The following is a 144,179-nucleotide window of genomic DNA, read 5'->3' as shown; positions in this document are numbered from 1 at the left end:
TGCTCTGTTACTTAAAATTTACCACAAAACTAGATTAGTTAATGTAAGAAAAAAGTACAGACATCAAATATGGTGAGCAGTGATTTTTAAGTGGGCTTTACAGAAAACAATAAGAATCCCTAGTTCTCTCAATATCCTGCTCTCAACCAAGTCTAAAGATAATTCTGTTTAAGGAATATGTTTTCCTTTTAAGTTCATCTTTGTCAGAAGTTTGACAGTGATGGGAAAAGTAAAATCATTATCAACATTTTAGTGAAGCGATTTACCAAGTAATAGCTCACACCTTGTTTGTAATTTACCTCATTGTCAAACTTTGAAAAAAATTCAGTCTATTTGTTAACTAAGATTATATTTCTCTATTACCAGTGGAACAAATAGGAAACTGAGGAATTTAGCAAAACAATATTTCAGGTTTTCAAGTATACACAACAGAAATAAAAGGGTATAATTACTTTTCCACTCAACACAATAATCTGAATGAATTGACAAAGCTACTCATACTTGATATCTGATATAATTTTGACAGAATGCCTCAATTTATATAGTAATACAATATGCCAGGCACAGCTATACTCACTAAACATAATGGTGAGGTGAACACAGTCTAGACATGCAAACGTTTTAGTAAAACATTAATTAATCAAGAAAATAAATATAAAATTGATAAAGTACTATTAATAATGGATCAATAAGAAGTGAATGTAAACACTGACCACTTGAGTGGCGTTCTTGAAAAAGAAAATATTCTGTTACAGTATTCCGCCATATTTTGGTATAAATTCTCATTTTCAAGTATCCAGCTCTTAAATTCTGAGTTTTTATATAAAGTTGTACTGCCTCAGCTTACACTAATAAGGTATGCTCTAAAGTGAAACTCAAATTGGAGAAGTAATCGTATCATTGATGCTTCACCTGACTATTGTGTATATACAAAAACAGATGAAAACTTCATAGGTATTTATGGAAAGCAATTTGATACACCGGAACTAATGGGTAGTCAAAATACTACATTAATTTCTGTAATACAAGGAGACATACACTATTGGCCTTAACATATATTCAAAATGCACAACATCCTGAATCTTCAAAACCATTGTATTTCTACTATTAGACTTAAAATATTAAGAAAATAATATGAATCTTAAGGAATGGATCAAAATGAGAAAGTAACAGTGTTAAGCTCTATAAAGTATTCTGACATTGCCCACTGTATTTTACTATTAGGTCTTTAGTTCACTGGGGATAACTGTGGCCCTTTGAAAATTTAAATCAAGAGATAAAAGAGTATATATGAAATGTTTAAAAGGAATAATTGTAGAAAAGTATTTTATCTCATGTAAATATGACTATGACACATGACTTTGCTTTTTACCTACTGGAAGCATATCAAAATTCTGCCTCTGTAGTTTTCCAAGATATAAAAATTAGTAATAAAATGTATTATTAATGTATTTGGGGATTTTTTCCTAGCTTTTCCTCCCACACAAAACTTTTCTATTTCCAACATTTTTTATTTTAACCTGGGAACTCACCATAAAATAGAAAGGAATTATTGTTCTTTTTTAAGTGAGAAATCAAGGTACAAGGTATAAAAAAAGTTGAGGGAGAACACATAGCTCTTAACTCCCATTCCAATCCTCTTCCCACTTAGACACCTAATATTTTTGCCTCTATCTTTGGACTCCTCATCTCTCTTTTAAGATTAAATATGAATCCACTTCTTTTGGAAAAGTTTTCTGATTCTCCACCATGGTCATCCTCACTGTTGGTTTATTCTTCATCTATGATCTCCCAGCACTTTTAACAAACCTTTATGATAGCATTTACTCCACTGTACCATATCATCCCCAGAAGGGTAATATATGAGCAACTTGGGAGGAGGAATCATGTTGTATTTATTTTATATACTTCCCCCCACTCCTTAGCAGCCTTGCATTTACAACGCTTAAAAAGTCACTCAACAAATATTAAAGCAATTAAATTGTCAGCATTTAAATTTTTTAATAGCTTAGTAGTTAACCACAGTGTAAAGAGGAATGGATGCACAGCCTGCACACTTCCCCTCATATGTAAAACAAGCAAAGTACTGATCATCACCACTCTTTAAATCTTGCTTAAGAGGAGAAACAATGCCAGGAATTGCTTCCTCAGAACTGTGGTAAGCTCAACAATGATTTCTCAATGCCAGAAATGCTAATTTACCAGGGCTCTATCATCAATTGTTGAAGCACAGCTCTTAGGAGTGATGTCAGTGCATGGCAAGTTGGCAATTAATTGAGGAGTTATTTCAATAACTGCACAGCTCTTTGTCTGATTAATGAAACTGCCAATGGATTTACAACTCCTGTTATGGAAATGTATCACTGGAGATTTGCTGAATGGTGTGTCATAAATTCCAGACACCTGAGAAATTACGACAGAATTTGATTAGAGTGGCTACTTTCATCTTCCCTTTTTCACTAAATTCACTTCTCATTAACTACGGCTACCACAGTCCTTGCTAAGAGAGGGCTATTTACGACAAAATATTCTGTTTGCTAAAACCATTCTTTCTTTCACTGTCCACACTATCTAAATTTCCTTATGGACCATACTTAAACATGCCAAAGCAGATTCAAATAGGGTAGGGATAATGTCAAAGAGGAAAGTTTCTTCAGAGTCTATAATGTTTCTGGTGACTGGAGGCAGATTCAAAAAATATTGAGAAACAAAGCAATAAGACTCAGCAGAATCTAAATTATGGGCCAGATATTTTATGCATTGTTAGGAGGGAGGCCTCAGGCTGAATGTCATTAGAGGCACAGGGTAAGAATTACTGTTGCATAACTTAAACCTCAAGATATCCAGATATGATTACGAAAGTACAAATATTTTTGTTGTTTCTTTTAAATATTATATTTTTAAAGAGGAGTGTAATAAAGCACTACTTTAATATCCCAAAATAATTTCAAACTTTTTCCATTAATATGATGAAATGAACTATATTGAAAACAAACACCCATACAATAGCAAAAGTTGTCTTACATCTTATATAACCTGTATAAATGTATATTACCATAAGTTAGTATTTATTTCAAAAGGTTATCAATCATTTTCTATTAACATAAAAATTCGTTTTGGACGAATTACGGGGTTATTAAGATTATTAATTACCAACAAGTGGTTCATACAAACAAAATAAAACAATATTAAGAATCCAAAGATGACCAGCCTTTACAATGTGATCTCCTTAATACAAACCAAATAAAAACAAACTTTTTTTTTTTTTTTTTTTTTTTTTTTTTTTTGCAGTACTCGGGCCTCCCACCGCCGCGGCCTCTCCCATCGCGGAGCACAGGCTCTGGACACGCAGGCCCAGCGGCCATGACCCACGGGCCCACCCGCCCCGCGGCACGCGGGATCCTCCCGGACCGGGACACGAACCTGCGTCCCCCGCATCGGCAGGCGGACCCCCAACCACTGTGCCACCAGGGAAGCCCCAAACCTCTCTTAAAAGCTGAACCAGGACAAAGAAAACAAACATAGAATGAATCCCAGTACAGAGCAATGAAAGCAGATTATCCAAGGACTGTAATCTGTTTCATCATATTTAGAAATGGACAAGAATAGAAGCAGCTCCTAGAGATGAAATGATTTCTCTTCTTTCAACTCAAACCATACAGTATGACTCTAAGAATGATGATGCCAGCTCGAATGTACATTTGAGCGAACATCAGATATAGCCCTGAAATACACAGGAGAGAAATGTAGCAGGGTAGCTGTGACTTATTTGCAATAAAGGATTCTAGCCCACGACTTCCCACCTCCTGCATTAGTAGCCATATTCCAGGTACTCGTCAATCCGCTTTCCACATATTAGTTCATCTCATGTTCACAACGATTCTATCAGTCAAGTACTAATAGTATCCTCATTTTACAGTTGAGGAAACAGACACAAAAACTGCCCAGTTTACACTTCATGGAGCACCAGCTTAAAGTCTGGCCTTCTAGTTTGAGAGCCCATGCTGTGTTCCTCTCTGATATACAGACTTCAACAGCATCATTCCCCAGGGGAGCCTGTGTAGAAGCCACTCAATAACATGTCTTAGTTAAATTTCCTGCAGAATGTATTTCATTTACCACAGTGACAGGAACTGACATCTCCTTGTTGTTCTAGACCATTTTCCCTTAATTTCCATTTCTCTACCTCCCATTCTTTTCCTTTTCCCACATTCTCATATTCACATTTTGTTAAAATATTGCTTTCTTAACTTGCAAGAATAAAGCCCCGAGAATTTCAGAATTATTGCAGGTAAGAAGAAAATACCCATCTTTCATATTTATGTGGTTCAGCTAGGATAATGGGAACCATATACTTTAGCTGGAATAGACAATAGTTACATAAGAAATCTGCTGTTTATCTTGCATTTTAATATGTTGTGAACTAAAGGAGGAAAAAATGGAATTCAAAAAAGTGTTGGCAATTTTTATGGCATTACACAATCACCATTAAACATATTGAAAATTCAAGGCAGCAACGTATGAAAATTATCTTTCTCATATTACGAATGAATCTTCTGAGTGTTGTACTCAGAAATCACCACCAGTCAAAATATGGAGAAATCCCATCAGCAAAACTGATTTGCTATTGGTTTTTGATAAAATGTAATTGATAGTCCCTTTATATGGCTAATAAAGCTAATCGTGGAAGAAATAAGAAAAAATTAGCATCCAATGTAGTCATATTATGAAATCTGTATGTGAGAATCTCCATCCAAAGAAATAATTGGAAGGCCAGTTAATAGAATAGATTTCCCTTCCTCAATTTCTGAAGCCTAAAGAGAAAGTTAAGAGAGAGGGAGAGAAATGATAGATATTTTTGTGCTGTTAAGTGTGATGGATCCTCTCTAATGAGACACCTGGTGTAAACAAAACAGCCTGAACTATTCAGACCTGGGATTGGAGAAAACATAGAGATCCTCTAAAACAGGGATCTCCGGGCTTCCATAGTGGCGCAGTGGTTGAGAGCCCGCCTGCCGATGCAGGGGACACGGCTTCATGCCCCGGTCTGGGAAGATCCCACATGCCGCGGAGCGGCTGGGCCCGTGAGCCATGGCCGCTGAGCCTGCGCGTCCGGAGCCTGTGCTCCGCAACGGGAGAGGCCACAACAGTGAGAGGCCCACGTACCGCAACAAACAAACAGGGGTCTCCAACCCCTGGGCTGAGGACCAGTACCGGCCCGCAGCCTGTTAGGAACGGGACCGCACAGGACGCGAGCAGCGGGCTAGCGAGCGAAGCTTCATCTGTCGCCCCCTATGCTCTCATTACCTCCTGAACCGTCCCCCCACCAACCCCCACCCCCAACCCCGCATGGAAAAATCGTCTTGCACGAAACCGGTCCCTGGTGCCAAAAAGGTTGCGGACCACTGCTCTAAAAAGCCTCAGAACTCTCAGAAACAAAACTCATGGCGTTTCTAAACTCCATGAGCATGGAATTCTTCACAGCAGGGACAGTGGTTCAGAATTAGAGAATGGAAATAAAGTAACTAAAAGAAAAATAAAGCAAACCAGCCAAACTTGCCCAGTAGGCCTCGACAGTCACTGAATAAAATGAAGAATTTTTAGAAAGGCCAAACAAGGTTAGTAAAATTCCTCATGTAAGTGTCACTGGAGCCCCACTACCTTGTAAGCAAAAGAGCTAATTTTGCATAGTTCATAACACACGATGTAAAAAAATCATACATACATTTCTCAGAGCCTAGAGCTTCCTTGAAGGCTACCGTACTAAATAAAGATGTACTCACCCATGCTGAGATTGTCCAGAAAACGCACCTTTCACCAGTACTGTGAAAAATAAATTTGTAACAGGAGCCCCAGTATCCCTGAAGTGCTCCATGGTTGTTTCTCTATACAGACCAAACCTTAGAGTGGGAACTGGAGCCCCTGACTTGGGAAACTTAAATGCAATGGGAATAATTGGATCCCGGTGTAGAAGGGGCCAGGTGTTCCCAATCCACTGCCAAAGGCAAAGTGAGTGTGATTACCATAATGAACAAAGTCAAAGCAGCAATCAGAATTATCTGACTCATCAGGCCTGAGGCAATGGCTAGTTTATCATGGTGTTCTTAGAAGCAAAACAGATAGGAAGCTGACTAAATTCTTACTTGATCTGCATGAGCAAAAAAATTCTTGGTTAAGTGAACAAAATTCTAACCTGAATCATAAAATCAGAGAGTCACAGTACCTCATTCAGTTCCCAGAACTGAGCTAGTTTATAGACCCAGAATGCCTTCAATGAAGAGGAGGCTGGGTCCCCTTAAAGAAGGACCCTGAAATATTGAAATACCACCAAAAATTTACATTGTTAGTCTTTCACCCAACCTTCTGCAGAATCACCAACAGCCTTCTACTGGGGAAATTGTGCACTGGGAGAAAGAAAACAATTAGGTCTTTCAGGAACTACTGAAAACTGGCTCTGAACTGACACTGATTCCAAGACCCCCAAACATCATCACTGTGCTGCACAAATCAGAGTAGGGGCTTAGGGAGGTCAGATGATCAACAGTTTTAGTTCAAGTCCATCTCACAGTGGAGTCAGTGTGTCCTTGAACCCATCCTGTGATTATTTCCCCCACTTCTTTTTTTTTTTTTTTTTGCGGTATGCGGGCCTCTCACTGTTGTGGCCCCTACCGCTGCGGAGCACAGGCTCCGGATGCGCAGGCTCAGCGGCCATGGCTCACAGGCCTAGCCGCTCCACGGCATGTGGGATCTTCCCGGACCAGGGCACGAACCCGTGTCCCCTGCATCAGCAGGCGGACTCCCAACCACTGCGCCACCAGGGAAGCCCCTATTTCCCCACTTCTTGAATGAATAATTGGAATAGATACACTCAGCAGCTATCAAAATCCCCACAATGGTTCCCTGATCTGTGGATTGAGGGCTATCAGGGTGAGAAAGGCCAGATGGAAGCCACTAAAACTTCCTCTTCCTAGGAAACTAGCAAACCTAAAGCAATACCACATTTCTGAAGGAATTGCAGAGATTAGTGCCATCATCAAAGACTTGAAGGACGGTGGTGATTCCCATCACATCCCCATTCAACTCACCTGTTTGGTCTGTGCCAAAGACAAATGGATCTAAGAGAATGACAATGGATAATTGAAGGCTTAACCAGGCAGTGACTCCAATTATAGTGGCTGTATCAGCTGTGGTTTCATTACTTGAGCAAATTAACACAACCCCGCATACCTAGCATGCAGCTATTGATCTGGCAAATGAATTTTTCTCCATCCTTTTCAAATAAGGTCCACCAAAATCAATTTGCAATCAGCTGGCAAGGCCGGCAATACACCTCCACTGTCCTATCTCAGGGGTATATCAACTCTCCAGCCCTACACATAATTTAATCCACAGGGATCTTGATCACTATTCCTTTCCATAAGATATCATGCTGGTCCATTTCATTGATGATATTATGCTGACTGGACCCAGTGAGCAAGAAGTTGCAACCACTCTAGACTTATTGATAAGACATTTCCATGACAGAGGTTGGGAAATAAATCCGAGAAACACTGGGGAGGCCTCTACCTAAGTGAAATTTCTAAGGGTCAGTGGTATGAGGCATGATGAAATATCCTTTCTAAGGTGGAGGATAAGTTGCTGTATCTGACCATCACCCCCCCCAACATACACACACACACACAACCTAAAAAATGGTACATACCTAGTGAGCCTCTTTGGATTTTGTTAAACAACATATTTCTCTTTTGGTGTGTTACACTGGCCCATTTACCAAGTGACCCAAAAAGTGAGGCCCAGAACAGGAAAAGGCTCTGCAACAGGTCCAGGCTGCTGTACAAGCTTCTCTGACACTTAGGCCATATCATCCAGCAGATCCAAGGGTGGATGAAGTATTAGTAGCAGGTAGGGATGCTGTCTGGGGCCTCTGGCAGGCTCCTATAAAGGAACTATGGCTCAGGCCCTCAGGATTTTGGAACAGAGCCTGCCATCCTCTGCAGATAACTACTCTCATTTTCAGAAACAACTCTTTGCCTGCGGCTGGACCTTAGTAGAGATGAAACATCTAACGATGGGCCACCAAGCTACCATGCAACCTGAGCTGCCCATCATGAACTGGATGCTATCCCACCCACCAAGGCATAAAGTTGGGCATGCACAGTAGCACTCCATCTCTAAATGCAAGTGATACATACATGATTGGGCACAAGCAGGCCCTAAAAGTATAGGTAAGTTACATGAAGAAGTGGCCCAAATGCCCATGGTTCCCTCTCCTGCTACACTGCCTTCTCTCTCCCAGCCATGGCCTTATGGAGAGTTCCCTATGATTAGTTGACAGAGGAAGAGAAGACTTGGGCCTGGTTCACGGATGGTTCCACACGATATACAGGCACCACCCAAAAGTGGACAGAGGTAGCACTGCAGCCCCTCTCTGGGACAATCTTAAAGGAGAATGGTGAAGGGAAATCCTCCCAGTGGGCAGAATTTCAAGTAGTGTATCTTGCTGCCTAATTTGATGGAAAGGAGAAATGGCCAGATATGAAATTATATATTAATTCATTCAATGACAAATAGTTTGGCTGGATAGTCAGAGATTTGGAGGGAACATGATTGGAAAATTGGTGACAAAGAAATGTGGGAAAGAAGTATGTAGATAGGCCTCTCTGAATGGGAAAAAACCTGAAGACATTTGTGTCCCAAGTGAATATTTACCAAAGGTGACCTCAGAAGAGCAGTATTTTAATAATTAAGTGGATAAGATGACCTGTTCTGTGGATACCAGTCAGCCTCTTTCTCTAGCCATTCCTCTCAACCCCCAATGGGCTCATGATGAAAGTTGCCACAGTGGCAGGGATGGAGGTTATGCACGGGCTCGGCAACACAGACTTCCACCCACCAAGGTCAACATGGCTACAGCCACTGCTGCTGCTGTGTACCCAGTCTTCCAACAACAGAGAACAACACTGAGTCCCTGATGTGGCACCATTCTCTGGGATGACCAGTCAGCTACCTGGTGGCATGTTATTACATTAGATGGCTTCCATCATGGAATAGGCAGCATTTTGTTCTTAGTGGAATAGACACATACTCTGGACACAGATTTGACATCCTTGCATGCAGTACATCAGCCAAAATGACTTACAGAATGCCTCATCCACTGTCATGGTATTCCGCATAGCATTGTTTCTGCTCAAGCAACTCACTTCTCAGCAAATGAAGTGCAGCAATGGGTCCATGCTTATGAAATTTGCTGGTTTTACCATGTCCCCCACCACCCTGAAGAGGCTGGTTTGATAGAATGATGGATTGGCCTTTTGAAGACTCAGTTATAACACCAGCTAGGTGTTATAATACCAGCTAGGTGGCATAACTGGCAGGGCTGAGGCAAGGTTCTCAAGAAGCCTGTATGTGCTCTGAATTAATATATATGGTGCTATTTCTCCCATAACCTGGTTCCCAGGTCCAGGAATCAATGGGTGGAAATGAGAGTGGCATGACTAATTATAATTCTTAGGAACTCACTAGCAAAATTGTTGCTTCCTGTTTCTTTGACGTTATGCTCTGCTGGTCTAGAGGTCTCAGTTCCAGAGGGAGGAATGCTTCCACCAGGAGATACAACAGGGATTCTGTTGAACTGGAAGTTGGAACTGCCACCCAGTTACTTTGGTTTTCTCACATCTCTGAATCAATAAGCAAAGAAGGGAGCTACTATATTGGCTGGCCTGATTGGTCCTGACTACCAAGGGGAAATTGACTGCTCCTTAACTGAGGTAAGGAAGAGTGTATGTGAATTATAGGAGATCTCAGAGGATGTCTCTTAGTATTATCATGCCCCATGATTAATGTCAATGGAAAAGTGCAACAACCCAGTCAAGGCAGGACAACTAACAGCCAGATCCTTCAGGAATGCAGGTTGAGGTAAGTCCGTCAGGCAAGAACCATGTCCAGCTGAGGTGCTCACAGAAGGCAAAAGGTATACAGAATAGATGGTGAAAGATAGTAGTTACAAATACTAACTACAACCACCTGACCAGTTACAGAAACAAGAACTGTAACTGTCATGAGTATTTCTCCTTATTTTCTTATAACCATGTTTGTGTGTGTGTATACAAAAATATATATATACACACAAATAAAAATATACATATACAAATATAAACACACATATAAAGACAAATATGTATATAAGTATATATATATCAGATATTTTTGTTTTCTTTCTTCTCATATTCCCTTATCACATAATATACGATGTACTGACTTTACACCATAGTAGTATTTAAGTATTGCTAATTTTACATCTTAGTATTTAAGTTACAGGATACCAAGGAGAAGAGGAAACATCACCCAAGGACTTTACATACATCCTCTTTGGGGAAACAGTGACTGCATTTTTGGTTGTATGCAGCATAGTTGTATTATGCTAGGATAATTTTGATCTTGTTATTGTCTTTATGTCGAGATTAGGTCTGGTTTAAGGAGATACATATTGTGTCAAGCTGACAAGGGGTGAACTTGTGATAGTTAATTTTATGTGTCAGACTGGCTGGATCATGGGATGCCCAGATATTTGGTTAAACATTATTTCTGGGTGTGTCTGTGAGGGTATTTCTGAAAGATATTAACTTGCGAATCAGTAGACTGAGTAAAGCAGATGGCCCTCCCCAATGTGAGTGGGCATCGTCTATTCCATTGATGGCCTGAACAGAACAAAATGGTGGAGGAATGTTGAAGCCATGCTCTGCCTGACTAGGTGAGCTGGGATGTTGATCCTCTGCATTAGACACTCCTGGTTCAGACCTTCAGACCTGGGCTGTATAGTATCTGCTCTCTGGCTCTCAGACCTGGGAACTACACCACCAGCTTTCCTGAGTTTCCAGCTTGCAGACAACAGATCACAGGACTTCTCAGCCTCCATAATTGTGTGAGCTAAGTCCTTATAATAAGTCTCATTCTAGACATACATATGTTGTACTGGATCTGTTTCTGTGGACAACCCTGACTTACTAGTATTCATCTTGTGCACTCTACACAGCCTTATACATGGTCAATCTTCTGCAAGGTACATTTACATGCAATGTAATACCACTTATTTTTATTTTGCCTGAGCTTTTTCCAATGAGGACAAAAAGCTTAGGAAAAGTGTGTGTTATGATACATATCTAAATGGCCATTTAAAAACTTAAAAGAAAAAATTATTATAGCACTCTTAAGAAAGCCCTTGAATGCTAAAAAGCAAATATGAGATCTATAACATTTAGTTTACTTCCAGAATGTCCTGTCATATCATTAAATCATATCTAGAGATTTTATAAGACTGGAACTTATTTACATAAGACTTTAACAAAATCTTCTCAGGAAAGAACATGATGTGACCTAGTAAACTACCTTCAATGTGAGAGATAGGCACTGTCTCTTATAAGAACTTCGAATAACCCTTAAAAAATGAACCCATGTAGATGATATTCCTGCGCTCTCTTTTAGACAGTTCTTAGAACATGAAGCAAGAAGTCACTGAAGAATCTATTCCCTGTGACTACTTCCACAAGGAATTGACATCTGGTGCTGGGAACTGTCCTCACTTTGGCTGACCTACATGGGAACTATGTGTCCCTTTTCTGGAGTACAGATACTAATGCTTGAAGTACAAAAAGACATGTTAGAGCCTATTTTTTGGAAAGTCAACTTGTTTGATCAATCTATCTTCCATCCCAAAACAAAGCAAAAAAATGTCTAAATTGGAAATGGCCTCCAAATAGTCTATTGTTTTTTCCTTTTCCTCAAACATTCTTCCCAGTCTCCATATGAATGCACTTCAATTCCATCCTTTGTCTTAAAAACTATCTCCTCAGAGAGGTCCATTACCTTCTATTCCAACTTGTTCTATGTTTTTTATAGCACTCCCGCCTGCATGAGTCAGCTAATTGAATGAATTCACAAGATCCTATAAGATATACTAATCTAAGGCTTTAATAAATGTAAAGTGTATAATACAGCAGGACAAAGAAAACATAGGTGAACACCAGTGTAATCTGATACATCCAGAAGCAGTTCCCTGGGCCTTTTCTCCATTGCTCTGGGCATTTGGGAACCCTGCCTTAATCCCTGTCCTATTCACCTTCAGATTACAAATCACTATGATCCATGCAAGATACTCCTGTCTCAAGGCACAAGTTAACTATCCTTTTACTGGTCACATAGCTAAAGCCAGTTTGTGGAACTGGTTAAAGCAGGTGCCAAATATCAATCTATACAATTTTAATAAACAGTGTAAACAAGATGTTATAAGATGCCTCCAGGGGGGTCTTGGACTTTATATGGGCCATAATAAATCACTATTTAGTACATGGCATCCCTGTCTTGGCCAAGGGTCAGTGCCAGACTTCTGTCAACCCTGGAGATAAGCATAAAGCCACTGCAGAGCAGCTGCAAATTAACCCCATCTTTACAGAATATCATTTTTTAATTATCTTATTTTATTACTTTTGGATCTATATATAAACCCTATTATTTATTATCCATTGTTTGTAAGGTCTGGGACCGGAAAATAAATAAAGGCCCCAGGCCAATGATCTGTCTTATTCTATTTTCACTTCTAATCCTTCCAGTACCTTAAGGGACCTCCAGGGCAGATCCATGACCTGTGAATACCCCCAGGCTTAGGAGTACGAACAGCATTCGGTGCTTGGTGAACCCCTCAGAGTATGGATCCAGGGGAGAGTCTGAAATAGGCATTAGGAGCAGAGTTTGAGGTCATTTGAGCAGGGAATACTGGGGTCCCAGGTATCCAAAGTATGATCTCCTTTGTTTTAGGCATGTGGCTCTATACCCTTGACCCTGTATTTTTCCTCACCCTCTTAGGAGAGGCAGAGCCAAAGCAGGGCCTGAGTGTGGCCCTCTAAAACAACAGGAATTAACGTAGGGGCCCTAGGTGCCCAGGTCTATCACCAACACTGTCCATCTCTTGTATTTTAATATTAGCAGCCTACATAGCAACAGGGACTATGATGGTTTTCTGTACAAACATGAGTCCAGTGTACAGCATGTTGTATAGTGGGCACCTAAAGAATGTTGAATGGATGGATGGATGGATGGACGAACAAATGACAGCAGCAAAATAACTTCTGAGAATATAAATCTATATTGGTCCTGTCATTTTTTTAATGTGACATTGGAGTAAAGAACATAGTTAGAAATAGGAAGACTATAAATTAACATGTAAACTCAGTTCTTATAAACAAACAGCTATTATTAATAGAGATATTTATGTTCAAAGAATAAAATATGGATTCAAATCAGCTGTATGACTTGAGAAGTTCGTTGTATAATTCATGTCAGTGACCAACCTAATGAATTAATGATATAACCTGAATATTAGAGATACAACTTAGAATTTCACGGCATGTATTATTTAAAATTCGATGCACTATACAAATAAATCTTTAAAATATACTCCTAAATCAAACTTTAAATAAAAATGTAAAGAACAGCAGTCTGTAGGAGTGAGGAGGCAAGATGATTAAATCACCATGGGTATTCAACTTGCATGGAAAAGAGAGGAAGCTTGAAATGAGAAAAGACTAACAAGAGAGGAAGTAGGAAGAGAAATTTATCATCGTCTCATGTCACCACCATCAATATTTATTGTGCTTGGGCACTCTGTACTTTGCATTATCCTAGATGCTATGAGACACTGTTCTATCATTACCGGGTTTGCTGAACCACCTGGAGCTGGAAGTGGGCCGATAGGAGAGAACTTGGTTGTCCATAAAAGTTACTTGCGCTATTTATGATGAACTAAAAAAAAAAAAAATACACTTCTAGACTAGATGCTACTGCAAAGCAGAAAGCTAACTAAAGCAATGATTCAAACATTTCAGGTTGTAAAAAAAATCTAGTAAATATTATTCCCTATATTTTGTACATGTCCATCTCCCTCCCACTTTGACTCTTCTTGGGATATAGCCACTACCTCTTCAAACTACCCCTTTTGGAGAATGAAATTTCAACATTCCAAAATGAAGATCAATGTTTTCTCTGTTGACATCTTTCTTCTGCATTTGCTTATCCTCATCAATTACAATTTCATTTTGTGTCTCAGTCCAACCCCCATTCTGCTGTGTTTTAGACAGCTTACATTCACTGACAGAAGAGGAGAAAGAAGAATCCCTGAAGATATGCAATGGATCTTTATTCTTTTTTCAGGTACTCAGTACAGATATTTCATTCTGTTTTAAATTGCTTGGAAATGCCACAAACCTGATATAACACGCTTAGTGAAATACAATAGTGAGGTTTTCTGGGTTTCGTTTGATTTTTTTTTTTTTTCCTTTTCTTTTTCTTACTTAGTTTTCTCCACTTGGCTTCCTGGATTTAGCTCCAACATGAAAGGAATCTAAGTAGAATTTATCTTCATGAAATATGTTACCTCATTATGTTTTTGGTAGCTTAAACTCATCTGTTAACAAGTAATCTTTTGAAAACATAGACTGAGATTTTTAAATCATTAAAAAGTTTGATTTCCAATTTAGAATGACATAATTTTTCTTAAAAAAATATATTACCACTTCTAAGCCTAGACATATCTAGATAAAGTTTAAGAAGTCCAATGAACATACTCTATTCTTATCTGCCACCATGCTAATGCTTAAAGCCTTTCTTTGAGTGCCAAGGCCTTAAACCATATACTCCTGGCCTATCCCATTTCACAAGGTCCAACAGATTCCTCTAACCCCAAAGCCCATTTCCCCCTTACGACCCTTTATAACACTTATTGCCCATATCATCATTTGTTTACTCAACACTGATTACCAAATGACTTCCCTTCTACTCTTGTATTATGATTTTTTTCAAATGCTGTCCTCACAAGTGTATTATATTTCTCTTCCCATATCATAAGTATCGTTTCATTAAGCAGATCATAAGCTATATCTTGTGACCTTACTTCCTATTTCTTAACCCTGCATAACACAAAAAAGAGCTGTGAACATAGTAGAAACCAAGTTTTAAATTGACATTTTAGTTACCAACACATTTGGAAAATGTTTTATATTTTGAAAACTGACTTTACATAAACCAGCCTATTCAGTCCTTATAAAAACCCTTTATCAGCCACATATTAGAGATGATAAAAAAAGAATTCTAGAAAGGCTGTATTACACAGTAAGTGAAAGGACAAGAAGCAAACCAAAACCATAAGACTCCCAGGGCAGTGACCTTTCTACACTATTGGGGAAGACACACGAACTACATTGGTCTGATACTGGGGTGGAATATGAAAGTAACAACACTGCTGTAATGAAGTTCAGTCAACAATGCACAGTTGTGTACCTGGTGAGCAGATGAAAATAACAGTCAGAGAAGAGGGGCAGCTGCTGTGTCTCTATGATACACTCGCTTTACAAGTTACATCTGCATCTCTGCTACCTTTAAGGTGGTTGTATTAATACATTCGGTGATGCATATGTAATGCCAAAAATACATAAAACACAAAAAAGCAAACAAGAGAAAATTTACCAGTGGGGGGAAAAGCAGGTGACATTTATGGTACATGGTATATATACCCACACAAATCTTCATTTATTGTCTTGTGTGCATCTCTTCTAAATAGCTATGAGGATGAATACACTCATTATAAGAAAGGCTACAGGTATATTTGGAGAGGGGAAAGCCACATAAAACCTGCATTATTTATAAAGATGAAAACTAAGTTTTCACTGATGTGTGTTGCAAGATTAAATGGCGATCACTGTTTTCTCTCTGCATGGCCGAGGCTAGTGCTACTTTCTTCATTTAACAGATAATAAAATTGTTATGCCTCAGGTGATAAACAAAACTAATGGCACAAACAGAAAGGAGTCTGGACCATTTAACTGCCAGTTGTCTATTTCTTCTATAAAATAAAATTCCATTTTTGAGAGTATCATCCTGACTTAAAGGCATCCTGATTACATGTTCATGCTGATGTCTTTCTTTTATGCAAAACTGATTGGTGTCAAGTCAAGCAAATAAACATTAAAAAACACTCTGCTGTTCCTTCTGGCTTGGGTGATAAAAAGCTATTTCACTAAGGTTACAGCTCTTCTTACTTTTCTATAATACAACCTTATGTGTCTGAATAAAAGAAATTCATGCGATGGTTTTCAAAATATTCGGGATTTAACTCTCCCTTGAAAAACACTTACCATATGAATCCACAGAAAGTTCTCTTTAAAAATGCTTTTAGAAGATGTGGCACATATATACAATGGAATATTACTCAGCCATAAAAAGAAACGAAATTGAGCTATTTGTAATGAGGTGGATGGACCTAGAGTCTGTCATACAGAGTGAAGTAAGTCAGAAAGAGAAAGACAAATACTGTATGCTGACACATATATATGGAATTTAAGGGAAAAAAATGTCATGAAGAACCTAGGGGTAAAACAGGAATAAAGACACAGACCTACTAGAGAATGTACTTGAGGACATGGGGAGGGGGAAGGGTAAGCTGTGACAAAGTGAAAGAGCGGCATGGACATATATACACTACCAAACGTAAGGTAGATAGCTAGTGGGAAGCAGCCGCATAGCACAGGGAGATCAGCTCGGTGCTTTGTGACCGCCTGGAGGGGTGTGATAGGGAGGGTGGGAGGGAGACGCAAAAGGGAGGGGATATGGGAACATATGTATATGTATAACTGATTAAATTGTTATAAAGCAAAAAAAAAAAAAAAAATGCTTTTGATTAAAGACAATACATAATGATGAATGGATGTTAAATTTCTGCTAAATGTTTCATTAACTTTGTATTGCTATTAAGCTAATGCCAGCAATCATGTTAAGGTTCTGCCTGATTATCCATCAAAATGCTATATACCACTTCTACATTGTTAATCCCCCAGAATCATTCTTTACTACACTCATTATATCATTCTCTATTCCATGTTTGGCTTTTCTCTGATAAGTAATTTTTCTAATTTTAAACTTATTTATTGTATTTATCACCAAGCACATTCATTTGTTTTCTTTACTCTGTGGTTTTCAGTCATCCAATTGGCTTTAGCTTTATAACTTTATATTCTATTTCTAATTCTGCCTTTGATGTCATGTAAAGGCCACTTGTAAAAGTCAAAGCAGAGATTAAATGACTCAGTAGAACAAAGCTCTTAAAGTTCTGCTGTGTTAACTAGATCAATTTGAAGCTAAGATTTTAAAATAATATGTGCATAACACACAAAATTAATAAAACACAGAAAAACAAAGAAGAAAAACATCACATACACCAGGGATAATAATTGGTAACATTTTTGGTACACGACATGTCTAGGATATGTATTGACAGCGTTTTACTTATATCTATACATCTTTACATTTATATATAACACACTTACTGCCCTATAGTTTTATTTTCTTTTATACTTAGCAATTCATTATATTTAATGTTATAATGCTATGTTGCTTTTTTTTTTTTACTTGGTTATTTATCACAAACATTGCCTAATTTCAACAAGCATTCTTCTGCAACATTGTATATGTCAGCATCTTACTGGCTTCTTTGTCATTCCTCCAACATACCAAGCAAACTCCAGTCTCTGACTTTTGAACCGCCATCCTTCAGGCTGAGATTCTATTTTCCACAAATATTATCATCGCATGGTCTCTTGCTTCATTCTGGCCTCTTTCAAGTATTACCCTTCACAAAACCCTTCCTTGGAGAACCCCATCTAAACAATGAACTCCAATAAGCTATTCATTCTCACTGCATTCTTTGCCATGACACCAGACACCACCTGACATCATATACTGTTTATATTCTATCATATGTCATATAATACATTTTTATTGGTTTGTTTCCTACCTCCCTCACCATAAGATACATAGAGGCATAGGCTTTTTATGTTGTGTGTACTATTCTTTCTCCAATGCTTAAGATCATTTAAAGCACATAGTGAAAAATAAATTTTAAAAATCAATAAATGAAAAACAAAAATCAGGGCTTCCCTGGTGGCGCAGTGGTTGAGAGTCCGCCTGCCGATGCAGGGGACACGGGTTCGTGCCCCGGTCTGGGAAGATCCCACATGCCACGGAGCGGCTGGGCCCGTGAGCCATGGCCGCTGAGCCTGCGCGTCCAGAGCCTGTGCTCCGCAACGGGAGACGCCACAACAGTGAGACGCCCGCGTACCGCAAAAAAAAAAAAAAAAAAACAAAAATCAATAAATGATGGGCTTCCCTGGTGGCGCAGTGGTTAAGAATCCGCCTGCCAATGTAGGAGACATGGGTTCGAGCCCTGATCTGGGAAGATCCCACATGCCGTGGAGTAACTAAGCCTGTGTGCCACAACTACTGAGCCTGTGCTCTAGACCCCGTGAGCCACAACTACTGAAGCCCATGCACCTAGAGCCCATGCTCTGCAACAAGAGAAACTACCACAATGAGAAGGCTGCGCACTGCAACAAAGAGTAGCCCTCGCTCACCACAACTAGAGGAAGACTGCTAGCAGCAACAAAGATCCAACACAGTCAAAAATAAATAAATAAAATAAATAAATTTAATTTAAAAAATCAATAATGAATATATCATTCCAATACTTTTGACAATTCATTTAAATAGTTCAAAAAATTAGTTTCTTGTAGAATTTCCCAAATTATTTTCTAATGGAAAGTAGGAGAAATTCCAACATCAAATTCCTCAAACCATTTCCTCCACCTGAACAGTGTTTAAGTGTTATATTGTGACTAATAGGGTTAAGTACATCTATCACAGATGATGAAAGTTCAGGAGGTTTCCCTTGTGTGGTTTATTGTTCCTTGGCAACTTGCTGGAGGATGAATAGCAAGTTTATTTTTCAACTACATCAATAAGTTGTTGTTTTGTAGAGATTGCTAGGTTCAATTCTAGTTTCCATATATCCTTGTGTTTTATTATATATTAATCTTTCAATATTTTTGCAAGGACCTTGAGGACAGGTACTATAGTTTTTTTAAATTGTTATTATATTTACTTATTTTTATTGTTCTTTTTGGAATAATGCAAACATGAGAATAAGGAAATGCTCAACAAATATTTAGTTATTTGTTTATCACTTGCTAATTACCCCAACTCTGGGTTCCAACCACCCAGTAAACATAAAAAGTAACAGAAGGTAGAAGACAGTGTATTTCAGCAGAAGATTTCAGGGAGGTTTTAGCTGAGTTGTAAAAATTATTTTGCTAAGATATACTTCTCCCTGTACTAAACTATGATATTCAAGTCAGCAGGAAATCCTCCATCCATTATCCATGATAACACACACTAAAAAAAAATTATCACTTATAAAATGAGGATAGAAGGCAGTGTCCTTTGACTAAAAAAAGTGAAGAGTGAGCTTATAATGTTAAACTCAAGTTTTCTGGAGGCAGACTCCTTGGGTTCAAATCTCACATTTCTTTATGTCTATTATTCAGAAATAATAATCTAACTTATTTATGACTTTGAACAAGTTATCCAACAACTGTTCTATGTCAGTTCTTCATCTAAAAAATGTGAATATTAATAGTACCTTCCTTAGAGTGTCACTGGGAAGATGAGTTAAAATATGTAAAGTACTTAGAATAAAATACTATGCCTGAGACATATTGTTTGCTAGTATTTTCTAGATGGTAAATGTTAGTTATTATTTAAAGTTGGCAGGACACATGCCTTGTGTCCTCAAATTAATTTTAACCTTTATAAAAGTTCTAATTTGTCATAGGTATCTAGGTGAAAACTAATTACTTTGAGAATATTTGTGAACTCTTCCCATTGCCCTTGTATCTCCCTTGTGAAACAGAGTCAGTTAAAAGCCTAAAGCAAAAGAATATGTCAATCCACTTAAAAGCTACAAGGAAAAGGGGAGAGATATATACTAAGAGCCAAGTGAATAAGAACCAATGAAGTCTTGTAAAGGGAGGCTTAGGCTCTGTCTGACAAAGAAGAAGGTCCAGAGAGTTTTGGAGAGAAAATTCCATAAAGTTAATTGGAGGGTAGAGAGCCAGGAATTCCAGAAAGTGTTTTCAGAATTCTGATCTAGATTCCTATTAATACACTTCCAGAGACTGAGTAAAGAATGAAATTCTGTACCTCTCATCTCCTCTCCTTACACCTCTTCTCTTTTGAATGGTTGTTTTTGCGTGACACACTAACCTAGGATGGAATGAGTCTAAAACTTCAATAAAATCTACGTAAAATATTTATATTTGCATCACTCAAATCTCACCCTATCTCTTCGACTGTTATCCATTAAAAAATGGACATATCAGAAGAAGAACTACAATCCTGCAGCCTGTGGAACTAAAACCACATTCACAGGAAGATAGACGAGATGAACAGGAAGAGGGCTATGTACAAGATGAAGGAACAAGATAAAATCCCAGAAAAACAACTAAATGAAGTGGAGATAGGCAACCTTCCAGAGGAAGAATTCAGAATAATGATAGTGAAGATGACCCAGGACCTCGAAAAAACAATGGAGGCAAAGATCGAGAAGATGCAAGAAATGTTTAACAGAGACCTAGAAGAATTAAAGAACAAACAAACAGAGATGAACAATACAATAACTGAAATGAAAACTACACTCGTAGGAATCAATGGCAGAATAACTGAGGCAGAAGAATGGATAAGTGACCAGGAAGACAGAATGGTGGAATTCACTGCCATGGAACAGAATAAATAAAAAAGAATGAAAAGAAATGAAGACAGCCTAAGAACCACTGGTACAACCTTAAACGCAACAACATTCACATTATAGGGGTCCCAGAAGGAGAAGAGAGAGAAAAAGGACCCGAGAAAATATTTGAAGAGATTAGAGTCTAAAACTTCCCTAACATGGGAAAGGAAATAGCCACCCAAGTCCAGGAAGTGCAGAGAGTCCCACACAGGATAAACCCAAGGAGAAACATGCCGAGACACATAGTAATCAAATTGGCAAAAATTAAAGACAAAGTAAAATTATTGAAAGCAGCAAGGGAAAAACAGCAAATAACACGCAAAGGAACTCCTGTAAGGTTAACAGTTGATGTCTCGGAGGAAACTCTACAAGCCAGAAGGGAGTAGCATGACATATTTAAAGTGAGGAAGGGCAAAAACCTACAAACAAGATTATTCTACCCAGCAAGGATCTCCTTCAGATTTGATGGAGAAATAAAAAATTTTACAGATAAGAAAAAGCTAAGAGAATTCAGCACCACTAAACCAGCACTACAACAAATGCTAAAGGAACTTCTCCAAGTGGGAAACACAAGAGAAGAAAAGGACCTACAAAAACAAACCCATAACAATTAAGAAAATTGTAATAGGAAAACACATATTGATAATTACCTTAAATGTGAAGGATTAAATGCTCCAACCAAAAGACAGAGGCTCGCTGAACGGATACAGAAACAAGACCCATATATATGCTGTCGACAACAGACTCACTTCAGACCTAGGGACACATACAGATTGAAAGTGAGAGATGGAAAAAGATATTCCATGCAAATTGAAGTCAAAAGAAAGCTGGAGTAGTAATTCTCATATCAGATAAAATAGACTTTAAAATAAAGAATGTTAAAAGAGACAAGGAAGGACACTACAAAATGAACAAGGGGTCAATCCAAGAAGATATAACAATTATAAATATGTATGCACCCAACATAGAAGGACCTCAATACATAAGGCAACTGCTAACTGCTCTAAAAGAGGAAATTGACAGTAACACAATAATAGTGGGGGACTTTAACACCTCACTTACACCAATGGACAGATCATCCAAACAAAAAATTAATAAGGAAACACAAGCTTTAAATGACACAACAGACCAGATAGATTTAATTGAAATTTACAGGACATTCCATCCAAAAACAGGATATTACACTTTCTTCTCAAGTGTGCACAGAACACTCTCCAGGAGAGATCACATCTTGGGTAACAAATCAAGCCTCAGTAAATTTAAGAAAGTTGAAATCATATCAAGCATCTTTTCTGAGCACAATGCTAAGAGATTAGAAATCAATTACGGGGGAAAAAACGTAAAAAGCACAAACACATGGAGGCTAAACAATATGTTACTAAATATCCAAGAGATCACTAAAGAAATCAAAGAGGAAATCAAAAAATACCTAGACAAAAATAACAATGAAAACACGACAATCCAAAACCTGTGGGATGCAGCAAAAGCAGTTCTAAGAGGGAAGTTTATAGCAATACAATCCTACCTCAAGAAACAACAAACATCTCAAATAAACAATCTAACCTTACACCTAAAGGAATTAGAGAAAGAACAACAAACAAAACGCAAAGTTAGTAGGAGTAAAGAAATCATAAAGATAAGAGCAGAAATAAATGAAAGACAAACAAAGAAAACAATAGCAAAGATCAATAAAACTGAAAGCTGTTTTTTTGAGAAGACAAACAAAATTGATAAACCATTAGCCAGACTCATCAAGAAAAAGAGGGAGAGGACTCAAATCAATAAAATTAGAAATGAAAAAGGAGAAGTTACAACAGACACTGCAGAAATACAAAGCATCCTAAGAGACTGTACAAGCAACTCTATGCCAAAAATATGGATAACCTGGAAGAAACAGACAAATTCTTAGGAAGGTAAAACCTCCCAAGACTGAACCAGGAATAAACAGAAAATATGAACTGACCAATCCAAGTAATGTAATTGAAACTGTGATTAAAAATCTTCCAACAAACAAAAGTCCAGGACCAGATGGCTTCAGAGGTGAATTCTATCAAACATTTAGAGAAGAGCTAACACTCATCCTTCTCAAACTCTTCCAAAAAATTGCAGAGGAAGGAACACTCCCAAACTCATTCTATGAGGCCACCATCACCCTGATACCAAAACCAGACAAAGATGTCACAAAAAAAGAAAACTACAGTCCAATATCACTGATGAACATAGATGTAAAAATCCTCAACAAAATACTAGCAAACAAATCCAACAGCCTATTAAAAGGATGATACACCATGATCAAGTGGGGTTTATCCCAGGGATGCAAGGATTCTTCAATATATGCAAATCAAACAATGTGCTACACCATATTAACAAATTGAAGAATAAAAACCATATGATCATCTCAATAGATGCAGAAAAAGCTTCTGACAAAATTTAACACCGATTTATGATAAAAACTCTCCAGAAAGTGGGTATAGAGGGAACCTACCTCAACATAATAAAGGCCATATACTACAACCCACAGCAAACATCATTCTCAATGGTGAAAAACAAAGAATTTCCTCTAAGATCAGGAACAAGACAAGATGTCCACTCTCACCACCATTATTCAACATAGTTTTGGAAGTCCTAGCCACAGCAATCAGAGAAGAAAAAGAAATAAAAGGAATACAAATTGGAAAAGGAGGAGTAAAACTGTCACTGTTTGCAGATGACATGATACTATACATTGAAAATCGTAAAGATACCACCGGAAAACTACTAGAGCTAATCAATGAATTTCGTAAAGTTGCAGGATACAAAATTAATGCACAGAAATCTCTTGCATTCCTATACACTAATGATGAGAAATCTGAAAGAGAAATTAAGGAAACACTCCCATTTACCATTGCAACAAAAAGAATCAAATACCTAGGAATAAGCCTACCTAGGGACACAAAAGACCTGTACACAGAAAACTATAAGATACTGATGAAAGAAATTAAAGATGATACCAACAGATGGAGAGATATACCATGTTCTTGGATTGGAAGAATCAATATTGTGAAAATGACTCTACTACCCAAAGCAATCTACAGATTCAATGCAATCCCTATCAAATTACTAATTTAATTTTTTACAGAGCTAGAATAAAATATCTTAAAATTTTTATGGAGACACAAAAGACACCGAATATCCAAAGCAGTCTGAGGGAAAAAAACGGAGCTGGAGAAATCAGACTCCCTGACTTCAGACTATACTACAAAGCTACAGTTATCAAGACAATATAGTACTGGCACAAAAACAGAAATACAGATCAATCAAACAGGATAGAAAGCCCAGAGATAAACCCACGCACCTATGGTCAACTAATCTATGACATAGGAGGCAAGGATATACAATGGAGAAAAGACAGTCTCTTCAATAAGTTGCGCTGGGAAAACTGGACAGCTACATATAAAACAATGAAATTAGAGCACTCCCTAACACCATACACAAAAATAAACTCACAGTGGATTAGAGACCTAAATGTAAGACCAGACACTATAAAACTCTTAGAGGAAAACATAGGAAGAACACTCTGACAAAAATCACAGCAAGATCTTTTTTGATCCACCTCCTAGAGTAATGGAAATAAAAACAAACATAAACAAATGGGACCTAATGAAACTTAAAAGCTTTTGCACAGCAAAGGAAACCATAAACAAGGCAAAAAGGCAACCTTCAGGATGGGAGAAAATATTTGCAAATGAATCAATGGACAAAGGATTAATCTCCAAAATATATAAACAGCTCACACAGCTCAATATTAAAGAAAGAAACAACCCAATCCAAAAATGGGTAGAAGACCTAAATAGACATTTCTCCAAAGAAGACACACAGATGGCCAAGAAACACATGAAAAGCTACTCAACATCACTAGTTATTAGAGAAATGCAAAGCAAAACTACAATGAGGTATCACCTCACATCAGTTAGAATGGGCAACATCAGAAAATGTACAGACAACAAATGCGGAGAGGGTGTGGAAAAGAGAACCCTCTTGCACTGTTGGTGGGAATGTAAATTGATACAGCCACTATGGAGAACAGTATGGAGGTTCCTTAAAAAACTAAAAATAGAATTACCATATGACCCAGCAATCCCATTACTGGGCATATACCCAGAGAAAACCATAATTCAAAAAGACACATGCATCCCAATGTTCATTGCAGAACTATTTACAATAGCCTGGACATGTAAGCAACCTAAATGCCCATCAACAGACAAATGGATAAAGAAGATATGGTACATATATACAATGGAATATTACTCAGCCGTAAAGAGGAACGAAATTGGGTCATTTGTAGAAACGTGGATGGATCTAGAGACTGTCACACAGAGTGAAGGAAGTCAGAAAGAGAAAAACAAATATCACATATTAATGCATATATGTGGAACCTAGAAAAATGGTACAGATGAACTGGTTTGCAGGGCAGAAATTGAGACACAGATGTACAGAACAAACGTATGGACACAAAGGGTGGAAAATGGCGGGGGTGGTGGGTGGTGGTGTGATGAATTGGGAGACTTCGATTGACATATATACACTAATATGTATAAAATGGATAACTAATGAGAACCCACTGTATAAAAAAAATAATGGACATATCAATATTTATGCCACATGCTTGAGTAAATCTCCATCAGTCCTCTCTACCACTTTGGTTTTTAGCCATATGGGCAAAAATAGTAAATACTGAGTTAAAATAAAGAAACTCCTTATTTTCTCTACCTTTATGACTCTATTGTGTTAGAATCCACATTCTTGTTTATAGGCTGATTTTAGCCACTGAGAACAAGAACTAGTGCTTATTTTTCATGGATCCAAAGGCACTGTAGTGACCAAACTCCAGAAGTGGCCCCTTGACCATAATTGGAAACTGTCTCTTAAGACAACCAGTCAAGTGATATGCAAATAACAAGAACATTATTCAATCATTTTATACTGTCAGTGTTTTTCTTGGCAAATGTGCTTAAAATTCTCATTTCATCAAAAGAGAGGAAATTGTACCATAGACTTGACAACTCCCTTGGGAAATGGAAACTGAATGGTTCTAAGCAAATTCAAAGATAAAGATAGAGAATGAGTATAGGGATATTGTCTATTAAACATGAGAATCTTCCTGGAGAACAATTTTCCAAGCAAAGGAAATAAGACTAACAAATATAAGGAATAAAGGTGATATTAAAAGTATTTATTTTTACTTAAAATATCATATTTGTTTTGTTTTAATATATTATGGAGTATTTATAAGAAATAATGATAAGGCTATTGTTGATTAAGAACATTGAAGGCTAAGGTTCCAGTGAGAAATAAAAAAGGGAGCTTTAAAAGATTTCTTTGTAAAATATCTAATAATGACATGATATGTAAATGCTAATTTGTAGACCTAAAAAAATTAATATTTTTAACCTCAAAGAAAAGAATTATTTGGTTGGTTGTAAGCATGGAGGTGTTTATCAAGCTTTTTTTTTTTTTTTTTGTGGTATGCGAGCCTCTCACTGCTGCGGCCTCTCCCGTTGCGGAGCACAGGCTCCGGACGTGCAGGCTCAGCAGCCATGGCTCACGGGCCCAGTCGCTCCGCGGCATGTGGGATCCTCCCGGATCGAGGCACGAACCCGTGTCCCCTGCATCAACAGGCAGACTCTCAACCATTGCGCCACCAGGGAAGCCCCCTAGCATTTTTATTTTTTAATTCACTTTTTGCATATTTTGTTGTGTTTAAAAGATAATTTTAGTGTATTTCCATCTTGGCTAAGTAAGATTCAGAAATATCTGAACATCTGTTACACTGGTAGGATAGGTGTTCCAGAAAACTCTGCAAAAGAATTTCAGAGTATCCATAAAGAAGAACCAAAAGTCACACACTGTTAATGCTGTGAAAAGAAAAATAATTAAGAGTTGGATGGGGAAACAATTCTAATCATAGCCTGGTGTCTATTAGTCATATGTTTCCTGGCCAAACCAGCATCTGTCTCCTCTTCTAGTCCTACCTACCACAAAACCTGTAAATCAAGCAAGCACACAAATAAAAATTACCCTGAAAGAACCTGGACACCTAAAGTTATATCAAATAAATATTATTTCTTTGGGACATATCTAACAGATTATAACATGAAGGGAGAAATATATACTTCCCCACTCTGCAACAGACCACATAAAACTTTGACTCATTGAGGACTTCAGTGCAAAGGGCTGGTGACTAGATGAATACCAACAGGCCCTGGTAGGAAGCAAACTGCATTCCAAAGCAAGACCAAATTTCTGGTGAAGCCATATGAGATACATATTGGAGATTATATACGTACACACACACATACACATATATATATAATAACAAGAGCATTGGCGGCCAACTTGGCTGAAGATCAAGCACTTAACGAATGTACAGTATCTTTTCTACCTAGTAATTGCTTACATCTATATGTATATATAGATAGATATAGATATATATAGGAGTTTTGCTTCTATTTCACTTGGATTGTTAAGATACATGTTATTCCCTGGGACCTGGAGAAACGGGAAGTACAGCACCAGTGGACTGCATTTGAGCCAATTTTATTTGAGAGGTGAGAACTAGAAATTAAGTAAATGATTTTCCTGGAATACTTTGTGATTCTCTTGGTATTGCCAGAGACCTTTAAGGTATTAGAGAAAGTGTGGCAGAGTATCGATCCTGGCAAACCCAAGGTCAGGTACAACATCAAGAACTCTCATCAGTGTCCCACCAACTCCAAACTTCCAGTTTCAATGATAGAAGTGTCCTGCAGCAGAAGCTGGGACTCCTCATCATGGATGTAAACCAGGGGTTAGCAACGTTTTCCTGTAAAAAGCCATATAGTAAGTATTTTCAGCTCTGGGCCACGCGGTTTCCTCTGCCATTGTAGCATAATAGTAGCTATAGACAATATGCAGCTTTGCTATGATGAAACTTTATTTACAAAATTGGTGGTGCATTATTTGCCAACTTCTGAGTTAACCCCACACCCAGCACAGGATCTGGAGAAGCTGGAGAAGTATCCAGCAGGGACTGCTAGTGCTGAGACCCCAGGTGTTATCCCACGCCAATCAGGTGACAATAAGCAGACATGTGCATGGGTTGCAACAGCACTTCATGCCTCACTCCAATCCTTGAGCTTAAAATTTCAAAGTAGCTGTTGTCCACCTTTACAAGTAATGAAGGGTACTGAAAATAGGTAATATGTAGGTAAATGCAAAATACAAGTTTTCTTTTTTTCCAACATATATTGAGATGATCTTATAGTTCTCCTCTCATAGTCTGTTAATATAGTGAATTATATTAAGTTTTAAATGCTTCTTTTTTATTCTTTTGAAGAGATAAACTATATTTACTGATATTCAAACCTTGAACCAACTTTGCATTTCTGGCCCTTTATTAGTCAAGCTGTATCACCCTTTTTAATATTGCTAGATTAAATATTCTAATATTTTGTGAGATTTTTATATTAATTTTCATAAAGAATATGAATCTATAGTTTTTTTTTTAATAATGTCTTTGTTAAGTTCTCATATCACGGTAATGTTGGCTTGAGAATATTTTGGGAAACAGTTCCTCTTCTTCTACTTCTTGAAAGTGTTTGTGTAATTATTTCTTCCTTAAGTGTTTAATAAATTTACCACTGATGCCATCTGGACATGGAGTTATCTTTGTAGGAATACTTTGGATTACTAATTCAATTACTCTAATAGCTATAGGAAAAATTTAAATTTGTATTTCTTCTTTAATAAGCATTGGTAGTTTGTGTCATTCAAGGAATTTATCCATTTCATCTAATCGGTCACATTTATTTGTATAAAGTTATTGACAGTACTTCCTTACTATCCATTTATTATCCATGAAATCTGTAACAATATGATCTTTCTCATTACGGACGTTTGTAATTTGTGTTCTCTCTTTCTCTTTCTCACTCTCTCCCTGTAAGTCTCACTAAGAGTTTATTAGTTTTATTAATTTTCCACAAATCCAACTTTTGACTCTTTCAATCTCTATTTTATTTCTCTTTCGCTGATAGCTACTCTTATGTTTAACACTGGTTTCCATCTACATATTTCAAATTTAATTTACTCTTTTAAAAATATCTCTCTAAAGTAGAAGCTTAAATTATTGATTTTAAATTGTATTCCTTTCCTATAGAATTTATACATACAAAATTTCTTTAAAAAGCTGCTTTAGCTCCATCCCACTGATTTTGGTATTTTGTGTTTTCTTTTTCTTTGAAATACTTTCCCATCATCTTTGTGATTTCTTCTTGATTCATTAATTGCTTATTTTTTCTTAAATTTCCAACTATTTGAGAATTGTGGTAGGCTGAATAATGGCCCACCCAAAGAGATCTGCATCCCTGGAAACAGAGAATATTGCCTTAATTGGCAAAATGGACTTGGTGGATATAATTAATTTAAGGATCTTTAGATAGAGAGATTATCCTGGACTACCTGGGCAAATCCTAAATTTAATTCCAAATGTCATTGTAAGATGGAGGCAAAGGGAGATTGGACTACAGAAGAGGGTAAGGCAACATGATGACAGAAGCAGAGATTGGAATGATGTGGCCCCAAGCCAAGGAATACTTAGCAGCCACCAGAAGCTCAAAAAGGCAAGGAGTAGCTTCTCTCTCAGGGTTTCCAGAAGAAATCAACCCTGCCAACACATTGATTTTAGCCCCATAAAACTCATGCTACACTTCTAGCCTCCAGAACTGTATATACAAAATATACAGAATAAAAGCTGTATTTTAAGCAAATTTTTTGATAATTTGTTACAGTATCAATAGAAAATTAATACTAGAATTTTACCACATATCTTTCAGCTATTTATTTCTAACCTGCATCTGTTTTACTCAAACAACATACTCTGAAAAATTTCGATCTTTTGAAATGTACTGAGACATTTTATTACCGGGGATATGATTTATTTTGGTGAATGTATAAATCAATATCACATGATACAGAATTTATATCAGTAATTGGGTGACTGCTTCCAAGATTTTCTCCTTCTCTCTTTTTTTTTTTTGTCATTTTATTATCATATGTCTGGGGGTGGTTTTCTTTATATTTAGTGTGCTTAGGGTTAGTTAAGCCTCTTAGATCTCTAAATCAATGGGTTTTTAAATAATATTGCAGAAATTTTCACCTACTATATCTTCAAATATTGTCTACACTTCATCCTCATTCTCTTCCTTTTGGGACTCCAACTGTATGTATCTTAGACCATTTGATATGTTTCTGCAGGTCTCTGAGGCTTTAATCAACTTTCATCAATCCTTTTAACTATGTATTTTTCATTTTGTACAATGTCTACTGATGTTTTTAAGTTCACGTACTCTGACATCTGCCATCAGAAGTGCTCACTTTTATAGGAATTTTTCCATTAAATTATTTAATCAACTTATAATTTATTTTGCTTTCAGGTCTAGGGAAAGAAACACATTTGTAAATGTTTTATTTTCTTAGATGATTAGCTGATTATCTCAAGATAATTTATTGCATTAGATAATGATTTTCAAATACTGCTCCACAAAAATCTAGATGCCCCTTGCCTTTTCCTAGATAGACTACACATTGCTTCCATATTAATCTTTCAAATGTACATTACTGATCATGTCACTCCCTTCTCAGAAAACTTAAAAACTGTTGTAAACAAAACCTATTTCCCAGAGTCCTCCAAGATGGTGGAGGAGTATGATGTGGAGATCACCTTGCTCCCCCACAAATATACCAGAAATACATCTATATGTGGAACAATTCCTACAGATCACCTACTGAATGATGGCAGAAGACCTCAGACTTCCCAAAAGATATATATATATTTCTTTCCTTTTCCTGTTTTTGTGAGGGTGTATGTATATGCTTCTTTCTGTGATTTTGTCTGTAGAGCTTTGCTTTTGCCATTTGTCCTAGGGTTCTGTCTGGTTTTTTTTTTTTCTTTTTAATAGTTTTTTGCTCTTGTTATCATTGGTGGATTTGTTTTTTGGTTTGATTGCTCCTTCTGTTGTTCTATAATTTTCTTTTTTAATATTACTTTTTATTTTTAATAATTTAATTTTTTTTCTATTTTAACAACTTATTTCATTTAATTTTTGGTTCTTTATTTATTTATTTTTTCTCCCTTTTCTTCTGAGCCATGTGGCTGACAGGGTCTTCGTGTTCCGCTGGGTGTCAGGCCAGGTCCTCTGAGGCGGGAGAGCCAAGTTCAGGACACTGGTCCACCAAAGACTTCCCAGCTCCAAGTAATATCAAATGGTGAAGGCTCTCCCAGATATCTCCATCTCAGTGCTAAGACCCAGCTCCACTCAATGACCAAAAAGCTACAGTGCTGGACAACCTATATCAAACAATGGGCAGGACAGGAACACAACCACACCCATTAGAAGAGAGGCTGCTTAAAATCATAATAAGGTCACAGACACCCCAGAACACACCACCAGACCCGGTCCAGTCTACCAGAAAAAAAAGATACAGCCTCAACCCCCAGAACACAGACACCAGTCCCCTCCACCAGGAAGCCTACACAACACACTGAACCAACCTTACTCACTGGGGGCAGACACCAAAAACAACGGGAACTACGAACCTGCAGCCTGCAAAAAGGAGACCCCAAACACAGTAAGTTAAGCAAAATGAGAAGACAGAGAAACACAGACTAGATGAAGGGGAAAGGTAAAAACCCACCAGATCACAGAGCAGAATATGAAAAAAGAAAGAAAAGAACTGAGTACAGCCTCAGAGACCTCTGGGATAATATTAAATGCACCAACATTTGAAATATAGGGGTCCCAGAAGAAGAGGAGAAAAAGAAAGGGACTGAGAAAATATTTTAAGAGATAATAGTTGAAAACTTACCTAACATGGGAAAGGAAATAAGTCAGTCAAGTCCAGGAAGCACAGAGAGTCCAATACAGGATAAATCCAAGGAAAAACACACCAAGACACATATTAATCAAACTATCAAAAATTAAATGCAAAGAAAAAATATTAAAAGCAGCAAGGGAAAAACAACAAATAACACACAAGGGAATTCCCATAAGGTTAACAGCTGATCTTTCAGCAGAAATTTCAAGACAGAAGGGAGTGGCAGGACATATTTAAAGTGATGAAAGGGAAAAACCTACAACCAAGATTACTCTACCCAGCAAGGATCTTATTCAGATTTGACAGAAATTAGAGACAAGCAAAAGCTAAGAGAATTCAGCACCACCAAACCAGCTTTACAACAAATGCTAAAGGAACTTCTCTAGGAAGGAAACACAAGAGAAGGAAAAGACCTACAATAACAAACCCAAAACAATTAAGAAAATGGCAATAGGAACATACATATCGAAAACTGCCTTAAATGTAAATGAATTAAATGTCCCAGCCAAAAGACACAGACTGGCTGAATAACTACAAAAACAAGACCCATATATATGCTGTCTACAAGAGATCCACTTCAGACCTAGAGATACATACAGACTGAGTGTGAGGAGATGGAAAAAGATATTCCATGCAAATGGAAATCAAAAGAAAGCTGGCACAGCAATTCTCATATCAGACAAAATACAGTTTAAAATAAAGATTATTACAAGAGACAAAGAAGGACACTACATAATGATCAAGGGATCAATCCAAGAAGAAGATAAAACAACTGTAAATATTTATGCACCCAACATAGGAGCACCTCAATACATAAGGCAAATGCTAACAGCCATAAAAGGGGAAATCGACAGAAACACAATAATAGTAGGGGACTTTAACACCCCACTTCTACTAATGGACAGATCATCCAAAATGAAAATAAATAAGGAAACACCAGCTTTAAATGATACATTAAACAAGATAGACAATTAATATTTATAGGGTATTCCATCCAAAAACAACAGAATATGCTTTCTTCTCAAGTGCTCTTGGGTCACAAATCAAGACTTGGTACATTTAAGAAAACTGAAATCGTATCAGGTATCTTTTCCAACCATAACACGATGAGACTAGATATCAATTACAGGAAAAAAATCTGTAAAAAATACAAACACATGGAGGCTAAACAATATGCTACTAAATAACCAAGAGATCACTAAGGAAATCAAAGAGGAAATCAAAAAATACCGAGAAACAAATGTAAATGAAAACATGACAACCCAAAACCTATGGGATGCAGCAAAAGCAGTTCTAAGAGCAAAGTTTATAGCAATACAATCCTACCTCAAGAAACAAGAAACATCTCAAATAAACAACCTAACCTTACACCTAAAGCAATTAGAGAAAGAACAAGAAAACCCCAAAGTTAGCAGAAGGAAAGAAACCATAAAGATCAGATGAGAAATAAATGAAAAAGAAATGAAGGAAATGATAGCAAAGATCAATAAAACTAAAAGCTGGTTCTTTGAGAAGATAAACAAAATTGATAGACCATTAGCCAGACACATCAAGAATAAAAGGGAGAAGACTAAAATCTATACAGGTAGAAATGAAAAAAGTAACATCTGACAGTGCAGAAATACAAAGGATCATGAGAGATTACTACAAGAAACTATATGCCAATAAAATGGACAACCTGGAAGAAATGGACAAATTCTTAGAAAAGCGCCACCTTCCGAGATGGAACCAGGAACAAATAGAAAATATAAACAGACCAATCACAAGCACTGAAAATGAGACCATGATTACAAATGTTCCAACAAACAAAAGCCAAGGACCACTTGGCTTTACAGGCGAATTCTATCAAACATTTAGAGAAGAGCTAACACCTATCCTTCTCAAAATCTTCCAAAGTATAGCAGAGTGAGGAACACTCCCAAACTCATTCTACGAGGGCACCATCACCCTGATACTAAAACCAGACAAAGATGTTACAAAGAAAGAAAACTACAGGCCAATATCACTGATGAACATAGATGCAAAAATCCTCACCAAAATACTAGCAAACAGAATCCAACAGCACATTAAAAGGATGATACACCATGATCAAGTGGGGTTTATTCCAGGAATGTAAGGATTCTTCAATATATGCATATCAATTAATGTGATAAACCACATTAACAAATTGAAGGAAAAAACCATATGATCATTTCAATAGATACAGAAAAAGCTTTCAACAAAATTCAACAACCATTTATGATAAAAACCCTCCAGAAAGTAGGCATAAAGGGAACTTACCTTAACATAATAAAGGCCATATATGACAAACCCACAGCCAACATTGTCCTCAATGGTGAAGAACTGAAAGCATTTCCACTAAGATCAGGAACAAGAGAAGGATGTCCACTCTCATCACTATTATTCAGCATAGTTTTGGAAGTTTCAGCCACAGCAATCAGAGAAGAAAAAGAAATAAAAGGAATCAAATCAGAAAAGAAGAAGTAAATCTTTCACTGTTTGCAGATGACATGATACTCTGCATAGAGAATCCTAAAGATGCTACCAGAAAACTACTAAAGCTAATCAATGAATTTGGCAAAGTAGCACAATACAAAATTAATGCACAAAAATCTCTTGCCTTCCTATACACTAGTGATGAAAAATCTGAAAGAAAAATTAAGGAAACACTCCCATTTACCATTACAAGACAAAGAATAAAATACCTAGGAATAAACCTACCTAGGGACACAAAAGACCTGTATGCAGAAAATTATAAGACACTGATGAAAGAAATTAAAGATGATACAAACAGATGGAGAGATATACCATGTTCCTGGATTGGAAGAATCAACATTGTGAAAATGACTCTACTACCCAAAGCAATCTACAGATTCAATGCAATCCCTATCAAACTACTAATGGCATCTTTCACAGAACTAGAACAAAAAATTTCACAATGTGTATGGAAATGCAAAAGACCCCGAATAGCCAAGGAATCTTGAGAAAGAAAAACAGAGCTAGAGGAATCAGGCTCCTGGACTTCAGACTATACTACAAAGGAACATTAATCAATACAGTAAGGTACTGGCACAAAAACAGAAATATAGATCAATGGAACAGGAGAGAAGGCCCAGAGATAAACCCACGCACATATGGTCACCTTATTTTTGATAAAGGAGGCGAGAATATACACTGGAGAAAAGACAGCCTCTTCAATAAGTGGTGCTGGGAAAACTGGACAGTTACATGTAAAAGAATGAAATTAGAACACTCCCTAACACCACACACAAAAGTAAACTCAAAATGGATTAAAGACCTAAATGTAAGTCCAGACACTATCAAACTCTTAGAGGAAAACATAGGCAGAACACTCTATGACATAAATCACAGCAAGGTCCTTTTTGACTCAACTCCTAGAGAAATGGAAATAAAAACAAAAATAAACAAATGGGACCTAATGAAACTTAAAAGCTTTTGCACAGCAAAGGAAACCATAAACAAGACGAAAAAATAACCCACAGAATGGGAGAAAATATTTGCAAATGAAACAACTGACAAAGGATTAATATCCAAAATTTACAAGCAGCTCATGCAGATCAATATCAAAGAAACAAACAACCAAATCTAAAAATAGGCAGAAGACCTAAAAAGATATTTCTCCAAGGAAGATATAGAGATTGCCAACAAACACGTGAAAGGATGCTCAATATCACTAATCATTAGAGAAATGCACAACAAAACTGCAATGCGGTATCACCTCACTCCAGTCAGAATGGCCATTATCAAAAAATCTACAAACAATAAATGCTGGAGAGGGTGTGGAGAAAAGGGAACCCTCTTGCACTGCTGGAGGGAATGTAAATTGATATAGCCACTGTAGAGAACAGTGTGGAGGTTCCTTAAAATCTAAAAATAGTACTACCACATAACCCAGCAATCCCATTACTGGGCATATACCCTGAGAAAACCATAATTCAAAAAGAGACATGTACCACAGTGTTCATTGCAGCTCTATTTACAATAGCCAGGACATGGAAGCAACCTAAGTGTCCATCGACAGATGAATGGATAAAGAAGATGTGGCACATATATACAATGGAATATTACTCCGCCATAAAAAGAAACGAAATTGAGATATTTGTAGTGAGGTGGATGGACCTTGAGTCTGTCATATAGAGTGAAGTAAGTCAGAAAGAGAAAAACAAATACCATATGCTAAGGCATATATATGGAATCTAAAAAAAAAAAGAATGGTTCTGAAGAACCTAGAGGCAGGACCAGAATAAAGACACAGACATAGGGAATGGACTTGAGGACATGGGGAGAGGGAAGGATAAGCTGGGACAAAGTGAGAGAGTAGCATGGACATATATACACTATCAAATGTAAAATAGCTAGTGGGAAGCAGCCACATAGCACAGGAAGATCAGCTAGGTCCTTTGTGCCCACCTAGAGGGGTGGGATAGGGAGGGTGGGAGGGAGACGCAAGAAGGAGGAGATATGGGGATATATGTATATGTATAGCTGATTCACTTTGTTATACAGCAGAAAGTAACACACCATTTTAAAGCAATTATACTCCAATAAAGATGTTTTTTAAAAAAAAAAGCCCATTTCCTAGTCTGAGCACTGAATGCTGTTCATCTAGCAGGGTAAACAGTAATTACAATCCCCAGGGCAAAGTACTATAATAAGTATGTAGTAATATGGTGTCCTTTGCTTTCTTCTATAATCAAGGAAATTTAGTTTGGCTAAGAAAAACTGAGGCTTTTTGGGGGTTTTTTGGGTTTTTTTTTTTTAATGAAGTCAGCTTAATTTTATATGCTTAGCAATTTTTCCTAAATATATCTTAGTAAATGTTAGTTTTGTCAGTAGCTCAGCCCTAACCTTTGGAAACCTATTCTCACATAAAATACTTATACATTATCCTTTGTCTCAAGCTCTGCTTTGAAGGGAATCCAGACTAAGTAAACAGAACAAAAACACCACTGGTAATTAGCCTATAATTTACTGTCATCACATACTCAAGGAAATATAGCCCAAATAATGTTATGGAATATGACCTCATTAGATTAGCATTGTTTTCCTAAAGAAAGAAGAAGAAAAAGAGGAGGAAAGAAGTAAGTTCTTTCTCCCTACCCACATATAATTCTCAAGAAACCTAAAGTTTGGTGGAGGTAAAAATCTACTATAAAAAGAGTTTAGGGCTTCCCTCGTGGCACAGTGGTTGAGAATCTTCCTGCTAATGCAGGGGACACGGGTTCGAGCCCTGGTCTGGGAAGATCCCACATGCCGCAGAGGAACTAGGCCCATGAGCCACAACTACTGAGCCTGCGCATCTGGAGCCTGTGCTCCACAACAAGAGAGGCTGTGATAGTGAGAGGCCCGCATACCACGATGAAGAGTGGCCCCTGCTTGCCACAACTAGAGAAAGCCCTCACACAGAAATGAAGACCCAACACAGCCATAAAAAAAAAAAAAAAAAAAAAAAAGTCAAGCATTTGAAGCCCTTTAAAAAAAAAGTTTAAAATATAAATAATTTAAAATACATAATATTAACTGTATAGAAAAACAAAGTGTGTAAGTACTGCAAACATATTCAGGGAAAAGAGGAACTGGCAGGAATCATACTGAAGAAGGCTCTATGACAAAGGGATGGACATGACCTAATGAATTGGTAGTGTTTATATAAGTAGAGAAGAGAATGGGAGTTATTCTGGGAATGAGGTTCAGAATGGGAAAACAGAAGCATTTTGTGCAAAGGTGAAGAAATGAATGTACATACATCATGGATATAGAGTAGGACTGAGTCAGAGAAATGGGAACATTTGTTTGTGCTTCATTCCTGTCCTTTTATAAGCAATTTGTTATTTCTCCCACTTCCCTTCACCAGCTATGGACAACTCATGTTACATTCTCAAATATTGTTCTTCTATCTGCTTCTGGGTTCTTGATTTTGGCTCCCTGTTAAGACTTCCTTCTTCAGTTACTGTACCTGGCTTCTCTCTAGGATTCATAGATTTTCCTCATTTTAGCATCTGTGAAGTTGTGTTCTATCCACTCCTAACTGTGAATTTCTACTGTCTGAGCCAAGTCTGTCCCTTCCTCAGACAAGAGGGAACAGAGTTAGATATAAAGTGTGGAACAAGTTTGTAGAGGGTCTCTAAGGTAAATCAGAAGAATTTGGGCAGTATCCTTCAAGGATTGATTTAGTTTCTTATGAGAAAATTCATGAGGCTTTTTCCAATTCAGTTATCAAATTCAACTCCTTCTTTTACAGAATGACTTCTTAAAGCTTTCATAGACAATAAAAGTTATTAGAGATGTCCGAGGCAGGAATAGGAATAAAGAGATTCAAGACCTACTTTTAAGGAAGAATAAACACAGGTTAGTAAACAATTAGAGGTAGGTGATAAGGGAAACTGAAAACATTATGATTCCTAGGTTTCTAACTTGGGCAAGTAGATATCTTGAAACGGGAAAGTAGGAGAATGAAACATAGAGCTCTGCACACCAACCTCTAGCATACACCTGTTTGGTAACACTTTTTTGCTGGCCTTCTTTGTCATTTTGATCTCTGAACCTACTCACTCTGGATCCTGAGCACTCTGTAATTATAGCATTTGGTTAAAGGCACAGATTCTGGCATCAGCCTAGGTGAAAATCCTGATTTCACATTTTTTAATTGTTTGACCTTCACCAAGGTGCTTAATTTCTTTGTGCCTCTGTTTTTTCTTATCAGTAAAGTAGTTATGATAATTATACCCAACTCATAAGGTCGTTGTGAGAAATAAAAGACTTTCCACACAGAAAATACTTGAACCAGTGCCTGGCCCACCAGAAACACACAGTAAGTGTTAACTATTAGCACCGAGATTTCAAAAAACAAAAAAATTTCAAATATTTCTTCGCCAACCCTAATCCTACAAAACCCAACCTAGTTAAATTGGTACCAGTCACCTTGTCTGACAAGAGGATTAAAATAGATGGATTGAAAAGGACACAAGTTTTTTCTTTGATTATTTTGATTACCTTGAATTAGTTAACATTTTTAATATACAAGGGTCTGTACCTTCGGGAATTTTAAAGGTCACTTTCCAGCATTAATTCTTTTTTTTTTTTTTTTTTTTTTTTGCCGTATGCAGGCCTCTCACTGCTGTGGCCTCTCCCGTTGCGGAGCACAGGCTCTGGATGCGCAGGCTCAGCGGCCATGGCTCATGGGCCCAGTCGCTCCGCGGCATGTGGGATCTTCCGGACCAGGGCACGAACCCGTGTCCCCTGCATCGGCAGGCGGACTCTCAACCACTGCGCCACCAGGGAAACCCCAGCATTAATTCTTTATAACAGAATGCACTGATTATCATCTAGGCAATAACATAGCAGTAGGGCTGCCTGGTTACCAACTCTACAGAGCATCCCTGAGAAGGACCACACAGTAAGCCGTGCTGGCTGTGCCGCTAAACAAGGAAGCCTGGCGATGGATTTGTAAAAAGATAAGGACACATCATCTCCTTATTTATACATGGCAACTTTTATCCAAATAATGTCAGCAAGAACAGAACTCCTTTTTTCTCTTGCTTAACATGATCTACATGTAAAATAAGCTAAGTAGGCCTTATTTTCTTCAAGAACCATCGGTTCATTGGAATTAGAACCATTGTTTACTTTAAGTTAAAAACAAATACCAATTTGAACATGTTTTTCCTGCATTGAAAGCTTGAATTATTCATTTCATATTTGGATTCTTCCGAATCTTTTCTTAGTGTAACTTTTAGAATATGAATTTATAACTGAATATTGAGATGTGAAACCATGATATCAGAAATATTAACTAATCAATGTAAGCAAGAAAATTGCCAATCATCACAAGACAGGTACAAGTGCCAATTACCAATCATCACAAGACAGAAATGTGAGGTTACTGTTGTTTTTATCTTCTTTTTAAATTGCTTCATGAACAATATGTAAATGTGCTAAAAACCCTTTAAAAGTGTTTTGCAAGAAGATATTCCAATGTGGAGGATATAGCTAGAATATATCTCTTGAAAGTAAGAATTTCATACAGCTCAGGGACCATCCTGTCACAGTTTGCATCAATTTTGCTCCCTTATATAGGCTTATTTCTTTCTGAATTTGCTAGAAGGTATGTCAGCACAACAGGAAAAAAAAAAAAAAAAGGAGGAAGCAGTTATTTATAATCCCCATTGCCTTCTCAGGAAAACAGATCCCAATAATTTGAAGTTCCATTGTTTCCTGGGAGTGCAATGGGTGAAGTGATGCAAGATTTGAGGGGCAGAGGTGAGGCAATATATAATTTACATACATTATAGATTTACATTAAAAAAGACCTAGAAATATGAAACTAGGCGCCTCCCCCTCCCCCCCAAAAAAAATTAGAGATGCAAAGCTTTGAGCACAGCAAAAATATTTAAGGGTGATATCCTCAAGTACGTAAACTATCTTCTTTATCTCCCTCCCCCAAACTTCTGTAAAATAGGAAGCAATCACTTATACTTTTGTGGATTGGATTTACAACAATGCACTTGCCCTTCCTGAATATCAACGTGAAAGAAAAAAGTTGAAAACAGAAACAGAGGAGGCCAGAAGAGCCCTCCACACAGAGGTTACACTAACAAAAGACAGACAAAGAAAATCTGAAAATGGGGGTGGGGAGGAATTAAACAGAGCTTCTTTCAGTATTGCATATCAGAAACTCTAATATTTTCTAGAAAGGACATTTCTCCCCCAGCAGGAGCTTTCTTTTCTTTTCTTTTCTTTTTTTTAAAGAAAGGGTATTAGCAATTACTTAAGCAGAGAACACAATTTGAAAGAAGCGGAATACTTTACATTGCAATTCAATAGCTGTTGGGAAATGCCACTGAACACATTGGAAACTGAGGTGTTATGTGAAGAGTGAATGAACAAACAGCTGGTGTATTTGAATGCTTGGCTGTTTTCCTGTGATCACGGTTGGCAGCTAAAGGCAGGGGTAAGCAGGACTCCAGGAAAAGTGCTAAAATGGCAATTTCTTTTTGTAGTCACAAAGCAAAATACTTTGTTTTGTTTGTTTGTTTGGTCCAGTTTCACTGGGTACAAATAAAGGTCAACTTGTTAAAACGATGTATTCAAACACTGAAAAGATTTTAAAGAGCCTGGCCACTGGGCTCAGGAGAGTCACTAATTGCTGCTTTAAATACTATTTGGGAAGGTCAAAAGGAGAGCCTGCAGACGGACATGCGTTGGAGGAATAACCTCTGCTCAAGGCTGCAGAGCTCCAAATCCCAGGCTGCAGTGCTGGGGTCGCTGCAATCTGCTGCCAGTCTGGTCCTGTGCGGTCCACAGGGGCATGGACTTGGGAGAAGGACAAGCAGAAGATGGCTGCTGACCAGATGGCACTCAAACCTGCCTCCTCTGGTGAGAGAAAAATCTGCCAAAACCAGGTGTTTCACATTTTTTCTTTTTCTCTGGCATTTCTCTCTGCATTCCCTTACAAAGACTCGACATCAGCACAGCTGTCTAGGAATTATCTAAGGAAATGAGATTTTTTTTTTTTCAGTGTAAGAGATTTGGGAAACAGCTTTTGGGGACCACCCTTATATCGTGCACACTGAGAGTCCTTTCATCAGGTCATTTATAGGCACAGCATGAGCATGAGAGGAAGTTTCAACTATTTTCCTTATCAGTACTAATAAGAAAAAGGGGCTCCACGAATTAGATTCCTTTATTTCTTTACTTGGCTCTGTTAGCAGCCTGAGAACCATCAGATTATTTCTATCAATCATCTTGCATATATGTTCAGCACACTTTCTTTACTCTCTTTTTTTTTTAATTTAATTTGTTTTTTTATACAGCAGGTTCTTATTAGTTATCTATTTTATACATATTAGTGTATATATGTCAATCTCAATCTCCCAATTCATCCCCCTACTACCCTCCCCCCTTTACTGTCTTTTTAAAAAAAAAGGAGGGGTGTCTTTTAATGGAAAGGACTCAGATCTGCACCCTTCTGTTCATGATGCACCAGTAAAAGATGACGGGAAACAAAACAGGATTAATGAAGACTGCTTCATACAGTGACAGGTAGAGAGCACAGGGTGATTCCACATCTATTTTAAAGCCTCTCTGCCTTGGCCCATGGGAAAAGAAAGTACAGATCTCATGATTCAAAATCCAGGGCATCTTCTGAGTCATGTTTTACCGGGGTGGGGGTGGGGTCAGGGTAAGGAAATTCTTTCCAAATATTCCACACTCCCTCATCTCAGGAAAGCTAACTTTTCCGCCTCCCCTCCATTCCATACTTCTGGCTGGGTGATTTGATTCAGGGACTTTGACACTCAGTCATGTCTCCTTAAGTAGACTTGAACATGAAGAGTCCTAAAACACAGTATGGGAACTAGATGAGGCACGTAGGAGAGTCCCTTGGGGACTTGAACTGTTTACCAGCAAACCCTGCATTTGGAGGGATATGACGCATTGACAACATAAAATAATAAAATTCATTTACTTATTCACCAACTCTTTATTAGGTCCTAAATGCTATTCTAATGCTATAATATTTTGTAGTCCAATTAGCCTATGATTTCTTGGACACTGAGTGGCTTCAGGAATGTTGTAGATAGACTCAGCCTCATAGAAATTACTTTTTGTGAGAAGCACATGATTTAAGTTATGCACAACATCTGGCAATTAATAGGATTACAGTCGTTGTTAGTTTCCTAGTTTCCGTTCTCTTCACTTTGGGAGGCAGTATGCTATTGGGCAGTGAGCGTCCACATATTCTAGGTGGGCAGCAAGCTGTGGGTTCTGTGGAGGTGTCTCAGGTTGATGCACAGAGGAGGAGAGGTATAAGTGCCTGCAGCTCTATGCCAGTGTCTTTTATGCAGCCCATAGCTCTGATTTTTAACTGTTTCCTATATTATGGTTTAGTATGAGATTGTATTAGAGGGAAAAAACCTGGAAGGAGATAGGGAGATGGAAAACATTTAAGGCCATTAGAAGAATAGAAAAAACACCGGCTGGAACTAAGAGAAACCTAAATTTTAATCCTGAGGTGGCTATTTGCTAATTTTGTGAAATAGGCATATCATTTAATTTCTTGAGTATGAATGTACTCAAGACACTAAGGGTATGTATCACTATGATTCAAAGTGCATTGCTGTAATGAATTTAAACATTTAGATTTTCTATTTTTAATCATAATACATAAGAGCTTGTATAATTAATGCAATTTTTTTGTTTCCATTTAGTATTGCTTATGTTCAAACAACTCAAAACACTTCTGAAGCAGGCTGATACGGAGTAAACTAACTACTGAAGAAATGGGATAGTACATACAATAGGCATGCAATCTTCTGTCATTACTTTTATTTTCACATTCCAAAGACCCTTATATAATTTACCAGGTTTATCATTACCAGTGAGTTGTTAATATGGCTGAGAATCTCATAATTTCTCTACTTAGTGATATTAAGAATTGATATCCCTCTATATCCGAATAAAAGATTTTTTAAATGGTTAGTTCTAGGGAATGAGACCATGCCTCTCTGTTTATAGTGTTCACTGTCACCATGGGATTCATATACTTGGGCCCTGGATCAATAAAATTAAATTGAGCTATTGGATCAACATTTGAACACTGAAATATGGTACTAGATATTTCCTTAAAGTGTTATTACTCTTGGTACTGTCAATCTTCACCCTTTTCCAAGCCCTCAGATACCTCTCTCTGCTCAACACTTCTCCCACTCACCCCCTTGTTCCACACGTACACTTTTCAGCAGTTCATTCTTCTGTCTGGGGAATACGTCACCACTCTCTTAGTTATAAAGTTAAAAAGAGGCCCAAATATTCAGATTCTAACTTGATCTATGACATTAATTGGGTCTAGGGTAATATTTTTTTGGTGCTCAGGTGCTATATGTCAGAACTCTTTTATGCCTACTTTTAAGTTACATTTTGAACCTTAATCTTTTCTGCCCTCTCTCTTTGTAAGTCAATTACAAGTTTGACTAAATCTCAACAGACAATACCACAAGTTGGTATAATGTCCAGTGACATAAGTGGACATTTATTTAAAGTATCCTACATAATATTATCAATCTACAGAAAGACATGTAATACACATGATATTAATACAGAACATTACAACAACCCCCGGACTAATTTGTGCATCTACATACACACACACACATACACACACACACATTTACACACACACTTTACTTTCAGTGGGAACACAGGTGTTTTTCAAAGAACTATAAAATTACAATTTTAAATTACATTTAAAATTTTAAAAAATCAATTAGAAGAATACTGTTCTTTTCCAACTTGTTTACATACTGAATTGTCACAATGAAAGCTAACTTTAGCCTTTGTTTTCAGCCCCAAGTTTAGCCCTAAACAATAGTAGCTGCTACAACTTTCTTCTTGTAAATCTTTTGCCCCAAGCCAAGTAATGGGCTGATTCTACTATTCACATCCTGTCATTCATAATGTCCAAGGTGTTATTAGTCATCTGAGCTCTAAAATAAATGCCACAGTTTGAATATTATAGCAGAATGTGCAGATTTAGCCTTGACCTACATCCAAATTTTACAGAAAATAATGAGAAAACTATTTGTTGGCCAAAAAAAAAAGCCTAACAACAAAAACAAGCTTTTATGTGCTACTGAACACTAGAGAACTTTCGAAACACAAATATAGACTGTGGAACAGAAGAATAAACTGAAAAGAGGAAGAAAAGCACTTAAAAAGTACATAATTTACCTAGATGGAAAGACTTAAAAAAATAAGGGATTAGGAAGAATATCTTTCAATACTGAGATTCTGTAAAACCTTAACCATACGCTTTCTGTCAAAGCTAGATTTGTTATGTCACACCTCCATAACTCAGACCTGCAGTGCTTAGAAAATAGCTTGTTCAGACTTACTCCATAATGATTTTCTTAGCACTATTTTTAAATGCATGTTTCCTAACTTGGGAAAAAATCATGGGTTGTTATGAAGTTGTTTTTTCTGGGTCAGTGAGCAGTTTAGTGAAGCAGGAAATATCTTTCAGAATGGAGCGAGGAGTCTCCTGCCTCCAGATGGTCAAAATAACGAGCTTTTTTATACTCATCACTGTTAAATTAAAAAGGATCCATGTACCTCAATTAATATAATATATCGTGGTTTAAATTATGTTTTATTTTGGAGGTGGGAGACCATGAATTGTCACTGACATGGTTTCAGTAGAGGAATATTGTATGCACGTAAAACTGCAATGAAACAGTCTCCTTTGGTAAAAAAAAACATCTTTAAGTGTTTCAGACTTTTCCCCTTCACGAATTCTGATCACTAAAAGGTTCAAGGTTCATTGATAAGAACATATGCTTTTACTGGAAATTCTACTTCAAGTGATTCATTTTATTTTACCAGAATTTAAAATAACTTCTCTCTATTTGTCTGACTTATACCCTGCCTCTCACGTTCATGAAGCCATTGGAAACTTTTCCAAAAGCTTGAATTCCTTCTTAAGGTAGCAACCATGAAACACTTTCATAAAATAGTAACATCCAGGAAAATAAATCATGTTGCCATTGTCACTTCTAAAAACCCACATTTCTCTCAATAATTACCTAAGCAATTTTCAGGGTGAACTGTTATTAGTGACTTCGCCACCAGAGTTAACACTGATATTGGACAAATAACCAAGATGTAAATACTGCAAAATCCAGAATAATGTTTTCCTGGTTCCTCTTGATAAGACTCAATTCCTGGCTGTAATGGTTACATGAATCGTGAAGACCACCCAATCTCAGGCAAGTTTAATTATTGTGACAGATCCTGGATTTCATTCTGATGGATTCAATAGCAAAAGCATCCAAAGAGGTCATGCATTCTTACAAGAATTTCATTCTGGTTTATTGAAACTTCGGTAGTTTGTTTAAAGGTGCAAAATGCTCTGCATATTTTCTGGGGTTCATTTCTGAGTTCTACAAATTCAGTTGAACACATCCCGCTGCTAGCATACTATTAAAATGAATTATTTGTAGTAGTTGATCCTTTAATTTCTAGAACATTTGGCTATGTTTATTTTTGATGCATTTTAAAGTGATAAAGTTCATAATTCCACATATCTATGATGCATTCTCAATTACTATAATGTTTTAATAGGTCTTTGCATCATGAAAGTAATGTCACAACAATACTGCTTTTAAAACATACCCCGGGCTTCCCTGGTGGTGCAGTGGTTGAGAGTCCGCCTGCCGATGCAGGGGACACGGGTTCGTGCCCTGGTCCGGGAAGATCCCACATGCCGCGGAGCGGCTGGGCCCATGAGCCATGGCCGCTGAGTCTGCGCCTCCAGAGACTGTGCTCCACAACAGGAGAGGCCACAACAGTGAGAGGCCCGCATACCGCAAAGAAAATAATAATAAAAATAAAAAGAATTAAAAAAATAAATAAATAATACCCCAAATCTCTATAATTTAAAACTACAATCATTTATTTTTTCTCATGTATCTGTGGGATTGCTAGGCTGGGCTGCAAGCTATAAGTTGGATCCAGTTCTACTCCATGTGCCTCTCAGTGTCCTTGAAGCAAAGGGGCAGCTGGGTCATATTCTTTTCATGCCAGTGATAGAAGTATGAAGAGGATGAACAGAACTGGTAAGCTCTCACTCCCGTCCACATTCTATTGGCCCAAGAGGACCACATGGTCAAGCCCCAAATTAAAACGGTGGAGAAATACATTCCATCACTCAAGGTACATGGCATAAAAAGGGAGAAGCATTTCAAAGAAAGATATAATCTTCCAGTCTTGATATATGGCAGTGTAATTTCTCCCATGCTGCTTTAAAAGTACCAAATTTGAAGTGCTGAGGTAAAGAAAACAGATTTATAAAATAGACAGCAGACCAGCATACTGTTTCTTTTATTTGTAAAATTGAATTTCTGAAGAATGACTGATCCAACTAGTCAAAACATGCCTCTTTAAGAACATAAATGTTGGGTAAAAAAATGGATTTTATGAGGACTTGAAATAACATAATTTAGGGGCCCAAATGTGAGAGCATAAACCACTGTTCAGTCCATGCTGATTACAGGTAGAAAGAAAATATCTTACTATACAATTCTTAAGATTCAGAGGAGGTTTCTCATCATTATTCTCCAGTCACAGGGCTGGCAGACATTCAACCACTATGCAATGGTACCCCATGTTGGTTATTAAAATATTAAAACGCTTCCACAACAGTTGGTAAAGAGCCAACACCCTGAGCCTCAAAGACTAAGCATACACTCAGCCCAGGCCACCCAGATCCCTCCGTGGGCATCCTTCCCCTACAAGCCCCTCAGTCTGGCCATGAAGGGTGTCAGGCCCAGTTCTGCAGGCCTGACAGATCCCTCCGTGGGCATCCTTCCCCTACAAGCCCCTCTCAGTCTGACCATGAAGGGTGTCAGGCCCAGTTCTGCAGGGGTCTACAGGAACTTGTTTGAGTCCGAAAAGGTAGCATTCATTCTGTTCAGACAGTGCCCACTGTTAGTGCCCATGGTATACTGGAAATGGAATATTTTTAATATCATCTCCTCAGTTGGATCAAGAGCCGATACTCTAAGTTTATGATCTATTCTGAGAAGAGGTTGGATTTCATTGCTCGTGGGAAACACTGAAAAGCAGGCTGGACTCCTCTGCTGCCATCCAGCTCACTTTCTCTAAAAACTCAATCCTTGTTAGGAAAAAAGTAGCACTTTGAAGTATTAGAAATAATACCAAAATTAATAGTAACATGTACCCCTGGATTGTTTCTAACAATTATTTTTCCTTTTTTGCCCAAAATAAGCATAAAATATTTTTATTGTGGAAAATAAATGTATCACTAATTTTAAAAATTAATATAGTGTTTGAAATATCAGTAATAGCCAAAGGCTATGTTTATTTTAAAACGGCAGTAAGCTAAAAATTAGTTAACTTTCCATAGGCTTCTATCTGAAATATAAAAGTATTGAGATATGTATATAAAGACACAAACCAGGTAAAAGAAAGCTCAGAGATGACACTGGGCGGGGGTGGGGGTGGTGGTGGATTGGGGTGGGGGGATCCTAGCATTTGCAACCCAAACCAACTAAAAACACAGAACACCAGATTTCATTATTTTGATAATCCTTGCTTAACTACAGTTTTCTCTTTTGGACAGCACATTTTTATTTTTATCATTTGAGGAATAAAAACAATGTCATGTTATAGTGAACAGTCACTTCACAACAGACCATCTAAATGTGGGCCGCACCTATAGCCAGAGTTGCCTGGGCAGTAAGGACTGGGGGGGGAGAGAGGAAAGGGAAAGTCTGGAAGGTGGATGTGCTTTTAAGGTCTGAAATTCCATGTGTTGCCTTGACATCTGTGACCTTCACAGGTTCTCAAAGGCCTAGCCATGAGTTCCCCTGCTCTCACCATATATATGCCCACCACCCAGCAGGAAAGGTTCCCTACTGCTCCCCACTGGTTCCCCTATAAGCCATACCAGCTGCACCCCACCTGGTCCTCAATCTAATGGATCTCACCTGCCTGCCAGCCACAAAATTATTCAAACAAGCCAATCATATGCTCCTGAGGAAATCAAAGGTCACCTCACCCTCTAGGCACTAGACAGCTTGCCCCTCACAGTGCCTACTGGTTCACTCTGCTCCTGAGTACAGCCTCCACGTGGCCCTGTGTGGTCTGCAGCATCCTCCTCTCCTGGGATGTGAGCATATGTGGCGAATAAACTGGTGCCAATCTCACCTGCCCAGTGTGAGGTATCAGGCACTCAGCCATTTCAGACTATTTACAGCAGAGGATCCCTCCATCACTAATAGGGTGAATAGGAGGTGATAAGAATAGGGCAAAATAGACTGAAACGATAGCTATCGCAGGAGCGACATTACAATTTAAAAGAGGTGGGGGTCATCAGTTATGAAAGTCCAGCCCATTTTATTTATTAGACACAGTGCTTAAGTTCTGTGCGTTTTTCCAATGCCTGAAAAAAATGTTTAATATTTGAAAAGAAGTGTTAGCTCCAAAGGCAAAAATAAAACTGCGAAATTAAACTTAGTGCAGGATTGATTCAATGCCTATAATATATAATAACTAAACTCCTTGACAGTTATATATAAATTATATTTAATGTGGACTGTCTGTACATTTTAGTGTGTTTAATATGATGTGGGATGAATGGTTCTGACAAAAAAATTTATTCAGAACAGAACTGGGAAGGCTATAATTTAGTAAGTAAATATTACTTTCTCAAAATTAAAAAAAAAAACCCAACTAAAACAGGTTTGAGGATTTAAAAGACTGAAATAGAGTAAGAGAATAAAGGAAAGGCTGAGGTAAGGAAAAAGGACCTAGTAAAAGACAAAATACATCAACGCAGACATATGGTGAATTGTCTTCTGGAGGGCTAAGGAAGGGTCACTTTGCTTGCTGTAGAGTGTCTGGTTACATCTGAAAGTAAACATCAAGAAAAAGAAAATATACATTCCCTTTTGTCTAATGAACTCTTAGGCTAGAAAATAGTGAAATTCCCACATTGGGTCACAGTTTTGTTATACGTAACATATATTTAAGTCTTCCATCCAACAGCCTATTTCAAGAAAACAGAACTAAACTAATATAACTACATAATGGCATAGGGCTATGTTTATAGGGCCATTAATCTAGCTCCTTCAAACCAATTCAACTGATAGTAAACAAATAGTAAATGAACAGTGCCAGAATGAAAACCAGAAACTGAAACTCTCAGCATCTTTTTCTAACTCATATGGAATAAAAGATCTGTATTTTTTGTGCAGGGAGAAATGTAATATCAGTCAACACTAGGAACCTGAATGAATGTATGTAATATGGCATAGTATTTTTGTTATAGATTTATTTTCACTTATTTTCTTGTCTTTTGAAACAAATATTGATCCCTTTTTATTTTCTTTTTTCTTCCTCTTCCTGTCACTGTTCTATCTTGTTTTCTCTTCCTTGTTATAGATAATTGTGATTGTAATTTTCTCACACTGAACAAAAATATTATGATCTATACAAAATTATCAATTTATTACACTTAAAGTATCATCAGTAATCATTGATATTCATCAAGCTAGAATATAGTGCAAGGAAAATTACCTCTAGCATTTGTTCTGAAATTCAAAAAAAAAAAAACTTGTACTTCTGTGGTAGCCATAATATTTACCTTAAAACTTCAGTCTTGAAAGATTTTTAGTCATTTATTTAAATAGTATGATTATTTTAAATATTGAAAAATACTAAAATAAACAGCTCTAGTAGGAATTTTTTTAAATTTTAATATGGTGAATATTAGAGGGAAAATAAGTTTGCTATTATGAGGATTTTTTTTTTTTAATTTCTAAAGAGCTTACTCCTATGTGTTTAATATAGAGCTTTCCTTCTGGTGACTGATACTATGCTAAGGAGAAATGCATTTTTGGAAAGTTTGACCAATAAAAGATTTAAGTCACCAAAGGTTTGGCTGCTAACTTTAATTTAGCCCCATTTATTTAAATGGTTGCATTATAGCTGACAATATTTTGTGGCATATACTGAATATAACGATTCATTTATTTTTTCTGCTCTAGTAACTGCATCATAAATTACCATTAAAGCCCACCTAAAACTCAGTAAGAAATCATCCTTGGCATGTTAATCTATATTCTAGTAATAGACAAATTTCAGTGTCCAGTATAAATTTTCTGCTTTCATTTTCATAGTGCAAATGCATGCTCAGAACATACATGAGATTCTAGTACCCTTTTGAATATGCAAAATAGTGAACAGTTTAAGCCTTTGAAAATGTAAAAGACCTTTGAATCCATGTTTTTACTTATCTATAGAGTATTAAAATTTTGGTTCCATTGCAATTTGAACTAATCTAAATTTTTGACCTTTGTATTCTTGACATTGATTTATAATTTTAAAACTATGTATTTTATAAAGGAGTATAAATAACTAAGAAAATGGAGGAATAACTAGTAACTAACTCTAAAAGTATTAAAACATATATAAAGACATTATAATTTTAGAAGTATGCTACAAGTACAGGCAAAGGCAGGCAGATAAACCAAAAGGAGAAAGAGAGAGAGAGAAAGTGAGAGTAAGAGAGCCTGAAAACAGATCCCGATAATGTAAGAATTAAGAATATGAGGAAGGGTAGCATTTCAAATCATTGGAGAAAATACAGATAAATGAAAGTAACAAAAAAAATACAAAAAGGAAATATCGATGAACACCTCCAAAATCTTCTAATGGGTAAGTAGATATTATAAAGTAAAAATTACTAGAAATGTCTCTGTAAAAATGTTAAATTCTTGTCAGGCAAAGGGTTAACATCTTTAAAGAGCTTTATAAAAATGAATATGTCGGGCTTCCCTGGTGGCGCAGTGGTTGAGAGTCCACCTGCCGATGCAGGGGTCACAGGTTCGTGTTCCGGTCCGGGAAGATCCCACATGCCGCGGAGCGGCTGGGCCCGTGAGCCATGGCTGCTGAGCCTGCGCGTCTGGAGCCTGTGCTCCACAACGGGAGAGGCCACAACAGTGAGAGGCCCGCGTACCGAAAAAAAAAAAAAAAAATGAATGTGTCAATAATTGTCAAACAATTCACAAAAGAAGAAATGTAAATAGAAAATGAATGTGAGAACTGTTCAAAATCTCTGGTGATTTAGATTTAAGTGAAACTGAAAACAGTATCTGGCCTTTTTTTTTCTCATGATTGAATTGGTGAAATGGAAGAACAAATAAGGAAGGTAGAAAAGGAGGAGTGGGGAAGAGAAAGAGAGAGGGGAGGAAAAGGAAGGAAGGGAAAAAGGAGGGAAAAAGGGAGAAAGAGAAGAATATATGATGGAAAGGAAGAGGAGAAGAAAGGAAAATTACTACCCAGTGTCAGTCAGGGTATTTTAAAATGCAATGCCCTACAATGTTAAGGGCCCTAGAAAGTGACACAAGATGTCTGGGGCAAAATTTAGCAGCACACACAGTATATTTCATAGGCATTAATTCCTCTAGGAATTAATGCTACAGAAATCAAGTTTTGTTACAGCACTGTGCATGTGGGGAAAAAGTTGTAAGTAATCTAAATGACAGATTCGAAAAGATAGTTAAGTAAATAATAACGTACACGAGTTGCAGCCTTTTAATATAATGTTATTAAAGAGTAACGAAAGATGCTCAAGATATATCATTTAGTGGGAAAGCTAATACGAATATTGCTTATGAAATAACTGCATATCCCATTTGATAGTGTACATTTTTGTATTATATGTATATGAAATTGCTAACAGTGATTATTATTGAATGAAACAGTCTGGTTGATTTTTCTACTCTTCACTTACATGTATTTTCTATAAATTATTTACTATTCAAATTTTAGGCAAAAAAAAAGTTGTCCTATAGGTTTTGGCAAACCATCGACAGATTGTGTGCATATACTTTATGTTTTGTTTAATGTTTTTATCTTAGCTAACAATATTTTCTCTACAAATAATGCATTCTGATTTTTATAGCTCAAAGTTTCTAAAAGTTGGAATGTAATATTTTAGTCAGATATCCACCCTAGATATATAACTGCAATTACATATAAGTATTTGTTTTTTTACTAAAAGTGGCATTTTATAGCAATTAATAATAACAATAATGACGAAAGCCGATATTTATTGAGTATACCATGTACTTGTCCAAGCATTTTACATATATTTTCACAAGTTTATGAAGTATAACTTCATTTTATTCATTCAATCTGATTTCCTATCAATATTTATTTTAAAATATAACTTTTTTTCTCAGTAAAAATATTGGATTCCCAAATGTTATAAAGATGTTATAAATATAAATATAAATGTTATAAAACTTAAGAGCTGAGGAAGCAACCTAAGTGTCCATCGACAGATGAATGGATAAAGAAGATGTGGCACATATATACAATGGAATATTACTCAGCTATAAAAAGAAATGAAATTGAGTTATTTGTAGTGAGGTAGATGGACCTAGAGTCTGTCATACAGAGTGAAGTAAGTCAGAAAAAGAAAAACAAATACCGTATGCTAACACATATATACGGAATCTAAAAAAAAAAAAGGTCATGAAGAACCTAGGGGCAGGATGGGAACAAAGATGCAGACCTACTAGAGAATGGACTTGAGGACATGAGGAGGGGGAAGGGTAAGCTGGGACAAAGTGAGAGAGTGGCATGGGCGTATATACACTACCAAATGTAAAACCGATAGCTAGTGGGAAGCAGCCACACAGCACAGGGAGATCAGCTCGGTGCTTTGTGACCACCTAGAGGGGTGGGGTAGGGAGGGTGGAAGGGAGGGAGACGTAAGAGGGAAGAGATATGGGGATATATGTATATGTATAGCTGATTCACTTTGTTTTAAAGCAGAAACTAACACACCACTGTAAAGCAATTACACTCCAACAAAGATGTTAAAAAAAAAAAAAAGAGACAGATCCAAAAAAAAAAAAGAGCTGAGGAACTTTTAAAGAGAAAATAAGTTAACAGTAAGAATAGCACTCAAAATACTACAAAGAAACTCATACTATCAATAATAAATTGGAGCTACATTTAAAAAGACCAGAGAAGAAATACCAGCCAAGGAAAACAAAGAGCATCATATACTAATTCATCATATACTAGTCATATACATCATATAATCTATATACTAAACATCATATGTTAATCCATTTCCCCTTTCCTCACAAGGTGCTCTCCCTCGAAAATTAGTACTTCCAAAATACATACTTTACAATTCAATGAAGATTTTCACTACCCTTAAAATCCCTATGCACTTCCAACCATAGTTTTTTTAGAAGATGCTTCCCCTGCCACTTCAACTCAATGGCCTCTTTCCATTAATCTTTGCCGAGCAGCAAATAACTATCTACTTTGTTCTAGTATTCTTGGATGGTAGTATTTGAAGCTCATAGAGAAAATTTACTAAAATGCCAGATACTTGGTTTACAATATATATAAACCATAGCCATCCCTGAAATCTGCATATAGAGTGACTAGTCACTAGTACTAATGGGTTAAAACTTAACTTTCATTCAATATTGTCAAATGATGAGGATATATCTGTGAGATAATTTAATTTTTTACCACAGTCTGTCCTATTAGGGTCTACATATTCTTCTAGTCAAGAAGTTAGTAAATATTTCAGCAGCAAAGGCCTTTTTGAGAAAATAATGAAAATGTGGAAACAATCACCATAAAAATATACTGCATCACTGAGAAATGGGCTAGGATGAAACAGAAAATCCAAAACTTAAAAGAGATAGAAGATCATTTTTCTTTCATGTGATAGTCTTTAGATAAGCTGTCCAGGGATAATTTGGCATCTACATGGAGTTAGGGAGCCAAGCCAGGTCTATCTTGTGGCTTTACTGGGCACAGCTTTCATTTCTAAGACCTCTCCTGGCCCCAGGAAGTTTGCAGCTCCTGCCATTTTGTCTATATGCTAGCCAGCAGGAGGGGAGGAAGGATAAAGAAGGATATCCTCTACTCTTTTAAAGGCACATCACAGAGTTTTCATCTTACTTCTACTAACATTTCATTGGCTGAAATGTATGACCACACCAACTGCAAGAGAGGCTGGGAAATCTAAGGAAGATTAGGAGGGTGGACACCAAGAGACCACCAGCAGACTCTGCCACGTGCACTGCATGCACACTCACACATTTTGCACTCAAATTCAGGTGGTTTATGAAGTCCTCCTCCTGAAGCCTATCCCAAGAATCTGTCACATAGATCCAATGTCAAGAATCCCTGCTCACAGGATGAAAACTCCCATAGTCTAGGCTGCTGGGCTTATGACATGATATATGACCTTGTTGGGTCGCTCCCCATAGTAGAGAGCCCTGACAAATAGAAGCTCTATGGTGATTATATGGAACATCTATAGGTAACTGATGTTTATTTTCTGACTTTCATTTTATTTTATATGGCAAGAATTCAGCCTCCCTAAAAAATCCTTCTCATTTATTTCTAGGAGAATACAGGACACGTTTCACATGTATCTGCCACCAAGTCTTCTCAGCTATTTCCTGATGATTGCCTTTTCTTCCCTCTCCCATCTCAGCTTTTTTTTTTTTTTTTTTTTTGGCTGCATTGGGTCTTCCTTGATGCATGTGGGCTTTCTCTAGTTGTAGCAAGCAGGGGCTACTCTTTGTTGTGGTGCGCGGACTTCACACTGTGGTGGTTTCTCTTGTTGCGGAGCACAGGGTCTAGGTGTGTGGGCTTCAGTAGTTGTGGCTCGTGGGCTCAGTAGTTGTGACTCGCGGGCTCTAGAGCACAGGTTCAGTAGTTGTGGCGCACAGGCTTAGTTGCTCCGCGGCATGTGGGATATTCCCAGACCAAGGCAGGAACCTGTGTCCCCTGCATTGGCAGGTGGATTCTTAACCACTGCGCCACCAGGGAAGTCCCCCATCTCAGTTTTTGTTGTGATTTCTCCCTTCCAGAAATCACAATTTCAAGCCTCTGGCATGAAAAGCTGCTTGAAGGGGCTGTTTTACTGTCTCTGTGGCAAATGGCTTTTTATAGAAGTTCTAGGGATTTGGAAACTAATCTAGGGAAAAGATCTGACCATGACCTGGTAGTAGCACACACAAACTTTAGCTTTGATATGTCTGCCTATAGGGGAATCCAGAGGCTATGGGTGGAGGCCTGGGGGTGTGGAGAGGTGGGGGGAGGTAGAGGGGGTGGAAGTGTCACTACCCAGAGGGGAGGAAGGCAAGGGAACTTCCCCAGGGAGAGGAAGATTAGAGAGAGGGCTTAAATATCTAGGTGATGTCACTCAGCAGGCAGCAGGAAGTCTCTGTGGTCACAGAACTTTGAAGGGAAGCAGGGACTTGGGGCCTTATAACTACAATAGTTCTTTTCAATACGTAATAGCTATCAAGATGAGGTTTCACAGGGCATGCAAACAAGCAGGCTCTAACAAGCTAAAATTTTGCTTGTTTGGACTATATTTAAAACAATTGTACGTGTAAAAATCTGAGTTTGGCATCAGTGGGCTTTCGAGCTAATGACCTAATGGTTCCAGCCTGCAGTGAAGAAGTAACCTTAGGGGCCAATACACAGAGGCCATCTTTGGCTCATTTGTACATTTTTCAACCTCACAACAGACAATGACTGCTGAAAACCGCCCTTGCCACTTGTTGACTGATAAAAATGCACAACCGGGCTTCCCTGGTGGCGCAGTGGTTGGGACTCTGCCTGCCGATGCAGGGGACACGGGTTCGTGCCCCGGTCCGGGAGGATCCCACATGCCACGGAGCGGCTGGGCCCGTGAGCCATGGCTGCTGAGCCTGCGCGTCCGAAGCCTGTGCTCCGCAACGGGAGAGGCCACAACAGTGAGAGGCCCATGTAACGCAAAAAAAAAAAAAAAAAAAGCACAATCTTTATTCGGCGGACATTCTTAGGACTTCAAGCTCAGGAGACAGCATCTCAGATAATGCTAAGAAAACTGTTCCAAAGAGGAAGGGTGCGGAGCCATGATATATAGGAGCTTTTGCAACAACACCAGGTAGTCAGAACAACAGACTACTGTTAATAAAACAAAACTAGACATCTCAAGTTAAGGAATTTAGCAATTTTCTATGTATGGGAAGATGCAAGAGTGGGCTCACTGAAATCTTTCCTTTGATATGCACCTCAGCTATCTGGGACCAGTATCCTGTGTTTTCTCATCCTGAGTTTCCTCAAGCTACACTGTCTGATGACTGCTAGATGGCAGGCATTCTTTGTTTCCATCCTCAGTTCCCTCAGGGTTCACTGTCGGGGCAGATGTAATGTAATGGCAGGAAGGCTGCAACATCCTTTGTTTGCTGACATGGAAGGCAATATTTTCTCTCTCTGTACCTTACTGAACAGTTAATGAGCTAAAGTCTCTGAGTGTCCAAATGGAGAAGAATTCTTTGGAGTCCTCAGTCTATTCATGTCACCTCGTGCCCTGGGTAGAAATAGGGAGAATGCTGACGAAGAAGAAGCTTGTGCAAACTTGTGACTTACCACACAGTTCAGGCTGGAACTCACAGGCAGAAGGTCTGGCAGCTTGGATAGCAGTCTCCTAGTCTCTGAATAGCTCATGGAGACATATGACTGGGAAAAGCACAATCATGTGCACTTGTACTTCAGGAAAGGGACCTTGTGCCTTGCCTCTTTCTCTTTCTCTAGTGGCTCTGACCAAGCATGTGTGGAAAGAACAGTCTTAGCAGCAAGCTACAGCCCATTCTCTCTCTTTCCTGGAGAATGCCTTGGGAAAGAAAGATGGCCTGATGAATATAAAGCTTGGTATCGTGTTCACTATAGCAAACAATGGCATCTGATAAATCTAAAATGGAAGGACAAATTTCAAGAGAAGCTGATTAAATGCCAAAGGGTTTGTAAATGAAGGGTTTTCACCTGCATTTCTGAAACCCATGAAAAGAATGCTAAAATTGACCATTAAGAAAAAGGAACAAAATCATTTGATAAAGATTTGTATGCTGGTAAAATAAAACGTACATTACAGTGAATGCAATGACGTAGGAAGCTTGCATATGTTTCTAGATTGATAATAACATCCTTGTCTACTTTTTGAAAAATACTTTTATCAATTTACAAATGATTCTTTCCATGAGCCTTCATAAAACATTCTGATAATTTAGTTATGCATCTTGAGTACAAAGTTATACAATTATTTTTAAAATGTTTCTTCCATTTGGGGATAATGGTGTATTTATTCTGCCACAATCTATTTGCTGATTCTGAATTTAGATGTACTATTTTGGAGAGACAGGCATCTGTATAGGATTTAAATTATACCCTTATTTCCTTTATCTGGAGATGTGAAGCCTTGTACAACCTTGGAGACTAACAGGGGCCAGAAATTTTTAGGATTTGTAAGTAGAGGAAGAAAGTTATTTCGAGTAATATATACAGATATATTTCTGATAATCTTTTGAGAAGAAAGATCGCACTCTCACTTTTTTAGACATTCAAGTTCTATTGATGTCTTGACTGCCCATCTTATATTAGGCCAAAATAGAAGTCTCATAGTGAAAACAGGTAGAGGTGCAATGCAATATGAACTAGAAAAGTAAAGTATAGCTTATAGTTGACAGCACTGGTTGGCATTAAATAATATATAAGTTTGCATAGGTATTCTTTTCAATTGTCACTGCTGTGCTGCCAGTAACTTTTCAAGTGCCGAAATATTTCCCTAAATTTTTTTTCAGATACTTTCTGTCTTCTAGGTGCCCTATATATATACGCAGGTTACTTGGGATGAGATTATTTTAAAATAAGCACAGATAGAAATGCTATTCACCAGAAATAATCTTTAGCCAAGCCTTCATGCCGAAAAATTCCATGTCTTCAATTGTTTAGATAATCTTCCAGGCTTTTTTTTTTTTTTTTTTTGCAGTACGCGGGCCTCTCACTGCCGTGGCCTCTCCCGTTGAGGAGCACAGGCTCTGGACGCGCAGGATCAGTGGTCATGCCTCACGGGCCCAGCCGCTCCACGGCACGTGGGATCTTCCCGGACCGGGGCATGAACCCACGTCCCCTGCATTGGCAGGCGGACCCTCAACCACTGCACCACCAGGGAAGCCCTTCCAGGCTTATTTTACATATATTGGCTCACTAAATGCTAGTTAAAGAAGTACTCCATACACTTGCCTGTGCGTTCTTTGATGTCAGGGACCATGTCCTCTTCAATCTTCCCCATCGCAACACTTAGCATAGTGACTGGCTTCTAGTAGTATTCCATAAACATGATATCAGGTGCAAGGCTGAAAAAATGCATGATTAACGTAAGCTCTATGACAACAGGGAATAGTCTTCTGTGTCATTTACACAGAACAGAGCTGGGAAAAATAAATATTTTCTAAATGAATGAATGAAGTTGCATTAATTATTTGTATATTCGGAAGTTAAGTTCAAAGTTCTAAGCACTTTGGTCTCAGAATGTTTTTCCATCTCCCTATAATCAAAATTGGCAGCTGGAATTTTGAAAGAAATATAATTTACTAGAGAAAGGTGAGCTGCTCACATCAACTTAAAGACCCCAAATTACATAAATTTTCAGTATCTTCTGTATTGGGTAAGAAAAATATATACAAACCGCAAGTTCATGGATGAGAAAGTGGTGAGAATACAGAATTCAAAAATGCTAAATAAATGATACTCTAAACTGCCAGCTGCCAGACAGATATGATATGCAATTAGTCTAATAAGGTCCATCCATAGTCCAATGTTAATAATTAAAATTGTAAAGGTCCACTGTATTGAAACAGAACCTTGATTTCAGAGAAATTTCCTCTGGACTTCAAGTCACTCCAGCACTGAATTATAAGTGGTGTTTGCATTTTCTCATTACTATATATAAACTCATATTGCAATGAAAGTATTTCCCAGACACTTTACATAGTATTGACCATCTTTATATTAGTAAAGGAATCACCAAAGATAAATATTCAAGCCAATAATGTTTATATTTATTTAATCAGTCTAAGAAAAGACTTCAGCGGACAAAAGTACTGAAAATGAAGATTAAGTCAATACCATCTTAAATATTTCTGGTTTGGCTTTATTTTCCCTATCCTTAATTATCACGTAGCAAAGCATCAGCTGTGTTGTTTCCCACTCTATATTTGGTTACATGTTTTTTTATATCATTTTTATAACTTTGTGCACAGAAATGTTAATCTCAGAAACATGTTTCCATTTCTCCATATACCTAGCACTGTTCCTCACATCACTAAGGGTGCTGAAACTAGGGCATGATATAATTTCTGCCAATTCATCTAAACAATAAGCTTTTAGAATATCATGTATTCACTGATTCATTCATTTATTCAACACTCAATAACTAATGATGTTTCAGATATTGTGAAAGGTTACAATCAGGAACAATAGAAGAGAGCTGTTTGATGACAGTTGTGATAAGTATCACAGAAGTGAGAGTCCTGGCCGCTATGAACACAGATAACAGAAAGTGATGGGACAGAGACTTCCGTGAGAAAAAAAGAACACAGAGCTGGGAGTCAATATGAGCATAGAGGTAGTAGGAAGAGCACTTTGATAGAGGGAAGCAGAAAGGACATATTCTCCATCACAGGAGGAGTATGTCATTGCCAAGGAAGTGAAGGGAAGTCAGCGTCGCTGGAGCACAGAGAATATGGAAGAAGGTCGGAAGATGCTAGATGTTCTCCAAGATTCACTTTCCTTTCTTTCTCCTCAGAAGCTAGATCATATTTTTCAGTCACTCTCAGAGCCAGTTTTGGTAATATGGCTGAAACTGGTCCATGGAATGTAAGGGTATATAATCTGTGCTATTTCCAGGTCAAAGATTTTAAGAAGAGATTGTACCCCTTCAGGTTCTCTTTCTCTTTCTCCTAGTTGGATGAAGATGAGGACAAGGTTTTGGTACGGGTACATCTACAAGAAAAAAGGGCCTGGGTCTGTAAATGAATGAATACATGGAAAAGGCTGTCCAATGAGTATACCTGCTTTGAACTATTATAAGTGAGAAATACATTTTACTACACTTGATACATTATACATTTTGGTGTTATTTGTTACTGAACTTTAGCTTAATATAACTAATACAGAAAATATGCATCTTGACGTGAGTTATTATCATGACAAAACTGAAATACAGGGCATTGAGTGGAAACTGATGATGTATTTTGCCAAAAAGCTAGAGACCCATGTTATGCAGTAATAAACCATATGATTAAATGTTGCCTACAATAATTAGGAAGGCAGACTATACCTATAGAGCCTCTAACTTTAGGGAAAGCTACTAGAAGGAATTAAATTTTAGTGCTTGCCCTTGGTTTCTTTTTCTTTATAAGAAGGTATTTAAAGAACAAGGTGAGGTCAGGCAAGGAATTTCTGGTTGGCAAACGGAAATAAAGGGGAATAGAATGTGGCCAGAAATTTGTATACTCACATGGTGTTACTCCTTCTGAGAATTCCAGAGTAGGAAAGAAGACTAGAAATTTGAGCAGCAAAGACCCATTAAGACTTCTCAGTTTTATAAGGGAACTCAGTTCTGTGACAAACATAGACAAAGTGTAGAGCCCTGTATGGTCAGACCACTCAAGATGGCTGTTCTCTTGCTCTCTGTACATCCCCTTCAACCAGTGCCTGGTTCACCTACACCCTACTCACATGACTGATCTTCCTACATACTTGCCCCAGGCCTCAGCTGATGTCTGTTCTAGCTTTAGATCAGAACTCTCCACTATGCTTATCAAAGAGTTGATGAGGGGCCTGCCCCTCTGCTGGTTTCCCTGGTAACCAATAAGCCAACCTGACATCAATTCCCCCTATAATTGCTAACCTCCCCTTGCCCCTGGGAGCAAAGACTGCCGCCCCGACCTGCCCCACCATCTGCCATACATGGTGGGGTGTTGCTTCAAGACCTTGCTTCAGACACGTAAGCTTCCTTATATCCATTAAACCATTGATGTCCCCATTGCCGACTCAGGGCTCTTTCTTTGGTCTTGAAGCTGAACAAGCACAGGCCTTGCAGGCCTGCAGGGGGCAGCTCAACAAGCCCATACCTATAGCTTTAGATAGCAACAAGGCAGTCATCAATGAACAGACAAGAGAAAGGCATCAGAGAAGGAAGCAAAGAAATAAAGCAGGTTTAATCTAGGAAAGAACTTTATGTGGAGGTGACTGGAATCAAATGGATTAGATATCTAAAATGTTTTTGAGAAACTTCCCTAGGGGAAAAGTAAAGTCTAGAACATCCTTTGACTGTTTGACCTGTAAAACAATCCTTGAACTCCAAGCAGTACATGAGCAAGAAGTAGGATGCATAAGCCCCCAAGGCAGACTCACTCGTCAGTTCTCAACTTACACGTTCATGGTGGAAAACAGACAAGGACAAATTTTCCAGAAGCTGGGACTCCCACAGAATACATCCTACCTCTAGTCAAGGAAATGACTCCACTGCCAAGGCTGGAGGCTTTCACATTGCCTGCCCAAGAGGTTTCCATCACTGGTATAGCCAAGTGAGTGGTGTTATATTCCATACTGTTGTATATGTATGTATTTGCAATAATGCTGTCTTTGCTCTATCATTATAAATTGGTAGTTTGGGTGGTGGGGGGCAGGGACAAATAACTTTGATTGACTACAGGTCACCAGACTATAAGGAAATGCAACCTTAATTAATGGACAGAATCATGCATCTTCAAGCCATCTTAAACTCTGAAGTAGATGCAAACATTCTACACACACTCAATGTGACTTCAGGTTATCACCTTTTAGGATGTGACAAATGTGTTCATATTTGACAAGGAGACTAAAAATTATATTTGGTGATTAGAAAGCATCAAAAAGTGAGAAAAATATCACTATTGTCAGTGACTTTATGCACTCACCAAGACCCATTTCCTCCTTTTCTTGAGAGTGTCCGGAGCTGCATTTCCCAACCTCCTTTGTAGTGACTTGTGCCCACATGGCTGAGTTCTTCATGGGAGGTGAACAGAAGCGATACGAGCCTTTTACAGAACAAAGCCTTTATAAAAAATTTATGTCAGGCTTCCCTGGTGACGCAGTGGTTGAGAGTCCGCCTGACGATGCAGGGGACGTGGGTTCGTGCCCTGGTCTGGGAAGATCCCACATGCCGTGGAGCGGCTGGGCCCGTGAGCCATGGCCGCTGAGCCTGCGTGTCCGGAGCCTGTGCTCCGCAACAGGAGCGGCCACAACAGTGAGAGGCTTGCGTACCACCAAAAAAAAAAAAAAAAAAAAAAAAATTTATGTCCCCTCCAAATAGATGTCTCCCTTCCACAGCTGGATGAAGATGTCATTAAGGCCTTTGGGAAAGGCAATGTCACAAGAAGTAAAAAGCATGAATCCCTCAATCATTCCATGGAGGACAGCCACCTTCTGACCAGGAATACCCACCTTGGTGGGTTAAGTAAATGAAAACTAATATCTAATATAATTGAGGCATTATACATTTTTAGTCTTTTTTTTTAACAGTAGTTTATTCTATCATGACTAACATAGGGGACATAGTGACACCCAAAAATGAGACTAGAAAGGAGAGAAACCATGAGGGGCTTACAAAGTAAAATAATCATATGTCCCCGTTTGCCTGGGAGAGTGTGAATTTAAGTTCATCATCCCTGAGTCCCATCCACTTCAACTTTATCCCAGATTTTTCATTTTTAATGAAACATTATTATTAACATTTGCACTAACATAAGCTCTGATGGGTTTGAAAAACTTACACCTTGTACTTCTGCCATGTGTCTAGTACTGTGTGAGAAGCATAGATAGTTAACAATCTCCTTTCAACACCTATTAAAACCCGAAATATAACCAGCAATAAGTAGGAAGTGTGTGCCACACCAATTCCAGATGTAATGCAACAGTCTTCCTTTCAAGGACACTACACAAGGTGTTTACTGATAAAATGAGGTGTGCTCAGTCAAAGCAGGTAGGGAAAGCTACCTCAGTCTGGTCTGATGGAGTAAACTCTTTAACACTGCCACCCATGTCTGGAATTTACTGTATCAACCCTTTACATGATGACCCATGCTGCAACCTGTGAAATGCATGAAACTACCAAGAAGCCAGTTGAGAAGATCAGTGAGAACTGTGGGAAATTTATAAATGAGGAAACATACTAACATGTTAGAAAAAGGCTGAGCAGATCTGCTAAGCCTCACTTGAAAATTAATCTGAACCTTCTTGCTACAGTGGTTATGTCATTTATTTTATAGCATCAACCTACAATGATTTTGTTGTTGTTTGCTAACACATTTTTTCCCCAATAAACTCTTTGGCAGTACTGGAGTTAAAATGTCATGATTAATAAAAAATATTAAGTATTGAGTTTGTGTTACCAACACAAAATATGGTTCTGACTTGCCCATCCAACATGGGGGTTGTGATGATACCACTGACCCAAGGAAACCACAAAATGCAAATCTGAGGAAACATCAGCAGCTATTCCAGAAGTTAGCTATTTAGAGAAGACTGTACCTGAAGGCCACAATGTAACACATGCTGCAGTAGAAGGGGTATTTATATATCGCTGTGTGAAGCGTAATGTTTCATTTAGATCAAGTCACAATTCATATAATTTTTCATGTTTTTAATTTCAAGTTTCCATCTGCATTTTAGAAAGATGAAGAAAACTGTTAATGTGTTGACGCCATTAGCAAAAGAAAAAAAAGTATTTTAAAGAGTTAAATGAGGCCAATTTTATCTAATGTTATCAGGTGCTTCAAATAAAATGTCAGTTTTCTAATTCAATAATGATGTGATAGTTTTCATCCAATACAGGGAAACAAAGTAAAGCTTTTCAGAATTTGATTCTTTCAAAAGTGACTCCATCAGCCATTGTTATGGATGCTATTTAAATTCAGATTAAAAGTTTTAACATTGAAGATAAAATGATAAAAATACAAATTTTGATGGAGCATGATACCTTGCTCATGTACTGCTTAGAGTGAAGGCTTGATTTATAGCTCAAAGAGTCAAAGCGTGTTCTAGACATTTTTTTCCCAGTGAAGTTCCTGAAAAATATGTTAAGCATCTGGTCCATCTGATTCTAGTCATCTCCACATACTAATAACTAAAGTACTCTCAAATTAATCTAAGTCCATTGACTAAGTCAATGGAAGGGTTGGCAGTCCAAAATATTGGATTCTGGCACTTCCGAAGACCAGTTGTAACCTGCCATCACCAGTAGACTGGGGAAGTAGTAAAGCCACTGCCTAGGAAAGGGGACCCTCTTCACAGGCTTGCTCAATGACCAGCAAGAAGCTGCCTTCTTTCCCTCCTGCCATGAGCATATGCAAGCTTTCCCCTAGGCCAGGGTATCATCCTAGGGAAAAGAAAGGGGGAGTCAAATCGTGAGAGAAGAAAAAAGAGGGGGCTGAGGTTTGAATATATGAAATATTTACCTGCAAAATATCAAACATTGAAGTAGCAAGTTTAAAGTATGTCTTGCTCTCCATCTGTGCAAGTGGGAACTTCAGAGCAATGTGAGAAGTGATAGAATATAAACTATGAAATTCTTTCACACTAAATGTCGTGTGTTAAACTATCCACGCAAGTATATCATTCACATAACTCTCCACACATAACTCTCCAGAATAAAGGTTACCACCAGTCTATCCCTGCATAACCTGTGCCAGGGCCAAGTAAATCATTATGCTTCCTACTCAATTTTACATAATCAGTGAGTGGCAGAGCCATTCTCAAACCTATATCTGTTTGGTATCCAAGCCTTTCATTTTCCACCATTTCAAACAACTTCCCAACAATGACATTGGTGAACTAGCTGAACCAAAACTGTTGAAGCATAACTATTCTATATGGCCCTGGGGTTGAAACAGCTGCTGACCAGTACTACAACTTGTTTTCATCCAACTTTTCTTCAATAACTTTTACAGGGAAAAAAATAATCATTTGCCCTCCACGTACCTAGGTCTCTCTCACTGCACACTTTTATTAGTCATCAATCATTCTAACTTCTAAACTTTTACATCATTTTCTTGAAATCATTCCTTATGCCCATCCTGTTTATAATTAATTCATCTTTCAGCAATCAAGTAGGGCCGTCAAATTTCTACTAAAAATATTCTAAGCATGTGGTCTAACCAATCATTTTCCTATAGCATGACATAGGCCTGTGTTAGGCTGCCTGTATTCCAGAAACGACTTAGTGAAATGTGCTACCACCAACCACACTCCAGTGTGAAATTTCAAAGTAGCCCCTCATACCCTTAACAGCAGTCTAGGAAATATCTCAATAAATAGCCCATTCTCAAATGACATCCATTCTCTTCCACCCTTTTGATTCATCCGTAATGCTGTAACATATTTTTGCCTTCCTGTGCCTAGTAAATCTTAAGGTTCTCTAAGGCCAGAGAATTTGAATTATTCAATGTTGTACTGTATTTTCTACAGCACGGCTGTCACTATCACAACCACCACCACTACCACTCTATATTCATGATATATATAGGGTAGGCTCTTCACAGTTCTTGGTGTTACTCCCTTTATTTCTACTCTGATCAGTTACTCCCTTTAATTTTAATCTCAAACATGTAGTAATTTCTTCCCTTGCCAAGAATGATCACTTTCCTGTACATCTACTCAAATAACATGCATCAAAATTAGGGTCCCAGGTCAGACTACAGAACCCACCAAAACATGATTTTTAACATTTCACTTACTTGATGCCAAAATCATATACAGTTCATCTTGAGATAAAAATGTAGACACTTCATTGAAAAATTAAAATGTTATGTAAATATGAAGTCAACAAAACTTAGTGACTTTTTACTTTACAACTCTATATTGTCAATCACTGTTCTATCACTGAACAATAAACATATTGATATAGCTGTTCCAAAGAATATAGTGTATATATAGAATTAGTAGCTTTCTTAGCTTAGATTGCTCTCAAATCATAAGGACTTAACAATCAGTTGCCCATTGTCCATAATGTGTAATGAGGTTTTTAGTTATGTATACTTCCTGCTTTTGTTACCTTTAATATAAGCTTATTAGTAAATTTTGAATGTAGATTTTATAATAGAAATGGAAATATTTAATTAACAAAGAGCTTCAAGCTTGAATTTTTAAAGATTTTTTTTTTTTTTAAGGAGAAAAAGGAAAATGGAAACAATAGAAAATAGAATAGAAGCACCTCTGGATAACCTTTGGATAGAGATTTCCAGTATGACCTTAGCCAGAACATTTACAATTTACTTCAGCTTTTCATATCTAAGCTGGGAGTTGTTGTTGTTTTGTTTGCTTAGTCTTTATGAGGGTTTTTTGAATTTGTTACTTCAATAGCTTATTGTTACTTTTCCTTGAATCTGAGGGTCACAAATGAATCCAAAATTTTGTATAATGCTGAGCAGATTTTATTTCTCTGCAGACGCTTTTTGAATATTGTACCTTTAAATGGGGGGATTGATGGAAATGTTAACTTATAATAAAAATAAAAACTTATCAAGTCTCAAACAGACATATGCCTTACTGCATACATTTCAAAGTCAAGAGGAAGTAGTAGGATATTATCTATCTCCATCTTTATAACCTTGATGTTTTTTCCTGTGCATGACCATGTATTGAATCTGAGTTGCTCTTGACTTTAAAATTTGAATGATCACACATGTGGCTGGCTTTTAAGATTAGTTTGTTTTGATGTTTTCTACTCTCTTTAATTTGTTCCTATGATTTATATCATTAAAAAAAATCCTAAAATATTTATGAGAGGATGAACAAATAAAACCTCTTCCATTTCTACTGAGAAAATAGCAAGTGTGTACCTAATGTCTTTTTCCCTTTCAGGTGCAAGGACCTTAAAGTAGCATTTTTTAAAAAGGTAAGTTAAGTGACTAAGAAATGACATCATTTTACTGTTAATAATTCCACTCCTACTCATTTTTAGCGAATTGGAAAAGACAGTGATTTTTTTTGTTCTTCATCAAGTAGTTTTAAAAATAGATCAGATGCTGTTAAAAAGAAAAAAAAAATGATTGTACACTTTAGAAAGATAAGTCTAACCGAAAAAGTTTTTCTTTCTTTTTAAAAACATGTTGATTTCTGGAATCCAGAGATTTTCTTTTACACTGTTTCATGGAAGTTTGAATATTGGCTACTAAAATTAATGATCTGTATTGGGAGCTGATCTGTTCATGAATTTTAATTTGACACACATTGTCAACTTCCTATAATTGCAAATATAGAATATGAAAGTGAATAGAAGAGGATGGATGTGGCATTAAAGATTCAGGGTCAAATGTTAAAACCAAATGCTCACATGGAAGAAAAAATTATTTCATGGACTCCAGGTGGTCCAGCAAGACCAGAGTCATCTGAGAGGTCAGGAGACCAACTTACTGATATCCTCCTTTGTTCATTGAGCAAGTCATCATTAAGTGCCCACTTTGTGCAAAGCACCTTACTAAGCCCCGTGATAAGCATATGAATGAAAAGGACACAGTCTTAAAATAATAACAAAGAGCTCTGATCTAACCTATGTGGGTTGGGAAGATTTTTCCAAGGAAGCAACATTTAAACTGGAATATAAAGAATACGTATGAATTAATGATATATCCTGATGGGGTGGGAAAATGTCTTTCAGAAAGTGGGAACAGCTCTGACACTGAGGGATGGTGAAGCATTAGAAAAACTAAAAGAAGTCCAGTGCAGAAAGACTGTATACTGGGTGGGGTGAGGTGGTGACAATCTATATAGCTGTCACAAATGGAAAACAATGACTCATGGAGGCTAGGAACTAAGAAGGCAGAGTAGAAGGACGAGCTCCCACTTCCTCTTGTGAGAACACCAGAATCACAACTAGCTGCTGGACAATCATTGAGAGGAAGAAACTGGAACTCACCAAAAAAGATACCCGACATCCAAAGACAAAGGAGAAGCCACAATGAGATGGTAGGAGGGGCACAATCATCGTAAAACCAAATCCCATAACTGCTGGGTGGGTGACTCACAGACTGGAGAACACTTATACCACAGAAGTCCACCCACTGGAGTGAAGGTTCTGAGCCCCACATCAGGCTTCCCAACCTGGGGGTCCAGCAAAAGGAGGAGGAATTCCTAGAGAATCAGACTTTGAAGCCTAGTGGGATTTGATTGCAGGACTTCAACAGGACTGGAGGAAACAGAGACTCCACTCTTGGAGGGCACACACAAAGTAGTGTGCGCATCCGGGCCCAGGGGAAGGAGCAGTGTCGCCAGGGGATACTGAATCAGACCTACCTGCTAGTGTTGGAGGGTCTCCTGCAGAGGCGGGGGTGGCTGTGGTGGGGACAAGGACATTGGCAGCAGAAGTTCTGGTAAGTACTGCCTGGCATGAGCCCTCCCAGAGTCTGTCATTAGCCGCACCAAAGAGCCCAGGTAGGTTCCAGTGATGGGTTGCCTCAGGCCAAACAACAAACAGGAAGGGAACACAGCCCCACCCATCAGCAGTCAAGCAGATTAAAGTTTTACTGAGCTCTGCCCACCAGAGCAACAGTCAGCTCTACCCACCACCAGTCCCTCCCGTCAGGAAACATACAGAAGCCTCTTACCTAGCCTCATCCACCAGAGGGCAGACAGCAGAAGCAAGAAGAACTACAATCCTGCTGCCTGTGGAACAAAAACCACATTCACACAAAGACAGACAAGATGAAAAGGCAAGGGCTATGTACCAGATGAAGGAACAAGATAAAACCCCAGAAAAACAACTAAATGAAGTGGAGACAGGCAACCTTCCAGAAAAAGAATTCAGAATAATGATAGTGAAGATGGTCCAGGACCTCGGAAAAAGATTGGAGGCAAAGATTGAGAATATGCAAGAAATGTTTAACAATGACCTAGAAGATTTAAAGAGCAAACAAACAGAGATGAACAATACAATAACTGAAATGAAAACTACACTCGTAGGAATCAATAACAGAATAACTGAGGCAGAAGAACTGATAAGTGACCTGGAAGACAGAATGGTGGAATTCACTGCTGCAGAACAGAATAAAGAAAAAAGAATGAACAGAAATGAAGACAGCCTAAGAACCACTGGTACAACATTAAACACAACAATGTTCACATTATAGGGGTACCAGAAGGAAAAGAGAGAGAGAAAGGACCTGAGAAAATATTTGAAGAGATTAGAGTCTAAAACTTCCCTAACATGGGAAAGGAAATAGCCATCCAAGTCCAGGAAGCGCAGCAAGTCCCATACAGGATAAACCCAAGGAGAAACATGCCGAGACACATAGTAATCAAATTGGCAAAAATTAAAGACAAAGAAAGATTATTGAAAGCAGCAAGGGAAAAACGACAAATAACATACAAGGGAACTCCCATAACGTTAAGAGCTGATTTCTCAGCAGAAAGTCTATAAGCCAGAATGGAGTGGCATGATATACTTAAAGTGATGAAAGGGAAGAACCTGCAACCAAGATTACTCTACCCGGCAAGGATCTCATTCAGATTTGAAGGAGAAATCAAAAGCTTTACAGACAAGCAAAAGCTAAGAGAATTCAGCACCACAAAACTGGCTCTACAACAAATGCTAAAGGAACTTCTCGAAGTGAGAAACGCAAGAGAAGAAAAGGACCTACAGAAACAAACCCAAAACAATTAAGAAAATGGTCATAGGAACATACATATCGATAATTACCTTAAACGTTAATGGATTAAATGCTCCAACCAAGAGACACAGGCTTGCTGAATGGATACAAAAACAAGACCCATATATATGCTGTCTACAAGAGACCCACTTCAGACCTAGGGACACATACAGACTGAAAGTGAGAGCATGCAAAAAGATATTCCATGCAAATGGAAATCAAAAGAAAGCTGGAGTAGCAATACTCATATCAGATAAAATAGACTTTAAAATAAAGAATGTTACAAGAGACAAGGAAGGACACTACATAATGATCAAGGGTTCAATCCAAGAATAAGATATAACAATTATAAATATACATGCACCCAACATAGGAGCACCTCAATACATAAGGCAACTGCTAACAGCTATAAAAGAGGAAATCAATAGTAACACAGTAATAGTGGGGGACTTTAACACCTCACTTACACCAATGGACAGATCATCCAAACAGAAAATTAATAAGGAAACTCAAGCTTTAAATGACACAATAGACCAGATAGATTTAATTGATATTTATAGGACATTCCATCCAAAAACAGCAGATTACACTTTCTACTCAACTGCACACGGAACATTCTCCAGGATAGGTCACATCTTGGGTCGCAAATCAAGCCTCAGTAAATTTAAGAAAATTGAAATCATATCAAGCATCTTTTCTGACCACGCTATGAGATTAGAAATCAATTACAGGGAAAAAAACGTAAAAAACACAAACACATGGAGGCTAAACAATACGTTACTAAATAACCAAGAGGTCACTGAAGAAATCAAAGAGGAAATCAAAAAATACCTAGAGACAAATGACAATGAAAACACAATGATCCAAAACCTATGGGATGCAGCAAAAGCAGTTCTAAGAGGGAAGTTTAGAGCTATACAAGCCTACCTCAAGAAACAAAAAAAAATCTCAAATAAACAATCTAACTTTACACTTAAAGGAACTAGAGAAAGAAGAACAAACAAAACCCAAAGTTAGCAGAAGGAAAGAAATCATAAACATCAGAGCAGAAATAAATGAAATAGAAACAGAGAAAACAATAGCAAAGATCAATAATACTAAAAGCTGGTTCTTTGAGAAGATAAAGAAAATTGATAAACCATTAGCCAGACTCATCAAGAAAAAGATGAATTTTTTTCAACATGTTAATTTGGGAAGGGACACAGTTCAACCCATAACAGACATTCAGTGCCACAATAAAAGGAACAATATAAGATATATTGGAGGGAACAATATAAGAGGAACAATATATAAAAGGAACAATATAAGAATAAACTGAATGCTGAATATCATTAAATGATGATATATCAAATTAATGAAGCAGCCTAAAGCGATTAAAATTATACAGATGATGACCTCACAAAATGAAATTATTTATTTTTAAATAAATAATATTTCCTTTGCCTGACTGTTAAAACTATGAAAGCTGCAGGTATGTGATAAATAATTGAAAGGAAATGTGAAGAAAAAATATTCTTAGTGGGTGAAAGCAAGAAATTAGGGGTGAATTGTTAAAATTCTTTTTATAATGTTTATTTAATAGTAGTGCCAATATGGAAAAGGGAATGACTGTGGTAAACCATGGAACATGTTTTTCCTGGGAGTCTGAGTTAGAAGGAGAAACCTCTCTAAGCCACTCCTGATGATACCTAAATCAAAAGCAGTCACCGAGGAGCAAGGGGAATAGACTTCTAACAGCAGGAACACAAATTGAGTTCATTCAATATTTGAGAAAAACGTGTTATTCTCTTGAAAAGTACCTACACACATAAAAACTCAATACAGGTCACAGTAGCCAGGGTACACAGGGGAGCAACTGTACTTGCCACAGAGCAGTCGAGGGAACATTTCAGTTTGGAAGTGATGTGGAAAGTAAAGGTTGTTCCTGGCAGCTTAAGGAAGGATAATAAACAGTAGTTTCAAAGGAGGCTGCCTAACAGTCCTGCTATTCCAACACCTAACCACAAGGGAGGGTGAACTCATGGCAACAACACTTATTGTAACTGTGGTTTAGGAACAAAGGTCACATGAATAAATATTACCCAAGGCTTCTGTCCATAAAATGGATGTGTCTATTGAAAAATATTGCTCATTTACTCTCCTGAATGAAATACACAAGTTCTCCAGCACTAGGAATGGTCCTTCTACCAACATAAGTCAAGGCTATCGCCCCTGTTACAATAGTCCTAGTGAGTAACTGTAAGTAGCTTGTACTTTTGTATTATCCACAGAGGGAAAATGTACACGGTTTTTACCTGTATACTTAATTTTAATACATTTAAAAATTTTGAAACAATATTTTATATTTAGAGAAGGGTTAACAGAGAGTTTCCATATGCCCTTCACTCAGTTTCCCTTAATGCCAGCATCTTAAAGAACCAGAATAATTGGTCAGAGTGAAAACTTAACATCACTGTGTTACAATTAACTAACCTGAAGACTTTGTTTGGATTTCACTTGCTTTCCAATAAAGTCTCTTTGCCGTTTCAGAACCTAATCCTGGATACCACCTTCAATTTAGTATACGTAAGTTTAAAAAGAAATATACTATACCACTTTAAGAAATAATTTTCAGCATAATCAGAATGCCAATTTATGCCTATCATTAATAAATTATTTTAAAAGTATATCCTATTTCTGCTGCTGTTATTATAATCGTACCTCCATTTTCTTCAAAGAATAAAATGCAAAACTACCCTAAATATCTGATCATTTTTAAGTCATTCTGTTTTCCTATCCTGCATAAATATGCTCTTTACAGATTATATGTATTCTAGATATAAGAAAAAGTCTTACAAGTCTATGAAATTCCAAAGTGTTAGAAGAAAAATCTACAATGATGGCCAAGTACACCTCCTACTTGCAATAAGGGTTAAATGCATCACTCATAATGCATCTGGCTATAAGTAACAATATCCAAGTACAGTGGCTTACATAAATTACAGTTAATTTTTCTCCTCCCTTCCCTTTCTCAAAAAAACAAGTCTATAATTATAGAACTTCTGACACTGGGTTATCAATAATAATAGTGACGATGTCACTGATTCTCTTGGTCTTTCCTTCTCTTATTCCTCCTTCCTACAAGGCAGCTTCTGAAGATCCCACCATGATGACTGAACTTGAGAAACAATGAAAGAGAGAGAGGTTAGGTGACATATGATGCCTACATCAAGAAGTAAAAACTTTCCTAGCAATCCCAGCAGACTTCACTGACATCTCATTAACCAGAATATACCACATTGACACTCCACTTTGCAAGGGAGACTAAAAAAGAAAGTGTTTTGCTTTTCTAGCTCCCATAGTGTAAGCAGGCAAAGAAAATCCTGTAGAAAATGTACAACTGTAGGATAAGTACCGTTGTCATCATATTATAGAAATATCTTAGGTCAGAAAGCTCCAAATACCAACAGCGTAATAGCAGGAAATTCTACTGGATTTTTTTTTCATGGCTCTCTTTTCCCAAGATATTTCCGTGAATATCCATCTGTTCATTTACTAGACCACATACTCTTTACAATTAAATAATGTTAGATAAATTCACTTTCCCTTTAGGAAACTGTAAAAGTCAGGATGACATAGATATGACTTCACATACAATCACATATAAATTTGGCATTGAAATTCAGTATTGTCTTAACTTTTAGAATTGTTTGCAATATATTTTATAACTGACTCTCTTTTAATGGTTACTCCATTTTTCTGATAGTGGAAAAATATCATCTAGACACCCTGAAGTAAATTTAATATAGGCTCCAAATATGTTAAGAAGAAATGATTAACAAATTATTGGAAGACTATGTGGCAAGCACTCCAATTAATATGTCTATAAGATATAGTAATGGAATTTTTTCCTCTATTCTAATGCCACTCTCTTATGAACCAAATATAATAGCAAAGGAATATGTCAGAAAAACTGATTTCATGACTTTGTTCTATGATGAGAGAAAATAACTACATCTATTGACACATGGATACTGAGAGGGCCTTAATATAGAATGAATGATCATTTGGGTTTGGAAAAGCTTACTGGGTCCTCTGTATAAGAATTACAAGAGTCTAGAATGGGCTTTACCCTAATAGCATCTTTGATTTCCAGGAGGAGGCACTATGAACCCCACCCATTAAACCAAATATCTTAGTAAAAAAATGAGCATTCCCTTCAATCATAGAGTACTTTTCAGTTTAGCTTTTCCCAAGCTCATATGTAAGAAGTTTATAATTTTGGCACTCGTTGAATTAATTACTTCAATATATGGAGTGAAATACAAATGATTCTCATAGTGTCACGATATCTAGAAAGACTAGAAACTAGTGAAACATTTTCAATGCCCATTGGTGATTTTAAAAATTCTGCAGCTTCAAAGATATTAAGAAAAGATTCTTGAAAAAAATATGTTTGTATTGAACGTAAAGGTTTCAATTTTAGGCTTCTCCCTTCCATTTCTCCTAATAAAATCCCATCTGTTCCCATCTCCCTTAACCATATCTCATGGAGTGTAATTTTTCATGGTAAAGGTAAAAGGGACAAAGAAAACAGCAGAGTTGGACACTATTGAAGGGGACTACCTAATGTATAATTCTTTACAAAACTACTCATTGAACTAGACATGAGATATTTGCATTACCGATTTTTTTATGTCAAACAATATCAGTTGGTCAATATACAGTCCTAAAATTCTGTAATCTAGTCTTTTGTGGCCTCTGCATTGCTTCCTAGAACCGAAAGGACTACATTAATTAAAGGAGTTATAGTTCTGGTAGCCAATGTCATGGACAATTACTTGATTAATTTAATATAAAAGAAAATCAAACTTCTTGCTCAAAGATTCTCAAATATATTGAGAATCTGATATAAAAAGCACTTACTGAGCACTAACCATTTCACACTAACCTGGAAAATGTAGAAAATGAATAGATATATTGAACATGACTCTTTGGAAGGGCAGTTTTAAATTATTCTGTGCATCAGATTTATCTGGGACTTATATCAGTAAGAGAGACTCTGTCTTCCATTAAGTTTTTACAATTCAGTACATCTAGGACAGCAACCAAGAATTGGCACTCAAACACCTAGCTCGGGTGAATTTGATGCTGATACTCCATGAGCCATGCTTTGAGAATCACTGGTCTAAAAAGAAGAAATAATATAAATAATGAAAACACAAGGTAAGCTAGAATGTAAAACTATGAAAGTTATCTGATTAGTGAGAAGATGCAGGCTATGGAGTCAGGAGACCTAGATTTAAATCCTGACTGTCTCTTATTAGCTGTAAGATCTTGGGCCTGATATTAAACTTCTCCAAATTTTAGGATTATTATGAAAATGTTATGAGGAAATGTGCATCAAATGTCTAACAGAGAAATCTAATTCTTTCTCTAAAAGAAGCATAGAGGTTACAGACAGTGGATAGCACACTGTTTTTCCAGTTTCATCCATCCCTAGAGGCCAAGTGATTCTGAAGATACAGAGAATTCGATAACCATGTATTTATAGCTAACCAACCTAGACTAATTGTTAAGGCATTTGATTTGGTAAGGATCTAAAACAGAAAATGACAGGTAAAGAGACAAAAAGATACCTTATAAGGATATGTTGAAACACAGAAGCACATCCTTATACTAGTCTGGCAAATCACAATCTTCTAGGAATTATAATAATTAGGAATTAGAATAATAAACAGTAGGGGGTACGATAGATTTAATCGGGGCAACAAGATTTCAGAAAGCAAAACGGCACTTCTGGAAATGCAGATATCTACAAGTAAAACTAGATCAATGTCTTGTAACTCAAATCGATATGTAATTTGGTAAACAATCTAAATATTTTATCCCTTGAAGCAAAAAAAGAGGCAGATGGGAGTATAGCTGATTTCCACAGCTGCCTCTTTTGAGGTGAGTTTTGTACCTGTAAAGTCACTGAGGATAAGTCAAAGCAGCTTGTCCAATAGGATACAATGGATTTCATTATCTACACTAATTCTCTAAAAGCATATAAATTTCTTTCAACAAATTTAGCACCAGACATACATTTTATAAAAACCAACATTAAAATCAATGCAAAAGTGTGAAAGGCCTAGTTTAGTTTGAGAGCAGCTAAAGAGATATACCATGAAAAGCATACCATCACCAGCTGCCTGACTTATAAATGTTATAAATGTGGAGAAAATAAAGACATAATTGTTTAAAAGTTTGAAACAGAGATTGCTGAGGCAGGAAAATGGATCCTTCATACAGGTCTGGACCCTTGGGAAAGTGAAGGCTGACTGTGAATGGGCTGTCACCACTGATAGACTTCGATAAAAATGGGAAACACACAGTTATTGTATCTTACAAAAAATACTTAAATTGAGTACAAAATATCTAGAGTTCATTATACTGTCTAGACTGCTGCTCTTTGTGTTATGAATCTGAAGCTGATATCTTAGCAAATTAGCAGATCTGTGAGTGTTCCCTTTGGACTAACTGAAATTTCAAGCAGTTGATAGTTGGTGCTGACACAATGGATTCAACTGAATATCCTCAAAACAGAAAAGTCATGAAGACATTATCAAAGAAATCAGCATGCACTTTAAACCATGATGTTTATAACTTTTTCTGAATGACTCCAACGTGGTAGAGCCACTCTTTTACATGCCTTAGTTCAAGGGATGGAAAGCCATCCACGAATCTGAAAGTGCTAGAAGTTGTGCTACTTGCAGATTGGGATCTAACTCATCCAAATGAGAGACCTCTACAACTGTCCTTCTTATATATAGCTCTAGATATTTGGTGGAAATGTTATATCTCTGTAACTCAAATAGAGACATGTTCTAAAGCCAGACATAATTAACTATTTTGAGCTAGCCAATAAAACTGACATTTGCTGAAATTCATCCTGGTGCCTGAAATGAGTCTCCCTACCCCACATCCCTCCAGTAATCATGTGGGATTCAATAGCAAAAATATTTTTTGTTAAATATGTTCACACTGTGAGTGTAACTGGTTACATTAAAAATAATCTACTAATGAAACTACTACACAAATTATCACCCTGAACTATTTAGGTCCAATCATGACTGGATATGCCCTCTATGCTGGATAATTACATGGACATATTGCTGCTAGGACACCATTCTGGCACACTGTTAGAAGATGGATTAATCTTATTTCGGACTGTTTTCCTGTTGTTGTTGTTAAAAATGAGACACAATGTTGGCAATGATGTCCTGATGGACGACTAAACATTTTTGGACCTTGGAAGATCTAAAGTCTGCACCAAAATTGGCAAAATAAATACACTGTACAATATTAAACAACTGTTAAGTCTTAATTACTGGAGAAGAATGGCTTTTAGAAGAGTTTTCTCAATTGGCCCTTTAGGTTTAATATAGTAAAGATGGCTTTATGACCACAATATATGAGAATGAAAAAGATACTTTGTGCACCATCTGTTTCACAGCAGTTATATACTATTTGCTTTTAAAAATTAGAGCTTTTGGGCTTCCCTGGTGGCACAGTGGTTAAGAGTCCACCTGCCAATGCAGGGGACACAGGTTCAAGCCCTGGCCCAGGAAGATCCCACATGCCACGGCGCAATTAAGCCCGTGTGCCACAACTACTGACCCTGCGCTGTAGACCCCGCAAGCCACAACTACTGAGCCCACATGCCACAACTACTGAAGCCCACGCACCTAGAGCCCTGCTCCGCAATAAGACAAGCCACCGCAATGAGAAGCCTGTGCACCACAACAAAGAGTAGCCGCCGCTCGCCACAACTAGAGAAAGCCCGCACACAGCAATGAAGACCAAGTGCAGCCAAAAATAAATAAATAAAATAAATAACTTAAAAATAATTTTTTTTAAATTACAGCTTTTAAAATGGGAACAACTTGACAAATACTTGTAATGGAATTTTTAGATCATTAACACAAAATATAATGAAAAACAAGAAAAGAACACTGCTCTTCACTACACATAATAAGGGGGAAAGAAACAACTCTTAAAGCTCATCATCTTAGCACAAAATTGCTCTCTTATTTAGGACTGGGTTATTGGAGCAATTGTTAATGTTGTTTAGAAAAATATAGAAAACAAAACTCCATTGTAGATAAAGTGACTGAGACCTTGGTTAAAGAATACTTGTTATCTTAAACATTATTTGAAAATGGGAATTAACAAAGATAAAGCAAAAAAAAAACCTACTTTATGGTTTTGATTTTTTGGCTCTAGAGTATAATCTGTGAAGAATTTTATACAGGATGTTCAGAGATATTTCATAAACTTTATCCCATTTAAATCACTTAAAGTTTAAAAAAAATCAAAAGAGGCATCATATTATCTAAACTTTGAAATCTAAGACAAAATGTGGATTTCCTGACCTCAGTGACACTGCCCTATCAATTGGTCTATGTACTGCCCTTATATTATATCTGATTATCTCTGAAGGACGTAAATCAGGTATCAATATTTAACCTTAAAGATAACTGCTATACATTTTTCAGATTCTTGATTTGTCTGACACTGCTGCATTTTTAAAAATTGAAGAAATATAAGAATGAATATTATATTACAGAAGATTGTTTTCTTCTTTGTACTTAATTTTCCAAATTTTCCCCAATGATCATGTATTACTTTTGTAATCTGATAAAAAACATAACATTAAAAAGAAGTGCCACCTCATCGCCAGGTCTGTGGATGTGTCTGGCAGGCGGGCTGTCTTTGAGGACCCTGCTCCGTGACTGGGAGGGACCCGGTAACTTGGCATGGGATGCAGAAGAGGACGTGGTGGGGCAGCTGCCCGCTGGCATCCTCTGCACTGCCCTCTGCCACTCACCCGGCATGGGAAGTAAAGATCAAACTGAAGTGGAGGGAGGCGCAGAGGCACAAGCTGGCAGAGTGATGGGAAGTACATGAACCAGGGCCAGGAGGGTCTTGGTGCTCCAGCTGGGTGTCAGGCCTGAGCCTCTGAGGTGGGAGAGCTGAGTTCAGGACATTGGTCCACCAGAGACCTCCCAGTCCCTCGTAATATCAATCAGCGAGAGCTCTCCTAGAGATCTCCATCTCAGTGCTAAGACCCAGCTCCACTCAATGACCAGCAAGCTTTAGTGCTGGACACCCCATTGAAAACAACTAGCAAGACAGGAACACAACCCCACCCATTAGCAGAGAGGCTGCCTAAAATAATAATAAAGTCACAGACACCCCAAAACACACCACTGAAGGCACTCTCGCCCACCAAAAAGACAAGATCCAGCCTCATCCACCAGAACACAGGCACCAGTCCCCTGCACTAGGAAGCCTATGCAACCCACTGAAACAACCTTACCCACTGCGGGCAGACAACAAAAACAACGGGAACTACGAACCTACAGCCTGTGAAAAGGAGACCCCAAAAACAGTAAGTTAAGCAAAATGGGAAGACAGAGAAATACACAGTAGATGAAGGAGCAAGGTAAAAACCCACCAGACCAAACAAATGAAGAGGAAATAGGCAGTCTACCTGAAAAAGAATTCAGAGTAATGATAGTGAAGATGATCCAAAATCTCAAAAATAGAATGGAGGGCTTCCCTGGTGGCGCAGTGGTTGAGAGTCCGCCTGCTGATGCAGGGGACACGGGTTTGTGTCCCTGTCCGGGAAGATCCCACATGCCGCAGAGCGGCTGGGCCTGTGAGCCATGGCCACTGAGCCTGCGTGTCCGGAGCCTGTGCTCCGCAATGTGAGAGGCCACAACAGTGAGAGGCCGGCGTACCGCAAAAAAAAAAAAAAAAAAATAGAATGGAGAAAATACAAGAAACATTTAACGAGGAGCTAGGAAAACTAAAGAGCAAACAAACAATGATGAACAACAAAAGAAATGAAATTAAAATTCTCTAGAAGGAATCGGTAGCAGAATAACTGAGGCAGAAGAACGGATAAGTGACCTGGAAGATAAAATAGTGGAAATAACTACCACAAAGCAGAATAAAGAAAAAAGAATGAAAAGAATTGAGGACAGTCTCAGAAACCTCTGAGACAACATTAAACGCACCAACATTCAAATTATAGGGGTCTCAGAAGAAAAAGACAAAAAGAAAGGGACCGAGAAAATATTTGAAGAGATTATAGTTGAAAACTTCCCTAATATGGGAACAGGAATGATCAATCAACTCCAGGAAGCACAGAGAGTCCCACACAGGATAAATCCAAGGAGAAACACGACAAGACACATAGTAATCAAACTATCAAAAATTAAATGCAAAGAGAAAATATTAAAAGCGGCAAGGGAAAAACAATGAATAACATACAAGGGAATCACCATAAGGTTAACAGCTGATCTTTCAGCAGAAACTCTGCAAACCAGAAGGGAGTGGCAGGACATATTTAAAGTGATGAAAGGGAAAAACCTACAACCAAGATTACTCTACCCAGCAAGGATCTCATTCAGATTCCACAGAGAAATTAAAAGCTTTATAGACAAGCAAAAGCTAAGAGAATTCAGCACCACCAAACCAGCTTTATAACAAATGCTATAGGAACTTCTCTAGGCAGGAAACACAAGAGAAGGAAAAGACCTACAATAGCAAGCCCAAAACAATTAAGAAAATGGTCGTAGGGGCATACATATTGCTAATTACCTTAAATGTAAGTGCATTAAATACTCCAACCAAAAGACAGAGACTGGCTGAATGGATACAAAAACAAGACCCGTATATATGCTGTCTACAAGAGACCCACTTCAGACCTAGGGACACAAACAGACAAAAAGTGAGGGGATGGAAAAAGATATTCCATGCAAATGGAAATCAAAAGAAAGCTGGAGTAGCATTTCTCATATCAGACAAAAAAGAGTATAAAATAAAATAAAGACTATTACAAGAGACAAAGAAGGACACTACATAATGATCAAGGGATCAATCCAAGAAGAAGATATAACAATTATAAATATTTATGCACCCAACATAGGAGCACCTCTGTACATAAGGCAAATGCTAACAGCCATAAAAGGGGAAATCGGCAGTAACACAATCATAGTAGGGGACTCTAACACCCCACTTTTGCCAATGGACAGATCATCCAAAATGAAAGTAAATAAGGAAACACAAGCTTTAAATGACACATTCAACAAGATGGACTTCATTGATATTTATAGGACATTCCATCCAACAACAACAGAATATACCTTCTTCTCAAGTGTTCATGGGACATTCTGCAGGATAAATCATATCTTGGGTCACAAATCAAGCCTTGGTAAACTTAAGAAAATTGCAATCATATCAAGTATCTTTTCTGACCATAACGCTATAAGACTAGATATCAATTACAGGGAAAAAAAAAACTATAAAAAATACAAACACATGGAGGCTAAACAATACACTACTAAATAACCAAGAGATCACTGAAGAAATCAAAGAGGAAATAAAAAATACCTAGAAACAAATGACAATAAAAACACGACAACCCAAAACCTATGGGGTACAGCAAAAGCAGTTCTACGAGGGACGTTTATAGCAATACAATCCTACCTCAAGAAACAAGAAAAATCTCAAATAAACAACCTAACCTTATACCTAAAGCAATTAGAGAAAAAAGAATTTAAAAAACCCCAAAGTTAGCAGAAGGAAAGAAATCATAAAGATCAGATCAGAAATAAATGAAAAAGAAATGACAGCAAAGATCAATAAAACTAAAAGCTGGTTCTTTGAGAAGATAAACAAAATTGATAAACCCTTAGCCAGACTCATCAGGAAGAAAAGGGAGAAGACTTAAATCAACAGAATTAGAAATGAAAAAGGAGAAGTAACAACTGACACTGCAGAAATGCAAAGGATCGCGAGAGATTACTACAAGCAACTATATGCAAATAAAATGGACAACCTGGAAGAAATGGAAAAATGCTCAGAAAAGCACAACCTTCCAGGACTGAACCAGGAAGAAATAGAAAATGTAAACAGACCACTCACAAGCACTGAAATTGAAACTGTGATTAAAAGTCTTCCAACAAAAAAAAGCCCAGCACCAGATGGCTTCACAGGAGAATTCTATCAAACATTTAGGGAAGAGCTAACCCCTATCCTTCTCAAACTCTTCCAAAATGCAGGAGAGAGAGGAACATTCCCAAACTCATTCTATGAGGCCACCATCATCCTGATACCAAAACCAGACAAAGATGTCACAAAGAAAGAAAACTACAGGCCAATATCACTGATGAACATAGATGCAAAAATCCTCAACAAAATACTAGCAAACAGAATCCAACAGCCTATTAAAAGGATCATACATCATGATCAAGTGGGGTTTATCCCAGGAATGCAAGGATTCTTCAATATACATAAATCAATCAATGTGAAGTGTGTGAAGTGCCATGCGTGTTGCTTGGAATGTGATAGGTATTCAACAGTGGGTTGCATTTGTAAGTAGTAAGTTAGGTTATCTGCTAACACTGTCATGTAATATGAAAATGAAAGCAGTCCATGTAATTATTTCTAATATACTCCTTTAGCATGTATGCATGAGACTGATTTTTATTTATAATATTTTATATTTGCTCATTATTGGGTCTCATCATTCAAGTTATAGACTGAAGACAATGTGTTGCTGAGACTCTGTATATCCTAGTGAAATTCTTCCCATTCTACACACTACAGAACACCAATCTTGTGGCATTATCTGAGAAAAAAAAAAAACTGCAGCGAAATAAAATTTGTTGGAATTTATTTCTAACCTTTCAAAGAAACTTAACTTTATTTTGAAGAATTCTAACTTGATTTGTCTATTTAAGACCCTGTGGAAATTTTGAACTTTTTTGAACATATATCTTCTCAGAATCTATATAAATATAAGAACTTTCATGCATGATAAACAATGAAAAACATACCACAGACTGGTAGTCTGAGACATACATTTTTCAAATACTAACTTTAGAGAATGGTTAGGAAAGGGAAATGAACCTTTTTGTGAAAAGCAGTAAAAATTTTTTAATTTTGTCTATTTTCTATCTATTCAAATTAACTAAAAGTATCTATTTAATCAAAGTGTTAAGTGTTCAAGCTATATTTAATATTCTATCAAATTTACAGTAAAGTAAGCAATTGATTGCATCAGTCTCTTAGGAGTTATTCTCAGTCATATTTGTCAAAGCAACAGCCCCATGTAGACTCCTCCTAATACACAAAAACGAATCAGCATTGGGGTTCTAAGAAGTTGGCGACATGACAGCATAAAACTAAAAAGTAGTTGTGCTTCTGAATTACTAAACAGATTTCACCGTTGAGCACAATTATAGTTAAAAGGCAGAAATGACTTAATAGTATAGGCTGGGAATTTTATACCTAATCACTATAACTAAGAATTTACAATCATTACTGGTAATCTCTGCATTAAGAGAACAAATTTGTTTTTGAAGTAAACATTTTCATTTTGTTCTTGTAAACACTCCTGTGTTAGGACTGGTATGTGCCAGACTTAGCAAAGGATTTGCCTTGATTACTAATACTGGACCATGGGGAAGATTGGTCCAGTGATTAATTTCATGTTGTACACATGGGAACAAAACAGCTGAGTATATTTGTCTCTATAATCCCTTATCCCAGATGTAATTACAAATGGAACTGATCAACTCATGTGTTTCTACTGAGGCAGAAGTGGACCTATTAGAATTGCTAGGGTGTATAATAACTTAGTACAGATCACGGGTCCTTGGGGCTGCAGGGAATTAGATATTAGAATCTTATTTTAAAAGAAAACACTTTTTCTTCTTCAAGTTCCTTCCTTCTTGTCAAGGTTAAGTAAGTTTCTCTTCTGGCATCTTTGTAGGGCCTTATGAAGGAAATCTAAGAACTGGATGTTTATCAGCAGCATGGTAGAGTTGGGAGAGAGACAGACTTCCCTGAAGATATTTAATTGCTATAAACTCCCCTTCTTGGAGCCTCAACTGTATCATCTTTATAATGTGGACAATGATATATAGCTTGCAGATCTGTTACAAGGATTGCACAGAATCATCTTTGTAAAGCAACCAGACATTTCCAGAGAAGCGGTAAGCAATTAATAAAAGCCATTCTTCAAATTTTTGATATAATTTTTGCTGTGTAACTCCTATAGCACATCGTGAAACAAACTGTATTTAATATATATGCCTTATTGAGCAGTAATTAAACTTAGCATCCAAAAATATCTGTCACAAATATCAATTTGTGAAACTGGGCTTGCACATCAAAATTAATAAGGAGAAAATGCCAGTGAACTGAACTAAAATCTACTCTAGGTATATACAACCTCCTTAGAAGTACACTCATACCAGCATGATTATAGATACTGAAATCACACATATCAATCTTCACTCAGGAATAAGATCAAATGTATGTCCAAAATAAAGAGCTAGGATCGAAGTATTTCAACAAACTAAATTACCTTTTTGATACTTTAGAAAAGTGAAAGAGATCCAAATATCTTGGTTAGCTAGTCTACATTTTTGAAAACTTAAAAATAGGTTGGTTGTTTTTCAAATAAAGGCATACTGCATTTAATAATAACTTCTTGCCCAGCTCTGGTTCATTACAGTGCTACTGACTCTGAAGAGTTTCCTAAAATATTTGTATATATATGTGTGTGTGTATCTGTTATATATTTTCCCCAAGTTTTGGGGAGTAGCATATCCTCTCATCTAATGAGAGCCAGAGCTAGTACAGCAGATTGTGTTGTAAATTTTCTGCCAAGGAGCTTTAATGCACCATTCTACAAACATCCTCAGTCAATGAGCAGTTCGTCACAAGACTCTGATGTGAGCCTGTTCTGCAATGTGTGTTTTTATGCCACAGAGGCCTTCCTTTCTGCCATTGATTTTGGACTAGCCAACAGTTTTGATTTCTAATAGCTGATAAAAGTTGTACAAATGAGAATCTGTACTTGCCACAAAGAACCATTATTCCAGGTATTATAATTCAAGTTGTACAAAAGTTCATGATGTCTGCAAGAGGATGATTGATGAAATAGAGTGATAAATCAGTGGCAATTAGGTAGCAGGCAGAAACTCTCTGACATAGTATACGGCATCATACACCTCACTGAATCCTGATATAGAATGGACAAACAGATATGGAAAGAAGATGTGGATGTGGCCTGTCATGGTTCCAAGGGATCTGAGGAGAATGGCAGAGAGACTACCAATGGAGAAAAATGTATCTTCAATGGGGACTGTGTTAAAAAGACCATCCAAAGTTCTGATTCAGTTAAAACATCCATTTTCAGGTTCCATCTCTCTCCCTCTCTCTCTCTCTCTCTTCCTCCCTCCCCCTCCCTCTATACATACATGCATTTCATTAGCTTTCTAAGAAATGTGTATAATTATTACATAACTATACTCATTAATTTTACTTGGATATCAAACAAAATCTGAGGGAAAAAAGATGAGTGCTATTTTTATTTACCTCTTAATTCAAAGTTTTCTTTACAAACAAAATGATATACAGCCATGACTCCATCTTTATATTCTGAATTTTGGCTGTAGGCACAGAGTCATGATTATTTTTCATTCCTGGTCTGAACAGACAAGTGACCGTTTTCTTCTAAATTGTGAAAATGTGAAAATTGGTTTTGAGAAAAAAAAGTTACTGAAGATTTTTGACCCAAAATAATTTTCCTATCTTATATGCGGAGCATCATTTGTCCTCAACAGTTTTAGTAGTCTGGAGTTGTTTCATTCCCTTTTGCAAACCAATTGTGTATTTCTCTGCATAGATTCTTCTTGTACCCTGGAAATCATTTTATAAATAAAGCCAATAGTGGTTGTACAAGTTAGGTCACCTTCAGTTGCCAGTGATGAATACACAACAAAACTGGTTTATGATAAAGGAGAATTTATTTACATAAGTGAAAAGCCCAGAGAAAAGGGCTTCATGTGTGATTTATGATGGAAGATTAACTGATTCCCTAGGGTCTTGGTTCCTCTGTCTTTAACTCTTGTCCTTGTGACTTTTGGGATGTCTCTCTTCTCAGGGAATTAGCAAGATGGCTTCAGCACTTCTAAATCTTATATCTTGCTTTGTTCAAATTTTTCCTAGTTTCTTAAGCAAAGTCCTATGTTGAGCTCTGAATGGACTAATTGCAATGGCTTTAGCCAATTACTGTGGCCAGTAAGTTGGAATGCTTAATTTTTATGTCTAGGTATCATGTCTGACCCTCATAGTTGGGAGTGAAATCAGCTTTACTCAAAGTACAAACACCGAAGCTACAGTGGGGGAGAAATGGTTAACCCAAAACTAAAACTGGGTACACTTACTAAAGGAAGAAAGGGTATTGAATTGCCCAAACAAAAAGTAAAAAACACTCTGTTCCAAATCCCTTTTTGCAAAAATTATCTTCCCAAATATACAGTTTTAAGGACATTTTAATCTGGGCCATTAACTGTTTATTCTTCCTTTCCATCCCTCCTCTTGGGTATTTTCCCCTTGCTGATGTCCCTACTGGTGCTGCATATATGCGGGGTGGGAGGGAGATGTCCTGCTCCTGGAGGGGCTGTATTATACAAATGAAGATGAATCTGAAAACCAGGAGAATGAGTACCTCCCTTAAGGAATCAGAACCCTCTGATCTCAGACACTGAATGACAGCTGTCTGCGTTAACAAAAAAAATCTGGAAGACTTGCTCTGTGAAGTTTCAGATTAGATGCTAATAGGTTCTGCATGGACAAGGACTTTGCCTCTTCCTTAACAGATGATGCTGTCCTAAAAGATTTATTGAATCTAAGATGCCATTGACTATAAAACAGACTGTTATTTCATATACCACTGGGACAAGGAAAAAAGCAGCCAATTAAACTATGACACAATATTGACTGTAAGATGTTCATACATATGAGAGATGTTACAAAGGAAGAAAAATGTGCTTCTCAGGATTGATGCCATATGAAATCGAATATAATTTACATTGGGCTACATAATGTAATTGTTTAGGGTATACCTTTTGGAATCAGACAGACCTGGGTTTGAGACCCAATGCTTCACACACAAGGTGTTTCACTATGTCAAATCACTTATCTTCATTTTTCTCATATAAAAAATAGTATGTCAACATTTAATGATACAGCGTTATGAAGATTTAAAGTAAATAATCCATGGGAAGCCACTCACAACTGTCATTAATAAACATTCAATAATTCTAATTTTATGTAATATCAAATATATATATGTATATATACATATATATTTTATTGTAATATTGAATATATATACGTGTGTGTGTGTGTGTATATATATAGAGAGAGAGAAACATTTGGAACCACGACAACTTTGGAGTTAACCTTGTACCCATAGCATTTTTTTATAGGAAAGTGCCATAAGCCATTGTCTATAAAATGGTCACTCTTCATTAATCACTGTTCATACTGTTTCTTCTTCCTAGGATTACCCTTTCTCCCCATAGTTGTCTTTTCCAAACAAAACTTTTTCTTCCATGCTCTCTTCAGATTTTACTTCTTCTTCCTCCTCTTTCCTAAATTTTATAGTGGCCATCAGGGCTATTTACAAATATCTCACTTCACCCTTTCCTGGTTCATGGGAGGATTGACCCTGCCTGCCTCTTTGACATTAGGCATGTCCAGACAGTTTGTTTGGATTAAGGAAATATGAGCAGAAAGTCAACTCTTGGCAGACTTGTAAGTAAGAGCCAGCAAGCAAGTAATTCTCCAATTTCCTTGCCTCAGTTTTGTGGAAACATTTAGAGGCAGCACTGATGCCTGAGTGATACTGTAAGCCAAGAGTTCCAACAATGAACATGGAGAAGGGAGAAAAATAATTTTGCAGTGTTTATTTTTTGATATTTTTTCCCTAACCATAGCAAAACCTGAGCCAAGGCCAAGTTTGCTGCCCAGCAGACCTCTGTCACTGTCTGAAGACATTTTTGGCTGTCACATCTAGGGACAGGGATTTTCCTGGCATGTACCAGGCAGAGGCCATGGGCTGCTGTTGAACATCCTACAACGCACAGGATAGCCTCAGAATTAAGAATTATCAGTTGTACCAAGGCTGAGAACACTTGATTTATGCCATCTTGACTGATACATTTTTCCATTTAACATTAACAGTTCCTTGAAAGAAATTCCTAGATTAATGTGTGTGTATATATATATATATATATATATATATGTAATTAATAAATGTTCACTGATTGAAAGTTACTCCAACACCTTTATTTCAGATATTCAGGATAATGTGCTCCAAATAATTAAAAAATTATGCCTATTTGTGTTTTCATGAAACACAAACAGGATATGTTTATTTAGGAAGTTTAAGCTAGAAGAAATTTTAGAGCCCCACAATAAAAGTAAATATTGGTGCTGAGCTGAAGACTCTGTTGCACTTTAGGGAACTACACTGGGAAAGTAATTTACCAAACAGTGGTCCTGTGCAGTTTACAGCTTTATAAAAATCAGAACTAAACTAAACTAAACTAAACTTAACAGTGCTGTCTGGTGGCCTTCCTCCCTTTAATTTCTATGAAATACTTTTCAGCTGTATAGTAGCGTCCTGTCTAGAAGAGAACCAATAAGATTAGTTTAAATCTCTCTAGGCTTTGAGCTATTTTCTTCTTTGAAATATCCAGTTTGTCTTCAGAGATTAATGAAAAGGGAATCATTTTTCCTGTTACTATAATTTACCTACAATTTGAGGGATAGCAAAATAGGCTTTCCATTGAAGAATTTTCACTGATCTTCCAAAGGACTTTTCAGGGGTAAGGGTACGTTTTCTAAGTTTCTAGTTTTTAAGCAACTGTGACAGCAGACTAACAGAATCTCACTGCCCCATGCGGAAGGTGGGCAGGAGGGTGAGCACCCACAAAAATAGGCTTCCTTCCCCATCCTAGTTTAAGGTGTGCTTCAGATTAGCTCATGAATGCATATGTTGAAGAATGTATGAGTTTGTGTATGTGCCACGGGGGAAATTACAGCAAATACGTATCAGATAAATAGTATTTGTCTCAAGACTGCAGTCTATTTTTAATCTACATAATTTCTTCCTTTCGTTTTCTGGTAAACTCTTCTTTCAACCACTCCAATTCCGTAACGATTTTATCTAGATCAGTGCTGTCCAACAGAAATACATGCAAGCCACAAAAGAGAGACAGATATGTAATTGTAAATTTCCTAGGAGCCACATTTAAAAAAGTAAAATGAAACAGATGAAATTAATTTAAATAATATATTTCATTTAGCCCAACATATCTAAAATATTTTTTCAACATGTATTCAACATGAAAAAGCTACTAAGGGGCTTCCCTGGTGGCGTAGTGGTTGAGAGTCTGCCTGCCAATGCAGGAGACACAGGTTCGTGCCTCGGTAGAGGAGGATCCCACATGCCGCGGAGCGGCTGGGCCCATGAGCCATGGCCGCTGAGCCTGCGCGTCCGGAGCCCGTGCTCCACAACGGGAGAGGCCACAACAGTGAGAGGCCCGCGTACCGCAAAAAAAAAAAAGTTACTAAGTATTTAACAGTCTGGTTTTTATACTAAGTTTGAAATCCAGTATGTTTGCTATACTACAGGACATCTCAAAAGGAACTAGCTACATTTCAAATGCTCAATAGCCATGTAGCTAGTGACTACCACATTGGACAGTACAAATTTAGAGAAATGATTAAAGAAATTTGCTCTATTTGGATAAAAGTTGGAAAACTGAGGGGGAAAGATCAGTCTTCAAAAATAAGAAAGAGCAACAAGTGGAGAAAAAACAAAATGTAATGTTGTTCCAAAGAGCAGACCTAGGACCAGTTGATGGGTGTCACCTGAGCTCAAAAAAGATTTTTAGTGGGTAATGTTATTCCAACAATGGAACAGTTTGCATTTAAAGTGCAAGAGGAATTCACATTACTCTAAGTATCTATTTCCCAGGTACAAAGAGTAATATCTAAATAAAATATAGATAGCTCCTGACTTACAATGGTTCAGCTTATGATTTTTTAACTTTAGGATGGTGCAAAAGCGATACACATTCAGTAGAAACCATACTTTGAATTTTCATCTTTTCCATGCTAGTAATGTGCAGTACAATATTCTCTAAAGATGCTGGGCAGGACAGCAAGTCACAGCTCTTAATCAGCCATGCCATCACTAGGGTAAACAAGCCATACACTTATAACCATCCTGTTCTCATACAACCATTTTTGTCTTTCACTTCCAGTGCAGTATTCAATAAATTACCTGAGATAGTCAATATTCTGTTATAAAATATGTTTCGTGTTAGATGATTTTGCCCAACTGTAGGTTACTGTAAATGTTCTGAGCACGTTTAAGGTAGGCTAGGCTAAGTTATGATGTTCACTGGGTTAAGTGTATTAAGTGCATTTTAACTTAGGATGTTTTCCAGTCACTATGAGCTTATCAGGATGTCTCACCCCATCCTAAGAAAGATCTGTAGTTAAACAAAGGCTTAGCCTTGTCTATTGTGACTTATTGCAGCAAACATACTGTTAAAACAACATGTTATAAGCTTTTGCTAGAAACCACGCTAAGTGTATTGAATCCAGTATCTCATGAAATTCTTTAACCGACTTTAGTAACAGTGCTCCGTGTTCTCATTTTGACAGATGAGGAAACTGAGGTTTCAAGAGTTTAAGAACATAGTCCAAAGGACTGTGGTTAAAGTTAGTAAGTGGTGGAACCATAGTATGAGACCAGGTACCCCAAGTCTTTAACATAAGCACTCTGTTCTCAGAATATTGATCCATGTATGACAACTGTTTTACATATCACCCTGCCTCCCAACCCCAGCACATACTGAAGGCAGTTTCAAGAACTAGATGTAATTTTATCTCAGCTCCTTTATCTTGCCCCAAGGTGATTTTCAAAACAATCTATTCAATTGTAATAAACACTTCACTTTCCGTTATTTCTTCCCAGACGTAGCCTCTAGTTCCGCTTAAATTTTCTCCCCAGGAGAAATGTGAAAAATCAATAATTAAAAGGACAGGAAACCATAGTTTTACTGTAACTGTAAAGAAGTTTTGTTTAGGTTGGATTATATTTAGGATATGTATTTTTTAAAGTTTCTCTACCATCTTATATTTTTTTAACTTTATAATAAAAACAATTGACTTATTTGCCCTGAATGTCATCAGGATAATTTTCTTAAATTTAACATCTGCTGTTTTCTAATTCCCCTATTCAGACATTGCCTATCAGGTGAACCCACATTCATGAGAATATTAGTAACCTTTTTCTTGTCTTCATTATCATCCCTGTGGAGTGTTATAATTGTCTTTCTTTAATCTATCAGTTCAATCTGCCAGGGGCTGGCATCACCTCTCGCAGTATGGGAACACATCATTCCTCTTAAAATCTTCCTATAAATAGCCATTCCTTCTTTTTTCCCCTGGAGAAACTTAACTTGTAAATTGTCTCCAAGACCAGCTAGCATCCAATGAGTTTCCCATCTGCCAAACCTCTGCTACCTTCATCCTGTGGAAAATGTGGAACAAATGAAGGCATGGGCTTGAAATGTGATTATCTGTGTCCTCATTTAGAACAGAAAGTAGTAAAATGAAAAAGCAGCAACCTCTTTGAGAGGATGGATGAATTGTTTTGAGATGCATCTCAAACGATTTGAGACAAATCATTTTACTCTGATTACTCAAGCTACAGAAGTTGCATCCTCTTGATATGATCAGGACTTTGAAAATAACATGGTGTCAGCTCTTTAACTCAAGCCCTCTTTCTTATCACTGAAGTGCTGAACAGAATTAGTAAAAAAAAGAATTTTATATTTGTATTTGTTGACAATTCAAATGTTTTAGAAAGGAATGCCTCTGCAAACATCCCTAGATCCATGTTACATGCCCATCATTTGTTCATGACCTTGAGGACGAGGCAGAAGCCTCTGAAACATCTATCCTATAGCACACCCATATCTGATGATAACCCTTCAGCATGTGCTTATTATGTAGAAAGAGGTTTTTAATGATGGCTATATTTTATCTCCCTTCAGACTCCTAAAGCGTCATACCTACCCAAACGGTAATGTAGACCTAAGAGAAAATCAGCACTTCAGTCTTGCACTTCTGATAACCTTATCAGCCTCATTCACAACAAAACATTAGTGTGCAATAGATGAAGACACTGTCTGCAACTAAAACGAATTGCTCTGTATTACTCTTAAGCTCTTGTCACCTGTAATTCGTGTTAGTTGAATATTTTCTCTAACTCAAAGTCACACTCCACTTTGACAGATGGCCTTACAGGTGATTTCTTCATTCCATGAATAATTATTTCAACTTTGATTTCCTTGTTACCTAAATAGGGCAGAGCTTGCCTTTATTTTTGTTTTGCATCTCAAAGGAATAAAAGAATATAATTTCAGCCAACTTTCTCTTCATTAGCAAAATACAATCTTACATTTTTTTTGGCAGATGAAAGATAAGCTATGCTAAAGGTAGTGTTGGGGATGGGAGGAGTTGGGGAAACTTTAAAGATTTAGTACTTTAATAGGGAGAAAATTAGTCTATGAACCTGAAATAGGAAATGTATTCAGAATATATTTGCATGTGTTCCCTAAAACAGTATTTCTCACTGTGATCTTTTCTCACTCTGCTCTCTTTTAGGAAAAAAAGTGTTCTAATTCCACCACAAAGTACCAGGAAATTAAAGAAGAAAAATATGTTAGTGGTTGTTTGGGCTCAAATGAGACTCTGACATTTAGAACACAATGGAATTGACATTTTCCTATTTGGGAAAAGACACTAAAAAGACTAAGGTATGACAAAAAGACACCTCTGTTCTGAATCCACACTCAGACTAGATTTCAGAAAATGAGGCTTAATGCATGTATATGTTAGGAGAGTACTCAACAAAGAAAACCTCATTAAGGCCTTAAATAAGTAAAAGGTTGATTTGTCTTACCCAGCAAAACATCCAGTAATAGGCCAGGCAGAGTGTGTATGAGGGGTTGGTAATTCCATCAAGGATCTTGGTTTTTATCTGGATCTATCCTTTTTTTTTTCTGCACCACCATTTGTAATGGGTTGATCTCTATCGATGCTTGTTGCTTTAGTCCTTAGTTGGATCCTGCACCTCAAAGTGTTATATACATGAAGCACATAACATTTCAACTCATGCTACATTGGCCAAAGCAAATTATGAAGCCATGTCTAGCTTCAAAACACTGGAGAAGTGGAATTCTACCACCTTTAAGAAAAGCTGTAAATATTAGTGAAAAGCATTAATATTTACTGGAAACATTCAAGAGCACTACATAGCAAAATTATAATGGAAATGGAGACAGAGGGAAAAATTGTTATCTCAAGATTTAGAGTTTGTCTTAATCTGGGAGTGACTGAGCTACTGATAAAAATTTAAAAGGCGGAAGTTGCTTTTAATGGGAAGAGGATAAATTCAATTTAAGGTATTTTCAGTTTGAAGAAATAGCTATCTAGGGAGCTAAATGGAAAAATCAGCATTCTCTGGGAATGATAGATCTGGAGAGGTTACAGACAGAGATAACTTGAGAGGCACAGGAATTGAAAATATAATTTCACCATTAAAAGTGGATAAAGTGTCTGAGTAAGAGTGCTGAAAGGTAAGTGCAGGGAGAGCTAAGGACTGAAATATGGTGCCTTCTTATAATGAGAGAAATTAGAACCAGTAAGGGAGGACAAAGATGAAAAGCTAACGAAGTTCCACAAAAGACAAGAATAAAGAATTTCAAGAAGGAAGAATAAAAATATTAACTGCTAATAATAAAAAAAGTCCATGGAGCCTGAAAATTGAAGAAGAGTTCTTAAATATATCAAGTAGGAAAAACTAGTAACCATTGATGGAAGTTTCAGTATATTATTAGAATAAAAATACCAATATATAGGAAGTTAAGAGGTTAGGGAAAATGTATTCCTCAAGGAAAAACAAATTGTTTATACCAAGCATAGTTAGTTCATGGACATAGTAAGCATTCACCTACATGTGGATGAACTGCAAAAATGAATGAATGAAAAGTTTGAAAGATGTAATTGACGTTACTATTCCCAAATTTCTACATGACAGTGGCAACAATAACAGCAATATATTATAATTATAGAACAGCTCATAATACCCCTAAGTAGGAAGAGATTATGGTCTTTACTTTTGGAAAGAGAAACACAAAACACAAAGTAGACCAATAATCCATGCAATTAATTCATTTTATAAAAAGCACACAAGTGGTAATGGAATAGGAAATGAAGTCTTGGGTCTTTTACTGTAATACTTTATTTTTTTTATTTTTATTTTTTTTTGCGGTACTCGGGCCTCTCACTGTTGTGGCCTCTCCCGTAGTGGAGCACAGGTTCCGGACGCGCAGGCTCAGCAGCCATGGCTCACGGGCCTGGCCGCTCCACGGCATGTGGGATCTTCCCAGACCGGGGCACGAACCCGTGTCCCTTGCATCAGCAGGCAGACTCTCAACCACTGAGCCACCAGGGAAGCCCTGTAATACTTTATTAAACTATCTCACTTCACCTTCAACCCAACTGCACAATGTATGGGTCAGTTTATGGTGTGTAAAAAACAACCACAAAATTTCAGTGGGTTAACACAGTAAACACTGATCTCTCATTCTCACATGTGCAGATTGATTGGTTGAGGTTTGGCTGACTTAGGCTGGGTTGGCAGGGCTTGGTTCTAAGTGATGAATTCTGTATCAGTTTGCTCCATGTGCCCCTTTCCTCCTTAGACCAGTGCCCTGTTTTTCTGGTGGTGATGGAAGAAGCATAAAACAGCAACACAAATGCACAAGCACATTTCAAGTATGTTTTTGTCCACTATCACTCCAGTTACTAAAGCAAGTCACATGACCAAACCCAACCTTAGTGTGGTGGAGAAATAATCTCTGCATCCAGTGGGAGGAAATACAAAGACAGATTACAGGAAAGAGCAATAGTGGTATGCTGGCTTGTGAGAACTGATTTCTTCTCAGCATTGCACGCTGTGATATCATACTGTGAACCTGAAATTGACCATGGCAGAAGAATTACACCATGCATGTCATCAAATGCTAAAAATCAGAGGGTTTGCTTATTTGCTTGTTTGTTTCTGAGTCAGTTGTTAAACATTTATCAGCATACCTCTGGGAATGAGTACAGGGGAAGGTGGAAAATTGGGGGCATTAATGCTGCTTACCACACATTACATACTCCATATTTTCATTAATTTATTTACTCATTCATTCTACTTCATTGAGGACTTACTATAGTCTTACTATAGTCCGAACACTGTGTTATCATTGTCTGACGATACAAGGATGAATAAGCTATTAGCTCTGTTTGGTGTTTTTCACACACAAAAGGATATATATATATATATATAAAATCACGTCATTCTAAAAAGTGTCATTCTAAGAAGTGGTAAGCAAAGTTTGCAAGTTGATACATCAACATCCCAGACAAAAGAGAAATCATATTTTGCTATTCACTCCTCAAAATGTTAAGAATAGAGTAAGATCTGAAGTCACACATAGGTCGGAAACATTTAAAGCTCAGAATGTATTGGAAAAGATACCTCAGGGTTTCTCTATGCAGGTTTCCATGTTGCTCTGATCTTCTGCAACAATTTTAATCATCAGTGATTCTTTCTAGTCCACACAATAGCACTCACAGCATGAGTACCAGGAAAATAGCAAGAAGTGATATTTGAGTTAGCTTTTATTAAAATAAGTGATTGAATGTTTCTTTTTGACTGGGTTCTACTCTATTATCAGCGTGATGTTTTATCTTAAAATATTTCTGCTATCCCTGGTTACATAAGCTATAAAGTGAGACTATCTTATATACTGTCTTCTTATGTTATGGTTTGCCTATTCAACCACTATGCAATGATTCTCAAAGCTGTATATGAAAATCAGCAAGGGCCAGGAGTGCATTATCCTCCTTATTTTAAGAGACCAAGTTATGAGCCAGTTATTTAGGAAGTTCAATTTGTCAGGTTTGACAACACTGTAATTGATTGCAATAATAAAAACCTTACCAAAAGCTGAATTACTTTGGGGGAATTTACCTTGTTTTCTTAAGTGTTTTGCAAGTATGATAAGTAGGCTGTGGTACTTTTTCTGACATAAGTGCACAAGAGATATATGATCTCTTTTAGTGCACATAGTGACAAAAAATCAAGCTGTTGGGCTGCAGGCTACAACAAATTGAACATATTGAATTTCAGCTGTGATCTAATGCAGTCTTAGGTTTGTTTCAGTCCATTCAAGTGATTTCTTTCCATGCTCGTGCCATAATTTTATCCATAAAACGGATCAATGGAGTGGCAGCGTGTTCCATTATTTTAAGTAGTATTAACTGTTTGAATGTAATATACCTTTATTTATTTTCATTACAAATTACTGGGTGGGATTTAAATAAATCTCTTGTTTGAGCCACTTTATAAGAGTTCTATGCCAAACCTTCATAATGCAGTTTCCTATGCTAAATAAAACTTCCATTATACTAGTGACCCTATTCAAGTCAGGCAAATAAAGTAATGAAAAAATTATGGTGGCATTTATTTGTATTTTGATTTTCTAACAAGGAGAGGTACAGTGAATTTTTTCTTGAATTTTAGTGGCATATTTAAGATGATAAAATACTACTAATTGACCTTGAGGAAAAGCTTTATAATCTGATGCAAATTAACAATTTTCTTACTTGCCAACATTTTTATTTGTGATGGCAGAGTTAATTTATTGTACTAACTGCTAAGCCTGGGTTGAAAATGATAAAATTTTCATCTAAAATTAGAGTAAATCTAGAGTCTCTCTTAATTAAAGAAGTCTAAGCAGATTTAAAAGTTACAAGATATAAAATCTTAGGTAACATTTTCCATAACTGTTTGCTAATAAAAGAATGAAAGATTTTACATCAATAATGGCACAAACTTGCCTAACAGCATCCTTACAAAAAGCCACTAGGTCGTGTGATAAGTATAGTCTTCCTTTTAAGAACATTTTATTATCCAAATTTCAGCACCCACATCTTTCTTAGGTTTAGATAATAAGACTTCTCTTTCTTTTTTTGTTTTTTTTTACCCCGTATGCACTTCAGATCAATGTAACATGTGAAAGTAAGGATAAAACCTCATATTCCAATATTCACCATTTGGATTCACTGAAATGAGTTTCTTTATAAAGAGCTCAATTCTCATTTCTAGAGAAGCACAGGAAGAAACAATGAGATCACTTTTTCTGAAGTTTGAAATTAATATTTAAAACCCTCCTAGAGCAATGGGCCAGATGATATGTTATTTTCTTTACAACTCTGATATCTTATGATTTTACAAAATATACAAACTTATCCACAATTAGGACACATAAAAGTATTTGAATCCAAGCACTAAGATATATACTAAGATGTATAAAGAATATGCATAGTATTAGAGTACTTTGGTAATTAATTATTCCATTAAATAAATTTAATTTCTTAAGAAGTCTCCTGTGCTATCTACTTGATTATTGCAAAAGATAGCACAGTTGGGTAATAATTAATGAAGCAGGCAAACCGAAGGAAAATGTCTAGTCATATATTCTAGGGCTTCCTGTTTTCATTCATTAACTTTGATTATGTCTATTTCTTTAATCAACAACTTTTGTTGTATACATAAAAAACATAAGTGAATGGCATTGAGCCAGATGATACACATAGTATGAAAATTATAAAATCAAGATTCAAAATGATATAGACTGTATAAAATGTTGGAACATAATAAGCAATTAAAACTTAACTTGGAAAAATTAAAATTTATATGAAAGGGGCATGAGGAAACTGGGATGATGATAATGTTCTAAATCTTGATGGGAGTTTGGGCTGATTTGCATTAGATTATAAAATTATCCCTCAGAGTCAATTAGTAGCATTTATCATTTCAAATATGCCACTAAAATTCAAGGAAAAAAATACACTGGAACCTCTCATTTTCAGAAAATCTAAATACAAATAAATGCTACAATATTTTTTTCATTATTTTATTTACCTGACTTGAATAGGGTCAACAGTATAATTGAAATTAGATATCATTTTGTTTAGCATAGGAAACTGCATTATGAAAATTTAGCATAGATATTTTATAAAGTGTTTCAATCAAACAAGCATTGAACTCCAGTCCATGGTACATATGCTGAGGTATTTATGGGTGTTTATGAGGTGCTTATGTCTGCCATCATAAAATAATATAGCTTGATGGGTGAATAGAGGGATGGGTAGAAAGACAGATATGTAATAAAGTAAATACAGAATCGAGGTTAATTATAGAATCTAGGTTTTGTGAATGTGATTATTCACTGTATAATCCTTTCAATTTTTCATTACATTTTAAAATTTTCCTAATAAAACTTTACAAAAATTCATATATTTGGGCTGATCTATTGAATAATGTCTGCTACAAAGTAGTATTCTAATAAGTTTACATTAAGTAAATAAATTAATGGTTTAATAAGTGAATCAACAAAAATGGGAACAATTCTTAATGGTAGGTCATGTGAAAAATATCCTGGGGTTTTAGATAGTTTTTGCTTTTTTCCCCAGTAATGTGCCATGGATACCAGAGTCAAACACAACTATAGATGATAGTACAATAAATGCAGTGTTCAAGTCAAGGAATTAAGGAACCATTTTGTCCAGGTCAGGGCATGTCTAAATTACTGCATCCTGTTCCCGACACCCATCTTTACCAAAAAGTAACAGAAAAAAAGAGCACATAGAGGAAAATCACTAGGAAATAACGGGTTCTAAATATCATACCATATAAGAAACAGTTAAAACAATATGAAGTCTTCAAACTGGAGAAGAAAAAGTCAGTGAGGAATTGTAAGGGACCCATTCCCATTCCATGCACACTGTTTAACTCTTTCCACATTCCTAACTTCAGCCCAGTTTTCATCTCCTGCAGGGTACTTTATGATACAGCCCCAACTCAAAATTTTTTTTCTCTGAATTCTTGCTCACATAGATATTTCATTTATTTTATTATTTTATTTATTTAGCATTTGGCATCTGGGACCTTATACCAGGTGCACTTATTTTTCTTACTCTTGCATGTGCCTGTACACACACACACACACACACACACACAGTTCAATTCACAGCAAGGATCTAAGTTTCTTGAGGGAATGTGCTGTTTATACACTCTTGTACCCCTAGTGCTTAGCATGATTTTGCTCATTTATTTCATAAACATTTATTGAGAAACCTTCTTGTGCTAAGCACTATGCTGAGATTTGGGCTAAAAAGATGATCTTAACACTGACCTTACTCATAAGCAGCTCAGAGTCTAAAACTGGAAACATACACATAACCCAATAAACACAAAGCAATGTAGTCAGCTCAGTGACTGGGATATACAAGAGATATTATGGAAACCAATATGAAAATTGCATCTAACCCATCCTAGAGAGAAGGAATGGGAGGAACAAGAGGCAGGAGCAAGTCTTAAAGGATGCAGAGAAATTACCATTGTGTAATTATGAATGTGGTGATGAGAGAGGGGGCACTGCAGATAATCATTGTGTGAGAAAAAAGCACGGGCGGAGAGAGGGCCAGGAAACCCAGGGTGCATCGCACTGGGCACACTTCCTGGAAAAAGAGTATTTGACTTAATAGTAGAAGGTTCATATTAAGTGACTATTAATCCTTTTATACAATCAACTGCTCTAGAGTAGTAAGCTGCACTGGCTAGGTGATTTTCAGAATTTACCCAAAACTCTCACCTGTGAAAAATACCAATGCTAGATACTGAAAAGTTACTTGAGAACAAAAACCAAAAAAGGAATTTTCACAACCTAATCTTTGCTCTAATAAATAAACCTACCTATCATCTGCAGTTGCTGTAACACAGAAGTTGTAGCAGTCTCTAACATTACTTACCCAAAGGTAATGTGGTTATCTGTTTTGTAATCCACAAATAGTGTAGAAGTTCTTCACCTGGGGCTCAGGGACTCTAGACTTCAAGAAGTCCAAGAACTCAAATGGGAAAATTGACATCTTACTTATTGCTAAGTGAAGTTTAGCATTTCTTTTATCATAAACAGAGGCAACAATCATGCTAGTATTAGCGGCACCTATGATTTATCATCAATATAAATCACATACATTTTCATATCACACTGAAGTTGGTGCAAAGCCATCAAACATCATTTACTTTCATCACGACTTTGAAATTACAGTAAATTGTAGTATCACTGCCAGAATCCTCTTAATTATTGTGAGAATAAAGAATTATGTTCTTTTCTATGTTACGAACTTCTTAAAAAGTTTTGATAACTGTAAGGTATAAAAATGGTAACCTTTGAAATCCTGTATATGTCATTTTATATATTTAAAATATTATTCTAAGAAGATGAAAGGCTTAATCTATTCTACCAAGGACTCCATGTGCCAACAAGATAAAATTAAAATAAGTTTAAATTTAAAAGTAATAATAAAAGGAGATTTCAAAGGACTCAATTCCTATTGGGATCATCTTTTTGTTTTTATTTTCTTGTTGTTTGTCCCCCTCCCCAAATTTTAGAGATAGGGACAAGTCAAACTTTGTCAAAGACATCTCTCTTCTGTCATACCCACACTTGCCCATCTCCACAGAGAATCTGAGACTCCCAAGGCATCCACAGCCCACAGTGATAAGGCTGCTTGTGCACTTTTTTCCCCAAAGTGATTTGTTGGCATTTTCTCCACTGTTAATTGCAGGTTAAACATAAGAGCATTTTTTTTTTTTTAAACATCTTTATTAGAGTATAATTGCTTTACAATGGTGTGTCAGTTTCTGCTTTATAACAAAGTGAATCAGTTATACATATACATATGTCCCCACATCTCTTCCCTCTTGCATCTCCCTCCCTCCTATCCTCCCTATCCCACCCCTCTAGGTGGTCACAAAGCACCAAGCTGATCTCTCGTGCTATGCAGCTGCTTCCCACTAGCTATCTGTTTTACGTTTGGTAGTGTATATATGTCCACGCCACTCTCTCACTTTGTCACAGCTTACCCTTCCCCCTCCCCGTATCCTCAAGTCCATTCTCTAGTAGGTCTGCATCTTTATTCCCGTCTTGCCCCTAGGTTCTTCTGACCATTTTCTTTTTTTTTCTTTTTTTTTTTTTTTAGATTCCATATGTATGTGTTAGCATACGGTATTTGTTTTTCTCTTTCTGACTTACTTCACTCTTTATGACAGTCTCTAGGTCCATCCACCTCACTACAAATAAATCAGTTTCGTTCCTTTTTATGGCTGAGTAATATTCCATTGTATATATGTGCCACATTTTCTTTATCCATTCATCTGTTGATGGACACTTAGGTCGCTTCCATGTCCTGGCTATTGTAAATAGAGCTGCAATGAACATTTTGGTACATGACTCTTTTTGAATTATGGTTTTCTCAGGGTATATGCCCAGTAGTGGGATTGCTGGGTCGTATGGTAGTTCTATTTTTAGTTTTTTAAGGAACCTCCATACTGTTCTCCATAGTGGCTGTATCAATTTACATTCCCACCAGCAGTGCAACAGGGTTCCCTTTTCTCCACACCCTCTCCAACATTTATTGTTTGTAGATTTTTTGATGATGGCCATTCTGACCGGTGTGAGATGATATCTCATTGTAGTTTTGATTTGCATTTCTCTAATGATTAATGATGTTGAGTATTCTTTCATGTGTTTGTTGGAACATGAGAGCATTTTAATACTACTTTTCTGATGTTTCCTCTAGGCTGGCTTTGACTTTGGGGTTCACCGGTACTGGTTCTTGAAGGGTAGGTCAACAGATGCCTGATAACTGCAATGCATTGCCATTCACATAGTGATGTAGCTCTTCTAGGCTTTTTACAACACTCTCTGATTCTATTTCATTTGGCCTCAGAGCCTCATTGCCTTAGGCTTAGCAACAAGATGATCCCAGCTCACTGCGGACGCTAAAGGGCTTCCATGCTCCATGGATAAAGAAGTGTGGATAATATTAGTAGTGCCTTTGGTGCCTCTACAGGCACATCCATCCACATTTAAATACAGGTTTTTATGTTTAGCCATTCATTCCTAGCTTTGAAATATTGTAAGGGCTTACACATTAGCATACGAATCCAGGCCTTAGGTCTGGGGGAGATTTATGTTGAACATTTTGATGCCATTATTCACACTATGTGTGAAGCTAAGACTTTCTTCTGAATCAAAGTAGTAGCAGATTCATACCCCACTGGCTGCTCTGCTAAAAATCTAACTATTTTAACTTCAGTTATATTGCAATGTTCACCAAAAAAAAAAAAAAAAGTGTTTAAGCCAATGATGTCAACACAGCACTTGCAAATATGAATGGCCAGAGAGTCAAAGAGAACCAAGTTAAAATCTTGCCTATGTCATGTACCAGCTGTGTGCCCTTGAGTAAGGACATAACCTCAGTTTCCTTGACTATAAAGTAACTAATGTTGTGAGGATTAAATAAAGAAATGAGAGAATAAACATTAAATAAAGAAATGAATACAAAGCTCACTATGTAGTTAGGGCTCAATGAAAGAAGGCTATGATAATGATTGTCATTAATGAACAGTCACATACAATAAAGTTTAATCTCTCTTGTCTCAGACTGAACAGGAAAAATATAGAGATGTTGTCTAAGAGGAAAAGAACACTCAAGTGCATCTAGTCCAGCTTCCTCATCCTACGAAGTAGTAAAGTGAGGCCCAGAGAGGTTAAGGAGTTTATCCACAATCACTTAGTTATTCATCTAGTGGAAAAGCTCAGACAAGACCTATTTCTTCTGGGCTAAAGTCCATTCTTCAAATGTGAACACCTGAGCTTAAGCCACAAAGCCAAGAAGCCAGAGGCAGAGCACTTAATCATTAAGTAAAAAATCTCTATTTTCTGTGAACAGAGGAAAAGTTCATTGAGTTATAAGAACAATGAATCCATAAAGAAAGTGGATGCCCCTTCCTTCACATCGTAAAGCTCCCCCTTTAAGTACTGTGCTCCCGTGGGGCATGAAGTTTCTTTAAGATCACAGAGCGGCTGTCTCCTCTTTGTATAATATAAGGAACACAGACTGGACTGAGATTGTACACATTTCTCATCCTGGACTTTCAAGTTCAATCTTGCTCCAACTGTAAGGCTTTTCCCAACCCCTCTAGTATTTCTGTCTGCCTTTTCTGTCTCCCATCACCAAGCCCTCTTCTCTTTTCCAGCCTTAGTCCACTCTTCCTACGCTGTGTTCCCATATCCCTCATCACACACTCAGCACAAGCTAAAATGTCCTACAAGCTTTCTTTTTTTTGTATAAGTCCTGATCCCCTGGTCAAACTGTGAGATCTTTAAATGTAAAGATATGGTCCTTCTGATTCTTTGCATCTCCATTGCCAAGCAAAGTCTTTAATAACATATCCTCAATAAAATCATACCTACTCTCAGATGTGCAGCCACAAAACAAATGATCAAACCAGACTGTGTCATTCCACTATTTTAAACCCATCAATCAATTCACACAGCCTTTAAGAGAAATGCCAACATCCTAACATTGACTGAACAATCAGCGGACACTGACTTGTCTCTCCAGCCTCAAGTCTCCACACTTACTCTCAACTCTATAGCCACCAGCTTCTGCCTTGAATGAGCCATTCTTTCTCTCATATTGGAGACTTGGCAATGCTGGTCCCACTGCCAGGACACTCACCCCCCCACCTTTCATCCAGGTATCTCAGAGTCATCCTCTGCGTCTAGCTTAAATGTCAGTTCCTCACCCACGCCTACCTTGATTCCCCAGAGAACTTTATACTTCATGACTTTAAATCTCTGAGGTCTTATTTCTCTGTTCCACTCCTACCTACACACTGAACTGATTTCATCCTTGCCACTTGCTTATCACTAGGCTGGCTTTTAAGATGTTGGCAGAGTGTTGTGTCTCCTTTCCTCCCATGGTTCTTAACCTAAATGTCTTAGCCTTTCTTGATCTGCCCCAGACAGCTGTTCTTGTTGCTGAGTCATCCTTGCCATCTTTCCTTCCTTGGTTGCTCCTCTGACCCATGGGCCCAGTTGGAAAGAATGTACTTGAATTCCTTCCCAATGTGTGCTTTTGTTTTCTTTTTTTTAACCCATTTTGAGAACAAGTAGTGGTTCTCACGTTTGCACATATCCATGACAACTTGCTAAGAATAGGAACAAAGCAGTTTCCATATAACTTAGCTTATTCAGTTGAAGAAACCATTCCATCATTAGGACATTCATCCTCTCCTCATTCTGCAAGGATTTACTGAGTACTTATGTGATGGTCACTAGGATAAGCATGAGGGAAACCATGAAGAACAAAAGGGAAAGGGCCTCTGCTTCTCTCAGGGGGCTCACAGTTAGCTGAAGAAGACAGACCCTGCCCATCACATCCTACAGTTACACACACACACACACACACACACACACACACACCATTTAAGAGCTATGAAGGAGATCACAGCATAATTTAATATAGTGGCCCAACCTAGACTGAAAGGTCAGAGAAAGTTTTCCTGAGGGAAGAGCAGTTACCTACAAGAAGCAAGAGAAGTGGAGTTGTCACTCCCACCGAATCCAGACCCAGACTCCCTCTTCTTGCTCATTAGCCATGTTGCCTTGTCAAGTTTTGTAACTTCTTTATGACTCAGTGTCCTCATGGGTAAAAATGAGCAGATTATCACTACTTCACTCATTGGACTGTTACAATGATTAAGTAAATTAATATTTGCACAACACTCAAAGCAATGTCTGACCCATAATGAGTGCTATAAACTTGGCTCTTGTCATTACTTTGCAATTCTGTCCTTCCAAATTTCTTGGAGCTAAATTTCCCTTTCTTTTCTGAACTTATCTTGACAGCATATGGCAGCGATCTTTTAAATGGCCTTGTTTGGCAAATGATAAATTGGGGGACCTTGTATGTGTGTGGAGTGAAGTGGGCGAATTTTACTACTAGCAAACATTAAGATGAAGCATCCAACATCCCTAAACTAGCAACCCAGGCCCTCTATCATTTTGCATTTGGATAGCTCTTCAGCTTCATGTTCTACTGATCAGGTTTTCAATTGCTGTTTAACAAATCACCCCAACACTTAAAGGCTTGAAACAACATCCATTATAGTATATCTCATGATCATATGAAGTCAAGAATTCTGTTAGGAGTCAGCCAAGTGATTCTGGCATTGACTAGGGTCACTTGGTGGTATTCAATCAGTGGCTAGTCTGATCTGGAGGGTCCAGGATGGGTTTACTCTTGTTCCTGGGGCCTTGTTGGAGGCAGCTGGAAGACTGGGCTCAGCTGAGCCCCTCAGCCTCTCCATTTAATCGCAGAGCCTCTTCATACGATTGTTTTAGGCAGGTAATCAGACTTCGTACATGGTGGCTATCTTCCTTCACCATGAGTATTACAAGATTCAGGAAGTGGAGCTGCCAGTCTTTTAAGACCTGGTCCAGAACCTGGTACTATGTCACTTCCACCATAGTCTATCCAAGTATTCAGAGAGACAGAGACTGCTGAACTGAAGGGAAGGGGACACCGACTCTACCTCTCAAAAGGAAGAGAACTGAAGACTGTGGCCATCTTTAATCCACCACACCTACCAAGCTCAACCTGGGGTAGTTTACTTAAACAATGCTGAATTCTTGTAATCTCTCATACCCCTTACTGTCCAATGCCTCAGTGCTTTTGTACATCCTGGTCTCCTGTCTGTGATGCCTCTACTACCTTTCTTCTTCCGGTTAACTTTACTCCTCTTTCAAATTCCAGTTCAGACATCTGCTCCTGCCCCATACACCCCTAAACAGCCTTTGATAGGATAGCATGTTGATTTTATGAAATGATCTTTTAGTCTGTTTCTCTCACTAGTATATCAGCTCCGTGGTGGGGAAAAGTACCATGTTTTATTTCATATTTGTGCTTCTAGAATCTAACTCAATGCATGTTATACAGATGTATTTCATCTGACCTCAATGTCCAACATCACTTTTATTTTAGTAAATATATACCAAGATTATTGTATGAAATAAACTTATTTTAATGCAAATGATTAAGGTACATCACCAGGAATATTCAGCTTCCAAACGATTTATTGCAAGTTAATCTAACTTGTGAAATTTCAGTTTTTATAATGACATGGAAAAAACTATTTTAAAATATTCAGTGATAGGCCTTATCTTATATATCTTTATTCAATGGCAATATGCATTTTATTTTCCTTTTGAGGCTTGAATTGGCATGGATAGACTGAGAAATAATTTTTAAAAGTTAGACATCACCTGGAAGTCAATAAAAATGATAGAGAAGCTGCCATGATCCTGACAGAGAAACAGAATTATATATGATCTTTCAAGTGTAGAAAATTAATCTGTATCTGGCCATAGATGTATGTGATCACAATCCCAAAATTAAAGTACAAGTAAGTCCCAAGGAATTTTCCATTATTTCTAGGTGTAACAAAAAGAGTTTGCCAGCTTGCTCTACAGGCAAAATTGTTCAGCCAATCTCCTCTTATACTTTGCATCTTTCTGTTTATTCTTGGTTCTCTCTCACTGAGAGTAAGAAATGTCTTCATGAATATATCTGGCAAAACAATGTGCTTACATTTACTGAGCATTACTATATTCTAGGCACCACATTAAGTGTTTTACGTGAACTATCTCATTTATTCTTACAATGACCTTGCAAATTTCCTGCTGTTTATATTGAGAAAATTCAAGCTCAAAGAGAGTAAGTGACTTGTCCATGGTCCCATAGTTTGTAAGTGGCAAACGCAATATCTCTCTGATTCCAAAGACCCTGCTTTGAATCTCTAAGCCTTACCTTCTAAAGGAATTGAATCATGACACTTAATCAAATCTACATGATTGCACTATGGATATCGATATTTCCTCCCATTGCTGAGTTAAAGTCAGTGACTTGGATGCAATATTTTATCCTCCATTTTGCTTTTTCCACTTTCCTTGACCATATCTCACTCTGTCTCTAATTGTAAACATTTATGAATCTTTCACTTGTCATTTATTTGTTCATAAATATCCACTGATGTAGATATAAATTTCTATACCCAACTTTGGGTCTAAGTTTAATCAGGTACTCTTATCCCAAGTAAATAATTGTACAGGGATATTAAAAACAAACAAAACAAAACAAAAGGCTTGGCCTTTAATACTCCTTAAGATGCCATGGCAGGAATCACTAATCATTTACCATAATCTTCCCACAAAATTTGCGTTAATTGTATCATTCATTACTTCAGTCAGAAAATGTTTACTGAGCTCTTACAATGTAAAAAAAACTGTTCTAGGTTTTGTGTATTCAGTAGTGAGTGAAATAAAATCTAAGGCTTTGCATACCTTATATTTTTTGGTGGTAAGACAGAAAGTAAATTAATACATAATATATCAAATGGTGATAAGTGTTATAGAAAAACCTAAAGCATTTTAAGATAATAAGGAGTGCTTGGAAGTGCAGTTGCATTTTCTGTCACGGAGAGATGGTATTTGAGCAGGGACCTGAAGGAAGCAGGTGGCAGGTAGCTGAAAAAAAGAGTGTTCTGGAAAGAGGGAACAAAAATGCAAAGGGCCTGAGGTGGGTTCATGCTTCATGGGTCTGAAGAATAAGGAGGGGGGAAATGTGTCAATAGCTGGGGTGGACTGAGTGAAGGAAAGAAGAGAAGAAATAACACCTAGAAGGTAGAGGTGTAAGGAACCCCATCTTCTAAGGCCTTGTGGACCTTGGCAGGACTTTGAGTTTTACTTTGAGTGAGTCAGAAGAGCCATCAGAAGTTTCTAAAGAGGAGTCATGTGATATGACTATACCTTTTTTTTTTTTTTCAGTACGTGGGCCTCTCACTGTTGTGGCCTCTCCCGTTGCGGAGCACAGGCTCCGGACATGCAGGCTCAGCGGCCATGGCTCACGGGCCCAGCCGCTCCGCTGCATGTGGGATCCTCCCAGACTGGGGCACGAACCCGCGTCCCCTGCATCATCAGGCGGACCCTCAACCACTGCGCCACCAGGGAAGCCCCTGACTATACCATTTAAAGATCACTCTGGCTACTGTTTGAGAATAGACTGTAGCAGGCAGGAGCAGACACAAGGAGATTGGTTAGGAAATTATTCAATAATCCAGATGAGAGCTGAAGTCTTTGATTAAGGTGGTAACAGAGGAGGTAGTAAAAAGGGACTGGAATCTGGACATATTTGGAAGCAGAGCAAATAGGATTTGCTGATAGAATGTGGGATTTGAGACAAAGTAAGGATTTTATGACGATTCTGAGGTTTTACCTGAGCAACTTAAAGGCTGGCATTGCCATTTACTAAAACGAGGAAGACGACGGGAGAGATTAATTTGGAGGATTGGGTTGGGATCAGTGTTTGATATTGGACATATGTTTTTAGACAGATGTGGCCTCAACAGATTTCTTAACAGAGACTCCAGGACATCTTTGACAATGAACTGGATTTAGTCGCAAAGTAGGAAACTATTTACTACTTCTGCAGTTGGGCATCCTTATAAGGGACAGGATTTTGTTTTCCACATGGGTAAAGTAACCCTGAACGTGTCTTTATTTCAAGGTTTTACATCAAGCAGATGATGTGGTGCCCTGCCCACATCCCCCACGATCTCTTTTACTGGTTTGGTGTGCCCGCATGTTCAACCTTCTCCAGCAAGTTTTTCTTGGAAGGCTAGAGCTGCCTTCTCACTCCAAGGGGTTGGGAATTATACTGTACCTCACCTCCCCACCTCCATGCTGGCCAGTAGCCAATGAGTAGTAGTGTGGGGGCAACTTTGCCTCCAGGTGAAATAAACTTTGAAGTATCATCTAATCCGAGAACTCTCATTAGGTTCAACTTTCTCTCCCTTTCTTGCATGCTCCCTTTACTCCACTGTAGGCTTCCCCTGAGAACACTCACTGAATAAGTCACTTACACTTCCCAGCAAACAAAAGTCCAGGACCAGATGTGAGTTCTACCAAACATTTAAAGAAGAATTAATACCAATCCTCCTCAAACTTCTCCAAAAAATAGAAGAGAAGGGAACACTTCCAAACAAATTTTGCAAGGCCAGTATTACCCTGATACCAAAACCAAAAAAGGACACCACAAAAAAGAAAATTACAGATCAGTATTCCTGATGAATGTAGATGCAAATATCTTCAGGAAAATATAAGCAAACAAAATCAGACAATACATTAAAAGGATCATACATCATGATCGGGTAAGATCTATTCCAGGGGTGCAAAAATGGTTCAACATCCACAAATCAGTGACTGTGATATGCCACATTAATAACATGAAGGATAAAAATCATATGATCATCTCAATAGATGCCAAAAAAGCAACTGACAAAATTCAACATTCATTCATGTTAAAAAAAACTCTCAACAAAGTGGGTATAGAAGGAACATATCTCAAGATGATTAAGCTCGTATATGACAAGCCCACAGCTAACACCATACTCAGTGGTGAAAAGCTTTAAGCTTTCCTCTAAGATAAGGAATAAGCCAAGAATGCCTACTCTCATAACTTTTATTCGACATAGTATTAAAAGTCCTCACCAGAGCAACTAATTAGACAAGAAAAAGAAATAAAAGGTATCCAAATCAGAAAAGAAAAACAAACTGTCTCTATTTGTAGATGACATATTATACATAGAAAACACTAAAGACTCCACCAAACTGTTAGAACTAATAAAAAAAATCCAGTAAAGTTGCAGGATACAAAATCAATATACGAATATCAGTTGTGTTTCTAAACACTAATAACAAACTATCAGAATGAGAAACTAAGAAAACCATCTCATTTACAATTGTATCAAAAAGAATAAAGTATACAGGAATAAATTTAATCAAGGAGGTGAAAGACCAGTACATTGAAAACTATAAAACACTGATGAGAGAAATTAAACAAGACTCAAATGAATGGAAAGATATTCAATATTCATTAATTGGAAGAAATATATTGTTAAAATGTCCAGAGTACCCAAAGCAATCTACAGATTTATGCAATTCCTATCAAAATTCCAATGGCATTTTTCACAGAAATAGAACAAACAATTCTAAAATGTGTGTAGAATCACAAAGGACCCTAAATAGACAAAGTGATCTTGAGAAAAAAACAACAAAAATGGAAGCATCACACGTCTTGATTTCAAACTATAGTACAAAGCTATAGTAATCAAAACAGTATTGGTATAAAACACACACGAAGACCAATGAAACAAAATAGAGAGCACAGAAAAAAACCAGACAAATATGGTTAATTAATTTATGACCAAGGAGCCAAGAACACACAATGAGCAAAAGACAGTCTCTTCAATAAATGGTGTTGGTAAAACTGTACAGCCATATGCAAAAGAATTAAACTGGACCACTATCTTACACCAAACATAAAAATCAAGTCAAAATAGTTTAAAGACTTGAACCATAAAACTCCTAGAAGAAAACATACACTGTGAGCTCCTTGACATCAGTCTTCCTGAATTTTTTGGATTTCACACCAAAAGCAAAGGCAAAAAAAGCAAAAATAAACAAATGGCACTACATCAAACTAAACAGGTTCTGCACATCAAAGGAAACCATCAATAGAATGAAAAGGCAACTTACTGAATGGGAGAAGATATTTGCAAGTCATATATTTAAAAAGGGGCTAGTATCCAAAATATACAAAAAAAAAAAACTCATATAACTCATTAGCATAAAAACAAACAACCCAATTTGAAAATGGGCAGAGGATCTGAATAGACATTTTTCCAAAGAAGACATACAGATGGCAAACAGGCACATGAAAAAATGTTCAAGCTTACTAATCATCAGGGAAATGCAAATCAAAACCACAGTGAAATACCACCTCCCACCTCTTAGAATGGCTGTTATCAAAAAGACAAGAAATAACAAGTGTTAGTGAGGATGTGGAGAAGGGAACCCTTGTTTGTGCAATGGTGGTGGGAATGTAAACAGGTGCAGCCACAATAGAATACAGTATGGAGATTTCTCAAAAAAATTAAACATAAAACTACCATAGGATCCTGCAATTCCACTTCTGGGTATTTACGCAAAGGAAATGAGGACACTAAGTTGAAAAGATATCTGCACCCCCATGTTCATTGCAGCATTATTTACAATAGCCAAGACATGAAAACCACCTAAGTGTTAATTGAGAAATAAATGAATAAAGAAGATGTGATATGTCTATATATATGTGTGTGTGTGTGTGTGTGTGTGTGTGTGTGTGTGTGTATATATACACACACATATATATATAGTGGAATATTATTCAGCCATAAAAAATAAGGAAGTCCTGCTATTTGTGACAACATGGATAGCCCTTGAGGGTACTATGGAAAGTGAAAAAAGTCAGACTGAGAAAGACATATACTTTATCATATCACTGATATGTAGGGTCTACAAATCAAAACAAAACAAAAATTAAGAATTACCCTGGAGCTTCCCTGGTGGTGCAGTGGTTGAGAGTCCGCCTGCTGATGCAGGGAACACAGGTTTGTGCCCCGGTCCAGGATGATCCCACATGCCACGGAGCGGCTGGGCCCCTGAGCCATGGCCGCTGAGCCTGCGTGTCCGGAGCCTGTGCTCTGCAACGGGAGAGGCCACAGTGGTGAGAGGCCCGCATACCGCAAAAAAAAAAAAAAAAAAAAAAAGAATTACCCTGAACTCATAGGAACAGAGAACAAATTGGTGGTTGCCAGAGGTGGGGAGAGTGAAGCTGGAAAGATGGGTGAAGGTGGTCAAAAGGTACAAACTCTCAATTATAAAATAAGTAAGTCCTAGGGATGTAATAGTCAGCATGGTAACTATAGTTAATAATACTATATTGTATATTTTCAAGTTTCTAAGAAGTAGGTCTTAAAATTCATCACAAGAAAACAATTTTTGTAACTATGTATGGTGATGGATGTTAACTAGGCTTAAGGTGGTGACTGTTTTGCCATATATACATGCATTGAATTATTATACTGTATACCTGAAACTAATATTATTTTTTTAAAAAACTTATATATCCCCTCCTCAGGCTCCACTTGTAGGCTCTACTCGGGTTCTGTCTAGGTACCCAACCCAAGACCACATGGATGAGGGTCATAACTTCATTTAGAGTATTCCTTTTCCAACTAGGGAGAAGTGAAGTTGATGCTCTATTTCTATGGTGTTTCTGTTCTAATTCATGAATGGATTTCACTCAACAAATCTCTTTGATAAGCTAATATGTGCAGAGCCCTCGGTATCAGTGAATTTGGGGGTGATAGATACAATTTACAATTTCAATAGTACCCGATTTAAATAATAATTTCATGAGTAGTACAAGTGCTATATCATTTAATTTACAGACACATGATACAAGCACTACATAGTATGATGCTGAATCCTAACCCACACTCTTGGAATCCTACCAGGGCTATATTTCCATCAAAGCAAAAGTAGTGTCCTACAAGCAGGAAACATACTAACTGGAAGTAGGGGTGGAGGAGGGAAGGGGTTAGGGGCAAAGACCTGAGTCTAAATCCCTTCTGAACACAAGTCCTGGGACTTTGGGAAATTTTTTCTCTTTATGAGCTTAAATTTCTTAATTTGTAAAAGAAAAGTAAAACAATGACTTTACTAAGAAGCTTTGAACGTTAAATACGAAACATTCCTAATAACGCCTGTCTCAGTGTCACAATAAATGTCTTAATAATGTCATTAGCCAAAAGGGAGTATAGGTCTGGCCCATCTCCAAAGTATATCAGTGAGAAAAACAATGAAAGAACATTTCAATATATTCTTGGTCAGAATAAGCAGCCAATATCTTCCAGACCCTAAAAACATGTTAATCATACTCCCAACCACCCAACTCAAGACTTTGTAGAACATTTTGACCCCTGGGAAATTATCAAGTCTTCTGGAAACTTCTCTTAGCTCTTGTTCCTGCCCCTTCTAGGCTTAGCTCAGATGTTGAACATCTCATGCCTGGAATACTGTAGCAACCAGGTTGATTTTTCTAAAATATCACTTTATTCATATTATTCCTTTGATCTAAAATGTTTCTATGGTATTTATTCTATGAGCTTTGAAGACTCAGAGTCTTTAGCCTAGCATTCAAGGCTCTTGACAATCTGATAACAATCTACTTTTCCAGCCTCATCTCCTACTAGCCCTTGATACTAACCCATGTCAGGCCATCTGGTCTTCTCACTGTCCCTATACCTGCTCTGAACTTTCCCACTCTTGTCTTGGCTTGTGATGAACAGAATGTCCCCTCCCCATTGCCACTTCTCCAAAGCTTATCTATGCTCCAGGACCCAACATAAATGTCACCTCTTCCACAACACTTTCCTGATCATTCAGACAGAAAAGATACTTCCTCCTCTGTATGCAATTCACTATGAAATAACAAAAATTTGAGTCTATGGTCATGGTTATTTCTGTCTATGACTATTTTACTTTCTACAATTTATTGTCTGTAAGGACAAAACATATGTCTCTTGCATACTTGTATCCATTAGAGTACCTATCACATTGTTAAGATGCATACAGGGTGGTTGATTAATATTTGTCAAATAACTGCACACATGTAATATCTTAGCTTTTATTCTTCAGTAGCTTTAATCTATCAGTATCCACATAGGCAGAGAAATCTGATTTTAAATTTTTAAACTTGAGCCACTCTATATATGAAATATGGATTTTTTTAACTTGGTAACTTACTGGTACAGTTTATGTATATATAGTGGGAAACAGGTATTCAACAAATGTTTGTTAAATGAATAAATAATCAACTGTGAATTAAAGTATATCTGCTTCATAGATACCTAAAGGTTAAATGTTATGCCATTCCTTTCCAAAGTAGTACCTAATTCTCCTTAGTTCTAGTCTATATTTTTAATGTAAAAATAAAGCTTTATAGTGGAAAAAATTAATTGAAACAGCAGAGTATTATAATCTTAAAATCTGTTGACTAATAGTAAGAGGAAACTCTTTAAATGCATGCTTATAGGATCTCAGAGCTTTAAGTGTTATCATGAAAGTCAGAAAACTTAGGTGGATAAGAAATTTAGGTTGAATTCAGAGCTTGTTCTTTCTTTGAAACATTTTGTTATCAATAATAAACCTTCAGAGCCAGTTTTATCCTTCAGTTCCAAATTTTCAATGTGACTAAGAACAGACTGTAACATGACGTTGCCGCAGACCCCACTGTCTTCTAAGCTGGCCACTCTCATTAGTGTGAGTGCGCATGTTGATAAGACCTAGGGGGCATTTATGAGACACCAAAGAACTCTACGTGACATTCCCCCAGTCAAGATTTCACTCAGACATTTTGGGTCTCTCTCTACTGTTATTTCCTCTTCTTCTGTAGCATTTAGTTGCACTTGACCCTATGTTTTAGAAAGTACACACAAGTCAGTATTCCAGACATCCCAGGGACTTGAAGAGCTGATCTAATGCCTGTGTTGGAAGATGAAAAACAGAAGACTTTTGTTGAACCTATAAAAAGGATGACATTTTGCCTGGCCCTGAGCTGTTCTGTTCAAAATTGAAGCTTTTGCAGCTTGAGGCTCTTTGATTTGTGAGCTAGAGAGTATCATACCTTGGCCATTACTGAATCATAAAAGTTCTCTGCCTCTTCCCAGCTCATTTTATTTAAAAGGAAAAAGAGAAACCCTTTATCTTACAAAATGTGTTTTCTTTCTATTTTCCTTCATTTTTCACGTTGCTGGGATGGATTCTGTAAGGGTTCAGTGGAAACATATGTAAATGGTCATTTGCAAAGACTACTGAGCTGATGCCAAGGATAATGATCTGGATGGTTAGACTGGAGCAGGCGTCATAAGAATACAGCACTGTGCAGCATTTTCTTTGTCATGCCTCCTTGTTAGATACCAGAAACTTGTACACATTATGTATTTTCATCCAAAATAATAATATAGAGCCAAATAGCACATCCAGGTCAGGGTGGCTTAATCACAAATACTGACTGGTTCAGGAGGGACTGAGCTGAGCATGAAGGACGCTTCATTAGGATTTCCTGTGCATTCTATATGCCTTGGAAAAGAGGAAGACATATGGAATGTTTCTTAATATCTGAAGTAGTAAATTTCCCATCTGAACTGTATCATCTTTTATTTATTGTTTTAAACATCTTTATTGGAGTATAATTGATTTACAATGGTGTGTTAGTTTCTGCTTTATAACAAAGTGAATCAGCTATACATATACATATATCCCATAACTCCTCCCTTTTGTATCTCCCTCCCACCCTCCATATCCCACCCCTCTAGGTGCTCACAAAGCACAAGCTGATCTCCCTGTGCTATGCAGCTGCTTCCCACTAGCTATCTATTTTACATTTGGTAGTGTATATATGTCCATGTCACTCTCTCAAATCGTCTGGCCTTACATTTAGGTCTTTAATCCATTTTGAGTTAATTTTTATGTATGGTGTTAGGGAATGTTCTAATTTCATTCTTTTACACATAGCTGTCCAGTTTTCCCAGCCCCACTTATTGAAGAGGCTGTCTTTTTGCCATTGTATATTCTAGCCTCCTTTATCAAAGATAAGGTGACCATAAGTGCAGGGGTTTATCTCTGGGCTTTCTATCCTGTTCCATTCATTCATATTTCATTTTGCACCAGTACCATACTGTCTTGATTACTATAGCTTTGTAGTATAGTCTGAAGTCAGGGAGCCTGATTCCTCCAGCTCCGTTTTCTTTCTCAAGATTGCTTTGGCTATTTGGGGTCTTTTGTGTTTCCATACAAATTGTGAAATTTTTTGTTCTAGTTCTGTGAAAAATGCCATTGGTAGTTTGATAGGGATTGCACTGAATCTGTAGATTGCTTTGGGTAGTAGAGTCATTTTCACAATGTTGATTCTTCCAATCCAGGAACATGGTATGTCTCTCCATCTGTTTGTATCATCTTTAATTTCTCCCAATCAGTGTCTTATAGTTTTCTGCATACAGGTCTTTTGTCTTCTTAGGTAGGTTTATTCTTAGGTACTTTATTCTTTTTGCTGCAATGCTGAATGGGAGTGTTTCATTAATTTCTCTTTCAGATTTTTCATCATTAGTGTATAGGAATGTAAGACATTTCTGTGCATTAATTTTGTATCCTACTACTTTACCAAATTCATTGATTAGCTCTAATAGCTTTCTGGTAGCATATTTAGGATTCTCTATGTATAGTATCATGTCACCTGTACAGAGTGACAGCTTTAATTCTTCTTTTCTGACTTGTATTCCTTTCATTTCTTTTTCTTCTCTGATTGCTGTGGCTAAAACTTCCAAAACTATGTTGAATAATAGTGGTTAGAGTGGACAACCTTGTCTTCTTCCTTATCTTAGAGGAAACGGTCTCAGTTTTTCACCATTGAGAACGATGTTGGCTGTGGGTTTGTCATATATGGTCTTTATTATGTTGAGGTAAGTCCCCTCTATGCTACTTTCTGGAGGGTTTTTATCATAAATGGGTGTTGAATATTGTCTAAAGCTTTTTCTGCATCTATTGATATGATCATATGGTTTTTCCCCTTCAATTTGTTAATATGATGTATCACATTGATTGATTTGCGTTTATTGAAGAATCCTTGCATTCCTGGGATAAACCCCACTTGATCATGGTGTATGATCCTTTAATGTGCTGTTGGATTCTGTTTGCTAGTATTTTGTTGAGGATTTTTGCATCTATGTTCATCACTGATATTGGCTGTAGTTTTCTTTCTTTGTCATATCTTTGTCTGGTTTTGGTATTAGGGTGATGGTGGACTCGTAGAGTGAGTTTGGGAATGTTCCTCCCTCTGCTGTATTTTGGAAGAGTTTGAGAAGGATAGGCGTTAGCTCTTCTCTAAATGTTTGATAAAATTCGCCTGTGAAGCCATCTGGTCCTGGGCTTTTGTTTGTTGGAAGATTTTTTTTTTTTTGCGGTACGCGGGCCTCTCACTGTTGTGGACTCTTCCGTTGCGGAGCCCAGGCTCCAGACGTGCAGGCTCAGCAGCCATGGCTCATGGGCCTAGCCGCTCCACGGCATGTGGGATCCTCCCAGACCGGGGCACGAACACATGTCCCCTGCATCAGCAAGCGGACTCTCAACCACTGCTCCACCAGTGAAGCCCTGTTGGAAGATTTTTAATCACAGTTTCAATTTCAGTGCTTGTAATTGGCCTATTTATATTTTCTATTTCTTCCTGGTTCAGTCTCGGAAGGTTCTGCTTTTCTGAGAATTTGTCCATTTCTTCCAGGTTGTCCATTTTATCAGCATAGAGTTGCTTGTAGAAATCTCTCATGATCCTTTGTATTTCTGCAGTATCAGTTGTTACTTCTTTTTCATTTCTAATTCTGTTGATTTGAGTCTTTTCCTTTTTTTTCTTGATGAGTCTGGCTAATAGTTTATCAATTTTGCTTATCTTGTCAAAGAACAAGCTTTTAGTATTATTGATCTTTGGTATTGTTTCCCTCATTTCTTTTTCATTTATTTCTGATCTGATCTTTATGACTTCTTTCCTTCTGCTAACTTTGGGCTTTTTTTGTTCTTCTTTCTCTAATTGCTTTAGGTGTAAGGTTAGGTTGTTTATTTGAGATGTTTCTTTTTTCTTGAGGTAGGATTGTATTGCTATAAACTTCGCTCTTAAAACTGCTTTTGCTGCATCCCATAGGTTTGGGTCATCATGTTTTCATTGTCTTTTGTTTCTAGGTATTTTTTGATTTCCTCTTTGATTTCTTCAGTGATCTCTTGGTTATTTAGTAGTGTATTGTTTAGCTTCCATGTGTTTGTACTTTTTACAGATTTTTTCCTGTAATTGATATCTCATCTCATAGCGTAGCAGTCGGAAAAGAAACTTGATATGATTTCAATTTTCTTATATTTACCAAGGCTTGATTTGTGACCCAAGATATGATCTATCCTGGAGAATGTTCCATGAGCACTTGAGAAGTGTATTCTGTTGTTTTTGGATGGAATGTCCTATAAATATCAATTAAGTCCACCTTGTTTAATGTATCATATAAAGCTTGTGTTTCCTTATTTATTTTCATTTTGGATAATCTTTCCATTGGTGAAAATGGGGTCTTAAAATCCCCTACTATGATTGTGTTACTGTCGATTTCCCCTTTTATGGCTGCTAGCATTTGCCATATGTATTGAAGTGCTCCTATGTTGGAAGCATAAATATTTACAATTGTTATATCTTCTTCTTGGATTGATCCCTTGATCATTATGTAGTGTCCTTCTTTGTATCTTGCAATAGTCTTTATTTTAAAGTCTATTTTGTGTGATACGAGAATTTCTACTCCAGCTTTCTTTTCTTTTCCGTTTGCATGGAATATCTTTTTCCATCTTCTCACTTCCAGTCTGTATGTGTCCCTAGGTTGGAAGTGGGTCTCTTGTAGACAGAATATATCTACATTTTTTGTATCCATTCAGGCAGTCTATATCTTTTGGTTGGAGCATTTAATCCATTTACATTTAAGGCAGTTATCAACATGCAAGTTCCTATTAGCATTTTCTTAATGGTTTTGGGTTTGTTATTGCAGGTCTTTTCCTTCTCTTGTGCTTTCTGCGTAGAGAAGTTCCTTTAGCATTTGTTGTAAAGCTGCTTTGGTGGTGCTGAATTCTCTTAGCTTTTGCTTGTCTGTAAAGCTTTTAATTTCTCTGTTGAATCTGAATGAGATCCTTGCTGGGTAAAGTAATCTCGGTTGCATGTTTTTCCCATCACTTTAAATGTGTCTGCCACTCCCTTCTGGCTTGCAGTTTCTGCTGAAAGATCAGCTGTTAACCTTATGGGGATTCCCTTGTATGCTATTTGTTGTCTTTCCCTTGCTGCTTTTAATATTTTTCTTTGTATTTAATTTTTGATAGTTTGATTAATATGTGTCTTGGCATGTTTCTCCTTGGATTTATCCTGTATGGGACTCTCTGTGCTTCCTGGACTTGATTGACTATTTCCTTTCCCATATTAGGGATGTTTTCAACTATAATCTCCTCAAAAATTTTCTCAGTCCCTTTCTTTTTCTCTTCTTCCTCTGGGACCCCTATAATTCAAATGTTCGTGTGTTTAATGTTGTCCCAGAGGTCTCTGAGACTGTCCTCAATTCTTTTCATTCTTTTTTCTTTATTCTGCTCTGCGGTAGTTATTTCCACTATTTTATCTTCCAGGTCACTTACCTGTTCTTCTTCTTCAGTTATTCTGCTGTTGATGCCTCTAGAGAATTTTTAATTTCATTTATTGTGTTGCTCATCATTGTTTGTTTGCTCTTCAGTTCTTCTAGCTCCTTGTTAAACATTTCTTTTATTTTCTCCATTCTATTTCCCAGATTTTGGATCATCTTTACTATCATTACCCTGAATTCTTCTTCAGGTAGACTGCCTATTTCCCTTTTATTTGTTTGGTCTGGTGGATTTTTACCTTGCTGCTTCATCTGCTGTGTATTTCTCTGTCTTCCCATTTTGTTTAACTTACTGTGTTTGGGGTCTTCTTTTTGCTGGCTGCAGGTTCATAGTTCCCATTGTTTTTGGTGTCTGCCCCCAGTGGCTAAGGTTGGTTCAGTGGGTTGTGTAGGCTTCCTGATGGAGGGGACTGGTGCCTGTGTTCTGGTGGATGAGGCTGGATCTTGTCTTTCTCGTCAGGAGGACCACGTCTGGTGGTATGTTTTGGGATAACTGTGACCTTGTTATGATTTTGGGCAGCCTCTCTGCTAATGGGTGGGGTTGTGTTCCTGTCTTGCTAGTTGTTTGGCATAGGTTATCCAGCACTGTAGCTTGCTGGTCATTGAGTGGAGCTGGGTCTTAGCATCGAGATGGAGAACTCTGGGAGAGCTTTCGCCATTTGATATTATGTGGAGCTGGGAGGTCTCTCATGAACCAATGTCCTGAACTTGGCCCTCCCAACTCAAAGGCACAGGCGTGACACCTGGCCAGAGCACCAAGACCATGTCAGCCACATGGCTCAGAAGAAAATGGAGAAAAAAAGAAAGAAAAAAATTAAGTTTTTAAAATAATAAATTTAAAAATTATTAAAAATTAAACAGTAATTTAAAAAAAGGAAGAAAGAAAGAAGAGTGCAACTGAACCAAAAAACAAATCCATCAATGATAACAAGCACTAAAAACTATACTAAAAAAAAATAAAATGGGATAGACTGAATCCTAGGACAAATGGTAAAAGCAAAGCTATACTGACAAAATCAGACAAAGAAGCACTCACAAAAAGAGAAAAAGGAAATATATATATATGCATAAAAAAAAAGGAAGAGAGCAACCAAATCAATAAGCAAACCTACCAATGATAATAAACTCTAAATACTAAACTAAGATAATCATACGACCAGAAACAAATTAGATGCAGAAAGCAAACCCCAAGTCTACAGTTGCTCTCAAAGTCCACCACCTCAATTTGGGATGATTCGTTGTCTATTCAGGTATTCCAGAGATGCAGGGTTCGTTAAGTGACTGTGGAGATTTAATCCGCTCCTCCTGAGGCTGCTGGGAGAGATTTCCCTTTCTATTCTTTGTTCGCACAGCTCCTGGGGTTCAGCCTTGGGTTTGGCCCTGCCTCTGCGTGTAGGTCGCCTGAGGGCATCTGTTCTTCGCTCAGACAGGACGGGGTTAAAGAAGCAGCTGATTCGGGGGCTCTGGCTCACTCAGGCTGCGGGGAGGGAGGGGTACGGAATGTGGGGTGAGCCTGTGTTGGCCGAGGCTGGCGTGAGGTTGCAACAGCCTGAGGCGCGCCATGCGTTCTCCCATGGAAGTTGTCCCTGGATCACGGGACCCTGGCAGTGGCGGGCTGCACAGGCTCCTGGGAGGGGAGGTGTGGATAGTGACCTGTGCTTGCTCACAGGCTTCTTGGTGGCGGCAGTAGCAGCCTTAGCATCTCATGCCAGTCTCTGGGGCCGCGTTGATAGCTGCGGCTCGCGCCCGTCTCTGGAGCTCGTTTAGGCAGTGCTCTGAATCCCCTCTCCTTGTGCACCCTGAATCAATGGTCTCTTGCCTTTTCGGCAGCTCCAGACTTTTCCCGGACTCCCTCCCGGCTAGCTGTGGGGCACTAGTCCCCTTCAGGCTGTGTTCATTCCGCCAGCCCCAGTTCTCTCCCTGCGATCCGACCGAAGCCTGAGCCTCAGCTCCCAGCCCCTGCCCGCCCCGGCGGGGGAGCAGAGAAGCCTCTCAGGCTGGTGAGTGCTGGTCGGCACCGATCCTCTGTGCGGGAAACTCTCCACTTTGCCCTCTGCGCTCCTGTTGCTGCGCTCTCCTCCGCGGCTCCGAAGCTTACCCCCCACCCACCCCACCCCGCCATCTCGGCCAGTGAAGGGTCTTCCTAGTGTGTGGAAACTTTTCCTCCTTCACAGCTCCCTCCCAGAGGTGCAGGTCCCGTCCCTATTCTTTTGTCTCTGTTTTTTCTTTTTTCTTTTGCCCTACCCAGGTACATGGGGAGTTTCTTTCCTTTTGGGGAGTCTGAGGTTTTCTGCCAGCGTTCAGTAGGTGTTCTGTAGGAGTTGTTCCACATGTACATGTATCTCTGATGTATCTGTGGGGAGGAAGTTGATCTCCACGTCTTTCTCCTCCACCATCTTGAAGGTCTCTCTGTATCACCTTTTAACTTAACCCTTCTCCATAGCTTAATTACCCCTTTATTCAACAAACATGTGATCAGTGCATTTTATATATCAGTCACTATCCTAGCTGCTGCGAATCAATAGCCCAGTCATCCCCCTTCTTCAAGAAGCTCTCAGTCTATTTATATATCTATTATTACATCAAAGTGCTAAACACTATTTAAAATCTTATAGTAGGCATTTGCTTCTCCAGATAAAAGATAGTACAACATCATTTCGTATGAGGACGTAAGTGTTCCATCAAAGAAAATAAGAAAAAAAATTACAAGTGTGTCAAAAAGTTAATATTTTAAAACACTATTTTTGTAGATTTTGTGATATTTGTTGCGTTTGTAAGCATTTTAAGACTCTCTAATTTACTGTGATAACTTTTCTCATTCTGAATATTTACTTCTATACATAATTTTGTGTTCTTGTTCTTAAAGAGGTTTTTCAAAAACTGTAGCAGCTTGAGACCCCACAGAGCCTTTATCCAGCCTTGCTACAAGGCTGTACCTAAGATGATGTACAGAATGTCACAACACTGTACACGGCACAGAGGAGAGGGTTAATATGTGGCTGCTATTGTTATGACAATAGTTCTTCACTGGTTCTCTCATTGTCATTCTCTCTAGCCCCGGAAAGGTATTTTCCTGCAGAAGCAGTGAAAAATCCTAAAATCCATGGCTGTCCTTATCAGTTCTAAGAACTGATTCAATGAATAACAAAACCCAATTTTTTTCAGGAATGCCCTATTAAAATTAGTTTTCTATTTCATTTTGTCCAAAATTTACTGGCCCTCCTTTAAGAAAATAAGTCTGGAAATTCTGAGCCCATTTATAAATTGATAGCATAGCCATAGGTAGAGACGGAAACATAATATTCTGTATACATTTTGACTGTTCCTGTCTCTATTTTGAAATATATGTTGGGACAGTGGAGACAAATGAATGTGAAAGGAACAGTTTTTCAGATTGCTGGAAAAAACACACAGGTGTTTAATGTCCTCTGTAGCAAGATGTCCTTGATAGGAATTTCTCTCTTTTTTCACTCCTGAGGACACTGGAGAACATATTAAGGGTCTCTCGGTGCTTGAAAAGAAAAACACAGCCATCCTTTTCACTGGCTTCAAATAGTCTAAATAGGGTGAACAAACCCACTGCAGCTGAGTCAGAGAGAAGATAGCCATCTGGTAGCGATAAGCAGCCCTGGGTAGCTTTGAAACTGAGCCAGCCCGGAGATTGAGCACAAACTTCAAGGAAGGACTTTTGACTTCAAGTTAATCACTTGGTGCTGGTTGATAAGGGAAAATGAAGGACTAGTGAGCAAGGCACTGACCTCCCTTGGAAGCATTTATTTCTTTTTAAGTGTGCTTTAGAATTGCCCACCTGTCATGATGTTATCATTCGGGTTAATGGTAATCTGGCCTTATATTTTTATAACTGTGTGAGAAATTTGGGCTCAATGCATTTAGCAAGAGTCTGTATAAGTGAAGCAGTAGAGTACAAGAGTGTTGTAGTGAAAAATGCCAGCTCCAGAGCTGGACTGTCTGCATTCCAGTCCTGACTGCTTCGCTGCATGACCTTAGCCAAGCTCCTGAACCTCTGTTAAGACTCGGTTTCCTGAGCTGAAGAAATTAAATTAATGATAGTATCTACCTCATCAGACTGCCCTGAGGGTTAAATGAGATGATCTCTATAACGATATTAGCCTAGCAGACAGTCAGGACTCCATAAAAGCCAATGTCCTATTAAACTCAAAATCACCCATTTCTGGTCCCCTTATAGTATACTGATCTCAGCTTCAAGAGATTTTTCTATTTTTAGGGGTTTCTAGCAGCAGTTAATAGGAACACTGACAATGGTTCCCTGTTGAGCTAAGAATGTGATTCACCTAAGAAAAATCCAAACATTCCCTGCAGATTGACAACCCCTGGACCCACCCCAAAAAATTCAACTCTGGTTTTCTTGCTGGGAAGCTGGCCAGAGGCAACTGACACACCTCATCAAAAATCAGTTCAGGTTCTACCTCAAAAACAGAGATATCCAAGCAACTGGACCTACTACATTAATCCCAATTTGGAATAGGAATAATAAATTGTCAGGTTCTTAGGTGGCAAGTCAGGTTCCTGAGCTGGCAGCTTTTAGTTATGTTTTCTCCGAGGTGCAATAAAGAAAGGTGCAGATGGTGGCAGCAAAAGGCAAGCAAAGATGATGGGTGGTTTTCTTAGATAGAGCCCCATCACAATGTCAAGGCATCTGGGGAATGATGGAGTTAGATACCAAGGTTAATAGCTTGACTATGGCACGGTATGTAAGGTCCTATAGTATTTTGTTGGTTGAAGAGAAACAATCTGGAAATAGCTGGGGTTTTGACACATATACTCTCAGAGGAAAGGAGCCAGAGGATGTTCACCAAGTCACCCTGAACACTGAGTTGGTGAATGTTGAACCGCTGTTCCTAGGGGAAATGCAGGGTTAGGTTCTTGCCAGCCTTGGGTCACATTTTTATAAAATGATAATTACATATATTTGTCTCATGTGTGTTTCTGATTACAGACACCTTATTCACTATATATTGTTGTTTCATGCACTTTGGACTGACAGCCAGCAACACTGCATCTCATCCCTGAACAAAGCTTAGTAAACACACATATCTTCTCCATTAGGCACGTTTCAGCCTTCTTGCACTTAGGAACACTAGACAGCACTTCAGCACTACACTCTGAGACCATTTTAAGTAGCAAAATCACCAAGAAAAAACACAGAAATGCAAAAACACAGCACCAAATAGATGGCCAAAAGGAAGTTACTTTCAGTATTAGTGTTGAAACAACAAGGCAGTGCATCATCCGTTTCAACCTCATCTGGTAAGGTGTGCATTAAGTGACTCAAATTTTCACTGCTCTGATCTAGTCCATGAATGACCATGGAAGCACCACCAGTATTGACCTTGGGATTAAAAATAAATTTTAACTTGTAAGTAAATTTGCAAATATGAAATCTAGGAATAATAAGAATCAATTGTCTTTATATAGTATCTGGAGGAAATACTAAGTATTTCAATACCATCCCAACTTTATAATAAAAGATCTTTCTTTAAATGGTATACCAATGCTTTGTTTTCAAAATATTCAATATTGTAAATATGATTTTATGGGGCGATAATGGTCTGAGTTTTCTAGTTGCAAATTCAAAATGCTGCATAATCCAAAAAAAATCAAAAATGACTTCATGTAAGTAGAGAGACCTTCACTGTAATTATAAGTTGATACTAGCAAAAGTATTTAGGGGCCACAGGCATCTGAGGACAATCAATAAAAGAAAGTTAAGGTTTTCCATGAAATTATAAAGCTAGTCAGGGTGTCAATAAAATTTAACTCATAAAAGTTAATTGAGGCTCAAATTTATATAGATATAACCTGTAACTAACAAAGGTAAAATTTAGTTACAAAAGTTTCCCAGGATTATCTGCCAAATAATTCATCAGAGTCTAGCATATGGAGCTTTATAAAAAAATCAGAAGGGATACATTTTACAATGAGTCTCTCTTCAGAACCATAGTGAGTTTCTATCTTCAGGGCAGTGATACCATTGAAGAAAGGAGCTGTACTTTGAGTGCCAATGTGTCTCTCCTTCTAAGAAGGCTGCAATTTTGGAGAAGGAACTTAAGGGAAGCAAATTTTTTCTTCTTAATCCCTCAACTTTCCAAAACCCCTGTCCCCACAAGCCACAGATGATACTACCCCTTCTTTCCCTGCCCCACTTTAATGACAAACACCATTATTTTCAATCGGCAAATTAAGAAGGCAGTACCTAAATCCATCCTGATCAAGATGGGAAATATATTCCTATCCTCACCAGTGTAGGGCTTAAGAATTGACTTGATAGTTCTAAGTGCATCAACTGGGGTTTTCTTTCGCTATTTCTTCCTAGAACTACAGTTCCTTTCTACACAAATCCTCGTTCAGACCTCAGATGTCTGACATCTGATACCAGGCACATCTTCCTGAGGGCCGTCCCTATAGCTCTATCCATTCTATGTAATGCTGCCACTCAACTGACTTCACAATCACATATCACTGCTGTTTGAAGATAATGTCCATCCCATGGACCAATTCAAAACTGCTTGGAAAAACAAAGCTGGTCTGACACAAGTCTTTAAACAATGATTCAGACTATTCCTCCCCCTCCTCAGTGGCCAGCACTACAGTTAATTCAGACCCCCATTCACATGGTTCCCCTCTATAATTCTACCTTACTCTCCTCTCTCACTATTCCATCTTCCTAATCCAACTCTGCCTCACCCTGCACAAACATTTTAAAAGGTTATGGTAAGATGTCACTTCAGAGACTGACAAGAGACCAGCCATAAGGAACAGAGTAAGACATTAGATCTGTGAAGTACATAGTCCCTATAAACCTATAGACATATTCCATACAATCTGTTCCAAATCTACGAAATAAGAGCAATTACATTTATCCTCCCACCTGGGGTACTTGAAGTCTTTACTTAGGGCTCTAAAAAGACAATGAGTGCCTTCAAACAAAAAGTGTTTAGTAAGTTCAAAGGATCAATCTTATTATAAAGAAAATGTCAGGCCAATTTGTAAGTCCTTTTTAACTAAAAGTCAAAAAATTACTTTTTAATGAATTCTTTATTGGAGCAAAACTCATCTTTTCATACTCTAGGGCCTGCATCTTTCTTTTAAAATTTATTTTACTCTTCTGGAAAAAAAAAGACTTATAAAACATTTATAACTTATAATAACAAATAATTATATTTAAGGAAAGGAAGTACTGTCTTTTATCTCTTCAGCTGAAACATACGAGCATACAAACAGAATAAGATAAAAAGATCCTCAGTTTAATTCTATAAAATAATTTAATTCAATTTAAATCATCTCTTTGAATGACCTCTTTTTTTGCTATTTTAAACTAAAAGAAATCATTTTTCTAATAAATATGAATTTTTAAATTAGCAGAGAAATTCACATATTGAATTTATTTTATTTTTAATGTGAATATGGTTTACCAGTGTATACATTAAATTTAATTGTATTAAAGTTTCTACTTTCACTTTAAAGCATTTTTTCTATGCTTCAGGTATATCAAGTTTCTTTAATCAGGCAAAGATCTAAACTGTCATTTCAAAGGCAAAATTTCCACAACTAAATAATACCTCTAGCATGGAGGCATTTCTACCCCCAAAGATTTGCTGTTTCTGTTTGACACTTCTAAGCATTAACAGTGTTCAGATTCATGTTACCCAGCAGAGTTCTACAGAGAGAGCTTGATTTTTTTTTTTAAAGACTAAAACTAAAGTACAAAGAACATTAACCAGTGAGGAAAATGAGAGCTTTTTAAATAGTAGAACTGTTGGCTGAAACACTTTGGGTAGAAGTGTTTGGGTAGAAAATAACATTTTACCAAGATGCTGTGAGGTTTTGTGCTACTATTTCACACCTAAGGTGTTGTTTTCTTCATGCAGAGGCAGCAGCCGGTTGGAAAATAAACACAAACACACTTTTTGTTTTGAATCTTAAGGCTTAGCTAATTTGCTATATGGTGATTAATGCTTTAATCAAGATACTTGGGTTTGAAAATTAATCATTTCATCAACTGAATATGGAATATATGTGGATAGAAAAATGCTATAAATCAAAAGGAGAAACATTTAGACCTTATAGAATTATTAATTTTTCCAAGAAATCTCTCTGTCCCCCTTCCCCTTTCCTGCTGAAGCTCCAGTCTACTACTGAGTAGCTACGCTGCTCTGAGTAAATAAATGCTTACCCTCTCCAGCCTTTGTGTCTTCATTGCTTAAAAGGCGATATTAGAATTTATGAATTGACTCTCGTTGGCAGGAAGGAGCAGCAAAGTCAGTTGCAAAGGGTCATGGACCACAGGGAGGTAAAATCATTGGCGGCCATTACTACCAGTCGGCCATACAGCCCCAAAGAATCAAAGGGAGAGGGATTGGGTCCAGTTCCACCGGAAGTCAGAAAGTGATGGAGAGGGAAGGGAGGCAATAGATATATATGTGTCCTCATTTATGAACAGAATTCCCAGACCAGGGAGATAAGTTAAACAGGCTGAAGTGAAAGTCAGGAGTACAGATGAAGCCTGGGGCCAACATAGTATCAGAATTTCTGGAAGGAAACCACCTCACAGAACACCCAAACACATACGCTGAAATAGGGCAGCTGCAGGAAAGTAAAACCAACAGGGCAGCACAAGTGTAGCTTGCCAGAACATTCTGGTCCCTATACAGTGTTGAAGGTCTCCAGTGGTGTCTATGTGCCCTAGGGAAGAATACAAGTACTTAAGGTCACTGATATTGCTGTCTAGTGAAAATATCTGTGTAGAATTGCTGAGGTGTGGTGGAGGGAGGGAGCAGGTGGCAGTCAGGGGAGAGTTGAAGGGAGGAGGAAAACCTTTAGCCAAGAATCTCAGATCAGACAATTTCAGTCTAAGGTACATGCAGCACCAGCAAGACAAAGGCCAGCTCCCATTCACAAGCTGACCATGACTCTGCTGAGAAACGACAGCTCTAGGTCAACAAGCTCTAGATTGAAGTGCTGGGTATCAGCAGGGCAATGGGAATTCAAATGAATGTGCAAGAACCTCGTGCATGTGTCCTAAGCCCTCTTTTTTCCAACTGCTTCCTGGTAGCATGATGTCCCTAGCCTACCCCCTCACACAGGCCACCAGAAGACCTGGAAAAGAGAGAGAAGATCCAAAAGTCTGCACGTGCGCCTGGAAGAGATTTAAATGTAGGGGTTAAACTGAGATAAATATCCCAAATGGGAACAAATTTAGTTTCCTCTTGAATCATTCTCATATACTAGTAATATGTGGGTTTTATAAAGAAGGGCAAATCAATTATAAGAAAAGAAAGCAGCTACTTTATCTTTGCACTTTTAAATGTAATATCTGATATTAAGATAATCCCATTATACTCCTCTTCCAGTGTGTTTATAACAATTAAGTGCAATTAATTAACAATGAAGTGAAACATGTATAGTGTCTAGCACTCCGTGACTTCTGTCATCTAATAGATGGTAGCTTCCATTCTTATCAGACAACTAGAGAGGCAAGCTCCCAGACCTCCTTGTACTTTTTGTAAAGCACTCATCCCTCCCACCTGCAAACTGTATTTGCTAGTTGCAGTGTGACTGCCCACATGCCATGCTGTGTATAACATTGTGAAATGATCTGCTAGCACGGAAAGAAATTATAATAGAACCTTGACGTAAGAGCCTATTGATGATGAAATGGATTATTATAGGTCATTTTTAAAACCATGTAAGTTATCTACTTTGGACTATCAGGATCTTGTGACTGGGCGTATAAGAAAGTTGGTACTCTCCCTTGGAATTTCCCAGGACCAGAAAGAAGATCACTCTGAGCAAACTCTACCAGATTACGTCAGCACTCCCTGGAGCACATTTCCCCAGAGAAAAGAAAGAGGCTCGAAAAGCCACACTGAACAGACATCCCACTGATATGGATACACTGGGTATGTATCACAGACAACTGTAATTTTTGCGAGATTGATGTGACAGTGTCCACGTTCAACAATACAGCTGTATTTCACACCAGTCCCAGGAGGCAGGCACAGCCCATCAGTGTCTGCCATGGAGAGAACGAAACATGCTTCAAATCTATCCCAGCTTGGTTACTGACTCCTCTGTGTCCCCTGAGGATTCATGAGGGAATGCTGGTACATCCACCCCCTTGAGGAACCATGAGCCCATAACAGAAGACTCTGTAATGCTTCTCTGGGGGGTGGTTTGGGGAGGCGAATTAGTTAAACCCATCATTTAAACGTATTGAGAGGAATTGTTTTTTATATTACCATATAAAGAGTAATAATTGAGCATAACTGAGTGTTGCAGCTTGTTTTGGGCAACTGAATAACTGCTGCCTGATTTTGTAACGTAAAGTATGCTTTCAGGAGGAATGGTTTAAACGTCTGAAGAACTTAGGTTGTAAAAACAATCGCTTCCTCCTGCAGCCCCCTTCCTACAACACTCAAAAAGCCTGCATGAAAGGCCCCTCTGTGGCCCCCTAAACCAGGGCAGTTTCCTTAAGCAGATCTCTAAGTATTTTTCATAATTAAAAATTATTGTGAAATAAAGAACCATGCTATCTGATCCCCATTTTTGTGGGGCCCAGTGATCACACAAATTTTGCCTGGTAACAAATGTGGCATTAAAAAACAAACAAACAGGGCTTCCCTGGTGGCGCAGTGGTTGAGAGTCCGCCTGCCGATGCAGGGGACATGGGTTTGTGCCCCGGTCCGGGAAGATCCCACATGCCACGGAGCGGCTGGGCCTGTGAGCCATGGCCGCTGAGCCTGAGTATCCGGAGCCTGTGCTCCGCAACAGGAGAGGCCATAACAGTAAGAGGCCCGCGTACCGCAAAAAAAACCCAAAACGAAACAAAACAAAAAACTCTCCCACTATGGTTTTAAAGTATACCCAATATGCTGATAGTCCTGTGATTATTAATTTGGCTTTTCAAATACCTGAACCGTAGGGAAGAGCTACCTGAGTAGGAAAGACAATATTTAGTTTATGGGAAATTACATTCTCCTTTCTATATTAATACAGTGCAATTCATATGATATGTATATTGTAGCAGATCACTTGGTTGAGCAGTAAGGATTCCTATCATAGTCATTTGTCCTAACATGACCCTAATTGGTTTAAGCTCATCAGTAAGTAGCATTTCCCTGACAACATTATCAATCTAGGGTGGGACACAAAATTTAAGTAGGCTGAGTCAAACTGAATCAAAGGATTTACATTGCGTGCTTGGAAAAGAGAACTTGCTAAAAATGCAAGTGTTCTGGTCCTCTTTCAGACCTACTGTGATGGTTACTTTTTTTTTTTTTTTTTTTTTTTGCGGTACACGGGCCTCTCATTGTTGTGGCCTCTCCCATTGCGGAGCACAGGCTCCGGACGTGCAGGCTCAGCGGCCATGGCTCACAGGCCCAGCCGCTCCGCGGCATGTGGGATCTTCCCAGACCGGGGCACGAGCCCGTGTCCCCTGCATTGGCAGGTGGACTCTCAACCACTGCGCCACCAGGGAAGCCCTGTGATGGTTACTTTTATGTGTCAACTTGGCTAGGCCATGGTACCAAGAGTTTTGGTCAAACACTAGTCCAGATGTTGCTGTGAAAATAATTCTAAAGATATGATTAACATTCAAATCAGTAAACTTTGGTAAAAAACCTTTATGATGCAGCTGAGCCTAATCCAATCAGTTGAACACCTTGAGAAAAAGACTGAGGTTCCCCTGAGGAAGAAGAAATATTGCCTCCAGATTACCTTCAGAATCTAGCTGCAACCTCAGTTTCCCAAAATCACATGAATCATTCTTAAAATAAATGTGTGTGTCTATAAATATACCATATGCCTATATATACCATGGTATAAATATAGACACACACAGAGATATTTATTTTAAGGAATTGGTGAATATACATATACACACCCATACATATTACATTAGTCTGTTTCTCTGGAGAAACTCAATTAGTGCATCTACTAAATTGGAAACCCTGGAGGTGAAGCCCTGAAATCTGTGTTTTAACAAGTCTTCCAGGTAATTCTGATGCACCTAGAGTATCAGCTCTACTGCACTAGATCATCTTTATGGTATCTCATCGACAATTCAATAAAGGAAGTTTGAAATTATATTTTGGTGGATTAGCATTTTCTCCATTTAACTAAGATAAAATTCTGGTTGCCAGAATTTCATTCCCTGCATTGTTCCAGGTTGAGTGTAGGCCACAGAGATGACTCATGAGATAAGGAAGGTGGAAGTGCAGCAGCAGCACCTTGTTTTGCACGCTCTGAAGTCTGGAGCAGGGCACACGCCTGTGGTTTACCTGCTAGCTCATCTGCTTGGCATGAGAAGCAGCCAGGCCCATAGAAATTGCACTTCTCTGATCCTCCTTCTGGTTTTTCAACAGCTGGGCCATGAAGAAGGGGTCCAGCTTTTTCTGCAGATCAGTGCCATCATGGAAATAGGAGATGTAAAGGTGCTGAGAAACTGAAGCTGGTTCCAGGCAACGCCCATGGCTTTCTGCTCAACCTTCAGGGGTTCCAGTTTGCCCTTGTTTCTCCCACTTCCCACCCTTCTGCCTTTTGCAGGTGCAAAAGCAACAGCTTTACCAAGACTGCTTAACCAGCTCCCACAGTTGTACAAAGTCAAATCCCTGTAATAAATCCCTTATGGTATCTGTCCAGAAGTTATCCTCCTCTGATCAAACCTGACAGTTACATAAACAGAATCAGTAGAGAATGTTTTACTGAAAATAAAGTCAGAAAGACCAGGAGAACACTTACTTTTACTTTTAATAATCCACTCCCTACATTATCCTGGCTAATGTAGTATATATTCTGCCCTTGAACATGTGCAGTGGAAAATCTTTGGTCTTCCTTAAAGTCTCTCCTGCCCATTTCCTTTTACGTTGAGATATTGTTTTCTTTTATCCACAACTTTTCATTCCTGAGGCTTCAGGACATTGTTCCTTGTCCTACAATCTTCAGACACTGGGAATAACTCCTTCCCTTCAGTCCGTTGTCTGTGCCCTGGAAGGTACAGACCTTCCAGTGTCCGGTGAATTATGCAATTCATTTCCTCAGAGCATCCTCCTTCCTAAATGACATCAATCTATTTTCCAAAGTTTCTTCTAGTCTCTTATCATCTGATTCTAATTTTTTGGCCTTTTCCTTATTTATATCATACTCTTATTTGTGTTAAAACATTACATTGAGACCACAGAGGAGACCCCAAATACAAAGAGACTTAAACATCAATGATTTTGGAATGTGCTTGCATCCATTTTCAATAACCATTTAAATATTCTTGATTTTTCAATGTCAGTGGAACTTTTGCATTTCACTGAAACTGGAGAAATGTTAACTTTTTATTTCTAATGTATTATCTGACTTATCAACTAAGATGATTAGTGAATGCCTTATTTTATCTTTAAAAGTACTCACAATGTTCCTTCTGCAATTAGAAGTCACTCTAGTAAAAGGAGGTTTTGCCTATTTAACATGAGGAAGTCAACTGTGAGAAGATTCATTTAGAATATTTAGTCATTATCAGGTGTCTGTAAATTAACTGTCTGGTACTACTTTTCCAACAATCTCATGAGCTCTACTTCCTTCTATATTTTGTAACCAGTTATTGGTGGTATTAGTACATGATCTCTCCTTTTACATCCTGTTCTGAAACACCATTAATTGACAGATTATAGTATAATGTACTATATTATGTAGAAAACATTATAATACAAAAATAAATTTTTTTAAAAAATGATTAAGACAATCCATTTCAGTTTTTCAGGAAGACAGCAAACTTCTTAAATGTGACCCATCCAGTTTTTAATACTTAATGTAATCAAATCAGATCACCTGTTTGAGAACAGACAATCACGACTTTAATTTTAAATACCATGACAGGATAGAAAAAGAAAGGGTAGTTTAAGAAAAAAAAAGTATTCATCCTAAATAATAAGAAAAAGTAGATATTTCAGTTATGTTAATGACCCAATTGCTATACTTCTATGAAAATTCATCTCTGAAATGGTCAGGATAACCTTGGTAAATAGCAGATAGAGTACTGATTCATAGAACTCAGAGGTTTAAATTTCTGAATAAGAATGTAGTTTATTTTTTTTAAATCAATGTAGATTGCCTTCCAAATAATTTATTTAAAGGTAGGAACTCGCAAAATCTTTATCCACTCTTTTTCACACTTGTCATTTTCATAGTAGTGATATGTCTAATACTGTATGTACAGAAAATATATATAGTAATACTGCTAGGGAATGCTTTCAATTATCATTATAATTTCCTTCTGCAACTTCATTTATTTAGGACCCAACTTAATGCACAACAGTGATTTGCGGGCTCACATGAATGAATTATAGACTGACTAGTTTACTTTTATCTCCATAAAGTTCATTTATGTTATTTCACAAAAGACTCTTTTTTTTTTTTACAATGTACATAGTCATATAGAAATGAATACATGCAGAAAACCATCTTGAAATCCCCAGTCAAATAAGGAGGAAAGAAACAGTACATCAAGGTCTCAGATTGCCATTATGCAGTGCTTAATAACCCCAAGGACATGTACTTTCCAATGAATACAAATTACTAAGGATAAGAAAAGGCTTACATAGACTAATTGCTTAAACAGCAGTTCTGTATTTTTACAATAGAAATCTTTAATTACAGTGAGAAGTAAATTTGCACCAAATATTTTTCTATTTATGTTTTTGACTGAAATGTTTGACTTTCTGACTATTTATGTTTTGACTTTATTTAAAATACATAGGCTTGGGCCTCCCTGGTGGCGCAGTGGTTGAGAGTCCGCCTGCCGGTGCAGGGGATACGGGTTCGTGCCCCGGTCTGGGAGGATCCCATATGCCGCGGAGCGGCTGGGCCCGTGAGCCATGGCTGCTGAGCCTGCGCATCCGGAGCCTGTGCTCCGCAGCGGGAGAGGCCACAACAGTGAGAGGCCCGCGTACCACAAAAAAAAAAAAAAAAAAAAAAAAAAAAAATACATAGGCTTACTGCATCCCCTACTATTTCTACATTGCTGCCTCTGTGTCTGGAACTGTGTTGTGGGTCAGAAGAATTCAGAGAAATAGAAGAAATAATATATAGCAAGATTTGGATCGGAATTGTCTTGGAATTTCCCTATTGCCTTGAATTTCAGCTCAATCATTAAATCTGAGGACAATGAGTGACAGATAATTTCAACATCTAAAGAGAAGAACTAGACACAATCTAGAAAGACTTACTAAGGGGTCATCAAGTTACTCCATCAACTTGACTCCTTCCTTCATTTGATAAAAGACAAGGCTAGAGATTCTCTGAGGGAATTTTCTTTGATGGGATTGGTAACATTTAAGACAGCCTAGCTTTCCCCCTTACCTTTCTAAGGGAGCCACAGATAAGACAGGGAGCTCTAAGGAAGGCAGATTGGAATTTTATGTCCCAGTGGGGTATTTGTAGAGAAATCTGTCAGACTGTCCTTTGTGGCCACAGGTGCACTGTGAAAGAATGTTTTGAAAAACACTTTAAATATGTCCTCTGTAATTTGTGGAGCATTGAAGAAACCAATGCTGATGTGTTTCTCTCTCCTAGAGAAGTCTCAAAGCAAGGGGCAGGCTGAAAAGAGTGGGAGTAGTGTTTGAAGAGGCAAGGGTGAGTAAGTGTTCCCTTTCACCAAAGTATCTAGATTCTGGTGGTACAGAAAGTGTCGCACTGAAAAGCCAGGCCTGGTGGGTAAGGCAACCCCATAGTTACCTTCAGTGGGGAGCAGCTGAGGGGGAAAATGAGGGAGAGTAGTCAGAAAATGCAGTACTATCATCAAGAAATGGAAAACTGCAGTAGGCAAGGAAGTAGAAAAATGTCTGCCTAAGAACCTGCTAAGTGACACACAGGAACCAGCATTTTGGTTCTGCTACAAAGAAGGAAGGGAAGGTCTAATTGTCATAACACTAGTCATATACATCTTCCTCAACGATTTCTTCCCTTGACCCTGATGATGACCCTGGAGAGGCCAGAACCCATATGGGAATGGTAGATGAGGAAGATCACAGAAATAAACAAGAACTGCAATAGCAAAATCACACCCAGCTTTCTTTTCCCATCATAGACACTCTTTGTCACACCAGGCCTGACCTGGGGAAAGAAGGAGGAAGGGTTGTACATTGGATCTGAGATGGAAGTTGATTAAGTTGACCCCAGTGCTCTGGATACCACCTATTGAAGGGATCTAGAAATATACAAAAGAGGTTTGAACATTCTCCTTTACCATATTCAAGTGATGTGTACCTGAACACACACAGGCACAACTTTTTGACAAGGAAGTTAAAATGAGTAGGAAAATAGTGGTTTAATCATGGAGACTGGTTCCATCATTTTCTTACTTTCCAAACATTTGTGTCTCCTGTGTCACACAATGTTGACGTAAATTTTATAGAAATCAGGATCCACGTTTCCTGGTAGTTACTGTGACTCACACAATAAGTTCTAACATTCCTGAGAAGACAGATAACTAGACTGAACTGGAAGAGGAAGGGGAAAAAGAAGTCTGAGGAGCCTAGGAGAGATCTACAATTTTTCTGAAAAAAAAAAAACAAAAAAACAGTAAAATGTTGCAATGAATGGTTCTGATAGACAAAATGTGAGGATTACACAATATAACACTATTGGCTTATGAGTGAATGCACTCCTTCATTCAAAAATACACTGAGTGCTTCGTGTGTGCAAGTACCATATATTATAGTTATAGAAAATAAAGACAGCCCTTATCTTAATAATTTTTGAGGATAAAGCTTAGTGTAGATAATTAAACAGCCACCAACAACACACATAAACAGCAATGCGTGTGTACACACACACACACACACACACACACACATACTTTAAGATGACTTTTCTAAAGATATGTGACCCAGAGAAACTGGGGTGATGAGTGACTGTTTTGTGGAGGATGTAATCTTCACACTGAATCTTCAAAGATGACTACAAGTCACCCAGGCCAAAAAGGAGTAGGGGAAGGCAGTTGAGATGGTTCCAGGTAAGGGAGGAGCATCCTTAAAAATAGAGACTTTGGAAGCAATGGAAAATGCCAGTAGTTCACTCAGCTTAGCTGACACATCAGGTGTGTTCAAAGCAGCAAATATAAATGGAGGGAAAGACCGAGAAGCATGCTTTTCAAAACTCTCAGGGCAAGCTTTGAGATAGTGAGAGAAAGAAAGAGTGAGTGGAGCTCAAAAAGTCCTACCCTTCAGCCAGAGAACTCTACTTGCATGTTTTACATGTATATTACCTTCCATGTTAGACCTGAGTTGAACTGTTCTACAACTTAAAAAAAATCAGGATCCATGGATCTTGAAAAATAACAGAAGGCAAATGGACAGAGAGAAAGCACCAATAATTGAAAATATACCAGAAGAGAAGGTAAAGAATGCTAAGTCACAACTATGAAGGTCTTTCAACACTATTGATTTTTTTGAATCTCTTCCTTTATTCTGTTTCCTGTTCTCTCTCCTCTTATCCCAAATTGAATCTTGGTAGTCACTTTCCCTGACAAATTTTCTCCAATCTGTGCCTTAAATATTCACTCATAAATTCATTCTTTCAATAAACATTATGACTGCCAGAAAATAAAAAAATTAATCAAACACTCCTGTTCATAAGGACCTCTCACTCTAGTCAAGAGGACAAATATGAAGAACAGATAACTTACAAAATGATATGCCACATGCTGTCAATTGCATATTTGATTCCCATAGAATGAAGTGGACCTAAAAGAAAGAGCATGGTCTCTGGATTGGGTGAAACTTATATTCAAATCTCATCTTTGTCAATTCTTAGCTATGTGCTCTTTTTTTTTTCAATTACTAGCTCTATCTACACCTCAACTTTTTCTCATGTACAATAAGGAGTAATAGAAGTACCCGCCTTATTGCATCACAGTAAAGACTGAATACGACTAAGGATGTAAAGTGTTCAGCAGTGTACCTGCCACTTAACCACTGAATAAGTCATAGTGAAGATGATCATAATGGAGAGGAGAAAGAGGAAGAGAAGGAGTAAGAAATGAGGGAAAATGGAAGAATAAAGGAGTGTCACAGAGAAGGTAAAGTTTAAGCTATGTCTTAATCCATGAATAGAAGTTCACCAGTTGAGTGAGGTGGGAAAGGGATTCCCAGGCAAAGGGACTGTGGTGCCCCAAGGTTGTCTTTTCAGGTTGCCCCAGCTATGCTCTCTCTGAGAAATGACATCCACCACTATCCTGGCTTTAACTCTCAATTAGGCTGATGCCTTCTCAAGTGGCAAAATGATATTTCTTCTGAGTTTTCTTTCTATTAGACCTCACTATTTTGATGTCCTATAGCCACCACAAACTCAAACACTTTAAAAGTAAATTCGTAATCTTTCTCTCTTCCATTATTTCCCCTCTTCCTATATTCTCTTAGAGAACACAGAAATTTCAGGGCTGTCATATAGACTTTTCCTTCCTTTGCCCCCTGCCTTCTCCATTTAATTAATCACTAAATTCTATGTCAAATTTAGCTTCCAAATATGACTCCACATCTCCAAATTCATTCATTAACTCTTGCCTGAACATCTTAAATAGTGGCCCAGCTATTCTTCTACATCCAGAATTTCCTTTATCCAGCAATTGGCCAATTATGTTTGTTCATTCATGCCACAAAGATTAATCGAACAACTAAAAGATGCCAGGAATTCTTTCATGTGTTAGAAAATCAATAATGAATACCTCCAAGCTACTGAGGCATTTCTTTATCTTGTCACAGTATAATCTTTGCAAAACTAATCATGTCAACTATTAAAAACCTCTATCAACTCCATTTTGCCTACAGACTATGAGTGAATTCAGTACAAATTTCTTAGCATGTCACAGAAAGCCCTTCCCACTGAAAAGCCTGCCTACTTTAAATAAATCTTTTTTTTTAATCATTCCATTTCCAACCAACCAAACCACACCAAACTTCTCTCCAATCTCCAAGCATTCCATGCTCTTTCTGTCCTTTGCCCATGGTAATTTTTACTTCAGCTTTTCCCTCCATCTCTGCCTGAGAAATGATCCAATTTTTAAAAACCAGCTTAATATCTTCTTTATGAAAGTGAAATCAGTCAATTAATGAATTTCTACTGGGTCTTCTTCCTGCTTTAGTCCCATTGCTAATCATTAAACCCTTTAGACTTTATTTTCTGACTGTTTGGCTTAATGCTTTCTGATGACCAATGGAAAACAGTTCTCTGCATCTCCCTAGAAAGTGTATTCCTATTCATCTTATCCATACCTTTTGCTATCCTGTTTATATTCAAATACTACAGGCCTGTGTAATAGTATCAAAACACATAGAGAAAGACCTAAATTGATCCACTTTTGGGGAGATTTCTAGAACTATAGAGCTATATATAACTATAGAGCACTTTATTTTCCTTTTTTTCCAACATGCAATTTATGAAAGAGAAATCAATCTTATGTTAAGCCAACTCAAATCTCAATTATAAGTTAGAAGTAGAATCGGTATTAAACATAAAATAATTAATCCTTAGCTGACTATGTGACTCTTCAAATCTGTTGCTAAACACATTCTCCTAATTTCTTTAAATTAAGGATATTTAATGACTGAAATTAACCTACCTCTCCATACAGTGTATACCAATATTAAATTCATTTACTCATTGAACAAATATTCTTTAGATAATTACTATGTTATAAGCACATTATGAGGCCTAGGGTATATGGGGTTAAATAAATAATCTTTGCTCCCCAAATACTCACAGTCTAGTAGAAAATTGAGAAAAGAAAAGCAACAAATACAGCATAAAATTGTAACTGCTATAATAGGAGTCTACATGGCAAACTGTGTAGTCAAGAAGCTGAACCAACAAAAGGGAGGAAGATGTATAGATGGGGAGAAGAACACTCCATATCAGGTAAGGACAGGTGTCCAGGATGTGCAATTAAAGAAAAGAGCAGAAGTGTTCAAACAGCCCAAGATAAGTATGTGTGTATGAACTTACATGTAGAATCCTTCCTGAGTTGTAGCTTCCTAGAGCTCACGGAAGGTATCTTATTAATCGCTGTTTCTCCCACAGTTTATTGAGTAGTAGGTGCTCAGCACACATTTCTTGAACAGACAAATAACTGCCTAGTAAGAACTAATGAGCAACTGATAGTTCTCAAATTATTTGAAAATTCTGATATGGGATTAAGCTCTAGGACTAGGAGTAGCAGTGTTTATATAAATATGTATTTTTTAATTGACCTTTAAGGGTTGCTTGGACACTGTAGATTATAAATTTGACAAGAAATGCTACAATGGAAAATATCAAGATTAGACTAAATTCATGATGGACCAGGATTTATTTTTAATTTCCAGATAGAATTAATTAATGCTGTCAAGGTAGAACTGAATAAGGCAGAAACATCCCAGTGCAGGGGAAATTAATTCATTAGATGAATAAATATATGTGTATATGTATGTATGTACACATATATATGTACATACATATATATGTGTATCTTTTAAATGTAATAAAATAGTACAGTTTATTATAAGCCTTATAGAGCAATAGAGTGAATATTTGGAAGAGCTTGCCTCTTCTACAATTCAGTCTGGCAACATTCTTAAGATGCCAGGCAAAGTTGGCTACAATTCATGTTTTGGGCACTAATGTACTACTGTTATTTCCCTCCTTTCCTTTAAAACTATGAAGTTCTAAAGACACCCATAGGGCAATATGCAGATCATTACTACTGCAAGACAGGCTGGTAAGGATGGAGCAGAACAGTGTGGAAAGAATATGGATATCAGGGTTAGACCTAAGTTAAAATTCTAGATCTGGACTGAGTGAATTTGGGTAAAGTGAAACCCCATTCCCTCATTTCTTCTCATATTCCTGGTTAATTCTAACTCATGTTTCAGGCTCAACTAAGGTCATTGTTCTAAAACCTTAGTAGTTTCAAAATAGAATACTTGCCATTTCTTCCCACCCTCCATTCTCTATTGCCTCAAAACGTGCTTCCCCAGTTAGCAAAAATATCAACATTTTACCCCATTTCTCAGGCAAGAATCCTATCTGTCTTTGTTGCTTTCTCTTATTCAAACACTACATCCAATACACCAGGAATTCTTGGCAACAGTGCCTTGGAAATAAATCCTGAATCTGATCACTTTTCATAACCTCCAGCAGTACTGTTTTAGTCCAGATTCCCATCAGTGCCTGGATACTGTAATACCCCTCTCGAATCTTCTGTCTAAACACCTGTCATCCTGCATCTTATTCTCTGTATGACAATTAGTCACCTTTATAAATATGAATAAGATTATATCACTTGCTTCCTCAAAATTCCCCAAAGGTTTTCCATCCCAATCAGAAAAAAAAAAAATCCAAAGACCTATCCATGCCTACCAGACCCTACATATGTGGGATGCTGGCAAATTCTCAAATTTAACTACCCACAGTCACCTCCTCACTCTTACCTTGGCTGGCCTCACTCTAATTTGAACAATGCCAAGCATACCCTGATCTCAGGGCCATTACACCGGCTGTTTCCTCAGATCTTCAGATCTCCACTTGTCTCACTTGCTCTTGGCAACAGGTTACTGCGCACAGTTGCCTTCTCAGAGAGTCCTTCCTTGACCATCCCGCCACGGGCAGTCTCCCTGTCCCAGCCCTGTTTCCTGTTACACTGCTAACTCTTTCTTATCCCTGCCTAATATTACACATCTATGTATTTGTTTATTATATATCTCCCCTAATGAATAATAATGTCTATGATAACAGGAGTTATGTCTCGTTTACTAGCTCAGTACTAATCATAGTACCTTACACATAGTAGGTGGTTTGTAAATGTTTAGTGAATAAATAAAGTGTTCTCTAAATTGTGGCCTCACATACCCTCCAGACACATCTCAGTGTTCTCTGTGATGTGTGTCCACTGGAACCACCATACCTTTTTTTTCCCTAGCACTTATGATGCACCTGCTTACTTTTTTCTTTATCCATAATTAGATTATATTCTCTTTAGGGTCAGAAGACCACATATCTATCTTGTTTACCACTGTATGCCCAGTGTTGATCTCAAAAATCTGGTGTATAATAAATGCTCAATATTGTTGAGTAAAAAGTGCTTGTTCATGGTGTGAGTACTTGTTCTGTACTAAATAAATGAGAATCATGATAATAATAACACGTATTCTTATTTTACACAACTGGAATCTTCGTAACTAGAGCTTGCCTAAGGAGAGGAAAAAACTGATTAAGAAGTAAATACAGGTGTGAAAAACAAGCCATTTGTCATTTCTATTTTAACTTTAAAAGACACAATCGACTTAACTTAGATTTATCATCCACAGGGTAGTTATTTTCAGCATGCTGGAAGTATTTTCCCAGCCCAGGAAAATAAAAGGCATTGCAGCACTGTATTTGTTTCTTTTCTCTTCTGTCTATCACTGGACACTAAATAGAAGCATACTTTTAGTCTAGTCTGTGGTAATAAACTTGAATTCATCGCAGGGCTGAATTTAAGTGTATGTTTATAGAATGCTCTTGACCAAATAGGAAAAGAAAAAGAAAAAGGTAAATTACCTTGCAATTGAAAAGTGGTTGCTAACCCATCAGGAAAGCTGTCAAGAGATTACACCATTATTTTCAAGAGTAGAGATAAGAGATGGTCTTAATCCCTAGAAAGAACTAAGTCAAATGACTGCCAAAGCAATGAAGTAAAATCTGAACTGAGTGACCCCAACACTGTATCATATTGAATTGCTGTTTGGTGTGTTTATTGAAAACAGCAATGTGTTCCTCAGAAAGCTCTCTGAGTTTTATATTAGGGGATGCAGAATTTGGGGGTTTCATGTTTGTTCTTTCATACAAATTTCTAGTAATATAAATTACTAGAATTACAGATTCTAGTGTTACCCATGCCCTCTGAACCAGGCAAGTATTTATTATTAAAATTTGGGAAGAATAAACATTATGGCAGTCTGCCATGTCATTAGAGTGTCAACAAGCCCTTTGAAGGATAACATCATTTCAATCCAAACCAGAGTTAACAGGCATTATTATGTGGTTATAATAACACAATGAACAGATGGGTGATTTCAGATCCAACAACCGCTATTTACAATGAATACCTTGTCTTTCCTGCGTGAACACCATCAGAAAACTTTGCTCTCTCTTCTCAGGCTTCAGTGAAACTTTAGTCACTATCTATCTTTAATCATTCAAGAAATCTTCAAGAAAGAGCAGTTTTCATTTTGAAGATGTTGGAACATACTTGAAAGCTACAAAAAACAGTGTGTCTCTCTCTGCTGACACCAAAGAATAAGTCCTATGAGGCCAAGAGAGTGGAATGTAGGTCTTGGTTTGACAGACTTTCTCTAGAGCTCTTGATCTTTGACATTTCAGATCTAGGTATGAGTCTGAAATTATCATACCTAATAAACATAACAATAAACAAAACATATATTGACTCCTTCTAAATTAATTAATTTCCCTGTTTTATTTTTCTATCAAATCCCCTTTCTCTCTCCATTCTTGCTTTCCAAAGTCTTACAGGTTCATACATAATCACATAGTTAATGACTTCAGGTGGTAATCCATTTGATAGTAATGTGACAAATGCTTTCAAAAAGGGTGAGTTTATGTCAACTTTTGCACGTTTTCTATGGCATGAGCCCAAAACACAGTAGGAAATGTTTGATGTCTTTAATATCTATTATTTGATTATCAACAGGCCTTCCCTAAAGAATGTATATAAATCTTAGGAAGCAGCATATATGCAATATGTGATGAAATTGTTACACATGTATTTTATCTATTTCAGCCACTCAGGATTTCATTTCCTTAATCTCAAGCTATCTGCAATGTTCCAGGAGAAGACCTCCTTTTATGTGTCAATTTATATTCTAGTGCACAAACATACTTGCATATAGAAACAAACTATCAAACCTAATAGAATAACACACCATTGTAAAGGAATTATACTCCAATAAAGATGTTAAAAAAAAAAACAGATGGAAAAGCCCCTTGACTGGTACAATGATACACTAATAAAATACGGAAGTCAGCATTTGTCATTTTTATGTTACTATGAGTCATGCAAATCAATTGTTTTATTATTGTTCACTTATTTACAGTTTTTAGTACCTGACATTATTTGAAAATTTTCTTTTGAAAAATTTTTTGAAAGAACTAAAGAGATCAAGAAGGGTGTAACCTCAACATATCAGATCCACTTGTCCTCAAATTACTGCTTTGAAAAGATATTTCTCAGTCTACTGTTCTGAAAGATAATTACTAAAACTTTGAATCCAACATTAGTTTCTCTGCTTCTTGTCTCTCTCTCTCTCTCTCTCTCTTTTGCTCTCACCTGTGCTCTCTCTCTCTCTTTCTCTTCCTCTCTTTCATTACCAAAGGTACTAGGGAATAAGTTAAAATTCTCAGGGAACAGAAACCATTATTAAATAAGTCTAGATACCTGATATGACCAAATATGTCCTAAATTTATACTCTCTTTGCTCAGATCTAAGTTCAAAGTTCTAAACTAGCAGCTGTAGTATCTTTATAGATTCCAAGGGCATGGCTATGAATTTTTTACTTATAGATGTATTTTTTTTTATTGTTTGTAGAAGTCGGATCCCATAAATCTGCTAGTTTCAAAAATCTGCAGCTTTTTGAATAGTGGCCCTTGTATTTCGATTTAAACCAAATGGGACCAAACTTATTACTTCTATTCTGAAAGGTCATTTTTCATCAAGATTGGATTAGAAAATAAATCATTTAAAGCCATCCTTTGGATGGTCCCTTGCATGAATGTCTTAAGAAGAACATGTAATAAGAGGCTCTCTGCAAAGCAAGGCTGATTTGTTAATCCAAACTGGTCTGAAGCTGCCACCTTCTGGCACTTAGGCGATATTTCTCTAAACTCAGTATTCTGCTGACGGAACGTGACATAATTAGAACAACATGCACAGTATCTCCATCAATATCACAGAGAAGTCCGTTAAGCACAACAAAGGCAAAATGCCAAGATCATGTGTTCATTAGTATGAGTGTGTGTGTGTGTGTGCGCGTGTGTGCAATATTAAAATGCTATTAGTAGAAGCAAGTTGCAGTGGTAGAGTTCTAGGAACCAGCGAAGTTACTACTAAAATCAGACAAGCTCTAGTACTTGAGACGGGGGTGTTCATAGATGCCTTAGAAAACTGGAAGTATATGTAGGATGGAGGTTCTGACTGTACTTTTTTCAGTGTACTTCTCTCTTGACCAGAGTAAATCACAGCTTGGTACTTTATCAGTATCCTGTTTTAAGGCTATTCAACTTAATTCCTTCCTGAAGAATCACATTTTAAACTTGGGAACTACTTAGAAATACAATCCAAAATATTATCTCTACTTACTAATTATTCAAAAA

The sequence above is a fragment of the Hyperoodon ampullatus genome (assembly GCF_949752795.1).
Source record: "Hyperoodon ampullatus genome assembly, chromosome: 6".
Classification (NCBI taxonomy): Eukaryota; Metazoa; Chordata; class Mammalia; order Artiodactyla; family Ziphiidae; genus Hyperoodon; species Hyperoodon ampullatus.
Note: the sequence above shows the minus strand (reverse complement) of the source record.